Source organism: Martes martes (genome assembly GCF_963455335.1).
Source record: "Martes martes genome assembly, chromosome: 4".
NCBI lineage: Eukaryota > Metazoa > Chordata > Mammalia > Carnivora > Mustelidae > Martes > Martes martes.
This window is the reverse complement of record NC_137891.1, coordinates 85,830,814-85,971,911: the sequence shown is the minus strand read 5'-3', so window position 1 is coordinate 85,971,911 and position 141,098 is coordinate 85,830,814. Positions and strand designations below refer to the sequence as shown.

Below are 141,098 nucleotides of genomic sequence, written 5' to 3'. Positions count from 1 at the left end.
AGGACTCCGGGATCATGAACTGAGCCAAAGGCAGTGGCTTAACCCACTGAGCCACCCAGGCGCCCCTAAAGTATTTTTTTTTTAAAGATTTTTATTTATTTATTTGCTAGAGATCACAAGTACGCAGAGAGGCAGGCAGAGAGAGAAGGGGAAGCAGGCTCCCAGCCAAGCAGAGAGGCCACCTGTATCCCAGGACCCTGAGATCACGACCTGAGCCGAAGGCAGAGGCTTAACCCACTGAGCCACCCAGGCACCCGAAAACATCTTTTAAAAAATGATTTATTTTTGCTTAAGCTATCTAAAAGTGTAGGTTCTTGTGTCAGACCTCAGAGCAAAACTAGAATGACAGATCTATGTGTTCTGTGGACTTGAAACACAAGTAATTAGTTTACTTCTCTTTGGAAAAGTACAGAGTGTCTGCAGAGAGTCAGCTGCTTGTATGGATATTCTCCCAGCTGTGTTCAAGCAGCTGATTACTTTTAGAGAACTATTCCAGGAGATTAACCAGGAAGTTGTCTTTTTCCCCCCAAATACTGCAGTACTTTTATATTTATATGTCTGGCATGTTTTAGTTAGGTTTATTTAGTATGTTTTAAAAAATTGGTATATTGGTTAAATTAATTTTTGGCAGTCTTGGAAAATGTGAAAGTTTTGGAAACTTCTTCCACTTCTTTTGCTGATCAGTTTAATCATCTATAAAGTTTATAACTTGTAAAGTGTGTCGTTTGTCTACTGAATGCACCATGTGTTACTTGATTTTTTTTTTTACCCAATGTTATTGTCATTTTGATTTTGGTAAGGTTAAAAACTACTTTCTGGATCTGTTTTCTCAAGATATGTAACTTGCATCTCTCTTTACTTGGAAACAGCAATGAGTTTTGTTCTCTGGCCGGTATTTTGAATCCAAGGAAATGTGACACTTATTTATGAGTTATGTGCTGGTAGATTATTTTAGATTTCCCTGCCCTACCCAGTTATCCTTTATATTGCTGATTCAGAAAAGGTCTTATTGTACCTTTCTTCTTCTTTTTTTAAAAGATTTATTTATTTGACACAGAAAGCAAGAGCAGGAACACAAACAGGGGAGTGGCAGGCAGAGGGAGGGGGAGAAGCAGGTTCCCTGCTGAGCAAGGAGCCTGGTGAAGGGCTGATGGGACCCGGTGATCATGACCTGAGCTGAAGGCAGATGCTTAACTAACTGATCCACCCAGGGGCCCCTCTACACTTCTTTCTGTACACTCATGTATAGTACCTCTTGAGAGTAATTGAATGTTTAGGAAATAGCTAGTAGGATTCAGGGTGTAGGCTGTTGTCCTAGAACAAACTTACCAGATCACAGGAGTCATGTTTTTAATCACATTATGTAGTAATGCAGAAATAGTAGTGAAATAGAACTTTAAAAAATTAAGATTCCTTCTTTGGTAATTTGTGTCACTTACAAACTAAGATTGTTGATAAAGCTGGTTGATTTTATCTTTTAATTAACTTTCACTGTGATCAGTGTACCAAATTAAAAACATTTGGGGATTCCATTTAAATTGGCCATGAAGGCAAGGGTCCAAAACACAGCAGATCTCAGACTCTTTGAGTTGGTGTTGGGAAATGATTTAAAACTGATTACGTTTGTTTACTGTTCAGTAACTGGGGGGGGGGGGGTTGGTTCTCAGCAATAGTAGTGTACATGGGAAGCTATTTTAGGCTAGGGAAACCATAATGGCTACTAGCAACTTTCTTAACCCCTACCTAACATTCATCATCCCATAATGTAAAGAAGTAACCCAATTTTCACATCCAGCCTTACTTTTAAATAGTTTAAATAGAACCATGCAGTACTACATGCTGACCAAATGTTTAAAGACAAAAATTGAAAAACTAACAATCCTATCAAAACAAAGTAAGTTATGTTGTATATAGTTTTAGTATCAGAACTTTAGCCTCTGTCATGTGAGGGAACCCACTGTGCTTAAATTTTTTTTATACTAAGTGTGGTGCATTTTGTTTTCATGGATGAAACAGTATAATTATAATAGATTATGCCCAGAATTTACATGAAATAAAGACTTGCTTTTTAAATGTTGACATGTTTATTTCTTACTACTCCTTACCTCATTTTGCTATCCTTGGAGTCAGTGTTTATTTTTAAAATTAATAACAGTTAGTTACTTTTATTTTCAACACATTTGAGTAAAAGAAAACATAGCCTCCCTTTGAAATTGCTTATGTAATTGAATGCCATATTTTACTCTTAAGCATTATTTCTGTTACCTCCCATAATAGAAAGCAAAATTATCACTAATATTAAAGTTTGAAAAATGTAGAGCTTGCATAATGTTTTTAGTACTTCCCCCTAAACAGTGAAACCAGTATAAAAGTTAAAAATAAGGAGTGGAATTATGGAAGTGCATGAAGGAAAACCATTATTGAGTGTTTTTTGTGCTAGTCTTAATAATTTTTCATTCATTGGCAGAGAGAGAGAGAGAGAGAAAGAGTACAAGCAGGGGAAGCAGCAGAGGGAGAGGGAGCAGGGAGCCCAATGCGGGGCTCTGTCCCAGGATCCTAGAATCATGACCTGAGCTGAAAGGAGTTGCTTAACCGACTGAGCCATCCAGGTGCCCCTCAGGGAAAAATTTTAGTGAGTGCTTACTACCTGAACATGGGATTAGACACTGGGATAGAAAGCTGAGTAACGTGTAGTCCTTGCCCTTAGGAAATTAGCTGCATGTAGCAAAGTTTATCCATTTCCCTACTGAAGGACATTTAGTTGTTTTCAAGTTTTTGTAATTATGAATAAAGCTTCTATGAACATCTGCAGGTTTTTGTGTGGACAAGTTTTCAACTCCCTTGGGTGATACCAAGGAGGACACTTGCTAGTTCAGGTGGTAAGAGTATGTTAGTTTTGTGAGAAGTTTCCAGTCTTCCAAAGTGGCTGTACTATTTGGCACCCCACCAGCAGTGAAGGAGCATTTCTGTTAATCCATATCCTTGCCAACATTTGGTATTGTCAGTGGTCTGGATTTTGGTTATTTTATTAGGTATGTAGTGGCATAAAATTCACTCTTTTAATTATTAAGTATTGTAATATGTTAGAGAAAATTTGGAGACTAAGGAAAAGAAAAATAATCCTCCATATGTAGGCATCTTATATGAAGTTGAAATCATACTGTTATATACAATTTGTAATCTAATTTTTAAAATTAATACTTTATTTACCAGAACAGTTTGATTTACAAAAAAAAATCAGAGAGTTCCCATATATCCTTCTCCCAACTCAGCCATATAATTTTTCCTTTTATGAACATCTTACATGGGTATTGTCCTTTTGTTTAAATTAATGAACCAATATTGATGTATTATTACTAACTTAAGCCCATAGTTTGTTCACATTTCTTTAGTGTCTAGTCCTAATGTCTTTCTGTTCCAGGATCCCATCCAGGATACCACATTACATTTAGTTGTCATGTCTTTTTAAGCTCATTTTGGCTGTAACAATTTCTCAAGTCTTTCTGTGTTTTTGATGACCTTGACAGTTTTGAGTATTAGTCAGGTATATTATAGGATGCCTGACTATTGGAATATGTCTGATTTTTTTTTTCATGATTAGACTAGGGTTTTGTTTTGGGGGAGAAATATTATAGAGGTAAAGTACCATTTTCATTAGTTCATGTGAGGAGTACATACTCTTATGATTTGTGATGTTGATCATCTGGCTGAAGTCGTGCTCCGCCCCTCTCCCCTACTGTACCCTTTGGATAGGAGTCACACCCCGCGTAGCTTACACCTAAGGAGTAGGGAGTTATACTTCTCCCTTCTAGAGTGTAGTATCTGTTTAATTTATTTAGAATTGGTCTGCATAGAAGGATGCCTCTTCTCCTCCATGTATAAATTTGTTCAGTCATTTATGTCATTATGGGCTCAATGGATACTTATTTTATAATATGGGTTTTATAATCCAATTCTGCTTTATTTTATTGCTCCAGTTGTTCTAGCTTTGACCATTGGTTGGTCTTTCAGTTGGCCCCTGTGCCTTTTGCCATACCCCCTCCCCCCATTAATGTTTGGGTTGTTTTGTTTTGTTTTTGAGCACTTCTTTACTTTCTGGCACTACAAAAGGCTCCGGGCTCATCTTGTGTATTTCATGCCCAGTCCTAGAATCAGCCATTTCTCCAGTGGGTCCTAATTATTTTTAGTGGGGAATGGTATTAGAAAGCAAGATCTGGGCACTAGATGTGGTGGTAGCTACCAGGGTATAACTTCTTTCAGGTCCTTTCAGCTGACAACAAAAGAATATATGTGTGTGTATTAACCCCTGTATATATGCATGTCTGTAAATATTTCTATATGTAACCATCCTTATCGGTATTAAGTTAAACATGAGTTCTTACTGATACTGTAGCTTTACTCCATTACCATATGATTTTTTGGTTACTCTCCCTTGCAGATCTGTGCATTTCCACTTCAAAGGTGAGAAATTTGGTTCCCCAAGTTCATCATTCATTTACTTAATTGTTTAATTCCAGTATACATGTATAGCAGTTGTTAACTTGTACCTTGGGGAAGCAGTTTTATCGACTAGAGTATAGTATTTATGTGCAGTCCCCTTTTGCCTTTATCTTATAGAATTCATTACAGTTACTTAGGTCTGTACCTTTTCCCCCATCCCCTTCAGTGAGGTTGTTTAAAATACATTTGAAATACGATTAGATTCTCTTGTCACAGTCTGGGATTCTCCCAACCTGCTAGCTGATTTTTTTTTTTTTTTAAATTGCTTACCTTCAGGTTTACTCTTAATGTTATAAATATCCATAAGTTTTGCAAATGCATTTTGTCATGATTGTGCTGTTACAGTGTCATACAAAATGGTTTTTATTGCCCTAAAAATCCCCTGTGCTTCACTTATTCATCCTTCCCCTCTCTCCACACCCCGGCAACACACTGATCTTTGCGTTTTCCAGAATGTTGTATAATTGGGATCATACAGTATATAGCTTTTTCATATTATCTTCTTTCCCTTAGCAATATGCATTTAAGGTCTCTCCCCTGTACCATGTCTTTCTGTGACTTGATAGCTCATTTCTTTTTATAGCTGAATATATTCCATTGACTGGATGGATAAACAGTTTTGTTTAGCCATTCACTTAAAAAGGATATCTTGGTTGCTTTCAGGTTGGCAATTACGAATAAAGCCAGTATAAATGCTTGTATGTGGGTTTTTGTGTAAATTCAAGCTTTCAAGTCAATTGAGTGAATACCTAGTAGTGTGATTGCTAAATCTTATGGTTGAGACTATGTTTAGCTTTTTAAGGAACTATCAGTCTGTATTCCAAAGTGGCCATACTGTTTTGCATTCCCGCCAGCAATGAGTGAGGTGCTCTTGTTCCACATCCTCATCGCCATTTGGTGTCATTAGTTTTTTTGGATTTTAGCTATTCAAGTAGGTGTGTGGTATCTTGTTTTGACTTGCAGTTCTCTAATGATGAATGATGCTGAGTAAATTTTCATACTCTCTTTTCCCCTAGGTTTTATTTATTTATTAGAGAGAGAGAGAGAGAGAGAGAAAGCACAAGCAGGGGGAACAGCAGAGGGGGAGGGAAAAGGAGGCTCTCCACTGAGCAGGGAGCTCCATCCCAGGACCCCCATTCTAGGAGCCTGGGATCATGACCTGAGCTGAAAGCAGACATTCAACCCCCTGAGCCACCCAGATGTCCCACTTTTCATATTCTTATTTGCCGTCTGTAAATCATCTTTGGTGAGGTGTCATATCTTTTGTCCAGTTTGTAATTGAGTTGTTTGTGTTTTTATTGTTGTTTTAAGAGTTCTTTCTCTATTTTGGATACAAGTCCCTTATCAGATACGCATTTTCCATATTCCACCCCCCCCCAAGGGTGTGGCTTGTTTTTCATTCTCTTAACAGTATCTTTCACAGAGCAAAAGTTTTTAATTTTAATAAAGTTCAGCCTAGCAGTTTTTTTTCTTAGATCATATTTTTGTTGTTGTACCTAAAATCTCTTTGCCATACCCTAGCTTGTCTCCTATGTTACCTTTTAGAAGTTACATTTTATAATCCACTTTTTTAAAAAATAAGATTTTATTTATTTATTTGACAGAGCACTAGAGAGCACAAGCAAGGGGAGCGGTAGAGCAAGTGGGAGAAGCAGGCTTCTTGATGAGCAGGGATCCTGATGCGGGGCTCCATCCAAGTACCCTGGGTTCATGACCTGAGCCTCAGGCAGACACTTAACCGTCTGAGTCACCCAGGCACCCCTACAATCTACTTTTTAACATAATGGCTCAAACATAGTCTAGATATTTTCTTCATCTATGTAATTTTAAATGATTGTTTTATAGTTAATTTGTGCTATAATTTTAACTATTCATCCCTCTTTTTTTATTATTTTTTTATTTTTAAAGATTTTTATTTATTTATTTGGCAGAGATCACAAGTAGGCAGAGAGGCAGGCAGCAAGAGAGGAGGAAGCAGGGTCCCTGCCAAGCAGAGAGCCCGATGCGGGGCTTGATCCTAGGACCCCGGGATCATGACCTGAGCCGAAGGCAGAGGTTTTAACCCACTGAGCCACCCAGGCGCCGCTCTTATTTTTTTTTTAATGAGAACAGAAATTTGGAAACAATCTTTTTCTTTGTTTAGGAATATTTCATTTTTTCTTTCAACATACTTGAGAGTGGTCCACATACAAAGGTTAGTAAGTTCTTACTCTCTTGGAGCTTCTCTTTTGATGTTTTCCTTTGGATAAATTTTTCAGTAATGCCATTTTAATTGAAAAGATAGGAACATTTTTATAACTTTAGATGCATATTACCTGTAAAATTGCTTTTCAGAAGGATTTTACCTATTTCATCGTCATCATCTCATTTTCCTGTAAGTTAACATTAAAAGCATTGAGGTGGGGCACCTGGGTCGCTCAGTCCATTAAACCTCTGCCTTTGGCTCAAGTTGTAATCTCAGGATCCTGGGATGGAGGCCTGCATCTCAGGATCCCTGCTCAGCTGGGAGCCTCCTTCTCCCTCTCCCTCTGCCCTGCCCCCTGCCTTCGTGCTCGCTCTCTCAAATAAATAAAATCTTAAAATAAAAAAGTATTGAGATAATAATTTTGTGCTTTTTAAATTGTTGACAAGTTTTGCTATTTATTGGAAAAAGCTCAAACATTTTAGAAATCTTTGGCCATTTACATTCTCTAGTTATACTTCTCTTTTCCTGTCAATAAGGTGTTTTAAAATATAAGATGCAAAATGTTATTATTTCTGAAACAAATTACAAAAAATTTCTTTATTTAGTGGTCCAGAATAGTAATTTTGTGTAGATGCATCCAAGCTTCACTTCTTTTGGCTATGTTCAGCTTACATGTGATTGAATCTCTTATCTCAGGTGTTTAAGGGCAAAGTACAGCCTGATTGCTAAGACAATTAGTCAATAAACATATTCCCTGACTTGTTTGCCTAAGTAAGATAGCAAGGAGGCAGAGTTAGATGAAAAGGAGCCAATCTAAGCCAGTCAGATGCCTTAACTACAAATTAGAAAGGACATATCTTCACATTTCAGTAGAGTAGTTCCTTGTTTTTATAGTCTAGTGTACCCACCAACTGGGCAATGAGCAATGAAAAGTCAAAAAAAGTGTCTCTCTTCTGATGTCAAGGGTCTGTTTTTCTCCAACTTGTGAATCTTCATCCAATTTATATAAAGATATGTTGTGGACAGAGTAGGAAAGTTTAAAAAAAGCTTTGTGTAATTGAAGAAATAACAGGTATGTAAAATTTAAAAAAAACTACTCATAGTTCTAGTCACTCTGACTAAACTATTTTCATATTTTACACATTGTGCCTTTTCTTGGGCAAAAATATTTTATGTGCTCATAATCACAATACCCAGTATTTTGCATTTAACATAATATAAGAACTTTTCCATGTTATGTTGCATGTAGTCTTTATAGTTATTTTTTAAAAAATAATTGGTCCAGGGGTGCCTGGGTAGCTCAGTCAGTTAAGCGTCTGACTCTTGGTTTTGGCTTAGGTTGTGATCTCAGGATCATGAGATTGAGTTCTCCATTGGTCTTGCTTTCAGTGGAGAGTCGGCTAGAGATGCTCTCTTCCTCTCCCTCCCACTGTGCTCCATCCCGTGCTCTCTCTCTCTGTCTCTCAAATAAATAAAATCCTAAAAATAAACAACCAGAAAAAGAATTGTATGATCCATTTGCTTGATGTACTTCAATGTCTTTATTCAGAGTAATCTAAAAGTAGAATAAGGATTGTGTTTCACTCTGATGATGGACTCCTATTTCACATTTATAAATGAGGATATTGTATAATAATTTTTATTTAGTTTTAATTTTTTAAAGATTTTATTTGCTTATTTGAGATAGAACAAGAGTGAGAGAGCACAAGCATGGGGAGTAGCAGGCAGAGAGAGAAGCAGAGTCCCTGCTGAGCAGGGAGCATGATGTAGGGCTCCATCCCAGGACTCTGCTGGGATCATGACCTGAGCCGAAGGCAGATGCTTAACTGACTGAGCCACTCAGGTGCCCCTAATTTTTATTTTTTAAGATTTAACTTTTTAAGTACTCTACACCCAGTGTGGGGCTTGAACTCATGATCCTAAGATCAAGAATCACTTGCTTAAAGATTTATTTTTATTTTTGTTTTTTAAAGATTTTATTTTTAAGTATCTATATCCAACGTGAGGTTTGAACTCACAACCCTGAGATCAAGAGTCACATGCCCCACCTATTGAGTCAGTCAGATGCCCCAATAATTTTTATTTTTAAGTAAGTGTTATTGAGGTTTAATTTATATACGATCAGATGCACACAGCTTAAGTGCAGAGTTTCAGTTTTGACAGAGGTATAGACCCATTTAACCACCACCCCAGTCAAGATACAGAATACTTCCATCATTTCTGAAAGCTTCCTTGTGTTCCTTCGCATTCAGTAGTTACCCGTGCCCCACAGGTAGCCACTGATATGATTTCTACCACTGTAGAATAGTTTTCCCTATTCTGGTAGTTAAATAGATGGAATCAAATCAATCATAGACCCTTTTCTGTTACACTTCTTTTTCTCATTGTGTTTTTGAGATTCATCCATGTTGTTGTGGATATCAGTAGTTTGGTCTTTTTTATTGCCAATTAAGAGTCCATTGCATGAGTGTGCCACAATTTTTTTTTAATCTGTTTACCTTTTGATAGATACTGGGCTGTTTTTAGCTTTGGACTGTTACGAATAAAGCCTCAGTGAACATTCAACAGCAGTTGTTTGTAAGAAATTGCCAGATTGTTTTTGCTTTGTGCTCCCATCAGCAGTGTATGAGAAGTCCATTTCTTCTATATCTTTGGCAAAAGTTGGTTTTATCCTCTTTTTTATTTTAACCATTCTTGTGGGCATGTAGCCACTGTGTTTTAATCAATATAATTGAAATCTATGTCATATTGCTTGCAGTTATAGGAATTTATTGTCTGTTTTTTTACAGGCTGTCTCCAAGGGACTAATTGCCCTTTAATTACTTTTCGTGAATGTCACAGGGGGGTCAAGATAGTATTCTGTTTACCACACAGAATGGCTCCTTGCTGTGGTACATTTAGTGATTGGCTCTGTCATATTTCCATCCATATTTAGTTTCAGTATGTACAGCTTCCTTCAGTATGTACACCTTCCTATACAAATCCTGACTGTTTAGAGCTTTTTCCCCTTGCTTTTCATAGTGTTTATATTAGCTCTACAGTTTCCCCTGTTGGCTTACTTTAGTTGAACCGAAGTCTTAGGCGACTTCCCTGGGGCACCTGGGTGGCTCAGTTGGTTAAGCATCTGCCTTCGGCTCAGGTTAGGATCCCAGAGTCCTGGGATCAAGCCTAGCGTGGGGCTCCCTGCTCAGTGGGAAAATTGCTTCTCCTTCTCCCTCTCACTGCTGCTCTGCCTTTTGTGCACTCTTTTTCTCTCTGTCAAATAAATAAAATCTTTTTTAAAAAGTAAATAAATAAAGCCACTCCCCTTAGCTAGCTAAAGTCCTCTGATTGGGCCAGAGTTTAGTCTTATGTAAAAAATGAGAATTTTATTAAAATTATTAGGTATATTTTTTATAATGCTGAAAACACAAAGTACGTTTTAGGTAAATCTGGTTACCCAGAGAAACAAAATTTTGGGCTTCTTTGTGGATTGTTGGAGATTTTTACTAGCCTTTCTTCCTCTTATGCTTTATTATGAAAAATTTCAAGCATACAGAAAAGTTGAAGGAAATGCACACTGAATACCTGAATACCCACCACCTAAATTTTATAATTAACATTTTGCTGAATTTGTTTAATCACATACCTGCTGAAAATGTTTTGATAGTGTGGTTGAGCTGTTCCCTTTCTTTGTGAAAGAACGTAGATGAGTAGGACCCATTGGGCAGTAGTTACTTTTGTGTGGTATAGGACTAGGTGGTTCTCTGATTCAGTGATATTATGAAGGTGATTCCCTTCTTGTGATGAGTCAGCGTAGGTTGAGAGCTCAATCATTTATTTTCAAATGAATTCTAGCTACATTTTATTACAAAGACAGAAGACAGGCAAGGGAGATTGGTGATAGGAAGGATTTGTGTCATCAGGAGGCCAAAATACTACTAACCTGCTTGTCCAACTGATACAAATACTATCACATGAATAGCTGTCATTTACTGAGTAGTTACCGTCTTCCAGAGCTTTATCTCATTTTAGTTCTCATTCTGTTAGCTAGGTATTATTGGCACCATTTTATGGGTTAGGAAACTGAGGTTCAGTGAGATTGAATAATTTAGCAGTGTCTCATCTGTTAAATGGCACAAGTGGTACTCAAATCCAAGTCTCTCTGACTCTAAAACCCATGCTTTGAACCAGAAGTCAACTGCTGGAAGTTTCCTTTATTGCAGAATTTATAGTTTACATTTATGTCTTTAGAATTGTCCAAATTGGGCCACACTTTGAGCTTGGTATGGTGGCATTCTTGTGGAAAAGAGGGTATCATAAACATTTTTATAATTGCAGAAGCTCTTAATTCTTGAGGAGAGAGGATCCTTTCTGAAATTAAACATCCTGGGGTTTTTACTGACCTCATTTCATTCTCTGAAGAATGAAGGAATTTCCAGCCTTGTATTAAATTGTGGAATGTATAACATTCCATTTTTAGTCGAACCAAATAAACATTAGCAAGTGTGTTTAGAATGTGACAGTGGTAGTTCGTTCCTGTCTTTATTTATTTATTTATTTAAAAAGAGGTTTTTGGGATGAGAGCCAATTTGAAGCTTGGTCTTTCTGGTAAAGAATTGAAACTTAAGCAAGCTTTCTTGCTCTCTGGCTCTTGGAATAAGCCCTATTGAAGTTTCCCAGATGACTTTCGGGGCTTGTTTTTTGAGTGACCCAGGAACAGTGTATTCTAATGTGAAAACTGAATGGATGGAGGAAGTGTGCATTGAAAGCAGTAGTTCTTCACCTTTTTGGTTAAGAACTTTTAAAGGTTAAGAACTTTCAAAGCCAGTGGAAGCAATGGACCCCATACTCATGGCGAAAAATACGTATATGCACAAATACAGTTTTACAGACAAATGATATAGGTGTTCACCAACCCCCAGCCTATTGACAGAATACCCCAGATTAAAGATACTTTAAAGGAGAAAAAAATTGGGGAGCTGAAAAATGAGATTTTAGTATAGTTAAACTTTTTTCATAAATGTGTGTTTCATAAAATTGCTTATACTAACATAAAAATCTTGTTTTAGTATCCAAGGTGTTCAGTCTCTAAAGTAAGTTTTCCCTACTTTGTTAAAAAAAATTTTTTTTAAGGGTATTCATGAGTAAGCTAAGGTTCCAAAGGGTAGATGAAGTTCTCTATGCTGATTTCTAAATTTTTGCTCTTTTTCAATTTTATTTCTTCTACCAGCAAAACATGTTCGCAGAACTACTGATAAGGCTAAAGATTAGATGAAATCCTTTGACAATTCCCAACTTTAGGTTTCCATTTCTTCTTCAGCCAACATTTCTTCAACAGCTACACAATACTTCATTTATTTTTTTTTTAAAGATTTTATTCATTTATTTGACAGAGAGGGAGATCACAAGTAGGCAGAGAGTCAGGCAGAGAGAGGGGGAAGCAGGCTTCCCGCTGAGCAGAGAGCCAGATGCGAGACTCCATCCCAGGACCCTGAGATCATGACCTGAGCCAAAGGCAGCTGCTTAATCCACTGAGCCACCCCCGCACCCCACAATACTTCATTCTAATGCAAGTATTCAGGTGGTGTTCCTCTGAGTTACTTGTTTCATTACAGTAATCCTCACAACAATCCTTTTAGGGGCTTATTATTGTCCCCATTTTACAGATGCAGAAAACAATGCTCAGAAAGGTTAAATGACTTAGTTAAGACCAGTGCCTGCAGTAAAGGTAGGGCCAAAAATTTGAACCCATAGCTTCAAAGCCCATTTTCTCTCTGTTTTACCATCTGGCTTTGTGATGAGAGTTGATCATTTTTTCTGATTACTAGTTTGACCTGATCCAAATCTTAAAAGCCCAAATTTCCGTCAGTGGAAGGGGTGCTTTTATTTTTTTCTATAGCTAGCCAATTGTAAAATTACTGAATTTTTTTGTGTGTGTATAAGTTAGACTTTAGGTTGTGAAAGGTCTAGAGTGCTGAATTTACTGATTAGATTGTTAAACCCAAAAGGAAGGAGGTTTAGCAGGGTGATCTCCTGCCTGTTCTGTTTATATAAATGGATGTTTCAGATACCAGAGTTTGACAGAGACAGTTCCAGTGACTGAAAAGTTTGTGGAAGGCTTGTTACTAAACTTAGCATCATTTTCAGGAAGGAAAAATCCTAATGGTTTGGAACTGAAAAAGAGCTTAACTCTAAAGGGTAGTAGATAAGCTTTTATGACACTGAGTAAAGGCCAGGTGTCTGTTTCTTAACTCTTGGGAGATAGCCATGGAGGGAACCTCCAGGTCAGCTAGCTGCCGAGTGGTTTTTGCTGAGACAGCAGGCAGGGTCAGCATTGCAGAAAGGTAGTTCAGTTTGCTGAGTGAGTTTTGTGACACTCAGCATCTTCTTGACAAAATTATTGTTCTTCCAAACCTTGTACTTTTCCTAGTTGCAGCCTTCTTACCCAGTGAAGCAGGGAGGAGAATGAGTAGGTTGATTTACTGTATAACTTTGGATGTAGGTTATTTTAGTTTGAACTGATGACACAGGGCTTTAAGTGAGATAGCACAGAGCAGAAAGAAGAGTAGATAGAATGCTAAGAGAGAATAATTGATGTAATTGGGAGGACAAAAGAAGTTGGTTCAGATAATGAAATTTCAAAATTGCCTTTTTAAAAACCAAGTGATTAAAAAAATTATTTATATGAAAATATATACCACTTAACTCCCAAGGCGATGAAACTTGGTATAAAGGAAAATTAAATTGACTGATTTGGAGTTATGGGATAGAATCAGATATAAATATAAAAATTATTTTAAGTCATACTTTTGAGTCTCTACAAATTAAAGGAATGCATTTTGTAAAAAAAATTTCTTCTTACAGGAATTTTAGGAGGTTTAAAAAGAACTAAGTGGAGTTCAAATGGCAGTATTATTAAAAGGCGTTTTGAATGTATTGTATACATGCTTGGTAAGGATGAGGAAATTAGCTTTGAAAGCTTTGTTTCCTCTGCAGCTTCACCATGTGCTTTTCCTGAAGCTCTGTGTGGGATTCTAGCATAGAGGAAGGGCAGGTCCTCTCACCTGGTTTCCATTTTTTCTCCCTGCCATAAGTTCACAAATACTTTTTCATGTTATGATCTATAAAAATATAAACAGCTTTTCTGGAACCAAATTAATCTTGATTTTATGGTTCATACTGCGTGACAGTGGAGTGGGGGCAGGAGGGTGGAGATACAAGGTGTTTGGACCCTTCTGGTTTATGGTATTTCTTTTTCCCTTTTTCCCCTTAGGAACGGCGTGAATGTTGAGGGGGCGACACACAAGCAGGTGGTGGACCTGATCCGAGCAGGCGAGAAGGAATTGATCTTGACAGTGTTATCTGTACCTCCACATGAGGCAGATAACCTAGATCCCAGTGACGACTCGTTGGGACAATCATTTTATGATTACACAGAAAAGCAAGCAGTACCCATATCGGTCCCCACATACAAACATGTGGAGCAGAATGGTGAGAAGTTTGTGGTGAGTGTCAGCCCAACTCAATCCTCAAAACATTTAGCTTTTATTTCCCCCCGATCTTGTCATTTATGATATATATTAGAGCATTAGAAGTAATCACCACAACTTTGATCAGTTTGTCTACCAGCAAGATGGGTTCATACATAAATAAAAGATACTGATTATGATTTTTGCAGGGAGTAAAGTACGGTAATAGAGGGGATTTCTATTTCTGTTTAAGTATAATTCCATTTTCTTTCCAGACAGTTTTAAGTTTGCATTCTGGTCTTTTGTACATGTGTAAGTTGGTTTTGTTGACTTGTTTGTTCTTTTATTGGTTGCCATATATCTTTGCTAATAGCAGTCTCTCACTCACTATTGACTCTGTAGAGCTATAGAGCAAGGTTAATTTCAAAAGATGGTATCTTCTAAAACATTTGGGTAATACAGAATTTGTCCACATCAGAACCTACAAGTGCCCTGCACTCCTCTCTACATCTTGTTCTTTTTCGTTTTCTTTGGAGATACTGATTGAATGATTAACTTGGGTTTTCCGCACGGTCCTAAGTGTACTCTGACTACAGTTCTCATGCACTGTTCTATATATTGTCAACCTGTTACTGTTGTAGATGTGCAGGAAAGCCCACCTTGAGTTCTGGGTGATATGTGCCAGCCCCTTTTTTGAGTACCTTGCTTGTTCCTCAAAACCTGATAGGGGCTGGTAGCCCAATCTACTTATTTTTTCTCTTGATTGAGGTATGCTTTATTTGCCTTTGATTATTTGGGGAGTGTTAAAATAATGAGAAATTCATTATTCTTTGTAGAAAGTGTAGTGAGTTCTGTTAGATAATGGCAAACAGACCATATGTGTTTCAAGGTGAACTGCTGACTAAAGTTGTAGTCTCTGAAACTGGGATTTATTCCCTGTGTAGGAATGAGCCACAGGACATTTATGGTAAATTCTTTTTAGTGGAGAGATAAGAAAAGCAAGCAGAGAAGCCAGAAAAGTTCAGAAGGATCAAATAATGTTCAACTGCATCTTTAATTAGGTGGTGATGGTAATCCATATAGCACAGCACAGTTTATGTCAGCCTGGTCTATGGATTCTCAAAGTCTTATTCACAAAGTTTAAAGTTTTGTGTTTTGGAGGTGCTATACTTTGAATCACAAGGCATGTAAAAAGTAGAAATCAAGGTCAGCTCCTAAAAGTAGAGCAGATTTGATGTTGAGACCTTGTGGGAATTACCTGAGACCTTTGGAACCTCTGTAGACTTTAGAAAAGGAATGAAACTACTAATTATCCCTTTTAAGAAAATCGATATTATTTCCACAATAGCCAAACTGTGGAAAGAGCCTAGATGTCCATCAACAGATGAATGGATAAAGAAGGGGTGGTATATATACACAATGGAATACTATGCAGCCATCAAAAGACATGAAATCTTGCCATTTGCGATGACGTTCATGGAACTAGAGGGTATCATGCTTAGCGAAATAAGTCAATTGGAGAAAGACAACTATCATATGATCTCTTTGATATGAGGAAGTGGAGATGCAATGTGGGGGGGGGTTTGGGGGGAGGTAGGAAAAGATGGGATTGGGAGGGAGACAAACCATAAAAGACTCAATCTGAGAAAACAGACTGAGGGTTGCTGGGGGGAGGGAGGACGGGAGAGGGTGGTGGGGAAATGGACATTGGGGAGGGTATGTGCTATGATGAGTGCTGTGAAATATGTAAACCTGGCGATTCACAGACCTGTACCCCTGGGGATAAAAATACATTATATGTTTATTAAAATTTTAAAAAAATTAAAAAAAAAAGAAAACCGATATTATTGAGCATAATTTACCAACATTAACATTCACCCACGTTAAATGTCCAGTTTCATGAGTTTGGATGAATGTACATAGTTTTATAATCACCATCATCACAATCAAGATACAGAACATTTTCACCACCCCAGAAAGTTCCCTGGTGACCCTTTGCAGTCAGTCCTCTCCTTATAACACCACCCCTGTCGACCACTGATCAGCTTCCTGTTAGTATATTTTACCTTTTCTCAATGTCAAATAAACGGAATCATGTAATAATATTATATATATACATATATATATAATCATATAATAAGTAGTTTTTGGTATCTGGCTTTGTTCATTTTCATTTTTTTTTAAAGATTGATACATGTTGCATATATCAGTAATTTGTTCCTTTTAATTGCAGTTAATTTTTAATTGGATAAACTTACTACAATTTGTTTATCCAGTGGCTTTTTTTTTTTTTAAAGATTTTATTTATTTATTTGACAGACAGAGATCACAAGTAGGCAGAGAGGAAGGCAGAGAGAGAGGAGGAAGCAGGCTCCCTGTGGAGCAGAGAGCCCGACTGGGGCTGGATCCCAGGACCCTGGGACCTGAACCGAAGGCAGAGGCTTTAACCCACTGAGCCACTCAGGCACCCCTCCAGTGGCTTTTTGATGCATGTTTGGGTTGTTTCCAGTTTGGGGCTATTATGACTAAACCATGAAATAACATTAATATATGGGGCTTTATGTAGATGTATATTTTCATTTCTCTTGAGTAGCTAGAAGTGGAATTGCAAGGTCATATTGTAAATGAAAGTTTAACCTTTTTTTTTTCTTTGAAGTTTTTATTTATCTCTTTGAGGGAGAGAGTGCGAGCACAATTTGAGGGGAGGGGAAGAGAGAGAGGGACAGGGAGAAGGACTAGCAGACTCCCCACTGAGCAGGGAGACCCATGCAAGGCTCAATCCCAGGACCCCAGGATCACAACCTGAGCTGAAGTCAGATGCTTAACTGACTGGGCCACCCAGGTGTCCCTAACCTTTTTTTTTTTTTTTTTTAAGATTTTATTTATTTTTTTTTGAGAGGAGCAAGAGAGGGAACATGAGTGCGGGGAGGGAGAGGGAGAAGCAGACTCCCCTGATGATCAGGGAGCCCGGTGTGGGGCTTGATCCCAGGACCCCGGGATCACGACCTGAGCCGAAGGCAGATGCTTAACCCCCTGAACCACCCAGGTACCCCAGAGCTTATTTTCATGTCCTTAGTAGCCATTCTTACCTTTTCGTTGTTGAAGTGTTCAACTTTTTCCCCCATCTTTAAAAAAAAGATTTTATTTATTAGAGAGAAAGAGTGAGCATGAGAGAACGAGTGGAGGCAAGGGTAGAGGAAGAGGGAGAAGTGGACTTCTTGCTGAGCATGGAGCTGATCACAGTGCTCCATCCCAGGACCCTGAGATCATGACCTCAGCTGCTCAGGCGCTCCTCCCATTTTAAAACTTAAGTTTTTTATCTTCTTACTTTGTTGCTAAGAGCTCTTTATGTATTTGGAGTCCTTTATCAGAGAGGTGTTTTGTAAAGTATTTTTCCCAGGCTGTGGCTTGCCTTTTTAAAAATTTTATCTATTTTAAAGATTTTATTTATTTGAGAGAGAGCATGAGAGAGGGTAGGGTCAGAGGGAGAAACACACTCCCTGCTAAGCAGGGAGGCTTATACGGGCTTGATCCTGGGACTTCAGGGTCATGACCTGGGCGGAAGGCAGTCGCTTAACCAACTAAGCTACCCAGGCACCCCTTATTTTTATTTTTAAATTTTGTTGTCATATGTTCAGTTAACCAGTACATCATTAGTTTTTGATGTAGTGTTCAACAATTGATTAGTTGTGTATAACACCCAGTGTTCATCACCCCCACGTGTCTCCTTAATACTCATCACCCAACCCCTCTCCCTTCTGTAACCCTCAAGTTCCCAGAGTCCAGAGTCTCTCATGGTTTGCCTTGTCTCTGATTTCTTCCCATGCTGTTTTCCTCTCTTCCCCTGTGGTCCTCTGTGCTATTCCTTCTGTTCTGCATAGGAGTGAAACCATATGATAATTGTCTTTCTCTGCTTGACTTATTTCACTTAGTATAATCCCCTCCAGTTCCATCCATGTTGATGCAAATGGTAGGTATTCATCCTTTCTGATGCCTGAGTCATACTCCATTGTATATACGGACCACATCTTCTTTATCCATTCATCCTTTGAAGGACATTCTTTTTATTTTATTTTTAACAGTATCTTTCAAAGAACAGAAGTTTTAAATTTTGATGAAGTCGAGTTTGTCTGTTTTGTTCATTTATGGATAATTCATATTCTAAGACAGTTGCCTAACCGAAGGACACAAATCTTTTTTTTTTTTTTTTTTTTTTTAGATTTTATTTATTTATTTGTCAGAGAAAGAGAGAGAGAGTGAGCACAGGCAGACAGAGTGGCAGAGGGAGAAATAGGCTCCCTGCGGAGCAAAGAGCCCGATGTGGGACTCGATCCCAGGACGCTGGGATCATGACCTGAGCCGAAGGCAGCTGCTTAACCAGCTGAGCCACCCAGGCGTCCCGGACACAAATCTTTTGTTTTCTTGTAAAAGTTTTATAGTTTTAACTCTCTGTTTTTGTAATAACTTTATTGAGGTGTGATTTACATACCAGCAATTGTACACCTTAAGTGTATATAATTCAGTGATTCTTAGTTCACAGAGTAGTGCAGCCATTACCACAGTTAGTTTTAGAACATTTTCATCCCTGCAGAAAGGCAACATCCTCCATACCTCTCATCTCCCTATAGATCTTTCTGTCTCTATAGGTTTGCCTATTCTGGACTTTCCACATAAATGAAAATCATATGTGTTCTAGGGTTTATCCATGTTGTAGCATGTATCGGTCAAGTAACATTCCATTGTTTGGATATGCCACATTTAATTTATCTCTTCTTCAGTTGATGGACATTTGGGTTATTTCTACTTTTTGGCTGTTGTGAATAATGCTGTTTGAGTATGTGTGTTGTTCCAGGTTTATAGTATATATCTTTATAAGTATTACCTTTAAATAATTCATATTACTTCTTGTATAATAAAAGACGTTTACAACAGTATATATCATTTCCTTCTGTCATCCTTTGTGCTGTTGTTGTCATACATTTTACTTCTATATGTGTTATAAATTCCATGTTACTTGGTTATGTTTGCTTTAAACAATTCAAGAAATGAAAAATAAGGAAAGAGGTTTGGTTTTTTTTAAGGTTTATTTATTTATTTGACAGAGAGACAGCAAGAGAGGGAACACAAGTTGAGGGAGTGGGAGGGAAAAGCAGACTTCCTGGCTTCCTGCTGAGCAGGGACCCTCATGCGGGGCTCAATCCCAAGATATTTTTACCTGGTATAAGATTCTGAGTTGATGGGTTTTTTTCTTTCAGTACTTTAAAAACGTGACCCCTGGGGCAACTGAGTGGCTCAGCGGGTTAAAGCCTCTGCCTTTGGCTCGGATCATGATCCCGGGATCCTGGGATCAAGTCCCACATCAGGCTCTCTGCTCAGCAGGGACCCTGCTTCCCCCCCTCTCTCTCTGCCTGCCTCTCTGCCTACTTGTGATCTATCTGTCAAATAAATTAAAAAAAAAAAATCTTAAAAATGTGACTCCTGTATACTGGCCTGCATAGTGTCTGATGACAAGTGAGAGGCCTGATTACTTCAGCTTTTGTTCTTCTCTATGTAATGTTTTAACCCCTTACAGTTACCGTCAGTTTTTTAACTTCAAAGTTAAGTCTTTCTTGGTATTTATCCTGCTTGGGTTTTCTAAATTTTATAGATTTGTGGTTTGATATCTTATTTTTCAAAAATTGTCAGCCAGTATGTCATTAAATATTTCTTTAGCTGTGTTCTTTTTGTCTTGTCCTTCTGAGATCCAATTACATGTATGTTAGACTGTTTGATACTGCCCTACAGCTTTTGGATGTTCTCTTGTTTTCTTTTTCTTTCTTCCTTTCTTTTTTTGCTTTAGATTGTTTTTGTTACCCTGTTTTCAAGTTCACTGATTATTTCCTCAGCTGTGTCCAGCCGACTGTTGAGCTTGTCAGAGAAATTATTCTCTGATACCACGTTTTTTATTTCTATCATTTCCCCTGAAATTCTCCATCTATTTACACATGTTGTCTGCCTTTTCCATGACATCTTTTAATGTATGAATCATAGTTATTTAAGGTGCCTGATAGTTTTGACATTTAGCTATCTCTGAGATTGCCTTATCTCTTGCCGTAAGTGTTTTTTCTTTCTTACTTTTTTGTCCTGCAATACATGATTGAGTACCAGGTATCATGTGTAGAAAAAGTAGAGACTGATGTAAATAATATTTGAACCTGAAAATAAGAAAATGTCTTCATCAGGGGATTGAGTCAGTCAGGCTCAGTTTGGGTGTTGTTTTGGCTTTTGGTACCTTTATTGTTCCATAGGCTTCAAATCTCTCTAATAATATAGGCTGCTTTGTGCTTAGAGTAGGGACTGGGGTCAGAGGCTCTGTTTTTCTGTGTTCTGCTCTCCCTGCCCTCTCAACTTTTAGCTTCCCCTGCGTTGCCTGTACCACAGACAAGTTCTCTCTACCTTTGCCTCTACCCCTCTAGCAGACTGCTCCTGCTTTTTATTTAGGCTAGATTTGTAGTGGGAATTCTGCGTTATCTGGTCCAACTTTCGTCTCAGACAGGGTCTACACAGACCCTATGCCTGTGTCTTGGGAGCAAGACATTTTTAGTTTTTCTGCCCTTCTTCCTTATCATAGCTAAACTCTGCCTTGTATCTGTTGTTAGTCTTGGAAGAGTTTCTTGTCCCTTCTCTAGCTGTAGGAGAGGTCTACTTAGTATCAGTATAGGAACTTGGGCCCAAGATGGTTTCCTGCCTCTCACCAGGAGTAAGGAGTAGAGGGTTTTTCATTTTAGTTTTTCCCCAGAAGCAGTGGATCTTTGCCAGTGCCCTCTGAATGAGAGGATTTGCTGGCTATCCCCCCAAGGGCTTAAGGCTTTTGCTTAATAATAGAAGATAAGGGTTTAGGGGATGTAGGTGGGGCATTATGTCTTTTTTGCCAAGCACCTCTGTCATGCCTAAGCTGCCACAGTAGCCCATTTCTAGTGTCCTGCTCTGTCTCTGGTCTTTCTTGTGAGCACAAGAGGCGCATGAGGAAGACTTGCAAGTGCATGGGAAATCTTTTATATCTAGAGCAGGATTACTGTTCTTAGAGCTTCCTAAATCCTAAACAGAAGCAGCCAATGATAGCTACTTAATGTATTTGTTTGCTACTACTTGTTTCTGTCATATCTGAGTCTGTTTCTACTGACTGAGTTTTCTTCTGGTTATAGATCAAATTTTCATGCTTCTTTATATGTCTAGTAATTTTTGATGGGGTTTTGCACCCTGTTAATTTAATGTTACAGTGTGTTAGATTTTGTTATATTCCTTTAAAGAATGATGGGTTCTTGGGGCGCCTGGGTGGCTCAGTGGGTTAAAGCCGCTGCCTTCGGCTCAGGTCATGATCCCGGCGTCCTGGGATCGAGCCCCGCATCGGGCTCTCTGCTCAGCGGGGAGCCTGCTTCCTCCCTTCTCTCTCTGCCTGCCTCTCTGCCTACTTGTGATCTGTCTGTCAAATAAATAAATAAAATCTTAAAAAAAAAAAAAGAATGATGGGTTCTTTTCTTTTCTTTTCTTTCTTTCTTTCTTTCTGCTGGCATGCAGTTAAGTTACTTATACATTACTTTGATCCTTTTTCAGATTTTTAAGCTCTTCTAGGGTGAGCATAGAGTAGCTTTTATACTCTAGAGCTAATTCCACTCCTAAAGCATGGCCCTTTTGAGTTCTTTTGAATGCCATGGAGATTCAAGGGAGGTCTCTCTGTTCTGGCTGGAGGGAAGTCAAATGATTCCAGATGCTCTTTGAACTCTAGTAATTATTTTTACAGCTCACCCTGGTAATATTTCTTTCCTCAAATTGCTATTTGGCCAGAATTCAAGGGGATCCTATACAAAATCAAGGGGATTTCTAGAGCTCTGTCTCTCTTTAGCTCCCCCCTCTTATGCACTCTGTCCTACAAATCCTAGCTGCTTTGGCCTCCCTGAACTCTAGTTTCTATCTCCACAACTCAGTGAAGTTGCCATACTATTTGGATGCCCCTGTCTGACCCCCATTTCAGGAGTTACCTCTAGACAGAAAGCCTAGGTTATGGTAGAGCTCCTCTTGTTTATTTCCCTTTTCTCAGGGGTCACAGTTCTTAGTTGCCAGTTGTCTAGTGTCTAAAAATAGTCATTTCCTATGTTTTGCCCAGTTTTCTAGGTGTTTATTGTAAGAGGTTAATTCCAGACCCATTTAGAAGTTCCCAGATTATCCTATAAAAACAGAATATTTTTATTTATAGGTAATTAAAACTTGATTTTTAATATTCTTGATTTTAAAATAAATACCAGTGGAACCCTGCTTCATACTATTTAGAAAATTTGATTCTAGTTCAATTAAGGATTTAAATGACAAAAAAATTAAAAGCTGTTAGTAGAAGGTATAGGTGAATAGGTATAGCAAAGAGTTTTTGGTCCTGGATATAGCAAAGAGTTTAACACAGAAAGCATTGATTATAAGAATACTGATAAATTGGACTTCATAAAACAGACATTTTGTAAAAATCAAGTTACATAATAAAGTGAAAAGACAAATGACACAGTAGGAGAAGATAGAATATACACACATGAAAAATATTATGTCAAGGACTTATAATGAACTCTACAAATCAGTGAGAAAAGCACAAAAACTCAGTATAACACTGGGCAAAATATATGAATGTGTATTTTACAGAAGAGAACACTCACATGGCCAATAAATGTGTGAAGAGATGATAAACATCATTAGATGAAACAATAGAGAAATGTAAATTAGGACCACAGTGAGAAATCTTTTCACACCCATTCCCCATTGGCAAGAAATAAGAGGATCTTTTTATGTTTTACTGAGAGGAGTGTAAGTTGATGTAACTAACTGCTTTAGCTTACCGTTTGGCATTATCTCTTTAGGTTGATTATTCACATACTTTATAACCTTGCAGTTCTACTCTTAGCATACCCAAGAGAATCTTTTATATATGTACAGCAGGGGGTATGTATACAAGTTCATAGCAGTATTTGTTCACGATAGCCAAAACCCAGAAACAACCCAAGTGCCCATCCGTGGGATAACAGATATTTAAAAAGCAAAACAAATTGTTATATACAACAGAATAAACCACAAAGGTATGTAACATTGTAGATGAGACTAGGGAAAAAATAAGCCATGAAAAGGTCTCACTCTGCATGATAACCTTTTTATAAAACTAAAATACCCCCCCCTTTTTTTTATTAGTTTCAGAGGTAGAATTTAGTGATGCATCAGTTGCATATAACACCCAGTGCTCATTATATCAAGTGTCCTCCTTAGTGCCTGTCACTCAATTATCCCTCCCCCCACCACCTCCCCTCCAGCAACCCTCTGTTTCCTAGAGTTCAGTGTCTCTTACAGTTTGCCTCCCTCTCAATTTTCATCTTATTTTTCCTTCCTTTCCCCTATGTTCATCTGTTTTGTTTCTTAAATTCTGCATATGAGTGAATTCATATGGTATTTGTCTTTCTCTGACTTACTTTGCTTAGCATAATAACCTGCCCTCTAGTTCCATCCATATCCTTGCAAATGGCAGTCTTTCTTTCTTTTTGTGATATTCCATTAAAACTAAAATATCCTTTAAAAATTAATATAAAAAATAAAAATTTAAGGATTACTAATAGATACAGGAAAATACTATAAAAAGAAAAGCAAAGGAATGATGAACGTGATTGAATATGTTAATTTTGAGGGTCAGGGAAGCAGGGAGAGGAGGGGATAAAGGTGGCAGAGACTATGGTTAGAAATTATTGTCAGGGTCTTCGGGACGCCTGGGTGGCTCAGTTGGTTAAGCGGCTGCCTTTGGCTCAGGTCATGATCCCAGTGTCCTGGGATCGAGTCCCACATCGGGCTCCTTGCTCAGCGGGGAGCCTGCTTCTCCCCCTGCCTCTGCCTACCACTCTGTCTGCCTGTGCTCGCTCACTCTCTCTCTAACAAATAAATAAATTAAAAAAAAATTAAAAAAAAATTATTGTCAGGGTCTTATTTATAGTTTACTTTTTACAAGGTTAAAGTAACTAATTAAATTTCCAAACAAAGAGCTTGCCATAATGAGACTGCATTATGAGCCAGGGATTATGATTAATCCAGTTCTATACACCTGAGGTCCAAATAAAGAAAAAAAAATAGACCATTTATGATCCATCTTGGGGGAGAACACACATTCACGTGCATGCACGCACACACAAGAAACCCAAGTTATTGAAGAGCATATTGTGGCCTTTGTGCTTTTTTATTTCCAGGAAGGAGCCTAAATACTTCAGCATTGGGGAAAAATCCCCAATGAGTTAAGTGAGTTAAGGATCTCACAGAAATCAACTAAGAGTGCTGTATCTCCTTTTACTTTACAAACAGGTTATTAATGGCAGTGTTGTTGTTGTTTTGAGACTTTTTAAAAAAAAAGATTTTATTTATTTATTTGACAGGAGAGAGAGATCACAAGTAGGCAGAGAGAGAGGGGGAAGCAGACTCCCTGCTGAGCAGAGAACCTGATTCGGGCCTCGATCCCAGGACCCTGAGACCATGACCTAAGCCCAAGGCAGAGGCTTTAACCCACTGAGCCACCCAGGTGCCCAGTGTTTTTTTTTTTTTTTTTTTTATTAAGATGAATTTTCAGCTAAAAATAAGATTAAATAGCAGGATGGTATTAGAAACAATTTGTTGGGGGGTGCCTGGGTGGCTCAGTGGGTTAATGCCTCTGCCTTCAGCTCAGGTCATGATCCCAGGGTCCTGGGATCGAGCCCCACATAGGGCTCCCTGCTCGGCGGGGGGCTTGCTTCCTCCTCTCTCTCTCTGCCTGCCTCTCTGCCTACTTGTGATCTCTGTCTGTCAAATAAATAAATAAAATCTTTAAAAAAAAAAAAAGAAACAATTTGTTGGTCATAATGTACATTGAAGATTCATCCAGATCAATAAAGGGAAGAGGACAGCATCTATTTGACTTTTGGAAGCTGAACTTGGATGATATTGCCAAAATGTCACCATCCTATTTTTATTTTCTAATAACTTTTGCATTATTAAGGACATTCTCCTCTGTGTGTTCAGTAACATAATTCCTGTCAGAAAATAAAAACTTTTTAATATTCACATCCTACGTAGGACAAGATACTACCATTTCAAAGCCTTAAGAAATCTATAGGTGGGGATCTAAGGAACCAACAAAATGGAGATCTCTGATGTCTGGGATTTTGGTTTTGTTACTGAATACAGAGCCCAGATGTTAATAGAATTGCTTTCCCTGCAGTGGGTTGTGCTTATTGTAAGATTTTATTAGTTACATGGCACCAGTAGAGCACAGGACTTAATCTCAGGGTTGTGAGTTCAAGCCCCACGTTGGCCATGGAGCCTGTTTAAGAAAAAGAGAGAGAAAAGAATTTATCAGTTACCATCTTCGGGCATTTATTACATAGGATTAAGTCATGAGGCTATAGAGAGAAATGACATGGCATGAATTTTCAGCATTTACATATTAGAAATTATTTTGAAGCTGAATTTTGAAACTTTGACCTGCAGAATCCAGAGAAACAAAATTAGATCACTGACAGAGAAGTTTTATACTTTCCTCACCCACATTTTTTCCTATCAGGTTCTTACTAAGCAAAGAGGATCTCAAGAGGACTGAAACTTGTTACCCTCAGTGATGCTAAGAGCGGTGCAGAGCCTCTAAGCCCACTGTGCCCTGCTTGCCCCAGCCCTGGAGCTTGAGGGCAGGTGCTGTCTGACTGCACGGGCTCTGCCCATGAATGGGTAACAACAGAAAGTGGTATCAGAACAATGAGATTCAGCAGTTTTGCACAGGAAGCTTTGGGGGATGTTGTTTAATGTAGTCTGCCTAAAGGTGGGACAAAATTGAACAAACAAGAAGAGTTTGGTCCTTTGGAAAGCATGGAAGCTGCTAGTGAACTCTATTCTCCACAATCAGGAGAAGTCACTGAAATTAATTGCAGAAAATCCAGGACTTGTCAACAAATCCTTTTATGAAGATAGTTGGCTGATCAGGATAACACTCAGTAATCCTTCAGAACTGGATGAATTAATGAGTGAAGAAACATATAAGAAATACATAAAATCTGTTGAGGAGTAAAAATGGAACCCCTAAATAAACTAGTATGAAAGGAAGGAAAGAAGGAATGGAGGGAGGGGGGAGAGAGAGAAAGACAGAGAGACAAACTTGTTGCCTCAGACAACTGGCTTTGCAATGTGAACTTTCCTAGTTGAAGAAAGTGACCAGTGATCGTTAAATTCAGTGTACTATTGCAAGCTAGACTAACTGCATCTAATTCTGTTTATGAGCCAGCCAGTCTTAGGGTTTAAATTAAGGTAGAAAGATCCCAAAAGCACTGCCTGCCCTTGTATATCTGTAGTTCCTATTTGATTATGTCCTCCTCAAGTCCAGAGGGGGGGGGGGAAATATATATATATATATATATTTTTTTTTTTAAAGATTTTATTTATTTATTTTACAGAGATCACAAGTAGGCAGAAAGGCAGGCAGAAGAGAGGAAGGGAAGCAGGCTCCGCACCGAGCAGAGTGCCGGATGCGGGGCTCGATCCCAGGCGCCCCCAGAGAATATATATATATATATTTTTTTTTAAATTGTGTTTTTTTTTAATTTAAAGATTTTCATTATTATTTATTTGACAGACAGAGATCACAAGCAGGCAGAGAGGCAGGCAGAGAGAGAGGCGGAGGCAGGCTCCCTGCTGAGCAGAGAGCCCGACACGGGGCTCGATCCCAGGACCCTGGGATCATGACTGAGCCGAAGGCAGAGGCTTTAACCACTGAGCCACCCAGGTGCCCTGAGAATATATATTTTGATAGACATTCTCCTTTGTAATGAAACTATGGGCATTTCTTTCTTTCTTTCTTTTTAAGATTTTATTTATTTATTTATTTGAGAGTGAGTACACAAGTAGGGGAACCAGCAGGCTCGGGAGAAGCAGGCTCCCCACTGAGCAAGGAGGCTGATGTGGGACTCCATCCCATGCCCCTGGGATCATGACCTGAGCTTAAGGCAGATGCTTAACTGACTGAACCACCCAGGCATCCTGAGACTATGGGCATTTCTCATGGCCCATAACATTCTTGAGTTTTGGGCAGAAGACCTCAGCATGCACTAAGTGAATAAGTCATTTTTTTTGGCAAGTGAGTGTGTTCAAACCAGAAAACTATGAAAACTGATAGATCTTGGTTAATTTTAAGGACCAATGAAGAACAAAAACAATCTGTTGGTGCTCTTTTTGTATGTTTCTCATTTGCTTAGCACAGTTAATTTATTTTATTTTATTTTTTAAAAGATTTTATTTATTTGATAGAGATCACAAGTAGGCAGAGAGGCAGGCAGAGAGAGGAGGAAGCAGGCTCCCCACTGAGCAGAGAGCCCGACAAGGGGCTCGATCCCAGGACCCTGAGATCATGACCTGAGCTGAAGGCAGAGGCTTTAACCCACTGAGCCACCCAGGCGCCCCTAGCACAGTTAATTTAAAAATGGTTTTTGGCTCTTGGGGAGGCCATTCCTGCTTGCCTTAAAGTATTACAGAACTGTCAGACATCCAGATTATTTATATTTCTGTTGCCTTGACGCCACATTTAAATTGGGAGTGGTGGGGAGGTAGGTGAGTGGCTATTTGATGTTACTCTTCTCATTGTATAAAGAAATTGAAAGTTGAGTCAATTTTTCAGGTTTCTTGTTGAAATTATCACAAAGGCCTCTCAGGCTGTAGCATTCTTTTTACCCTAGGAAATGTTTTACGGGACTTGAGATCACTCAGGTGATCACCTTTGAAGAAATACAGTCATAGTCTTCTTGTGCATTATCAAAGACCTATTCTATTCTTTCTTGGAAAAAGATTTTGGGGAGTATCTTTGAACTAGCAGTGTCTCTAAGTAGTTTTACCTCCCTTCCTTCCTAGTATGAGGAACTCAGCTGATATATATTACCCATACTGTTATGGGCTTGCTTTTTGTAAGCAAAAGAATGGTGATGTTATTGAGAAATTTGGATACTTTACTTTGAGTAAATAAGGCCAGACTGACTAAATAAGAATTCTTAAGACTGCCTGCCCTCGGGAAAACTGTGGTATTATCTAAGGGGAATGCTGTTCTCCTTTTTATGCATGTGTACTTCAGGAGGCAGTGATTGGAATACTTGATAATATATGTGATTCATTACAACTTTGAGTGATAATCACAGGAAGAACGCTCATTGATCCGGATCATACACATCCTTGGACACTGTTTGATAGTGATTAGAGGCTTTGTTTTTAATTGGGGGAATCATAGGTAAAAAGTTATGGGAGGGGCACCTGGGTGGCTCAGTGGGTTAGAGCCTCTGCCTTCCGCTCGGGTCGTGATCCCAGGGTTCTGGGATCGAGCCCCGCATTGGGCTCTCTGCTCAGCGGGGAGCCTGCTTTCTCCTCTCTCTCTGCCTGCCTCTCTGCCTGCTTTCGATCTCTATCTGTGAAATAAATAAATAAAATCTTTAAAAAAAAAAAGTTATGGGAGAGGAGTCTTGAATGAATTATTATTTTTTTTTTTGCATTTAATTCACTTCCTAAATCACAGAAGCATGGGAAAGACACATCTTGAGCTTTGATGGAAAGGCTTTGGCCTATACATTCTCAGTGATTAACTCCTGATTCCGAGTATATGATCTGTTTTGTGCACGTTTAAAATTTGTAATGATTTTTGCAAAACCAGTAAATGTGATTTAAGGCCAGTTTTTCCATCTCTGCCTCATTTGTTATGTTCTGAGAATACAAAGTAACTTAGATTATTAGGTGTTTTTGGATTGCATGTTCTATCACTTTCCTTTATGAGGGTACATAGTCAAGAATTTCACATATATCCATTTATTTTGTAATCACATATTTACTGAGTGCCTGCTATGTTCCACATTCTGTTCTAGAAGCTTGGCATGTATCTATGAACAATAGACAAAAGTCTCTAACCATTTCTTCATGAGGATTATTAACTCTTTGTAATTACAAGGTGGTCCTTAGAATATGTTTATTCTTCAACTTTTTGTTAGCCTTGTTTTAATGATGGAAGGAAGAACAAAACTAAAGCTATCTGACTTTGGGAAAGGAGTTTTTGCAACAAAAACATTTTACTAACAAAATGCTACTATTACATAATTTTTAGACTTCCTTTGAAGTTTGGGCCATACACAAATATCAGTCACATTGCTTTCCAGTCAACCGTCACTTTATAAATCTCCAAATTTACTTGCTTGTTCATTCACTAGATTTACCACATTGACTTTGAATGACTTAACTTTCTGAAAATAAAATCCACTCTTAAAAGCTGATAATTGCCTTTGAAGATATTTAAAACAATGTGTTGGAGGTAATTTTAATAGCAAAAATAAGATCATGGGCTGCTTGAAAGGAGTAGCACTCTGTTGTACCTATCATTTCTGGCATGTTTATTAAAAGGAAGCCTTATTTTACAGTGACTATGAACATATTCTCTGTTAAGTACGTAGCAGAATATACCTCACCAGCATCTGTCTCAGCTTGACTTTAGATGATTCTGTGATTTAATTTGTAGTAAGTAGGCTTTTTTTTTTTGTTTTTTTTGTTTTTTTTTTTTTTTGTTCTTTCCCCTCACCAGGTATACAATGTTTATATGGCAGGGAGGCAGCTGTGTTCTAAGCGGTACCGGGAGTTTGCCATCCTACACCAGAACCTGAAGAGAGAGTTTGCCAACTTTACATTTCCCCGACTTCCAGGGAAGTGGCCATTCTCTTTATCAGAACAGCAACTAGATGCCCGACGTCGGGGGTTGGAAGAATATCTAGAAAAAGGTAAGCTGGCCTACTAAACTCTACTATCTTAAGTAGACATGGAGTCTAGGTATGTGTTGCAGCTCTTAAACTCCATAGCTAAGTTTCCTGAAACTCAGTAGTGAAAGTAAATCACATTTCTCTGACCATTGATGTTGAGAGTTCTGAGCTTTGAAGCTGAGACTGAAATGTCTAGCACAAGGATTAATTGTCATTTCATTGACTTGGTGAGCACTTAACAACAGGAAAATACGTAATTCGTTTTTGATGCATTAGGGACCTGTATTTATAGGGTTACGTTATTTGCCAGCAAACACAGACAGACTCGTCAACATGCTGAGTTGACTTCAGAACTCAACGGGCCATACTTAAAACATTTTTATTAAAATGATTCTCAGTTCACTGGCAATTCATACTTGAAAACTCCTTTTCCTCTTACAGGTGCCACGTTGTAGGTAGTCTAAGGTCCTGTTGATCTAAGCAGGTTATAGGTTAAAGTATTGGAACCTACTTGTTATCTCAGGACTTGCAAGTAGTATATCAGAAGTCTGAGATGTGGATGCTGAAACATTTGCTTATCTGGAAAGGCAAGGAGAAATGACCCATATTTCCAGAATAAGATAGTTCATTCTGTGGCTCAGAGAAGAGATCCTTACATTGTGGAGTTATATAATTTCCCAGCTGTGCAACAGGCCTTTTTGAAAATACTAATTTAATAGAATAATGGTCTTACGTGATATTTATTAATTCTATGTCCTTGTGTCCTTGTATAAGAACTAATTGACCTAATTGAATTTTTTTAAACTTTAGTAGAGAGCCTTATCCCTGAAGAAAAAACTGTTTCCCCTGTAGAAGTTAGTGAGACTCCCTCATCTGTTTTTAGCTTTTTTCTAACATGGAATGGCCTCTAAACACAGCCCTCGGGAAATGAAAAAGGATATAAATTTTTTTTTAATAAAATGGAGTAAAATCATCAGTATAACTTAACATCCTCATGAGAGTGTCAGGAAATTAGACAATTAACTACTTACCTGCTTTCCTTCCTTCCTTTTTTTCTTTCCTTTTCCTTTTTTTTTTTTTTTTTTGGTTGTTTTGAAGCTAAAGTTAGTGAGGTAAGAAGATGTGCTGAGCTTACTACTTAATTACCTACCCATTTTTTCCGAAGTAGTTTTAAATGCTTATGGTTCTCTGACTGGCCTGGTTCCTAAGCCAAGTAGCCTTTTTTCCTTTTGTATTTGCTTTATTCCTAATTGACCTTATCCTTGCTCTATTATCTAGTGCTTAGTTCACACGTGATTGCAAAGTTAAATTTACTGAACTTTCTCTGGTTTTGGGTGACTTCCTTTGGCTATGTTTAATATTTTTAGCAAGCTACATCATTAAAAAAAAAAAAGATTTTATTTATTTATCTGACAGAGAAAGACCACAAGTAGGCAGAGCGGCACGCAGAGGGAGAGGGAGAAGCAGGCTCTCCGCTAAGCAGGGAGATCAATGCGGGTCTTGATCCCATGACTCTGGGATCATGACCCGAGCCGAAGGTAGCCACTTAACCATCTGAGCCCCCAGGTGCCCCATCAGCAAGCTACATCTTTGAGCATCCTATTATTCCTCTGTTGTAGTTCATATTTATAAGAATATTTGTTGTGCCTTAACATGTCATATGTCAGGAATGGCATACCTCCTCTGCATTGCTTGCTACTCATGATTTATGCTTAAACCTTGATATGTTCCTGACTTTAAAGTCTTGATTTTAGAATCTCATGCCAGATTCTATTTTTGTCTTCTACAGTGTGCTCAATACGAGTCATTGGTGAGAGTGACATCATGCAGGAATTCCTATCAGAATCAGATGAGGTAGGTGAAGAATCCCTTCAGTGACTGTTTACCCCTTGGCTCCTTGTGGGGGTAAACAAAGATATTGGTTATAGATTGAACTGCCATAAATTCTCCAAATGAGTGTTTTTTCAGCTTCCCTTTCTTCTGTACCCTGCTTATCTTTCAAGATCTACCCTTCTAGCAAAATTCAGATAAAAAGTATAGTATTGTTAAGTCTGGTCACCATGCTATTATACACTAGAACTCCAGAACAAGAGCTAAATCTTGGTCATCTTTCTATTCCCTATGCCTTACCATAATGTCAGGCATATTGTAGGTGCTTAATAAATATTAATGGAGTAGAAGAATGAATATGTAATGCTGCTATATTAAATAGTGTTTTATCTGCTAATTACTTTTCATGTATATGTCTTTTTTTCCCAACTAGATAAGAAGTTTCTTTCAGACAAGGGCTTACAATGAAGTAATACTTAGGATGGTTTTAGATGATGAATATTTTTTAAGTGGTAAATGAAAATCGACTTGCTCTTAATAGTTGTTTCTCTTTAATAAAACTTAGAAAGTCAGAAATCTGTTAAAGGAAGGGCATCTGGGTGGGTCAGTTGGCTAAACATCCAACTCTTGATATCAGCTCAAGTCTTGATGTCAGCGTCATGAGTTCAAGCCCGGAGTTGGGCTCCACACTGGGCATGGAGCCTACTTTAAAAAAAAAAATCTGTTAGAAGAATATATTAATCATCAAAAGCAATAAGAAAGAAGGATCTTTTGAATTAAGAGATAAGAGTTGTGTACTCTTCTCTAGAAGAAAATTGGGCATTATACTAACTCAGATTCCTGCATTTCATCCATTTTTCCTGTCGAAGGTGTTATGATTACTTCAGGGTTTAGAAAGGAACTTAAGATACGATTTGAACCAATCTAGCATGCTCAACCATTTAAATCCAGAGAATGTTTGTCAAAACTACTGCATTTAGTTGTTCTCTTTTCTCATTTGTGAGTTCTGAATTTTGGAAGTAAGCCAAAAATCTCATCTGTGTTTGACCTAGACTGCTTCACACAAGTGTTCTGTTTTGAAATGTGAACATATTAGCTTTAACATGTTTCTTTCCTCCCTGTTCATCTTAAAGGTTAACTTCTGCTGCAGCTTGAAGTCAGCTTTCTGACTTGTAAAATGTATTGACTTTAAGGTTTCTTTTTACCCCTTTTCATTGGAACTTGCTTTTTATCACATGTTTAGGTTTGTTGTTTAGCTAACATGTTGCAAGGAGAGTGAGGATATGCTGGGTCATAAATTCTATCTCTTTGTCTTTTCCCCCAGAACTATAATGGTGTCTCCGACGTAGAGCTGAGAGTAGCACTACCAGATGGAACAACAGTTACAGTCAGGGTTAAAAAGAACAGTACTACAGACCAAGTATATCAGGTAAATTAAACTTGAACATGTAGACTCAACATTGGATGGTATAAAGCTAAGGAAGATAGATTAAATGAGTTAATACATATAAAGTGCTTGAACTACCTGGCATATAATGAGTTTATTAAATGTTAGGTGCTCTTGTTGATGTTATTATTAATGTGAAAGTACTTTGCCCCCCTTGAAGGAAGGGTACAGTTACCTACTGTCACAGTTACCTACCTACAGTTACCTACAGTTACCTACCTAGTAGCTGTGATTAGCCCATCCCTTCTTTTTAATTGTAAAAACTTTAACATACATGAAAACAGAACAGTACAGTGATCCCCTGTTTTTCTATCACTCATATTTAATAATCATCAAGATTTTGCCACATTTGTATTATATATCCTTTTTTCCTTTTCCTTTGTTTAATTTTTTAAAAAAGATTTTATTTATTTGAGACAGAGAGAGAAGACACAAGCAGGGGGAGGAGGGGCAGAGGGAGAGGAAAGGCAAGAAGCAGACTCCCTACTGAGCAGGGAGCCTGATGCAGGGCTCAATCCCAGGACCCTGGGATCATGACCTGAGTCAAAGGCAGGTGCTTAACCGACTGAGCCACTCAGGTGCCCCTTTGTTTAAATATTTTAAAGCAAATTCCACTTTATTGGACCTGTGTATATTTCAGTCTAAATCTCTAAAAAAAATAAGGACATTCTTCTTATATAAATACAAAGCCATTATCAGATCTAAAAAATTAACAGTATTTCCTTGGCATTAACTAATAACAAATCCATAGTCAAATTTTCCCAACTCTATGGAAATAATTTTTTGCAATTGGTTTGTTAACATTTGCATCTAGGGTCGCCTGGATGGCTCAGAGGGTTAAGCCTCTGCCTTCGGCTCAGGTCATGATCTCAGGGTCATGGGATCGAGCCCCGCATCGGGCTCTCTGCTGAGCAGGGAGCCTGCTTCCCCCTCTCTCTCTGCCTGCCTCTCTGCCTACTTGTGATATCTCTCTGTGCAGAGGGAGAAGCAGGCTCTTTGCTGAGCAAGGAGCCTGATGTGGGATTCAATCCCAGGAGCCTGGGATCATGACCCGAGCTGAAGGCAGATGCCTAACTGACTGAGCCACCCAGGCATCCCCTAATACTTGTTTAATATGCCTCTGTTGTTCCAACATTCTACTGTTTTCATGTGGATATTCATGGTGATAATGCTTAGAAATTGGAGGTCCCCAGGCTGAGGCATGGATCCTCCAAAAAATAAAAAATAATAATTTTGAAGCATGAACAAAATTGTCAAACTATTTTAAGCTCAAGAACCAAAGATACAGATTTTGTAGGTTAAATGTGTGAGAGTGGATATTTAAGAATTTATTTTTTTCTTAAAACCTGTTCTTATCAAGCACATGACTTATAAGTGGTGTTAAAAAAGACCTTCATGGGATGAAGTCATATTTCAGAGAGAAAATATATTTAAGGAGAGATTATTATCAGCTTGAAGTGGAAGGGGAAAACTCATATTTAGAGATCATAGCTCTTTGGGTCAGATACAGGTTTTTTTCGCCTTTCATTTTGTACATATGTGGGTATGAGTGCATGTACACATACATACAAAGAAGAACAGCTATAGACTATGTATTTAGTTTATGTGAAACCAAGATGGAAAAACTCCTCCCTTCTCCCCCATTGCACATGCACACACCTGTCTTTTCCCATGGTATTGTCTGATTTAGTTACCCTAAAATGAATGTATCCTGTTTACACTATAGGCTATTGCATCAAAGGTTGGCATGGACAGTACAACAGTGAATTACTTTGCCTTATTTGAAGTGATCAATCATTCCTTTGGTAAGTGCCAGTTGGTTTATTTAAGTTTTGTTTGAGGGTATTTTATTCTAATTCTATCAGACTAAAGCTCCCAGACGCTGTCAGACTGAAACTGTTTGCCTAGAGAATAAGAGCTTGCAGAAGGGGAGCTCCCACTCATGAGGACTGTCTTGCAGAAGCAGACCAGACAGATCCTATAAAGTCCAAGTCAAAAGGGTGTCTGATCACTGATCCTTTTTCCTCTTTTGTAAATACAACTTACTTATACATAGCACTGATACTTCATGACATTTTTTAAAATCAGAGTTTCAAAATTAATATATTCCAGTGAAATAGCCAAAAAGAGGGATAGTCGATTTAGCCACAATTTGTTTTAGTGTACTTTTATGCTTTTTGTAGGTAATTAAGAATAGCTTTTTATTTTCAGGAGTTAGAAAGAGATACATTGCTTAAAAACTTTTGCTTTAATGCATGTATTTAATTTTCCGTGTAAATAGATATTCTTTTTCTAGGAAATTTTATTGCATGTTGACAGGAAGTTTCTCATATGTTATTTTTTATTTTTTATTTTTTATTTTTTTTTTAAAGATTTTATTTATTTATTTGACAGACAGAGATCACAAGTAGGCAGAGAGGCAGGCAGAGAGAGAGAGGAGGGAGCAGGCTCCCCGCGGAGCAGAGAGCCCGATGTGGGGCTCGATCCCAGGACCTTGGGATCATGACCTGAGCCGAAGGCAGAGGCTTTAACCCACTGAGCCACCCAGGTGCCCCATCTCATATGTTATTTTATAAAAGCTAGGGATGGGGGTGCCTGAGTGGCTCAGTGGGTGAAGCCTCTGCCTTCCGCTCAGGTCATGATCCCAGGGTCCTGGGATTGAGCCCTGCGTCGGTCTCTCCTTGGCAGGGGGCCTGCTTCCTCCCTCTCTCTCCGCCTGCCTCTCTGCCTACATGTGATCTCTGTCTGTCAAATAAATAAATAAAATCTTTAAAAAAAAAAAAAAAAAAGCTAGGGATGGTGGTCACATTGGTTGCATTGAGATCACAAAGGGGAGGAAGTCTGAGTGCTTCCCCACCTCCCAAAGAATTTATTTATTTATTTATTTATTTATTTATTTATTTGTGAGAGAGAGCATGAGAGGGAAGAAGGTCAGAGGGAGAAGCAGATGCCCTGTGGAGCCGGGAGCAGCCCAATTCAGGATTCGATCCTGGGACTCCAGGATCATGACCTGAGCCAAAGGCAGTCGCTTAACCACCTGAGCCACCCAGGTGCCCTAAGTGCTTGCTAATGATGACATAGATTTCCTCCAGTTTATGGGTCTTCCTACATCATATACATATGGGGCTAAGGCCAGAAATGACAGGTAATATTGATTGATCCCACCTTCCTCCTCCAGAAAGAGGGAGAGTTTGGTAGGTTTGGGTTGCCTTGCCATCCCTGGTCGAGGTATAACAAGGTCGATTCCCCCTGAAGCAGCTATCTCCTTATTATTCTTCATCTTCCCAACTCCCTGTGGTCTAACTAGGCGGATATAAATGTTGCAGAGGATTGCTAGGGAACCAGGGCACTTGGATTCTAATCTTACCATTTCTTCCTAAACTTTAGTTAACAAATAAAATGGGAAACATAAGATCTGTCTTTTTGCAGTGTTAGAAAGTCAGGTAAACATCAAGAGAAGAAAAGTCTGAGCCTTTCCAAAGAAAAGTAACATAGAAATTAAACACGATAGTGTTTTATCTGCTGTGCCTTGTTAGGAAGAGGAAGAAACATTACTGGGAAGACGCTTTTCACTTTGATGGATATCTTAGAGTAGGGAGAGGCTTTCAGCTCTTAACAATAGAAGCAGTTCATTGAGAATTGCCACATGGGAAACTCTGAATGTACCATAGCTGGGTGGGTGAGGCTTGCTTTAAAGATGTTCCATGGACATTGCTGTAACTTACCAGATAATGGATAAGATAGTTTGAGTTTGGAATAAATGCTGTCTGCTCAGTCAACATGTTAACTCAAGGGCATGCTGTACAAGTGATAGATTTCTGTCAGTTTGAGGCTCGATTGGCCATAGTCGTAGTTAGAAGGGATAGATTTGGCTAGAGAAATGGTTATTTTGTGGTCCCATAGCAGAGATCCTTGATGGTTGTAAACCAATATTCTGGTTAAGGATAGACTGCCACTCTTGATCTGTCTTACACAGTTGTCCTGAGGAAATTCCTTATGTATCTTTCACTTCAGCTTTCTTTCTTTCCTTTTTTTTTGGCTTTCTCTTTAGTACGTAAGCTGGCACCTAATGAATTTCCTCATAAACTCTACGTCCAGAATTACACATCAGCTGTGCCAGGCACCTGCCTAACCATTCGAAAGTGGCTTTTTACCACAGAAGAAGAAATCCTCTTAAATGACAATGACCTTGCTGTTACCTACTTTTTTCATCAGGTAGGTGAATTGATCTTCCCAGAAAGGCCTGATTTCTTTTTCTGTTTATATGTAGTATGTAATTGCCAATCCAGTGTGAATCCTTGATAAACTGCTTTGCCTCCTGGATCTTAATTTAAGTTATATTTTTAAAATGTTCTATTGTGGGGCAACTGGTTGACTCAGTCAGTAGAAGATGCTAACTCTTGATATTCAGGTTGTGAGTTCGAGCCCCATGTTGGATGTAGAGATTACTTAAGAAAATCTTTTTAAAAAGTTAAAAAATAAAATGTTCTATCCCATTTAACAGAAGATAATTAAGTTAAAGAAGTAAAGATGTCCTGGAGTTAAGATAAATTTATTATTTTTTTAAACAACAAGAGATGAGCATATATGGCTATGTACCTATTAAAAAACTTTTCATCAAAATTACACATACAGAGTTTAAAGCTCAAATAGTTCTACAAAGGTTATTATGAAAAATATCAGTTACTCCACTTATGTTTATCTCTGCTTCTCTTAGACAACCATTTTCACCCCTCCTTTATCTTTTGTTTGTTGTTTGTTTTGTTTTATATTTACTCCTATATCTCTGTTATGACTTAGTTATATTCCCATACTTGAATTTTCAGATTCAAGCAGTATCTCTTAATTTCCCACTATAGAAGATGAGACTCTAGCTCCATTTCCTCCTGCATTCCCACTGCGTACCCCTGCATACACATATCAAGCATACTTTGCTCGGTGACAGAGCTAGAAATTAAACTAGTTTCTTGACTTCAACTGTGGACTCATTGTGTTATGTAAATATTTTCCCTTAAATGGCTATGGGAAATGATTTTTACCTTAAAGATATCAGCAGTCTTCTGGTGAAGGTTCAAGTGGCCCCAGGCTGGTGCCTACAAAAGTCGTTCTTATAGCAAATCACTGAGGTTGGATTCTAATGCCCTGGACAAGTGATTGTTTGTTCTTCTCCCTCCTTTTTTTCCTCTCCCAAAGATGAATATTCCCTTCTCTTAGATTTTTAAAGTTTTTCTTGGGGTAGAATGAGGTTGGGAAGGGGATACATGTTTCAGATAGCTGAACCAGGAGTAGTTGAGAATAAGCACTTATATTTAAGTACCTTCATGCATGTATCAAGTCCTGTTGGGGATTTTTCTCCATGTATGGTCTCAGATTTATCACTTCCTGTCTTCCAGTTGCTACCACCCTAGTTTACAGTCTTGTTTCAGTTCATGCTTAAAGCACCATAACATCATCCGTCTCCCTTATTTCATCCTCTTTGTAGCTTGGTTCATTTGGCACTCATGTATAAATCAGTCTGTCTTTTAAAAATAACACAAATTTTTATTGCTTATTTTAGCTCCAGTAGTCCTTAGTGCTGTCCTTAAGTCTAAATTTCTGTGCCTGTTTTCTGGGGTCCTTCATAATCTGTTAACTTACCCATCCAGCATTATATTTTGTTGTCCCCTGACACGTACCCTTTATTTAAATCAGGCAGATCTGTCTCCTGAATATATTTAAGCTCAGATGCATTCCTGTTTCCTGACTTCCGTTTGTAGTTTTTTCTGTTCATCCTAACATTCGGGGTCCAACCAAGGCTTCCCTGATAACTATAATTAGGAAAAAACTCTGCTGTTCTTACTGTGTATCACTTACTATCTATACCATACATCTTTGCTACTTCATTGTTACCTTTAACAATTATATACTATTATATATATATTATATATGTAATATATATATATATATATATAATATTCTCTGATTGCTTCAACCTGTATAAATGAACTGCAGTTTAAATCTCTTAACAGGAGAGACAAGATCCCTCATGTGCCTAGAACAATTCTGAGCACATACTGGGCAGTCTTTAAATGCTACTTTATTCCAATAAATATATCCTTGTGGCAGAGTTCACTGGTGATGATGATGATGATGGTTCAAATGGATAAGAGTTGTTCTGAAAATGAATCTGTATCTCTTTACTTTTGTCAAGAATGTGCTTGGTAATGACTTTGATGTTCCTTTCTTCCCTGCCCTTGTTTTGGTGACAGGCTGTTGACGATGTGAAAAAAGGTTACATCAAAGCAGAGGAAAAGTCCTACCAATTACAGAAGCTGTATGAACAAAGGAAAATGGTCATGGTAGGTTTATGTTCCCATAATCTCTTTATAAAAATGCTCCTTCTTATCTCTTAAACCTGTTATTCCAGTCATTTTTGAAAGATGTTATAACTGGTCAGTGGTGTAATTAATTAAAAAAAAAGGAGGGGGATATAGACCTTCATGTAATTATGAGGGTCCTCCTTCATATTTGTTCCTTCGTTTAGCATGTAAGAGGGTATTTTGCTATATGTGGGTATTTAACATTATTATTGACAATAACCAAACAGTATTCTTTTTTGATAAAAACTTCTAAAACAAAAGATGTGCAAAACATTTAATATGTAAATATCAGTTCTCAAAGAGTTGATATTTAGATTTTTAACACTAGAAATTTTTAAATTTTGGCTCAGGTCGTGATCTCAGGGTCATGAGATCAAGCCCTTCATAGGGCTTTGCACTCAGCAGGGTGGCTGCTTGAGATCGTTTCTCTCCCTCTCCCTCTGACCCTCCTCGGTGCCACCGCATGCTCATGTGCGTGGGCTCCCTCTCTCAGATAAATGTTTTTTTGGGTGGTTGTTGTTTTTAAAGATTTTATTTATTTATTTGACAGAGAGATAGACAGCGTAACTAGGCAGATCGGCAGGCAGAGGGAGAAGGAGAAGCAGGCTCTCTCCACTGAGCAGGGAGCCCCACATGAGGCTCCATCCCAGGACCCTGGAATCATGACCTGAGCCAAAGGCAGCTGGTTAACCAACTGAGCCACCCAGGCACCCCTCAAATAAATGTTTTTAAAATGATTTTATTTGTGATTTAGCAGTTGGAAAATTATTTGTTTTTATAATTTCCTTCTCTGCAGTGGCTTAAAACATGTATGCTTAGTGGTGCCTTTTGTTAGTGTGATATCTTAGAGCTGTGCTGTTTGATTCAATAGCTGCTAGCCTCATGTAGCTATTTAAATTTAATTTTAAACTCATTTAAATTAAGTAAAATGTAAAATTCGATTCCTCAGGTGCACTGTTCTCGTTGCAAGTGTTGAGTGGCCACATATGGCTAGTACCTACCATGTTGGATAGCTCTGATACAAAACATTTTCATCATCACAGAAAGTTCTGTTAGAGAGGAGCTACCTACAGTATTCCTTACATGTTTTATTTTTATTTATTTACTTATTTATTTTAAAGATTTATTTATTTATTTGACAGAGAGACAATGAGAGCAGGAACACAAGCTGGGGAGTGGGAGAGGGAAAGCAGGCTTTCTGCAGAGCAGGGAGCCCGATGTGGGGTTCAATCCCAAGAACCTGGGATCATGACCTGAGTCAAAGCCAGATGCTTAATAACTGAGCCACCCAGGCACTCCTCCTTAAATGTTTTAAAATGATCTTTCAGTTTTCACCTGCCATAAATACAGGGATGGGAATTGTCAAAAGTAAGATTTGTAAAGAATGCTTATATAAAATTTCACTCATAGCATTTTAAAATTTCTTTTTCGCAAATTCAGATATAGTTGAAAGTTTTCCAATTGCAGTTTTTCATTATTTCACTCAAGACAGTTATCACTTTGGTGATGATGCTGATAGGTCACTGAATTTCTTTTGTACTCTCTGTGTGTGTACTTTTTTCCTGAGGGAATATTCTCTTTCTAAACTAATCAGGTTGGAATAAGTATACAAACAAGTCAGCCATTGAGCTTAGCCCATAATCTTATATCTAGCTGGGATAGTTATTTTATTGCTTATCTGACAAAAAAGTAATAAATCTGTTTGTCTTAGAAGACTGCCAGAGATCAGGGAACCATTTACCAATTCTCTGCATACCAACAGGCTAAAATAGACAACACAAAAATCTTTTAAACAGAACTAATTCTTGGCAGAATTTTGATGAAGGGAATTTTACTATGTGAGAAACAGGATATTCGATTTTGGGGCACCTGGGTCGCTCAGTTGGTTGAGTATCTGATTTCCACTTAGGCCTTAGTCTTGGGGTCCTGGGGTTGAGCCAGCCCTCCCCGCCATCCCACCGCCAGGTTGTCAGGCTCTGTGCTCAGTGAGGAGTCTGTTTCTCCCTCTCCCTCTGACAGCTCCCCCTGCTCTGTCTCTCAAATAAGTAAATAAAATCTTAAAAAAACAAAACAAAACCAGCCAGCTCGATTTCTACCTGTTCTTTAAGATCATGGCATTGTCTTCTCTTTACTAATTTATGATTCTGACCAAGACAACATTTCACCTTTTTGGTGAAAAGGACCAAGTACTAAAGGACCATCATCCTCTGAAATACTTCTTTGCCTTTGCCAAAGGCAACAAATCAAAGTAATTTCATAAAGGCTTCTGATAATTCTAGTATGGAATACATATTGTTTCTTTGCACATGTAGTACTCCAGACACAATGTCTTCCATTTATGCATTCAACAACAAATATTTGTTGATTATCATTTGTGTGCCAGGCACAGTAGAAGGTGCTAAAAATATATGAATAGGTTTGGATTGTCCTATGGCAAAATATAAAAGATCTGAATCTAACAAGCTTTTGTAATATATTACAAAATTACTTTTAGACTCAAATTTGTATCTTGTGATCACTCAGTTAAGAACTGGATTATAGGGGGGATTGGGTGGCTCAGTTGATTAAGCATCTAACTCTTGGGTTCAGCTCAAGTCATGATCTCAGGGTCACGAGATACAGCCCTGTGTGGATTCCTCTGCTTAGGACTCTAACTCCCTCCGGGTCTGCCCCTCCCTCCCAGCTTTCCTGTGTGCGTGCTCTCTCTCTCTCTCTCCCTCCCCTCCTCAAATAAAGAAATGAATCTTAAACAACAACAACAAACCTTGAGTACAGTTGATCCCCTTGGATCATTGGAATTGAGTATAAGATATGTTTAAACGTTTATGGAATTCTGTTGTCTTAAAAACCTAGCGCCACAAGCAAGTACTAGCCCTATAATATTGCAACTAGATTTTAAATAAAATCCCACCAAAGTTTGAAAAGTGTGAATTTTATTCAAATACAATTTCATGTATTCAAGCATTAGTGTTCAAAGAAATTAGCCTACCCAGTGGTCGTGTTCAGTACATTGAATCTTCCAACTGGGATGGGCCCTTCTGAGCCTCTGTGTCTTGATAGTAACTTAATATGGTTGATTGTCCCAAGATTAGGCCACATCACTACTATTAGTTGCCAAATCACTGTGAGACCTTCAACAAACTTCTAAGTTTTAGTTTCTTTTCTATAAAATGGGAATATTTGGATTGCCAGCTGTTAAGTACACTCTTGACTCCAAAATTCTTAAACATTTTGTAGGTTCCCTTGTTTTCCGAATACAGAGGACAGCTCATATCTTTATACTTTGTGCAAATCTAGGAGTATAGAGATTTAATTTTTTTTTAAAATTTATTTATTTGTTAGAGAGAGAGAGAGCGAGCAAGCACAGGCAGACAGAGTGGCAGGCAGAGGCAGAGGGAGAAGCAGGCTCCCCGCCGAGCAAGGAGCCCGATGTGGGACTCGATCCCAGGACGCTGGGATGATGACCTGAGCCGAAGGCAGCCGCTTAACCAACTGAGCCACCCAGGCGTCCCTAGGAGTATAGAGATTTAAAGTTGAGAAATACTACCTGACCTGAGAATCTCTAAAAACCTTATATTTCCCACATGACACTTAACCTCTGTCATCACACCAAGGCCACAGGTGCCCTTGGTTTCCATTCAGGCTATTTTCAGAACTTAATGCCATTAGAAAGTCCCCTAAAGGTCCTTTGCTTTCAAGGACTGCATTCTTGAATATGGAGGGATAAATGAGCATTTTGATTTGAAGGTGAGAGAAGGGGGCACATATAGTGTCCCGGTACTATCCTAGGCACAATATGTACATTCTCATTTCCTCCTTATAACCATGGAGGTGTATGGAGAAGTGGAGTCTGATTCTTACTAATATCACTTAGCTTGTCAGAAGTGGAACTAGAATTTGAACCTATTTCAGCCTGGCTTCAAAGCGTATGTTTTTCCCTATAGCAGGGCAAAGAAGCTGGCAGCAGTGTCTTTTATTTCCAGATGGCAGAGGCGAAGCCCCCAGGCAGAGTGACTTACACAAAGTCACAGAAAGAGAGTTTAGGGTATGCACAGCTCCAGGCTTCATCTGATGTCTTTTCCTAATCCCTCCCTTTGTCTGCATGTTTCTCTTTTTAATAAAATAAAGCTCCCTATTAGGAATATGGCAGAAATATTTTTAAAACAGTAGTGGTGTCTCTCAAAGAGAGGTCTCAGCAGCTGTGTTACATGTAAGGCTCTTTTGGTAAAGAACACGAGCAGAACCAGTCCCAATGCTGCATGACACCTTCCAGCATTTGCAGAGGTTCTAAGCACCTTTGAGCAGAATTTGCTGCTTACTGAGCTTGTGGACTTCCCCAAGACTGTGTTAGGAGGATGCGGTAGATTGAGCGCTTGCAGGCCTGCTTGCAGGGCACTCTTCTTTTTCCCTTTAATACTTTAGGAAATTTCAAATATGTAAAGAAGTTGGAAGAATCGTACATTTAGCCTCCATGTACTCGTTACCCAGTTCCAGCAACCTTCCACTTTTCTGCCGTTCATGTTTCATCTGTCTCACACATATGCTTTCTTCCCCTGGAGTTTTTTGTTTTTTTTTTTTAAAGATTTTATTTATTTATTTGACACACAGAGAAACCACAAGTAGGCAGAGAGGCAGGCAGAGAGAGAGGGGGAAGCAAGCCCTCCACTGAGCAGAGAGCCCGATGCGGGCCTCAATCCCAGAACCCTGAGATCATGACCTGAGCTGAAGGCAGAGGTTTAACCCACTGACCCACCCAGGCACCCTCCCCTGGAGTTTTTAAGAGTAATATATATGAATAATTAATAAATAAATAAAAATAAATACATAAAAAATAAAATTTAAAAAAAGAAAAAAAGAGTAATATCTACATCATTTCACAGGGCATTCCTGAGAGGGAAAATAGTTGAGCCAGCTGGCTAAGGATAATGGAGCCTTTAAAATTATTTTTTAAGCTGTCATTTATTGAACATCTAATTATGTACTGAGTACTATGCTAAATACTTTAATGGTCACAAATAACTGTGTGATATAGGTGCTATTACTATATCCCTTTTCACAGGAGAGGAAACTAAGGCTCCTGGGATTTAGTAATTTGCTGGAGTGCAAGTACCTTGCCCAAGGTGACATAGTCAGGAAGTGATGGAGCCAGTCTGGGCCCAGGCTCTTGACCTCTCTTTGTACTGCTTCCTGTCCCAACCTTTGTTTCTGCTTAAAATCTCAGAAGAGTTTTATTCCATGTCACTGCCCATCTTATATACCAAAGTTTAGTGGCCAGAGATATCTTTTTGCTCATAGTGCTAATGGCAAGGCCAGGCAGTATCTACTTTTATCCCTAGTACAGGAAGGATAATGAAATGGGGGATGGAGTAAGGTGATAAAAGGAAGGAGAAATGAGAAAAGAAAAATGCAAATCAGATATTGTGGCACTTCCTGTCGCTGTGTTCTTGCTGTCATTTTATAATTTTTCCTCTTTGAAGTTGCCATTATTTTACCTAAACAGAAATAAATACAAAGTATGGAAGGGAGCATGTGGTTTGATTTTATTTCTGTGGGCCTTTAAGTCTTCCCAGACAGTCTCTGGGGCAGTAGCGATGGTCTTGGGTGCCGTTCATTGGTACCAGAACTACGGGTTGCCCTGGGTCCTTTTTGTGCGTAGGTCCCTTTGTCTCTTCTCTCTTAGGCAGAAGGCGACTAGCTGATCTAGTGCAGATCAGCTAGTGTGCTGTGCCTTTGTCTTCCTTCTAGCACTCCCTGCATGTCCCCAGTGTGCTCTGTTCTGTGTGTGGGGACTCAAGGCTCTTTGCTTATTTTCTAGTCAGTCCCTGAGAGGAAACTGGGTCAGAGTCCATGCATCTTTTTTTTTTTAATCATCTTTTCCGAATTTCTCTTCTATTCTCCTCCCCACTCATCTTTTACTCTCCCCTCCAAACTCAAAATAGTGAGTTCAGTGAAAAAGAAGCCAGTCTTTATTGTAGAGGGGAAAGGACAAAGAGCTGAGATGGGAGTCCTTTCTGAGTCAGTCTTGTAGCACTGTACCTTGGAGGGTTGTATATGCCACTCAGTTTGGTCCACATGCTTTTCAAGGAGGCATAGGTACTGGAGACCAGGGGATGGTGGCGCTGATTTGGGGATTAGTTGGCAACAGAGAAAGGACCGGTGGCCAAGAAATTAAACTTGGCTTCTAGTCTTGACTGCGCCACCTGTGATCTTAAGGAAGTTCCCTGTGGGAGACTCTGGGTCTAGCTTTAACAGTCTCTTTCAGCTTCAGCATGTTATGAGTATGAGATTTGGGGTAGCTTACTCCTCCTCATGGAGGTCCTTATAACTCTTGATTTGGAAGGAGATATGAGCTCCCTTTCCTTAATCATGCAGATGGGTTTGATTCCAGTCCCAGAGGCAAGTGAAAGGAGAGGCAGACTTAATGGCATTGTGAGTTCTGGCTCCATTTGTGTACCAGTGAGGTAGAGAAAGGAGGTGGGATTGGCAGTACGGAGGTGGAACAAAGAATCAGGAGCTGGAAGTGGAACAAAGAATTAGTTTGGGAGTCTGGCTCTTCTTAGTGCTGGGTGTGAGACCAGAACATGGGCTTCAGGTTGCTGGGTGAGAGGATTCTCCTTATTCTTCCTCTGGTGTCATACCAGCAGTTCTTGATGGTGGGTCAGTACCACAGTAACACTGTTTTTGCCTTCCTTTTTTTTTTTTTAGTACCTCAACATGCTAAGGACTTGTGAGGGCTACAATGAAATCATCTTCCCCCACTGTGCCTGTGACTCCAGGAGGAAGGGACATGTCATCACAGCCATCAGCATCACGCACTTTAAACTGCATGCCTGCACTGAAGAAGGACAGCTGGAGGTGACAGTTCAGCATGGGGCTGCAGCTAGGAGCACTAGAGTTGACACTGTTGCTCACTTACTTGCTGGGGTTTAGTTCCTGTTGGGAGGGGAGATGAAATCAAAGCTATTTTGATGGGGTAGGTAAATCAGCACTGGATCCACACTAATCCTTACCTTCCTGGCTACTCACTCTGACTCTTCTGTCAAAGTCTTTTAAATGATCCAGACATCTCACTCCTTTCACTTCTGCTGTCTGGTTCAGAACCATCCTGCTAAACTCTCCAGCATTCTTGGACTTACACTCTTGTTCTTGGTTGTTTAGAACCAGGTAATAGCGTTTGAATGGGATGAGATGCAGCGATGGGATACAGATGAAGAAGGAATGGCCTTCTGCTTTGAATATGCCCGAGGAGAGAAGAAGCCTCGATGGGTTAAAATCTTCACACCATATGTGAGTGGTAGACAGGGAAACAGTCTTGGGGAAAGTAGATTGGGTTTGAAGTTCTCAAGCTGAATGCATAAATGGGGAGAGCTGTAGAGGTAGCAGTTGTCTTTTGAACCCTAGAGCCCCAGGTGTCTTCCCTGTCTTTCCTGGAGGACTAACTAGGATTGGCAGTTTCACATCCCATTTGACTCACAATTACCACTAGAAGGAGCCAGAGAATAGGAGATGAACCATGCCTGGGGTTTTTTTGTTTGTTTTTGTTTTGTTCATTTGGGTTGGGTTTTTTTTGTTTGTTTTGGTGGTGCTTGTAGGTTTTTCCTCTAGGCTGAGCAAGTTTGGGAGGTGCAGTAATGGAGGGCAGGAGTTCAAAGGCATGGCCCTATGGTGCCTAATCTTGAGAAGTCAGTGTTGCTATTTTGTTTTTGTTTTTCAGTTTAATTACATGCATGAATGCTTCGAGAGGGTGTTCTGTGAGCTCAAGTGGAGAAAAGAGGTAATTCTAAACAATCTTGAATTGACTTTTTCATCTGTTTGTTTAAAATGATAAGCCTATGGCCAAATACCTGGGACCTTCACCTCCATCTCAGTCTTTATAGGAATATTAGAGACTGTTTATTCTTCTAGAGAGGTTGTTCTTTCAGGCTTTGGATGCTGAATGGACTGTGCAAGAGAAGCCCTGCTTCCTCCCTTGTCTAGTGGGTAGCCATTGGCTGTCAGCTGTTCCATCTCCCATGACTTCCTGGACCCTCCTCTGCTGTGGTTTTGTTTTTGTTTTTTAATCAAATCACTGCGCTTGTTGTTCCTGACCCAGAAGGGCAGCTGTCCTCAGTTTTAGCCATTCTGACTAGACGAGTCATGACAGAACCTGTCTGGGCTAACCAAGAGTGCATGGTGTGGGAAGGTTCTGCTCCTGTTTGACTGCTGTCTGAATATGCCAGTGCTAGAGCAGAATTTGGAAGATTCTGAATAATTAGCTACTGATTCTCAAAGACAATGTTTCTGAAGTTCAGAAGATAAAGTCAGGATTATAAAAATTTGTATTCTTGGTATAGTAGAAAGAACACTGGGCTCTGAGAATCAGTTCAGTATTTTCTCCCAGCTTTTTTCCTCCCTGCAATGTTGGGCAAATGAGCCTCCCTAGATCTCAGCTTTCCTATCTTTTGTCATCTATAAAATGGGAAAGCTGAACCAGATAATTAATCTCTAAGCTCCTTTCTGGGTACACCTGTGTTTCTAGATGGGAAGTTATAGAAGAGGAGGAGGCCAATCAGATTGAGTCATGTAGCCATACATTTTTCTCCTCCTTTCTGAGGGTGGCTTCCAGGTGGGAGGAGATGCAGACACCTCAGGCTTCCCAGTAACTGTTCTCTGTTTTCCTTTCAGAACATTTTCCAGATGGCGAGGTCACAGCAGAGGGATGTGGCCACCTAGCCTTTCCTCACCTCCTCCTCTTCACCCTCATCCTCTCACCCCTTTCGTCTCCTGTGTCAGACAGAGTAACCATTAACACAAAAGAAGAGAAAAAGGAAAAAAGTCATTATGTTTAAAAGCCCTAAACTAAATACTATTAATAATCCCTCTGAATTTCATGTCTCTGGAATTGAGCTGGTAGAGAACAACAGATTGGTCAGCACCAGGAGTCAGCTGAGTTAAGACAGGAAAATAAGCCCAACAATGCGCCAAAGGTATCTTTGTCTTTTCACCTGGGCCTCATACCAACAGACTCTCCTTGTACTATATTTTTAAAACTGGAACTATGAACTCCATCCATTTGCACTGTTCAGACATATATATGTATGTATGTAAAAATTATATATACACAAATTAGCTGCACGTATATACATATATATATTTCTTTTTAAATTTCATATTGATGGCAGTACCTTTTTTAGCTTGCGTTTTTACACACCTTTCACTAGAATTCATGACTTCTCTCTTGCTCTCTTTATTTTGAAACAAACTTTAAAAAGGAAAAAAAATATTTTACCAGGAAAATACCTCTCCTCATGAAGGACTCGAAAAGTTTACAACCTGCTTGGGTTTTTCCCCCTTTTTTTGTACTGAGTGAAGATTCTGGCTTATGGATTGCTGTAGAGTCTGAGGAGCAAGGAGCATAGTTTCTTTATCTTCCACGAGGCTGCTGGGGAGGAGAGAAAGATGTGTATCTCAAGGGCAGCAAGGCTTGCAGATCTGCAGGGAGAGTCTAAAGACTTGGTGTGGTCCTTGATTCCAAGACACCTTTCCTGGTCCATCTCGCTCTCCCACTCTGGCTTTCTAGCCACATTCTGCATCTCCTTCTCACTTCCCGAGGGCCCCTTGAGTGCTCTCCCTCTACTGGCCTAGAATGGAGGGGAGGGTCCGCTCAGGAGGTTGATGCCACAGGAACCTGAAACACTTCATGGTTGTAATTTCCCATTTCCCTGCCATTTCTGAAGCAGGCAGAGTATTAGGGACCAGAGTTAAAGCCAATACCTTTAGGCACAAAGATCGGACTTAGGGGAAAAGAAGGAAGAAATGCCCTAAGTACCTAAGCTTTTCCCTATCCATTCCTGACCAATAATCACCCATAACCGATTACGTTCTCCATGACTTCCTTAAAGAGCCGTGTTGGGAAGAGGGCTCTGACAATATCCCTGAGGCCTTGGGGAAACTTGGAATGAGTCCGTGGTCTGTGCCGACCAAACCACTGCTCATCCAAGCCAGCTAAGGACCCAGGAAAAACCAGTAGGAATATGACTGATTTGAGTTGGATCTCAATTTTTAATGAAAAGGATCCTGAAAGAAAACCTTTTTGTCCCTCAAAGAGCTCCTCATCTCACCTTGCAGTTTGAGACATGAGAGCTGCATCCCAGGACCAGGTGGGGCAACACTCTCAGCCCCCGGCTCTAGAGATACTGCGTTGGGGGTGTGAAGTTGGGCTCCCATGCAACCGAAGCACGTCTGTGAGCCTTCTTTTCTTTTTCCCTTCTCTACCTTCTAAACAGAAACCTCCATTGGGTGGCGTATATTGCTTTGTCTAACTGGGAGGCAACCATACTTGGTTTAGTCAGTCTACTGAGCAGTGGTGGGGTGGTTTGAAGTTTCTTTTTGGTAACTTGTTTTTGCGGATCGTCGTGAGGCCACTTTTCTTTCCCTCTCACTCTGTTATCCTGGCAGCTGCTTGCCCTAGGACAGTGTGGGATCATATAGGACACCTGTCTTCCCTTCCCTTCTCCAAACGTAGGTGGAATCACAGAATACAGACGTAGGGATGCTAAATGTTTTAAAGTTACAGAGAGTGATCCCTGGTTTGAAAGTTTTGATACAGGATTAACTTCTTTTGGCTTAAATGAATTTAATAATGAGCCAAAGGACCCTAGAAAGAAGATAATGCTGATTCCCCACTCCAAGATGCTAAAGAGGCTTTCGGCTCCAGCTTTGTTCAAATTGTAAACATAGCAGCCGTTTGCCCATATTCCCTCAAGAGTGTGAGAGGAATGAACAAATCTAGGGTCCATGCAGTATCCCAAATACTGACCTCCCATTGTGAGATGTGAGCTGGTCGGGGATGGGATGCCCATAGGATGGAGGCCCTTTTCGTGGGGGTTGGATGCTGCTCTGGTCCCTTTGTGGCAGAGCATTCATTCACTTGGTGCTTTGGAGATGGGGTGAGGGCCCCATGGGTATTGGCCTGTGGGCAGAATCAAACAGCCCCTACTTGCGGCTATACCACTAACAAAGCACCCAGTTGCATCAAGGAGCGGGGAAGGAGGGAGCTTCTGGAGGACAGCATCTTCCCCTCTTCCACCCACAGCAGGCCTCCTGGACAAGGGCAGAGGTCACTGTGGCTTCATAGGATCAAGCTCTTTTTTGCATGAAGCAGTGTTAGTGTGACACTCCTTTCCCCTGTTGCTCTGTACTTCCTCTCCCTAATCTCTGCTATCTTTCTTAGTCCTGGGTTGTGCCCAGGGAGCCTTCTGCCCAGTCTTCTTTTGTCTCTGGGAAATGGAGGGGCTTCCCCTCCCCTCTGCTTTGTCCCTGCGGAACCAGCAGGATCTTCCTGATCTGTTGTCCTCCCCTCTGCACTCAGTTTCTATTCTCTTTGGTGAAAGGTCAGAGTTTTGTATAGATCAGGAGAAAATGCAGGCCCTGAGAAACCTGTCCCTGCAGAAAGGTTTCCTTGGGCCATGCTTTGGGCTCTCTGCTCTTTATATTTTTATTCTCCTCTTCCATTTTTCTGCCCTACCCTCGCCCTCAGCCTAAGCTCAACCAGGTGTGTGCTCAGGGCAGCTCCTAGGCCTGGCCGGTGGCTTTGGTTATCTCCTCTTGTAGCTCCAAACCTAGTGCTTGGAGCAGCAGTACAGGGCACTGACAGGAGGGGACATCTCAGAATCTGCCAGCTTATGTCCTGGCTCCTCGAAGGCAATTTTCCTCATGGAAACTGCATTCTGGTTGACCTGAAGTTTCCAGACCTGGAGGGACTACTGTGCCCCCTTCTCTCCATTGTGCTCTCTGGCTAGGTCAGTTCAACATAGAGACCGTTTGGGCTGTTGGAGCCCAGGATACTGCTAGGTTCGCTCACCAGATTGATTGTGTCCCATTAGCTTCCTTTTGAAAGGAGGACAATGCTGTTGATACTCAGAAGAGAGGCAGTGGGTTTGCTTCTTCAACTCCTGTCTTCCAGTTCCACCTCCTGCCTTCCTTTCCCTCTAACCCTGAGCACGTCATGCCAGGCCTCACTCATACCAGGACAGCAGCTTACTCCTCAGCAATAATCTCGAGTGTGGGGAATGTTTAGGGTTCTGGGGAAGGGCAGGAGCAAAGAGGGGAGTGTTGTGGGCTGGAGGCACTTGGCCAACTGCTAAATTGGACACCAGTTTTATATCATGCCCCCTTTTTAAGCCAGTGAGCTGGGCTTCAGTTTTCCCCAAGCCATGCATACTTTTAATTTATTTGAGAAACTCTAATTGTATTTTCACTGCAGTATCTTGTATTTTTTATTTGTGATTTGAGAAATGTGAAGAGAAAATACACAGACACATAATGGTTAACAGTGTTTCTTTCATTCCTTGTTCTAGAGCTAACCACTCTAAAATTGTTTGGTAATGTCACTTAGTGTAATTAATTGTAACATATTCTTTTAAATAAATTGATTTATTGATGAAACTAGTCTGTGCCTTCCTAGGCTACACATCCTTTGGGTTGCGTGGGAAGACGTGAAGAGGGATGAGATGGGAGTTAGAAAGGTCAGTCTGAAAAAAAGTAGCTAGAGGGGCACTCTTTTGAGGGCAGGAGGTAGAGAAGAGCAGGAGAATGTGGCTCCTTTGAAAATGCCTCCTACTCCCTCAGATGTCAGAGTTGATTGTGCCAGCCACCACCGCCCCGCCCCCCCACCAAATCCATGTAAGGCTCACAGGACCCCTCTCCCTCAGCCTTACTCACAGCCTTGCAAAGCCTTTGGGACACATCTTAGCACTGTCCCTCTACCCCAGCAACATGATATTTCATTTTATAAATGCCTCAGGAGACTGGTCTGAATCTGAACCTAATAACAATAATAATAGTAATGCATAATAGTAGGCACTCTGGGTCGTTGTATTCCTTCTGCCCACACCCCTGAGAATAAAGGTGGATGTACTTTGTTTTTACAGAGGAGTCTCAGGTGCTGTGACCTAATGACCTACTCCAAAGAGTACCTGCTCCTCTCTGTACATTAGCTCCTGGGCTGAATCTGCTCTGAAAAGCTCAGCATTTGTGTTAGGTCAGATATTTTTGTTATTTTTGTAAACCTGTTTTATCTTTATAACCCCTGACCATATGCTTTTGCTCCTTGATTGAAAGCTATAAAAGCAAGAACTAGTGTGACATTTCTTTTGGCAGTTTGGGGAGAGACATTTATTCTGGGTCTCATTCACTCAGCTATCAGCATTAAATAATTGGAATCTGATAAATCTGATAATGGGTAAATAATTTATTTTTCTTTAACAAGGAAAGAATCCGTAGAGAAATAGTGGAATCCCAGAGCTGAATTACAGAAGTTTAAGTCGACAAACATTGATTGGCTATCTGCCTGCGCAGGGCACCCTGTTCCACACGACAGCAGATAGAAAGGAAAAGAGGCATTTTTCCCACTTTTAGCCCAGCAGAGAACGGAGAGATTCACGAATGACATGGTACATGGCAGTGGAAGGTTGAAGTGCCATAAGAACTAGGAAGAAAAGGGGGAAAAAAAGACTTCTGGATGAAATCAACTAAGGAGGGGCACCTGGGTGGCTCAGTGGGTTAAAGTCTCTGCCTTCGGCTCGGGTCATGATCCCAGGGTCCTGGGATCGAGACCCCGCATCGGGCTCTCTGCTCCGCAGGAAGCCTGCTTCCTCCTCTCTCTCTCTGCCTGCCTCTCTGCCTACTTGTGATCTCTGTCAAGTAAATTAAAAAAAAAAAAGAAAGAAAGAAAGAAAGAAATCAACTAAGGAAATCTTTGTGAAGAAAGTGGTGTTTAAGGTGAACCATGTAGGACAAGCAGGATTTCAACAAGAAGGTTTTCCATAGACGTTATTGAGCTATTATGTGCCTGACACTTATAATTGGGAATGGAAAGCCATGGGGGGAGGGGAAGGATCAAACCCATCCAGATGAACAATGAGTAGTCCTATTTGATTAGAACTTAGGGATGTGTAGGAATAAGACGAAAGATGAGGTTTGGAGAGCCTTGGATGCCAGGGTGAGGTGTTCTACATTTTTTTAAAAAAATTGTTTTTTGGATCAGCTGCAGTTTAGAAACTGGTACTTCCAAATACATACAGAAGGCTCAATTAGGACACTGTTATGGTTAGTTGGTAAGCAGAGGCAGTGGTCATTGGATGGAGGGACATGGATGTGAGGGAAAAAAATGTGGAAGTAAAATCTTGTGATTAAATAACATTGAATGCATGTGTCAGGAGTAAAAGACTCCTGAGGTTTCATGAATAGGTGGCTAGAAAATAGAAATATTTAAGAGTTGAAACAGGGAGAAAATGTTTTAGCTTTGGACCTATTAGATTTAGGCATGGGTGAGAAATCTAGATACATAGGCATCTAGCAGTTACTTCGTAATTATTTGTTGAACACCTAATGTTCTGGGCGCTTTTGAGGGTAATGGGGATACAGTGGTAAACAAGGTGAAGGACAGACTTAGCATCTGTCTGTGGATGGATCTGTAGAAGGCTTCTATGGAGAAAGGTTGGAGGAGGGCAGGAAGGGAAACACAGAGACAGAGGAGAACTCACCAGAGGGCTCTGGTGGTACGAGGGTGACTTTGGACTTTGTGGCCATGGAGAGACAGATATGTGTAGGTCAACAATATATTTGAGAGAGAAGACAAGTAGGGCTTTGCAGTTGGATTGGATAGGAGGCGTGAGATGGCAATAGTGGTGCTAGACACTCGTAAGGAAGACTGAGGGAGGAAGGCGTGACCCAGAGTGAGTTCAGGACAAAAGTTCAGTTAGAAACAGCTGGGAGTCATTCTCATCGAGTGGATGAGAGGATACAGTATATTAGAGGGAGACCCAGTTTGTGGGGGCAAGAGGAGCCTGCCTGATTACTCGGGAAAGTAGATCCAGAGAAGGCCCAGAGAATGGGAATCTTCGAAGGACTAGACTCTTGGCTCAGGGTAACTCAAAGTTGTCAGACTTAGTGAAAAGAGTGAGTCTTGGCCATAAGCGGAAATGCCTGCAGTCACAAATACTAGAAGCCAAGACTGGCTTTGGCATTTTAGCAGGAAGAGTGAAAAGACAAAGGAAACCATGTAAGTCAGACAGGCTGTTGCAGCGTCTCCACTGAGGAAATGGAAACACCTTGCATGACGTTTGTGCATTTCTAAGCTCTCAAAATATGGCCAGGGCATGGGGGTACATTGGAGGAATTATCCAGGGCTTTTCCTGGCCACACTGTCGTCCCTAGAGCCCCCTAACTGAGGATATTTTTCTAAATGTCTGTTTTTGTTTCTATAAATGGAAGGCTTCTCCCAATCCCTGCTATTAATCTGTCAGCTCCACTCTTCTGCCTTAAGTTCTTTTCCCATTCCCTTCTCTTTATGCTGCCATTAACATTGGAACAGTAACTTGATCATTTTAGAAGCAGCAGCTGAGTTTCACTCTGCTTGGTCTGACTTAGGGGATCCTATTTTTCTCATTTCTTACTTCCTCTGCTTTCTCATTTTGTTACTGCTCAGACCTCTCCTGCTCAGAAGAGGTGGTAATGAACTTTGGGAGCTAACAAAACTACCCTCCTTTATACCCTTCTTACTGTATTTGAAGCTAATATGATGCCTAAGATATCTGTTTATACAAGGTACAAGTTCAGGACTTCCTTTTCTGACCCTAAGTGTCCTACGTTTTTCCCATCAAAGTGCCTGGAGATGATGAGCACTGGGTGATGTATGGAATTACTGATTCACTATATTGTATACCAGAAACTAATATAACACTGTTAACTCTACTAGAATTAAAATAATTTTTAAAAAGGATCTGGAGAGGGGTGCCTGGGTGGCTCAGTGGTTAAAGCCCCTGCCTTCGGCTCAGGTCATGATCCCAGGGTCCTGGGATTGAGCCCCGCATCGGGCTCTCTGCTCAGCGGGGAGCCTGCTTCCTCCTCTCTCTACCTGCCTCTCGGCCTACTTGTGATCTCTGTCTGTCAAATGAATAAATAAAATCTTTAAAAAAAAAAAAAAAGGACCTGGAGTATCCCTGCCCCAAAATGTTTCCTGTCCCCCAAAAGACCGCCCTTGTGTTTCCCTCTTCATCCTTCAACTTTACTTATATCTACTGCTTCTCTGGAGAAAATGTGGTGGCAGTCTTGCAGGGAGGGGCACAGCAGTGAGCAGTGACAATAAGTAGTCTTCAGTGTTTGTCGAGGGGCTACCTGTGATCAGGGAGGATACCAGGAGGAGGAGATTTTGGAGTCTTTTGCCTCCCCACTCCTCCATCCCAGGAGAACCCACCAGTATAACACTTTGGGAGATGCTCTTTGGTCTAAAATTCATCTTCCATCTTTCTGTCCTGACCCAGAAACTCTGGTGAGGACACAAGCGAGACACTTCAAGGGAGAATTCCTGGTGTTGATACCAACTCCTGCTGTCCTTACACACACTTCTGCCTGTCTGTGAACACACACACACCCTTATATATTCGAGATCCTGCCTGATTCTCTTCTGAGTAAGTCCCCATCCCTGATCTCTGCCAAGCTAAGAGACTCTTTTCCCTGAAACAATATCCACAGATATGTTTCTATTGTACTTCACACGTTGCTTCTCTTTTTACTACTCAGTTTGGAGCAGTTTAAGAGAAGGCCAAAGTACGGGGCCGATGTGTGGGCGGGTGGTGAGGAGCCATATCCATGTGCTCAGCTGGGATGGCACTGGCCTAAGGCTGGCTGGGCTGGAAGGTAAGCAAGTTTAAAGTAGGGGGCATAATGAGGGTGGGATAGCAGGTTGCTGCTAAAATCAAGTGGCCGAGATGCTGTGAAGTCACACACTACTCCCGTGTGAGCCCATGTGAGCCCCCTGAACCCAACCCTAAGGTAGTTCATGGAGAAGAATCAAAAGAAGACCCAAAGCAGAGGGACCTCAGGGCTTACGCAGTCCACCTTCTGCGTGATGGAACTCACTGCCACAGCCTGCTTGGTACTTGTTGGGATCTCTGCTTTGGGTCAAAGAACGGGTAATTGGGCCTGCCTGATGAGAGAATCATGGGTTTTGGAGTCTGAAATATTGGGCCTCCTTCCTGCAGCCATCCCTTAGTAACTTTGTGATTCTGGGTAAGTTAGTTACCTTCCCAAGCCCTTTTTATTTAACCTGTCTATAAAATTATACCCTGCCTCACAGAATTGTTGGGAGGTTAAGGGAGGAAATGTACATAAAGGGCCTGTAACAGAATCGCAGAGCAAAAGCTTAGCTCCCTGTATCCCACTGGTGGGTGCAGGGACAGCTCACCCCCACAAACAAGGGAGAAATGGAGACCAGGAATGTGAGACTCAAGTCCCCAGCCTTCAGGGGGACAGGGCTGGATACAAGAAAGGCCTGCTGACCTGCTTTCTTCCCTCTGTGCCTAGTGCTGCAGAGCATTCCAGGTTTAAGCCCCAAGGAAGGGCGGAAGAATGGGATCATGAAGCTATGGTCAAGACCTGGACCAGCTCAAAGGTCTTGGACCCTCCTGACAGGTCTCTCTCCCAAACCTCCCCACCGACCCTCCTTCCTCCCCTCCCCAGTGCACAAAATCCCCTACCCTCAACTTTCCAAGACTCTTATTTGATGCTTTTAAACTTTTTTCTTTATTTAGACAGAAAAGACCAACTCTTTAAAAGTAAAATGCAATAAATAAATAAGTTAAGCATAGAGAAGTGTCTGAAACGGACTCCCCAGTCTCCCCTTACCACTCCCACCCCCCCCACCCGTTTCTTTCCCCTAAAACCTCTTCCTAAAGAAAATGATCAGGTAATAAACCCCTGTAACCCCTCCCTACACCCCTCCTCCCATATACCCAATTACCCCCAAAGCAAAGGGAGAAATCAAGAGAGAGAAAAAATTCAAGGGAAACATTGTCTAAACTCCCAGAAAGAGAGATGGCAGCGTCCGGGCCAGGCCGGGCTGGATAACGCACGGGTGGTAGTGGTATTTACACGGAGGGGACCAGCAGAGACTGTAAACATTTTTAGGGGTTTCGGGGGAGGTCTTTTCCTCATGAAAGGAGGAAGGTCTCTGTGGCTGACTGGTGGAGGGGCAGCCCTCAGGGCTCCCCCACACCCTCCTTAGAGGGGGCCCATGGGGGAGGCAGTGAGTTTTAGGGCTGGGAGCCCAGGGTTCAGGGATTTCCTACCTCTAGCTGAGGGTAGCAGGGAGTGTGAGAACCAGCTTCTGAGAAACCCCTAACGTGGGGAAGAGGCTGGGGTGAAGGTGAGGTGGGGAGCTTATGGGAGGCCCCTCTGCCCTCCTGGGGGCCACAGGCCCGCTGGTGGGGGAGGCAAGTGCGAAAGCTGGGCACAGAAGGTCACCACAGGAACCCCAGCAGAAGGCAGATAGCCCAGAGCCTTTGAGCCTGTCCCTTGCTCCCTCACAAAGGCCAAAAGGGCACCTGGGAGGAAACAGGCCCTTCAGGAGGGGCAGGGTGGTGGGAGTGGGCCGGTGTCCTGTCCCCCCAGGGCTGTGAAGCAGCTTTTGCCCCAGAGCCCCATCGAGGCCCCGGGCAGGTGTGCAGAGAGGGCTGGGACCAGACGTGGGGAGAGGGGTGTGGTTCCCCTTCCTCTGGTGTCTCCAGACCTGTGAAGTAAGGAGACATGAGTGAAGCTGTAGGGAAGGCACAGCCAACGCAGGTCACAGGCCCTGCCAAGGAAGAGGTAGCTGGGCTGGCTAACGCAGGATAGGATGGGGCCGCTTGGGGAAAGCAGGTCATCGGAAAGGCCTCAGTCCAGACAGAGCCCCCCAGCTGTTGGATGAGGGGCAGTGATGGAGGAGATGGGAGGGAGAGGGCCCATGATACAGGAAACCAAAGGATATTCAGAAGGAGATATTTACACAGCCCATGAGAGAAAGAAAGGCTGGAAAACAGAGAGACAGGGACTGGAGGGGACAAAGCAAAGGAGTGAGACAACAGGCAGGCAGGCAGAGATAGCTAAGAGAAAGGAGGAGAAGGGGCAGCGGACCGACAGACACCTGGAGGAAGAGCAAGGCGGCCAGGCTAGGACCTGGGATGGGGCTTAGGGCTGCAGACTTGGGGGCTGAGACCCCCAGACCCTAGAAAGTGCTCTCATTCCTTTTCAGAAAGGAACAAAGAAAGCAAGAGAGAAATGCACAGAACACAGACCACAGTCACCAACCACTGTTGACCAAGCACGTCCCGCGAGCTGCCCCCGGCCCTGACCCTGGGCTGAGGGGTGCTTCCCTCCGCGGCCCCCTCCCCAAAGAACAAACAATCGGCTCCAAAGACAACACGCTCGTTCCATGCAACTTACAGGGGCCCGGAGCAGGGGTCCGGGGATGGGGGCTTCGGCCGACAATGGACACGGGCCCTGGGCTGGGGGGGCCCCCAGGGTGGGGGGAGTTAAGCAGCCAGGATTGGGGGGGGAAAGGGGGAGAAACAGAAAATGTGGGTATTGTTCTTGGGTTGTGTTTTTTCAGGGGTTTGGTCCAAAGGAGATTAAACAAACCCAAAAGTCACCAAAGCTCACAGCTCTGTGGCCATGAGGCTAAGGTGGTGAGAGCAGTCGGGTGGAGGGGACCCATTTTGTGAAATTCAGGCAGTCCAGCATTTTAGCCTTCTCTACCTAAACCAAAGCTGCTCCTGGGAGGTCTGAAACTTGGACTTCCTCCAGTCTGTTCTGTGCACTCTGCACTGTCCCATGGGTCTATACTGCACAAGAGCCCAGGGTCTATACTACGTGGAGTCCAGGGTGCTGAGGGTCTAAAGTCCCCACCTCTCAGGAGGATAGATATTCCAGGAGCCATGATTCTAGAACCCTCTAGTATCCTACACCAGCCCCCTTACTTCCCCACCTCTACTCCCCTAATTCCACTCTGACCCAAAGGAAAACCAAAAAGAGAGACACACACAAACACATAGACACTGACCAGACAAATGACAACAGATTCTGAGGAAGACCTAGGAAGTGGACACAGATCTAGACAGACTTGGCTCTCTCTGGGGTCACAGTGTGTGTGTGTGTGTGTGTGTGAGAGAGAGAGAGAGAGAGAGAGAGAGAGAGAGAAACAGAATGGTTCAGGTGACTGAAAGGTGACAGCAGAAAGTGACTGAAAGGGTGACAGCAGAAGGAACTATACCAGACCCCAGCTCCAAGTGTGCAGAGTCGGGCGGGGGTGGGGTGGGCATCCCTGAGGCTAGGGGAGCATGGGGTGGGGGCAGTCCAAGTGAGGGCCCTGGCTTCAGTGTGAGGGAGCTGAAGAGGTCACAGGATGGGAGCAAGACCCACCTGGGGGCCCTCAGTAGGGCCGGTTGGCATCCTTAGGCCGCTTTAGCTGGACTTTGAGGCGCTTCATGCCAATCTGGAAACCGTTCATGGCCTGGATGGCAGCCTGGGCACTGGCCGGATTGTCGAAACTCACAAAGCCTGAGGTGAGAGAGGCATAAGGCCCAGCCCAACCCCACCTCACTTGCCTGTGCTTAGGGCCAGAACCTGCTCCTTAGTTCCCTGCTGCCCCACCTCACTTCCTCCCGGGATCCTGAGGGCCTGGCACACAAGAGGCATTCGATGGGGAGCTGCTGATTGACAGGCTGAGGAAACGCAGTGCAGCCACTCAACATGCTCTCGGACATTCTTTCCAGCACTCTCTGAAGGGCAGCCCCTACCTCAGCCTGGATAACTCTGAACCTGCCTTCTGAAAACACAGACCACTTCTGGCCCTTTGTGACTTCTCAGGCAGGGAGGACAAGGCTCCTTCTCCCCTGAAGCAACTTTTCAAAGACATGAATGCAAAAGACTCCACTCCCTAAACTTTCCTTTTGAAAGCCAAACATCCCTTTCCTGAGACTCTTCCAGACCTTGGGGAGCATGAATTTGACCAGTGCTCAAGGATAAAAGGTGAAGTTGCAGGTTTTGGAGGAAGAGCTGGACAGCAGCTGGTATGGCATGCTGAGGGTGTAAGAAAGGTTCCTTCTGACCTTGGACAATCTGGATTTCAAAATTTGGGCCCACTGTGACCATAAATGCCTTTAAATGTCTCAGACCTTATCCATATTTGGAGTTTGGAAAAAATGTGCCGTATTTTATCTTTTGGATCACCACAGTCTTACCAAAACACTTGCTCTGATTGGTGGCCCGGTCAACAAAGACTTTGGCTGAGATGACGTGGCCGAAGGGGACGAACATCTGGAGGATCTCTGAGTCCGTGAACTCCTGGGGCAGGTGGTAGATGAAGATGTTGCAGCCGTCAGGGCCTGGATGGCAGCAGAGACAGAGGAAGAGCTCAGGAATTGGGAAACACAGGGCAGGGGCCCCTCGGAAAGCAGGCTCGGGGGTGGGGGACCCTCCCATCCCAGCCCCCACATGCAGGCCAGGGTGCCAGACACCTCATCCCCACTCGCTTTCTTCCCACACATAGGGCCAGAGTCAGGCTTGGAGCAGGTGACAGGGAGTCCCCAGCCCAGGACCAGGGCGCTCCTCTCCCTGAAGACTCTGGGCCGGGAGAAGGGCGCCCAGGCCGCACCTTCCCGTTGCTGCTGCTGCTGCTGTTGCTGCTGCTGCTGCTGCTGCTGCTGCTGCTGCTGCTGGGGAGGAGGTGGGGGCTGCTGGGCGACCAGGGTTGGGGGAGGCTGCGGGAACGCAGGTGCGACCAGGCTGTAGGCTGCTGGGTAGGCTGCTGGGGGGGCGGTGGGAGAACAGAGAGCTAGTGGGGGGTCTCGGGACTCCCCTAGCCCCCGGGGCCCTCTGGCCAGCCCTGTCTCCCTTCACCTAGCCCAGGCCAGTGGGGTGGATAGGTCCTTGAACTCTGGGTATACTGCCCCTAACATAGGACCCATCAGGAAGCCCCAGGGGGTGGCTGGCAGGGCAGGGTGCCTGGAAGACCAGCTTCTGTCCCTCGCTGTCCCTCCTGTCATGGGCCCTGGGGCTCCTCACCTGTGTAGTGCTGCATCCCCGCGTAGGCCTGCTGCAGGGGGTCCACGGGTGCCGCAGGGCTCTGGGCTGGGGAGAGCAGCACCAACTGTGAGGGAGGGGGAGGACGCAGAGCAAAGGCCAGGCAGGTGGGGAACACAGCCTCCCAGGGCACGGGGTGTGACAGGATAGCGCTCAAAGGCACAGGGCGGTGGGAAGAGCGCAGAGCGTGGAGTCTGACTGCCTGTGCAACCTGGGACTTCTCTAAGCCTCAGCTTCCCTGGCTGAGAACAGGCAGGAGCCTCTGAGCCCAAGGATGCCAGAGCAGAGAAAGAACCTTATGACCCTGAGGCCTGCAGAGGGAGGGTGTGCCAAAGCTGTCTGTGGGCAGTGGGAGCGGTGGCTTTGATAGCTGCTGGGGAGAGAGGGGGGCAGGCAGAGACCCCCACCTGGGTAGGGGTGAACCCCGTTGGGATACAGAGCATCAGGGGCAGGTTGCCCGGTGGGCTGGGTGGGCACCGGGCTGTAGCCATTGACGCCCAGGGCAGCAGGGATTGCCGAGACGGGCGTGGCAGCGATGGCAGGAGGGGTGCTGGTTCCTGGGGAGGAGAAAGCGACAGAGACAGAGCAGGGGAGTGGACACACACACACACACACACACACACACAAACGCAGAGAACCAGTCAGCAAGGCTGCAGGCATTAGGGAGGAAGCAGGCCACTCTATTGCCCCTGAGTCCCTCCCAGCCCCTCTGGCTTCCCTGAGCAGTGCCCTATGTCCCCTCCCCACCACACACACACCGACCTGTCCCACTTGTGCCCAGCCCAGCCCGGCCTGCCTACCCTGGGCCTTACCTGAGGATGGGGTGATGGGGGTGGCAATGAGGCCATTGGCATTGATGGCGGCCATGTGCTGCATCTGCACGGCGGCCATGGTGGCCATGGGGCTGAGGTAGGCACTGTGAGCCGCCACCAGGGCTGCCTGCTGCTGCATCAGCTGGAGGGAGGGGAGGAGAGGGCAGTGAGGCCAGGTCCTCCCACCCCCACCTCCACGCCCAGCCTGGCTCCCCTCCCAGCCACGGACCGTGGTACTGGAAGGGTGGGGGCAGGTCCTGGAGGCCAGGAGGCAGTGGGGAGGGGCCCAGCCCAGGTCCCCGGGGTCAGTGCTCACGGCCTGGGTGTAGGCGCTGTAGGCTCCAAACTGCAGGGCGATGGGGCTGAACATGCCCAGCTGGGTAGCCACCTGCTGCATGCGGCGGAGACCTCGCTCCTTCTCCGTGTCGGCAAACTTCACCACCAGGCTGGATGAGGCACCCTGGGCAGGGGCCATGCGGCGGTTAGAGGGACAGAGGAGTTGGGACCTCTCCGGCTCAGAGCCCTCAAGGCCCGGCCTCGGTTCCAGCCCTCCAGGCTTGGCCTCTTGGGGAGGACAGCCATCAGGGCGCCTCTGTCCAATGGGAAGATTTTCATCCCAGCCTCCCCCTGTGCCAGGATGGGCGAGAGGCTACAAAAAATTGAGGAACTCGAAAGCACGTGTTTGGAAAGGGAACGGCCTACTGAAATCAAAAGGGCGCCTCTGGCTTCTCCGTAAGGATTCCGAGCTGGAAATCATCCCCAGCCAATATTTAATCTCGGGCTGGTCATCCCATCTAGCTGCCCCAGCCTCCACACCACGATGCCCACCCCCACACCCAGACCCTCATGGTGTGCTCAGAGCATGAAGCCTCAAGTTTTAACACCACCTCACGCTAAATAAAAACCAAACCCAAGGAACATGTGCGGAGATTGTTGTAGAATTCTGGACTCTAGAATGCAATTCTCTATTCAGTGGTGCATCCTCTCGGCCAAGGCCCTGCTAATTGCTTGCCCAGCCTCTGCTGAGGGAGCTTCAGAGTCAGCTAGGTCCATCTGAGAAACACACTCTGCTGGAGAGCCCCCCACAAGCACGGTCAGTTGGCCCACGGCTAACGTGCAGAGGGCATGTAGGACCTCTAAGCAAGTGTTCCGATGCCCAGCCAGGGAAGGTGAGGGGTACAGGAAGGTGGGCAAAGAGACAGGAGATGGAGAGGCTGAGGAGTGGAGGAGGCTGGAGAGGAGGGCAAGGCCTGTGGACTGGAGGTGAGGGTAGGGATCGGGGTCAGAGGTGGGGGGATGTCATCTGAAATGTGAATGTGGGGGTGCTCACCGGCAGGGTCCGGCTGCTGTGAAGGGTGTTGATGGCCGCCTGGGCCTCGGCGTGGGTCTGGAACTTGACAAAGGCGCAGCCTACAGCATCCAAGAGCAAGGAGGAAAGGGTGAGGGCTCACCCTCAAGGGCCCCCAACGTTCCGGTCACCAGGGAGCCAGGGGGAGAGGAGCAGAAAGTCCAGAGGGCCCGGCTGGGGAAGGGGGAGCCACTGGGTACCTTTGCTGGTGCCATCTGGCCCCCGGAGCACAGTGCACTCGTCTATGGTCCCAAAAGGCTCGAACATCTTCCTGACGTCCTCATCTGTCTGCTGCTTCCCTAGCATCCCCACAAAGAGCTTCCGGTCTTCTAGGGGGTAAGGCACAGGATGAGGGGCATGTTCAGGGCTCCCTGGCTACTTTCCCCACTCTATTCCCACTGGGACAGGCACAAGTCCTGCCCTTCACCTTTGGCAACTCCCTGGAGCTCCAGGCACTCCCCTTATCCTGAGACTAAGGCTACTAGCAGTGATGCTGGTGATTTTGGGGGAAATGGGATACAGTTACATAGGATGCTCAGCCCAGTTCTGAAGGGCTTGCACGTTCCTCTGGGCTTCAGTTTGGCCATCTCTACAATGGGCTGGATGACATCTCCTCTGACAACAACCCCCACCTTGACCAGGAACCCTTTGGAATTCTCAGATTTCCTTCCTCAAGAGAGGCTGCCCCTCAGTTACTCTAAGCCCTGGGCCTGAGTCCCAAGTCCAAGGGTACAGAACCTACCTCCTCGGCTCTCGCTGTCGGCCGGCTTGACCTGGATCGGCCTGTTCATCTAAAAGGAGAGAAGAGAAGGCAACTGCTGGGGACCTCCTCTGAACCCCACAAGAGCCACCCCCCCAGGCTGGGACCTGCAGAGAGGCTAGAGGAAGCAAGCCCCAGGCCCTAAACTGCTGATGGGAAGGAAGGGATGGGCCTAATCTTGTTTAGGATTAGGACCCGGGGAGGGGGGGGATTAGAGGCAGTGGGAGGTCAGGATGTCCAGGAGGATGCTCCTGGGCCCACTCTAGGCCCCGGTGAAGCCCTAGGTGACTTGGCCAGGGACAAGTGATGCTCTCTTTAGGGGGAGAATGGAACTTCCCATAGGACCTGTGTCCCCAGATGGAGCCCAACCAAGGGGCTATTCAGCAAGAGCTGCCTCAATTTTACAAAGTAGGGGCAAGAGAGGCCTCTCCAGTGAGCAGCCCCAAGGAAGACTATCGACCCAGGGACACCCCACAGATGCCCCAACTTCCTTCTGACCCCAGAGGTGTGTCTGCTCCTCTATCTGCCCCCCTACACCCCTTGACCCCAGGGGGAAGGCACTCGGGCAGCACAAAGGGAGCAGATGCCCAGTCTCCGTGGCAACGGGAGAATGCGCGCCATGGCAACCGCCCACTCAGCCTGATTTATCCCTCCCGTCGCCCTGGCGACCGTGGTGACGTCATCACTTCTGCTGCTCCACACACCCGGAGAAGGAGTGGGGGGGGGGGCTGTGAGAACAGGCTATGCTGGGGGTGGAGGATTTGGTGGGGGCTGGGAGATGGGGGAGGGGCCCAGGACAAGCTTCCTGATTCGTGCTGAGCAGGCTCTGCAGGGGCCACACTGTCCCTTCTTCCTCTGCCTTCCTCCTCCAGATCAAATCCTTGGTGTCTCACAGCTGAGAGGGCTCCAAAGGAAGAACTGCTGTCCCATGCTCTTTTGACATTCTCCCTGTACCCCGAAGTCCTCCAGAGCTCTCCCTTCTCTTCACTCCTGCAGCATCTCCCTTTGTTCGGTCTTCAGTGGAAATGCAGACACCCCCCAGTTCCCCTCTCCACTATCTTGCCTGGTGAGGGGACTTAGCAATGACTTCTGCAGGTTGATTTCCTTCACTGGGGGCGGGGGGCATCTTCAGAACTGGAGGGAGGGGAAGGACTCAGTATTTCGTGTCTGAAAATATTTTGCTACTGAGGGGCCATCCTAGCTCCAGTGACCAAAAGTATTAAACAAAAGAAACCATTTGTTGACATTCTGAGGGGAGCTACGGGTATCCTCAGGAAAGGCACTGGACTGGGGGTCAGGAGATCCAGGTTCAGGGACTAGCCCTGCCACTCACTAGCTGGGTGACCTTGGACAAGTCACTTCTCTCCTCAGGGCCTCAGTGTTCTCCTCTGTAAAACAGTGGGGCAGATCAGGTGGTGGTGAGTCAGGTTCCCCTCAGCTCTAGTGTTCCAGCCTTTGGGGATCTCGTGTGTCGTCACTTCACACAGAGAAGTATAGGACTGGTAATGGGCCCCTTGCCCTTTCTCACACCAGACCTTCCACCCTGGTATCCAGCCATTCCAGTCAGTGTGACAGGACTCTGCTGGTGAGGGAGCCCAGGCCTGGATCAAACCTAAGCCGCACTTCAGCGGACACTCCTGTCCTGCCCCACCCCCATTTATGGATCCAAGAGCAGCTGGCTGGGGGGAGGTGGGTAACAGTCACCCAAATCCTCCAGCCAATCTGCCCCCAGCTTTATCCTCCTCCAATCTGGGATTATCCCATCGAGTTTCAATCTCCTCGGGAGCTTGCACCCGCATGTGTCTGTGTGTGCGTGTGTGTGAGTGTGTGTAAGAGAGAGAGAGATGTGTGTGTGGGGGGAGTGGGGGTTAGACGCCCAGGGCGCTCAGTCTTGCACGCTGTAAAGCAATCGGGAAGGGCTGCACGGGCACCTCAGCCCCAACCACACCTCCTACAGAAGACGTAGACTCCACACCAGGGTCTTTCCACAGCATCAGGGAATTCTTGAGTTGACACTATCCCTTTCCCAAAATGCCCCTAGGGATCTGAGGTTCTAGGCAAGGGCGGGGAACCTGAGACCCAGAAAGAATGGATGCCATTCCCTTACTTCACGGGCTCCTAGGCACAGAAATAGCACCTCAATAAATATCCACAGCTGATAGGGATTCACACAAAGACACACAGAAGTGCACAGGCTGCGGCGCAGGTCACGTTGACAGAAGGTCCCCGACACAGCCTCCCTCAGAGGGCCTCCCCTCCCCCCCCCCCCCCCGGGCAACCCATACCCAGGCTCTCCTTCTTGGCCTGGCACTTCCTGTGGGAAGCTCGGTCTTTGTTAGCTCAGCTCGGGCACACCTGCCCCCTCCCCTGAGTCCAGCTGGGCCCTGTTTACCTGGCAACCCAGGCTCGGGTGCCTCTCTTCCCTAACCACCACCAGCCAGGTGATAAGCCCTCCTGAGGGCCTCCCAAAGAAGAGGAGGCTATTTATACTCACTCAGACCGCTCCACCACTGATTTGGTCACTCATAAGGCCCTTATCCTTCTCACCAATAGCAAAGACCTCACTTCCAGCAAGAGCTCCTATTTCCAGAAAATCTAATTCTTCTGAGGACACAGGCCTGCTGCTCTGCCACCCCTGGCTCCTGACTCCTTCCACCCGGTGTCCCAGACCACACATGGATCCTTTCCTTGGGGCCCAAATTCACTGGCCCAACAGCGAGCCAACAGGCAGGGCCCATGGCCCCAGAGTGGGCCTTAGAGTGGGACTTCCGCCCAAGGAGAGGGCGTAGGGCAGGCTAGGCAGAATTAGTCCCTCCCACCACCACCTCCAGGAGGCCACACCCTCCCGCAGGAAGAATCCACGGGCCTTTGGCAGAACATGTCCTGGGAACACTCAGGGGAAAGAAAAGGAAATGGGGCTTGACAGCCACAGGTCCAGCCTCCATTCTTCCTCTGCAGCTGAAGTATTACCCTAATATAGCGGGACTGTGCAGATTTCGGGATGACAGAGATGGGGAGGAAGGAGTGAGAGCTAAATGCTCCCATTAAAAAAGAGCCTATATTGGGGCACCTGGCTGCCTCAGTCGGTGGAGCATGTGACTCTTGATCTTGGGGTTGTGAGTTTGAGGCCCACATTGGGAGTAGAGATTACTTAAACATAAAATCTTAAAAAAAAAAAAAAAAGCCTGTATTAGGAGGGTGTGGAGGGAGGTTAGACAGCAGGAAGAATTTCCCATAGAGGGGATGCACTAAACAGGCATCCATGCGCGAGTGTACACACACACACACACTGAACGACTATTTGAGGAAACAATGCTGCCAAGAATGCAGGTGGCAGAGAAAAGACCTGGGGGGATACAAAGGGTCAGGCAGAGCCTGGACATAGACATCTGCTCCCCTAGACGTCCCAAGCCCCCAGCACAAGGGTCCCCTTGGAGGATAGGACCTCCCCCCCCCCCCCCCCCCCCCCCCCCCCCCCCGCCCAGCCCCATTTCCTACTAGAGGCTCTGTCAGGCCAATCCGGATCCTGTCCCCTGAGGCAAAGGCCAAAGTGGAGGCCTCAGTGTCACCTGGGAGCTCACTCAGGGGCGGGGCTAGACAATCATTAACCAGGTGCCCTCTTCCCTCACCTGCCACCCTGGGCCTATATTTTTTCCAGGAAGGGGGGGCAGAGCCCTTCTGCACCACGACAGTCAGAGCCTTGCCCGAGCGCACAGACAGCTGGAGGGGGCAGACCCAGGCCAGGTGCCTGCCTAGCAAGACGGCAGGAAAAGAAGAGATGTTGTGACTAAGATGAAAACTACTGAATTGTCAGGAGTCTCCACAGAGAAAAGGAAAGAAAGGAAAGTTGGAATGTGACGTGATGGAAACCAGGCTTCCCAGGGAAGCATGTGCCCACACCCACGCAGCCAGGCTGGCGGGCGCACGCGCACACATGTGCACATGCACGCGCACACGCAGGCTCCCTGGATCCCAAGCCTGCTCTCTCTCTCTCTCACATGCACACGCACACACACGAACACGCACAGATCCTTAATGCCATAGGCCAGGGCTGTTCCGGTGCCTTGCCACCAACTAGGACGAGATGGAGGGGAGAAAGCCAGTCTGACTGCGGGATTTGCTCTCTTAGCTGCATTCAAGGGTTGAGGGCCACAGAAGGGATGGGTCACGGACCTACTGAAGGTTCGAAGTTGGGAGTGACTGAAGCAGTTCTGATTTTCCTGGATGCCCCCAGCCTCTTTGCCCGTCTGTTTTGTCTACTTCCCTCCCAGGAAGGAATGGAGAATCAGCCTTTTTCTCCATGCCCCACATAGGGGAAGGGGTAGAGGCTGTGACACGTGTGTCTCCAGCACCCAGGCCGGGCTCAGCAAATGTTTGCCTAAGGGATGGACGGGGTTAGCTCTCAGTATTACTTCCTGGGGCTCAAGGGGTGGGAGACAACAGAAGCACACAGACATAGGAATAGAATGGCACAACATTTCCCCCCAGGCTGCATGGCAGGAGGCAGCCTGAGATTCTCTATCCTTGCCAGCCCAGGCCTGGGACAATCTGCACAGCTATCTCAGAAGAAGAGAAAAAGAGCTCTGACTTTTCAGGACAGAGGCCATGCCAGAGGGCACCCCTGCCGACCTGGGCACACTTTGGGGGTCAGACTTGATCCTCCACAATGATGTCTGCCCCTGCCCTTGCTTGCCCCCAGCCCAGGCCCCCCCAGGCTCTGCTCCACCCTGATGCCCAAAGCTCTTCCTAGGAGACACGAGGTGAGTCTTTGAGAGCTCAGAAGCCCGCACAGAGATGCTAGTCCAGCAGGTACCCACTGTCCCGGTCACAGTCAGACATTCCACCCCCAGAGGCACAAAAGAGTTCCTGGGTGTCTCCTGCTTTCTTTGCCACACACTTGGTATCCAGAGTCTCTCCCCATCCCTCACAACCAGCTAAGCTCTCTAAGTGTTGCCCCATGAGCAGGCTGGGAAGTGGGGAAGGGGCTGCACCTGCTCTTTACAAAGGTCACATTTGCTCTGCTAACCGCTGTCTTCCTTCTCTCCAGGTAGAAGAAATGAATGCATCTCCAGCAAGAAAGAGGGCTGTTAGAAGGAGAGGGGGGCCTCCTGGTGATGAGAGGAGGTACGAAATGAGTTCTGTGTCTCAGAAAGATGGTGAGCCCCCTGCCCCTTCTAGCGCCCTTCTCAGCCCTCTGGCCCTACGAATATGGGACTCACCCCTGGAAGCGTCTTCTGTTCGTGCAGGGCGCTCTGGGCCTTCAGGGCTGAATCGCGGGCACAGTATGTCAGGAAGGCACATCCTGAGGAGGGGCAGGGGCAGAGAGACCGGGTGGGGGTGAGTCCCTGATATCCCCTCCCTAAAAGGCTCCCCCCAGTCATGACACTGAGGACTGGGAGGCTTGTCTCTTCTTGCCCCTCTCTGGCCGCTGGAGTGGGAAGGTGTCTGAGAGGGGCCAGACATTTTGCCCCGGGGAGTCTCTGGGCTGAGTCATTGGGAGAGGGGCTTTGTGTGGGGGGGAGAAGGGGCATGTGGTTGCCAGACAAGTGTGTGCAGTGTGGTTTCTCTCTTCCTCTGCTGGCCTCTTTTCCCCTTCTCCTTTGCCTCTACCTCCCTCCATCTTGGTCCCCATCACCCCTCTCCTCTCCCATTTTCCCTATTTCCTCATCTCTCTCCAACTCCACGGGAGGCAGGTAGAGGGTGAAGAGTGGGATAGAGGAGAAGGAAAAGGGAGAGCAGTTCACTGCAAGTCCCTAGGCCAGTTGAGGGGAGGCAGTGGGCCCCCCACCCCCACCTGCAGTGCCTGGAGCTCTCCAAGTCCTGACTGGGACCTGACCCCGCTTAGCAAGAGTGCACAGCCCTTGGACAGGCCCAAGGAATGCCTCTTGGCCAGCCTCTCTCAAGTTCCTGCCCCCACACTTCTCAGATCTATACCAGTCTCTGTCCTCTACACCCTGCTTCTCAGGTCCCTCTCTTGGGTCCTGGAGCTGCCCTGCCCAGTCCATGTCCACTCTTGCCAGAGTGACCCCCACCTCAATAGTGTCTGAGACTACTAAGATTCCCAGGCGAGTGTGCGCGCATGCACACACACACACACACACACACACACCCCTGCCTGGCTCCTTATCTCCCAAACCAGATCTCTTGGTCCTCCATCCTCCTTTGAGTTCATCCACGACATCACCCTCTCATCTCTGGGATCCACATCTCTGCATCCCCTCGACAACTCTTCCCCTAAAGAGGCTGTCCTAAGGCCTGCATCAGAGTCCCCTGCTCACCCTGGCTGTTCTCTTCCAGCTCCTCCATCTACTCCTTAGCCCCTGAACTCTTTCCTTTCACATTGGCCCTTTCCAGCCGCTCCAGCCCTTCAGGCTGGCTTCCCCTCCTCCCAGCCTCCCCTCCCACCCCTGACATCTCTCCAGCCTGGCCTGACCCCTCACCCTTGTGCAGCCCGGTGTACTTGTCCTTGATGACAGTCAGCTCGAAGATCCGACCAAACTGTTCGAAGATGGGCTTCAGGTCCTTTTCCTCCAGATGCCTCGGGATCTGCCCCACAAACAGCTTGATGGCATCCGGCTCCTTCATTGGGGCGGCCCAGGAGGAGGGGCCGAGGGGAGCAGGGAGAGGCCCAAAGGGCAGGGGGAGCTGCCCAGCAAGGAGGCAAGTGGTGGGGGCCGGGGCCCAGCCGGGGCTGGCTTTCCCTTTGGCCCCCAACCACAGTGCTGAGCAGAGGGGCAGCTCTTCACACAAAGAAGGCCCAGGGAGTTGAGGGCTAGGGGTCAGGGGTCTAGGCAGACACTGTCATGCCACCAGGGGGCATAGCCCAAACAAATGATCTCCCTCCCAAAGATCTGGCAAATATCCCAGAATGGGGGTCAGTGTGCTCAAGATCTGGAGGATTAGGGTGGTATCTGGGGTGCTGGGAACTGGGGGTTAAGAGCTGGAGTCAGGGAAAGGGCCTGAGGAGGGTGATGGAGAAGGAGGCTTAGGGGTTAGGGGCCTGGTAGGTTGCCAGCAGCGTCGGGGTGGGGGGGCACTCCTGATGTGGGGCAGGTGGAGCTCTCGTTGGCTTTCCCGGGAGGACACCTCCCCTGTGGCTGATCCTTCTGCTGGGTCCGAAGATCCCTGATGCCAGATGCTTGATCTCTGATGGCGGCAGGGCTCCGGGGGTCCCTTTTGCCCTGCCGCCCCCCTTCAGGTCCTCCCCTCAGCCCCCCTCCCACCCCCACCCTGGTCCCTGGGCCTGGGTTGCTGCTGGCTGCTCCCGCTGCTGGGGCTGCCTGCTTTCCCGGTCACCTGGGTCCCGGAGCTCTGCTCTCCGGCCGCGCTCTCCTCAACAAAAACCTCCCCCCTCCACACCCCCCTCCCCACTCCCACCTCCTTTCCCCTGACATCAGTGATGTCAGTCTCAGGGGTGGAATACAAATTCTCTACCCTGGAGAGGGACGCACAATACAGACAAGAGCCACGCCCTCTTTCTATCTCCTTCCTCCCTGACTCCCTTCCCACCCCAGAAGAGCAGCTGGTCCTGTTGATAATAACCCTTCCCCCATCTTACTCCCCAATCACGAGCTGGGCAAGACACTAAGATGGAGAATTTATAGAGGAGCCCTAAAGTGGGGTCCATTGTTCCGGGGGCTGGAGCTGTCCCCGGTGCTGGAAGCGAAGACCCAGGAGAGGGGAGCAGGGGGGAGGAGGAGAGGGGAGCCGGCATCTGGGGACACTGAGTATGGGGAGCAAAGGAAAGAATCTGGGGAAAAGAAAATGACATAGAAAGAGTTGGGAAGGTTGGGAGTGGAGGGAGGAGGGAGACGTAGATGGGGCGGGAAGCAGGTCTCAGAGCCTGGGGGAAAGGGCAGAAGGGGACCCAGAGAGGAAAGATGGAAAGGGGGGTGGGGAAGGAGAGAGTGGGGTGAAATGAGCACAGAGAGAGAACTGTGTATTTTCCAGAAAAGGATCCAAGAAAAACTATGTCTTGCTGGCATTTGCCAACGCCCCCTTCTCTCCCTCTGGGTGGTTTGTGTGTGTAAGTGCGTGGGCACGGAGGCAGCGGTGGTGAGGTGGTGACGACTGCGAGAGCTATCATTTGTAAGCTCCTTGAAGACCAGGGCACCGTTTAATTCAGCATTTTACTGTTTGGGGTCTAGCACAGTGTCTTGCTCATACATAGTTGCTTAATAATTATTTTTTGAATAAACAGTTGATGCAAAGAACCTCTGATAAGACCAAATACCCGATTCCTTTAGGGGGAAGAACCACAGCTGGCAAGCTCTGGTTTAGGGCAGAAAAAAAAAAAAAAAAAACCAAGTTCTCCTCCCTTTGCTCCCTTCTCCTAGTTAGGGTCCTTGAGTAGGACTCTCAATGTGAACCAGGTAGCAAAAAGGGATGGGGGGAGCACATTTGGGGGCCATTACTCTCCTAAACCACTCTTCTTCTACAGATGATCTGTTTCCCCCATAATCTCAAGGGAGCTTAACTCTTCAATGCACTGGGCCCACTCACAGCACCCTTCAGTGCAGGGAGTACCTGCTGACATCAAGTCTCCTGGACTGGGCAATCCTTGTGGAATGCCCCATCTACTGTCAATCCCTTCTTCACCCCAGAGGGGGGTTGATGTCTCCACGGTGGCACTGGTGTCTCCGAAATCCGTCCAACTGAATCCCTGCCACCTCCATTCCTCAGCTATCACAGCAGGCAAGCTTCTCTTCAGGAAGGGAAGTAATAGTAATGGTGCTTAGATGACATGGTGTCCCAGAAATTCTTCCAAGTGCTTTACATTTACTAATGTGTTTAACCCTCAGCACCACCCTATGATGTAGGTTCTACCGTTGCTTCCAAATAAAGATGAGGGAACCAAGGCACCAACAGATAAGATGGCTTGCCTTATATCACAGAGCTAGAAAATGGCCTTAGTGAGGGTGGAGCCCAGGAAGTCTGGCTCCTGAGTCCTGAGTTTAACCCCCACATCATATGCTCCCCTTGGGAATGGTAAGAGTTGTTAAGCCTGGCTTTCTTCCTCTTGTGCCTTCATTTGAGCGCTGTGTAATAGATGGCCTTCTTTCCACTGCTTTTGATTCTCTGTTGACCACCTTCCATCCTTCCTCAGCCTGGGTTTGAGTGTGTGTGCATGTGTGTGTGTGTGTGTAAATATGATCACATTTCATCATATGGATGCCCAGGTCCTCCCAGGTGGGCCCCTACTATGGGCAAGGGGGGTGGGTGGGAGGAAGATGGTAGAGGACCCAGCACTGGGTGGTCAGAACACACCATGGCAGTGCCAGGGAACCAAGAGTGCAAACACACATGGAAAGCAACTTTCCACTCCCTACTCCACCCTCATTGTTCCTTTTCTTTTCTTTTTTTTTTTTTTAAAGATTTATTTATTTATTCATTTGTCAGAGAGAGTGAGCACAGGCAGAGGCAGAGGGAGAAGCAGGCTCCCCGCTGAGCAAGGAGCCCGATTCGGGACTCGATCCCAAGACCCTGGGATCATGACCTGAGCCGAAGGCAGCTGCTTAACCAACTGAGCCACCCAGGCGTCCCTCATTGTTCCTTTTCTTGCCTCCTAATCTGATCTACCGGGACTCGATCCCAAGACCCTGGGATCATGACCTGAGCCGAAGGCAGCTGCTTAACCAACTGAGCCACCCAGGAGTCCCTCATTGTTCCTTTTCTTGCCTCCTAATCTGATCTATGTATTTATGGAGATGCTAAACAGATCACACCCTCTGAGGATGGAGCCTAGGAAGACCCCATGGCCCTGTTTATCTCGTTACTCTGTGTCTAGTCAGCAGATCTGCCGCCCTGCTGCTCATTCAGGCTTGGGGCTAATCACATTAATTGAAATATTAAACATTCAAAAATGAATTATAATGAACTCCCCTCCCTCCTCCTCCCAGTCAGCAACTGGGGAGACAGCTGCAGGCAGCAAAATGACTCCAACCTTTTGCTTAGTTTGTGGTCCCCAGATGGAAGGTTTCTATCTGAAAGGAGAGGCAGGGTTAAGGGGAGAAGAGGAGGGAGCTTGCTTCAGGGCATCCTTGCTGGGTGACTGTGGGCACATCTCTGCCCAGTGACATAACTCTGGGGGGTTAACCCTAGGACTCAGAGGCCCATTCTGGGAGGTTGCTCTCCAGGAGGAAATGAGGCTTCCAAACCTTACTTTTTCCAAGGTCCTTCCTCTTTCCACCATCCCTAAGCTCCCCCTCCTTCTTATTCTTCTGCACTCAGTGCTAAGCTGCCCTACATAAAAAGATTATTGACTTTATAAAGGGAGAGCTTGACTCCTGATTTTAGATTCTTAGAAAATGGATAATTGGGATATATTTCAGAAAGGGAAAAAGGTAGTGGCAGTATATGTGGGCAGAGTGGCTAGTCCCCAGATACTTGTTGGCCTCACCAAATGAAAGCAGAGTGAAGCCACGTGCTGCAGAAACCATGACACTGTACAAAGAATCTGTTGTTTGATCTTCCTTCCTAAAGTGGCTGCTGTATCAGATGGAGAGGTAAGACAGTGAGGACTGAGGTGCTGTGAGAAAACAAAAGTAAGTAGAAGTAGCCTCTCTTATTTACACATAGTGGTACTTGGACCAAGGGAAGTGCTCAGTCAAGAAAGGCTTGATTGATTCCCAAAGAAGACCACAGACTAGCAAAAGAAGGACATTACTTATTTTATACACAGGGTTGGAAGATGGAGAAAGTTTTACATATTTACGTATGCGTGTGTGTGTGCACGTGTGTGTGTGTGCATGTGTAGATTTCAGTCCAGCCCAGCATTGTTTAATAAAAGGCATGCCATATACATAACTTAAATTACTAGTAGCCACATTAAAAAAGCTAAAGAAATAAGTGAAATTACTTCTAATAATAGATTTTATTTAACTATAGATTCTCAATATTATTCAATGTTTATATGATATGTCCAAAATATTCAACCTGTCATCAGTATAAAGATTATTCATAAGATACTTTGCTTTTTTTAAACTACATGCTCAAAATCCAATGTGTATTTTACACTTAATAACACATCTGACACTTCCAGCAACAACTGAGTGCTCAGTAGCCACAGGTGGCTCGCACTGACCTTACTGGATAGTGTAGCTTAAGAGGTTCCCCCACTAGCTTCTGTGGGGGTGGAGGGGTGGGAAGAAACAGGTCTTGGCCAACAGGAACCATCACCTCTGATTAACCTCTGCTCCTGCCTGAAAAAATCACTGTGACAGATGGCAGCTTATCTACCTCTCTACTAACCCTTTCTCCTAAAAACCAGACAAACAACCGCATTGATTACTAACCTGGATGAGATTCTTGGGAAGAGGCCTGTAGCTCACCACCTCATCTATCTTCCAGGGTTTTTTGTTTTTGTTTTTTTTTCCTGGCTTAGGAACTGTCCACATTTTCACTTCTTCCCTTCACCCTTTGCTGAGAAGGATAGAGGTGGACCACTGAGAGACCTCCTCCAAGGCCAGGGTCGAAATGCTGGCCTAGTTTCTCCTTGGGTGGTTGTCCACAAATCTGAAAGATCAGCCTCCCTTCTGAGGTCTTTTCCCTGTCTCCCAGGAGACCTCTGCTGGGCATGATGTCTGGGGGTGTAGAAACTCAGCACCACGTGTATACACAGACAGGCTCCTGCCCTTTCCAGGCCTATTTGCAGCTCTCTGGCTTTATGTTTCACTTTCCTTTCTTAATTAGATACTAAAAGAACACACCTTGAAGACCAACTGCCTTTCCCCTCCTCGGTTCACTTGGGAGTGGGAGAGATGATTTAGAATTTATGAGGAGCAACCTAATCTACACAAGAAAGTCCGTCCAAGAGGGAAACCTCTGGCAAGATATCCCCCAGGTCCTTTCCGGTATCTTTAGTGTGAGAATGTCCCTTCCATTGCAGCACTCTGTTCACTCCATTCTATGGGATGCTTTCATGTTAAGTGTCTACAGGTCTGAAGGAGGGGTTTGGCTTTGGGGCCGGCTGAAAGGGAACAAGCTTGAATTCTCTCTACTACTAGGTTTCAACAGCTGCCAAAAAAGGGACAGGGTCAGGAACCAGATTCTGGGAGACTCTGCCTTAGGAATCCCTTTTTCAGTTTTGCTCCAGAGCCAAGGAAAAAAAAATTATTTGAGATTGGGTGGGATCAAGAAGAAGGGCTCGTTCCATGTACAGACAAGAGGGGCAATTAGCTCCTCAATCTGGGGAAGGAGATCCCTTGGAGACCCTCCCGAGTTTATTCCTCGGTTTCAGAGTGGCCCCCATATTCCTTCCCCCAGCCCCTCCCCGCGGGCTGGTGAGGGCCGGACTTGTGGGGGGCGGGGCCTCCCCGCCCGCGTGGTCCGTCGCCTTGACGACCTGGCCAAGATGGCGACGCTACAGGGCGGGCTTCTGGGGCCGGACCCCGGGGCGCTGAGCCCCGCGCAACAGGAGCAGCTGCGCAACTTCAAGGTGGGTGCGCCCCGGACTCCCGCCTTCGTCGAAGTGCAGCTCCGCTAGAACAAGGGCTGCAGACCGGGAGGAGGTCAGGGAGGAGGGCGCGGGAGCCTGTTCTCAAATTAACTGGCGGAAGGCTGGGAGAGACCCCCGGCGGAACCCTGGGCTTCTGGGGCTCCGGACGGAGCCTGACCGGCGCCTGAAAGTGCAGAAAGAACAACCACAGGGATCTGGCCAATGAAATGGACCGAAATTACTGCCGGAGACAGTAACTTAGTACAGACAAGAACTTCCGGACGGTGGAGACCCGACCTTAGCTATGGCCCCCGAGCCTGACCGAGCGGGAGGTGTTGGTCTATAATAAAACAGGCGGCTTAAAATTTCAAACATCCCGGGAAAAGACCCAAGTCAGATGCCCACCTAGTTTCCCCAAGGCCTTCCCCAAGGACCGGGACTTGAACCCTGAAATCTGTCTCCTCATGGAGCGTGACCTTTTGCTCTTCTCCCCCTAGATTCAGACTCGGATTGCTAATGAAAAATACCTGAGGACCCACAAAGAAGTAGAGTTGCTCATAAGTGGTTTCTTCAGGTAGGTGGTTTTCCTACCAGCCTTGACAACTAGTGGGAAGTAGTACCAAATCTTGGTTGGGAGAGATGAGTGACTGCTGCCTTTAGGGTCAGAAAGGTAGGAAAAAAATAAAATAAAATAATACATATACATACATATATGTTAAACTAAATAAATCAAAATTATATATATATATATATATATATATAAAATTGAGTTTTTTCTAACTCTGAGATATGTGGCACCTGGTGTGTTCTTGAGTTATCTCTAGGGGTTTTCTAAAGTTATCTCTAAATTCTCAAAAATATTAATAGTCATTTTAGCTGGAAGGATAAATATATATCTTCTGACACTTGGAAGAGGTAATTTGGCATTGAGAAACTCAGCGGGCAGCCACTGGGTGTAGAACACTATTTCTCCATCAGAGGAGCTTAACAAGATCACTAGAACTAAAAAAAAAATTCAGATGTCTGGCCCTTTTCTCCCTGAGAGCCTTGTTGTGGAAAGACCCGTGGTTGGAAGCTATTCCCCTGTACGTCTTGGGGAAGAGACTATTTTCCACCATATTCTGGAGCATGTTTTTCTTTCCCCTACATTGCCCTTCAGCATGGCATTTGTTTGGGTGGAAAATTCTTCTAATGGGATGAAGGGCAAAGAACTGTCAAAAAAAAAAAAAAAGTCTTGGTGCAACAACAGATGAAAACAATAGAGCTGTCTCAAATACTGTTTGGCTACAGACAAATAGGCAAGGTTTAAATAATAATAATGGCTTCCATTTCCAGGCACTGTGTTGGTTTCCTACGTTAGCCTTTATCACACTGAATTGGAATCTCATTGTCTGTCTTCTGTTTCTGTCCCTGGACCAAAACCCCAAGTTGGGGCAGCCATGTTTGCGTCTCCCGTACCTGCACACTGGATGCCATCTTGGTACTTGTGCTGACCCTCCCAGCGACTGCAAAACATAGGTTATCATTACTTCCATTCTGCAGCTGGAGAGGTGAAGTACCTTCCCCAAGATGCAGAACCAGGATCCAAACTGCTGTGTTGGGTTGAAAGCTCACAGGAGCTGGGGAGCCAGAGGTGCGGCTCTTCTTTGTCTTCTTAAAAGTCGACCTGGAGCGGTGTCTTTTTTTCCAGGCTCTTTCGTCTTTCCTGAATCTCACTGTTCTTCATATCCTAATCATTTTTCCAGTGGCAGCAGAGTTTCACAGACCAGATAGGGGATGGAGAAAGGGAAAAGGAGAAACTTCTCTGTGAAGCTTGGTTTTATTTGACCCAGAGGTAAGACTTAAGGCAAAGATAGTTTAGGGGTCTTTAGTCAGTGTCAGTCATGGGAATCAGGCCATCATTTCCTGCACTTTTTCTTCTAAAGGGAAATGAAGGTTGGCCTCATTCCTATCCTGGGGACCTTGCAGTCCCAAGTTAGGAATGATTCCAGCAGGGAGGTTGGAGATACAGATGTTAAAAGCCTGAGTTAGGGGCACCTGGGTGGCTCAGTGGTTTAAGCCTTTGCCTTCGGCTTAGGTCATGATCTCAGGGTCCTGGGATCGAGCCCCGCATCGGGCTCTCTGCTCAGCAGGAGCCTGCTTCCCCCTCTCTCTGTCTGCCTCTCTGCCTAGCTCTGATTTCTCTCTGTCAAATAAATAAAATTTAAAAAAAAAAAAAAGCCTGAGTTAAATCGCCATTTGCGTTGTTAACAAACACAAGGAATGGTGGTGGTGGTGGGAGATGGTGGTGAATGAAGAGGGTGATGTTTTTTAGTTATAAGTCAGGGATGGACCAGCTTCTCCGTCCAGGAAGTTTCCAGGAGGAACTGGGTATCTGTGCCCAGCTCATGCCAGAACAGCCCCTTCCCTTCCTCACCATCCCCACCTCCCAAACCGGGTAGGCCACCTGGCTCTTCCCTTTGCTGTCCCTGAAGCTACCTACAGGAAATGCTCCTGGCTCCTTTTAGGCCTTTCTCTTTCTGAGGTGGAGGTGGGAGGGAGAGAAGAAGTGTTTAAAGTTTGGAGGTTTGCTTTTGTTGTTTGTGGTCTTACTATTACTACCTTTGGAGGATACTGGCATGAACCAGAATCAGCCCCTCATCTGTACTGGATACTTCAGATGGTCTTCCCCTTGAGAAAAGAGGAAGGGAGAAAAGGGAACAGAATCCTGGGTGGCGTACCTGCTCTCCCGTCTTCTGCAGGTCTCTGCTCTAGACTCACTCCAACCCACGAGAAGCTCCAAAGTGTTTTTGTTGGGAAGCGAGCTCCCCACTTGGGTTTTCCAGATCATGATGACTTATAGTGATGCAGTCACCGCTTTCCAGGGCGTACTTGTACATACAGTGTATGGAACTCTTAATACCTTGAGTTTTGGACCTGAAGAACAGACAGAAGACGGATCTAACTTATTTTAGGCACCCGGAGATCTAGGATTTTAGGCTGGAGATAGGATAGCAAAGTGTGAAACTGTAGAAAGGCTTTATTAGATATTTTTGTAAGTAGCCAGGCAGATGAATCTCCCCCAAATTTAGCACTGGTTATGTCATTCCTTGGCTGGAAAAATCTGCAGTGGCTCCACAACATTGCCCCCTACCCCCAACTTTTTTTTAACATTCTATTGAAGTATAACGAAAAGTGGCATATTCCTAAACTGGGTGAGCTTTCACAGGATGAGAATACACATGGTAGTGGGATCCAGACCAAGAAATAGAACCTGACTGGCATCTCAGACCTGCTGAGACCCTTCCAAGCACTTCCCCCAAAAACGTAGCCAGTATCCTGACTTCTTTTTATTTGACAGAGAGAGAGAGAGAGAGAGAGATCACAAGTAGGTAGAGAGGCAGGCAGAGAGAGAGAGAGAGAGAGAGAGAGAGGGAAGCAGACTTCCCTGCTGAGCAGAGAGCCCGATGATGTTGATGATGCGGGGCTCCATCCTAGGACCCTGAGATCATGACCTGAGCCGAAGGCAGAGGCTCAACCCACTGAGCCACCCAGGCACCCCAGTACCTTGACTTCTCGTAGCACAGATTTGTTGTGCCTTTTTGTACTTTATGTAAGTGGAATTCTACAGTACGTGCTCTGTTGTGTCTGACTTGTGTGTTGCTCAACTGTCTCATAGATCCCCCATTCTCACTGCTGCGTATGTTCTGCTGTGTGACTAGTCTGAGCTGTACGCACCCATTCCCCTTGTCTTTTCAACTGAGTATAACTGTCTCCCCCTGGCCTTCCAGGCTCTCCATAATAGGGCCCCTTTGCTCCCAACTACTCTCTGTGCCTGCCCGCCGTCCCCGCCAGATGGAACCTCTGATCATTCCACTGACCTCCCCACTGATGCCGTGGGGAGCACTGACACTTCTGGATCCTGGGGATACAAAGGTGGGGACTTCTGTTCCTACTCTTTTTTTTTTCTTTTCTTTTCTTTTCTTTTTTTTTTTTTTAAAGATTTTATTTATTTATTTGACAGAGAGAAATAGCCAGAGATGGAACACAAGCAAGGGGAGTGGAAGAGGGAGAAGCAAGCTTCCTGCCAAGCAGGGAGCCCAGTATGGGGCTCGATCCTAGGACCCGGGGATCATGACCTGAGCCAAAGGCAGACGCCTAACGATTGAGCCACCCAGGCACCCCTCCAGTTCCTTCTCTTGAGGAGTTCACCATCTAGAGGATATGGACTTTTTCCTTTCATTTCTGGGACTTTACTCTTGCTGCTTCTCTGGGTCTGGGATGCCCTTGTCCTGTCATCTGAAATCCCGAGTGCACCACAAGGGGTGCCAGGTGCTCTGTGAAGCTTCCTAGGGCCCTGTTCTCTGTAACCTTTCTCGCTGTCCACAGCACACTATTAACACCCTCTTATAGCCCTTCCTGCAGGGTGCTTGGCCTTTCGGACATTTGGGAACTTACCCGTTCTCTTTTACTTGACTCATTTCTTTGAGGTGGTGCTGTATTTTCTCTTTTTTAAAAAAAGCAATCCCTCATATCTAGTATAGTTACTTACACAAAATTTGTGCTCAGTAATTATCAGATGGAATTCAAGGAGAAGGGAAGCCAAGTCCTTACAGCTTGGGAGGCAGGGGCTTTGTGGGCAGGCAAGGCCTTCTTCCAGGGGGCAGGGTGGCCATGGCCAGGAGGATGTGTTGTAGAGAGCACGCCTTGGAACCACCAGACCCCAGCTCTCTGCCCTTTGTTTCCTTGCTCTGTGAACTTGGCCAAATGATTAACCCTTTGAAAGACTGATTTCTTCATATGTAAAATGCAGCATGGCCATTGCTGTTTCGCAGGGCTGTTGTAAAGTGAGATAAGATTTGTGAACATTCTTTATGAGCCATAAAGCTCTATGTGAGATAAGGCATGTTCCCGCCCAGCGGCCCCAGTGCTGAGGCCTTGTTATTGTTGCTTGGAGACCCGCTGTCCATCCTCTCCACTTTGATTGCATCGCTGCCCGCCCCATAACTCCTGTGGGTACTCACTGTTAAATGTAGTCACCAGGCTGTGGGGTTGCATATATGCCCCACCACACACAAGCCCCTCAAGGACTAGGCAGCATGTCCTTCACCTCCACCACCTGTGCCTGGCTTGGGATCTGGTTCTGTGAAAATGTTTGATGAATGAATGACAAGCTTCACCTGGCTGGGGCACAGCTGTCTTGTGAGCTGAGCTTAGTGCCATTTAGAATTTCTGCTTCTTGCCTCAGAACCTGATTGGAAGGAAAATCACAAATGGAAGGGTCTTTGTCAGGAGTCCTCTGGCTTATTGACTCCCAGACGGGTGTGTCACGGGTCACTCTGCTCCCTGAAATGTGGGACCTGCCGCCAGGCTGAGCGCAGTCTGCCTTCAAGCCTGCTTTATTCCTACCCTTATCTCTTCATGTCTTCCAGAGAAATGTTTTTGAAAAGACCAGACAACATACAAGAATTTTCTGCAGGTGAGTAAGGCAATGTCTGTTTTAGTTGTTTGAGAAACCAGCCCGAGGAGTATTATTGCAAATTTAGACTTGGACAAGCCCATGATTCTCCCTACAGAGTTTGGGGGTACTTCTTCACTTGATGTGGCCCTGGGGAGCTCTTTTCAGAAGGCTCTTTCCACCATTGTCATTTCCTCCAAATGAGGACAGATAAGAAATGAGGCAGAGCTTCCTTATGGTGAGGATTAAGGATTTTGAGATTCCCAAAGGAGCAGAGGGGCAGCTCTTCTCCCTGGGACTCCTGAAGTGGGGTTCCCCACTCTGGCCGCACATTAGAATCACCTGGGGAGCTTTTAAGAAATGCTGAAGCCTGGGCCCACCCCCAGAGGTTGGTATTTAATTAGCCCAGGGTGAGGGGGGGCAGCCCCACGGTTGTAGAGGTCCCCAGGTGATCTTAATGGGTTCCACTGTCCCAACTGGCTTAAGGTCACCGGTATTTAGAGGGAAGGGCTGGGTGGGAGGCTTTCTTGGGGCCTGTTAGCCCAGGGAGCTGGTGATGGGCGCACACCGTTTCTAACTGAATCTGGTGCGTCTTTGCAGCTCCAGCAGATGCTGCCTCTGATTCACATTATGCCGGGTGTATAAAAACCATCCTCTGTCGTCATCATGTGAGAGCCTGGCTCTCCTCTGAGAGGATATTCTCAGAGAGGAGAGGGCGTGAGAGCTCAGAGATGAGCTGGCAAGCTGAGCTGAGACGAGAATAACGCTTGGCATTTATTTGGGCCCCAGGATGGGCCGGGAGCAGCAAACCCAGAGATCCCTCAGCCCTCTGATGGCTCCCTGTGCGTCAGCAAGCTGATGAGCTGCCTGGTGGTGTGGCCGGGCCCAGAGCCATCCTGTGTCAGCCCCTCCTGGGAAGCCGGGAGCTGGCAGGCTCAGCACTACTCAGGGCGGGGATGGCGACCACGGGATCTGCTGTGACTTCTGTTACTTGTTGGAAAGCAGGGCCGCCAGGAACAGGCCTGCTGAGGCTGAGCCAGCCTTGCTTTTGAGCCGAGTGAGCGGTCTCCCTCCCTGCCTTCTCCCCTTGGGTTTAGATAATTTCTTCTTTTCGATTCTCATCCCAGACTATTTCACGGATCCAAGACTTCCCAACAAGATTCACATGCAGCTAATTAAGGAGAAGAAAGCGGCTTAATTAGCCGAATCAGGATGCTCAGCTGTTGAGAGAGACCAGGAGGAATCCAGCCTCAGGGTGGGTGTTAACCTCGCTTACAGACAGAGGCTGCTTTGCTCTTGTCAAAATAAAGTCCAGGCTTCTTGGCCCGGGGTGTGAAGGAAACCAGAGGGAGAAGCGGCAGAGAAGTTTCATGCAAAAGTGTTTCGTTTTCTTGACACTATTTTGGGGAATTAGAGGCTGTGAAGAGCGGCCCGGGGTTTGTCTGGCATGTCCATGGCAGGAAGAGACATCTGTCTTCTGAGCCTGGTGGAATGGAGTCGGAGAGTGGAAGCGGAACCGTGTGGGAGTGAGGAGTGAGGAGTGGCAGGGAGATGGGGGTGGGACCCACTGGTATCCAGACCCCACTGTCAGACTGTGGAATATTGGAATAGCGAGCACTCTCGCAGATGGCCTTTTCCTTCTGTCGCTGGTGCGCTGAGCAGAGGGGGTTCCCGTTGCTTCTGGAAGGGGTGGGAACAGTTTCCTTCGCAGCACCTTGGACGAGGGACTTTCCTGTTCCATGTCCTTTTCAAACCAGGCTCTGCCCAGGAGGGTCGTCTCCCATTTTTCAGGCAGGATGATTTCTGAAAGAATTTTGCAGGTTGGGATTTTTTCTTACGAGGTGGGAAGAAGCCACGTTCCTGGTGTCACCGCACCGTTTGTATTTTGCAGGGTCACCCGGAAACAAGGGAGCCCTGTTGCCATCAGAGTGGAGTCCCAAGCTGCCTTGGGCCATATCTGCTGTTGCAAAGGCTTTTAAAGATATTCATTAAAAACAGACCTTTCTAGTCTCTCTGCTGTGTTTCACTCAGAGGAGGAAGCCATCCAGTAGGGAGGGCTGCTGCGCCCCTCCTTGGACCTGCTGGGCAGCAGGGCTGTCTCTCCATCTGCCGCAGCCTGTGGGCCTCCACTAGGGCAGCAGGCTGCTCCCACGTGTGCCTCACACTGTGTTCTCCCTGCCCCTCCAGGCCACTTGCTCCCAGAGCCGAGGCTGGAGGAGAGAACAGGGGTGGGGACTCCGTGAGGCCCACAGCTGATTGGGGTGGCCCTGAAGCCGAGTCCACGCTTTAGCACGGTGTCCCTCCCACCCCCGTCTTCCCTTCCATTTACCGTATGGCGTGTACAAGCAGTGGTTTAACTTTTCTACCAGCGATAATAGCAATGGGGCTGGAGGGACCACAAGAAAATGAGACTGAACAAAGAAAACCCATTTGGGGTCCTGCATCTTGTGAATTATAAATCTAACGGGTGACTCAGAGGTGGTGGACTTTGTTCTTGAGGATTTTTACCAACAAGCTGCCCATCCATTGTTTGCAGCTAACAGGCAGGGGAGGGGGCCAGTTGGCCTTTGACATCCTTTCCATGCCTGGAAGTCACGGATGTCTTCCGTGCTTGTGCCCTACCTTTCTGTGTGAAGGACCTCTCACCTGGGTGTCTCCGGTCCACGTCACCAAGACAACGGAGGCACAGCCCAAAGCAGGGGCTGTGCTTTCTCTCTCTGCCGCTTGTCTCTGTCCATCTTGTCTCCAGCTACCAGCCCCTCCGTGGCGGAAGGGCCACAGAGCCGGGCATCGAGAGGACTAGTAAAGCGATGCCTAATAAGCTATGCAGCAGGAACCTGAAGAGTTATTTCAAGTGCTTTCAGAGTCACACTTCAGCAGCTATGGCTCTGGCAGTGAGCTACCCCTGCTTAGAAAATCAGGACGAAGCCGTCAGTGGAAAACCCATGTGTAGTAAGGACCTCTGATGTGAAGTGTTAAATTAGACTCTCTTGAAAACTTTCCCAGGAAGGGAGGCCTGCGTCAAGGTGGGGAGAGGGCAGTGTTTTCCAGATGCTCGTGTGCATGATGTGATACCGCAGGAGGACAGTGGTTCATTCTTGGAAGGTTTCCTGGCAGAAATAAGAAATGCATTTCGATTAGAATATATTTCAAAGCCAAGGAAAGCTTGCATTTAGCACGTGGTCCTAGAGCATCTTCTTTGTTCGACATCACGCACTGGGGCCAGAGGGTCAGATGCGGAGGTCATCCTGCCACGAGCTGCTTGATGGTCTGGGAGGAGATGTGCACCTTTCTCCCCAAGTGTGAACTGTCCGGATAGCTCACCTTGTAGATGGAAAGCACCATCAGAACAGGGACCAAATCTAAAAACCGGGCTTGTGTCTGGCATGTAGTAAGTGCTCAGTAAGCATCTGTGGAGGGAATGAATGCTTGTGTAATGGAGCGAGTGATCATGTTGCATCAGCCGCTACAAAGACTATAAAGTCACAGAGCTGTGATGGGTGTAGGTACATCTAGAGGAGGAGGAAGAAAGGATACTGGCTCTACCTGCAGGAGTGAGGGCGGCCCCCGAGAAACTGGCATGGGATGGGTGGGAAAGGGTTTGCCAAGTGGATGTGGAGGGTGGCATGGGGGGCCAGGGTACTGCAGGTTCTCCACTTTGCTGAGCAGGGGGGCTGGTAGCAGACCCTGCATGTCACCTGCTCATCCTTCTTACCCCTTTCTTCCCTGCTGACCATACACCAGCTTTGCTGAGGGCAGCAGTGGGCTCAGCCCCAAGTGGTAGATGGTATTTATCCTAAGCCAAGCATGGCAACCACATTCCCTGATTTCCCAGCCTGCCTTGCAGCAAGGGGCAACGCGGGTCAAACTACACTGCGGGTTTCTAGGAAAGCTTGGAACCTTCAGTGGAACCTTCCCTTTTCCCACCTTTCTTCCTGTTTTGAGCCTGAAAGTGAGGTCTAGAGCTGAGTGGCAGTAGTAAGGCCATGAAGGGACAAGTAGGGTGGCTGAGCCAGTCCTCCAGAGTGGCAGGGAGCAAAGATCAAAAGACTGAGGGCCTGGTGGCATCTTTGAGCACTTGAACAACCCAGCAAACGCCTGCCTTCAGACTTCCTGACAAGTGAGAAAAATACATCTCTCATTTGTTTTGAAAGCACATCAGAGTTTAATCGTGACCCACCACTTACCAGTTGTGCAGCCTTGGCAAAGCTGCTTAACTTTCTTGAGGTCAGGTTTCTCAGTCTAGAAACCAAGACATGTAATTAGCAGCTCTTGGGGCTGCTGGGTTAGGAATAAAGAAGGGACAGTGCCTGGCATGTGGGCAGTGTTCATAGGAGGGTCTAACTGGAGGTGAGAACGATGCAGGGATGAGAGACCCGACAGGAGGAAGATGGACCTGTCACAAGGAGCATCACACATGAGACCCAAGAGGCTAATCTTCACCATCTGGGCAACAGAGAACCAGCAAAAACTTTTAAGCCAAGAAGAGTTCATGAAGAGATTTAGAAAGTGCCAGAGTGTGGAAGACAAACTAGAGGAAGCTCGGACTAGATGTGGAATGACCTGTGGCCCCAACCCACACCATCTCTCCCGGCCCCTCTGCAAGGCCCCTCCACAATCCCGTCTTAGCAGGCCTGAGCCCAGGCCTGCCCACTGTCAGTGGAGAGTCCACTGCACCTGGGAACAGAAAACCCAGTTTATGGTGGCTGACGCAAATAGAGGGTTGTTTTTCCCACCCAATAGAGTGTCTGGCTATAGGCAAGATTCAGGGGTTCAGTGGTGAACACAAGGACCCAGACCAGGCTTCCATCCCTTCCACTCAGCCGGCTGTAGCCTGTGGCCCCACTATTGCAAGGGGCTGCTTCTGTTCTCCAGTGGGGAGAAGGCGGCAGAGCTGCACCAGCCGAGTCTGTCCCTTTTTGTCAGGAAAGCCAAGTCTCCCCGAATGTTCTCTCCACCTGCATCTCACAGGACAGACTTGGGGTCCACCCAAGTGCTCCGGGGATGGGGAAAAGGAACATTTAACTCTAGCTTCTAGAGAAGGTGGTGTCCAGAGAAGAGTGGGAATTGCTGTTGGGTTAGCCCCAAAGCAGTGTCCGTGCTCACCAGTTCCTTCTGCCTGCCCCTGCCTGTCCCTGCCTGTCCCTGCCATTCCCCCCAAAGAATGACCTTTTAAGAAACCTAAACCAGAGGGGTGCTTGGGTGGCTTGGTCGGTTGTGTCCAACTCTGGGTTTTGGCTCAGTTCGTGATCTTACGGGTCCTGGGATGGGCTGTATCTGTGTTGGGCTCCACCCTTGGCCGGGAGTCTGCTAGAAGATTCTCTCCTTCCCCCCCCCCCCCCCGCAATTGGTGTGCCCCCTCTTGCTCTCTCCAGTAAATAAATCTTAAAAAAAAAGAAAAAGAGAAAGGAAGGAAGGAACCTAAATCAGAGTATGTCACTCTCCTGCCAAAAACCCTTCCATGGTCTTCCAGGCACTTAAATCCAGATGGCTTTCTAGGGGCCTCGGAGCTTTGCAAGACCCCCTCCATCTCTCAGACGTTTTCTGCCCCCTGCCTCCCACCTGCCTGTGTTCCAGACACACAGGTCTTTTCTTCCTTCCTCAGACATGCCAGCGGAGTTCGGAGGTCCGGAGTTAGGGTCTTTGAACTCTGCCTGCATTGTTCTTCCCCAGGTCTTGACAGGGCTAGGGGGCCCAGCTGGTATGCTCTGGTCTGAAAGGAAACCTCTTGCTAAGGGAGCAGGACTTTCTTTTCTCAAATGGCAAGTCTGTAGTGTCAGTTTAGGGCCTGCCTCTGCGGTTTCTTCCTTTTCCCTCGTGGTCGAAGGCTGAGCAGGAAGGGACTGTACCAGCGATACTTGTCTTTCTTTTCTGGAAAGCAGGTCTTCCCCCAGTAAACCCCTCTACCTCTGCCAACTCCCACTAACACCTCATTGGCCAGACCTGTGTGCATGGCCGCCTTTAAGGGAGGCTGGGAAGATAAGTATTTAGCCAGCCAACAGTGCCGTAGAGAGCTTCTTGTCACTTTCTCGGAGTCCTCTTCTCGAGTTCCAGACATTTTTAATATATTTTTTAATAATTTTATTTTATTTATTTGACAGACCAAGATCACAAGTAGGCAGAGAGTCAGGCAGAGAGAGAGAGAGGGAGGAGGAAGCTGGCTCCCTGCCGAGCAGAGAGCCCGATGCGGGGCTCGATCCCAGGACCCTGGGATCATGACCTGAGCCAAAGGCAGAGGCTTAACCCACTGAGCCACCTAGGCGCCCCATTTTTAATATTTAACTTAAACACCCACGCCCCGCCTCTGCCATCTTCTCTTATATCATTCTGCCTTTCACAATACCTGTCGCTGTCTGATGTGATCTTGTTTGCTTGTTTTCCTGTGACTGTCTGCATCTGGACTCTGAGCTGTGGCGAGAGCTGGCTTGGTCAGCCATGTTGGTCACTGGTGGCCTGGCACCCACAGATGCCCAGAGTGCCCTTGCTGAGTGAAGGCTGAGCCATGGTGCCTGGGCCCAGTCTGTGCAGGGGCATGGGGACAGGAGATGGAGTCTCATATTTAGGAGGAGAGCAGGCAGGATTGTGGTTTGAATGGGGGAGAGTTATAATGACTTTGAGGTTTCTTGCAGGGGCAAAGGGAGACATACATGATGGGATCATTCACTAACACAGAAGTGATAGATTTAGACCCAAAGGTGTCTGCTGGGTTTGTAAGTGGGGTGTGGGTGAAATTAGCATGAATCACTGCAGTGGGGTCGATGGGAGTTGGACTGAGTGGACTTCTTAGTCGTCGTGAGATGGGGATGCAGTATGGATACACACGTCTTTCTAGGAGCATGGTCGTGTAAGGAGATGGAGGAAGGGCAGTAGTTAGAAGGGGGAGTTGGGTCACTCATGGGCTTTTGGAAGGGGAGCTGCTTGAGCAGGCAGGGATCTGGCATTTTTCATCTCTTGAGATCTGTTTTACTTTCAGGCTAAAAATGGTAGAAGCTTCTTTAAAATGTTGCAGAGATAGGACCTGATATTGGAGGTAATGGGGACTAACAGGCTGGCCTAACTATGCCTCCGTGTGACCTAGAGTGACCTGTGTCAGCTGCTCCTTCTCCTCACAGTTGGGGCAGTGGCTCTCGGGGGCCCGCAGTAAGGATCGCCCCAGTCTTGTAGCACAGGGTGGCGAGGAAGAAGGGCAGCATTTAGAAAGTGAGGTGCTCTCCTAGCCAGACAGGCCTCTACTGCCCTCTCCTGGGCATGGCTGCAGAGCTGAAGCCGCCCCAGGAGACTGCCTGTTCAGGCCAGAGTGAAACCATCAGCAGGGGAAGAGAAACAGGGCTTAGGAATGGGGAAGGAGTCACAGATTCACAGATTCTTGTAGAAGGAAGTTGCTTCAGAAGTTACAACATCCAGTGCCTTGTCTCTGGCAGTCCTGCTCCATGAGCTCACTAGATGTTTCCTTCTTTAAAGTGAGGGAAAAAGGAAACCTTGCAAGGTTGATTCATTCATTCACTTACTTGCCCATTCATGTATTCAACAGATATTATTAGACATTATGTACCCACAATGCAAAGTTTTGGGAATAAGATTCTCTTTCCTCAAGAAACTCACTGCCTAGTGACTGAAGACAGGTACATAGATAATTACAATACAGTTTCAAAGGTGAAGTAAGAGAAACATACAAGGTATGATGGGCATGCAAAGGAGATGGCCAGGCAATGTCTCCCAACGTGGGAGCAGAATGCTGACGAATGGATTGGGAGTGTGGGCCCCTGTCTGATACCATGTCTCCCCATTGTCAGCTCTGAGGGGCGATTATCATTTCCTCCAAGGAAAGTTCTTCCTGAACTCTTCCCTCAGTTTTATCTCTGTGTTTGATACAGTCTGTTAGGGCCTTGTTTTCACAGCTATAAAAAGAGGAGTATGTTACTGGATGTTACATTTGAGCATCATTGACATGACCGAACTCTATGAATGCTGACATTTGATGAGTTAAAACATCTCCCCGGGAGCAGGTTGGCAGGTGCATATGGCCATCCTTCGGAAAATTCAGCTTTAGTCCAGAGGAACCAAATGTACCTTGTGTACAGTTGCCTCACCCTAAATGCTTGCTGAAAAACAAATTCTCAGCATTCTTAAACCATCCGTGTTGGTCCCTTGGGTGGCTGAGTTTCTTCATCTCTACAGGGCGATAACACGTCCCCTGTGGATTTTGTTGTGAGGCTTGGCATTGCACAGCCCGACATCCGTACCCATGTCTGGCCCGTGGTAGGCCGCTGTAGATAGCAGCTACTATTTCGGTGAAGTAGTAGAACTCAGTGCATCATTTCCCCAGAGCCAGGAGCAGTTCCTGAGGAGAGGTCACAGGTGTGGGCACCCTGGTGAGAAGAGGGAGTAAGCGAAAATGAAATGCAAGTTGACATGTTGGAGTGTAGAACTGAAGACTTAGAACTTTCTCAAGAAAGCTTTTTCAGGGTGCAACCCAGTGCTTCACTAGTCACACTTCTTCTTCTTCTTCTTCTTCTTCTTCTTCTTCTTCTTTTTTTAAGATTTTATTTATTTGACAGAGCAAGGACAAAAAAGGGGAGAAGCAAAGGGAAAGGGAGGAACAGACTCCCCGCTGAGCAAGGAGCCCGATGTAGGACTCAATTCTGGAATCAATTCTGGGATCATGACCTGAGCTGAAGGTAGATGCTTAACTGACTGAGCCACCCAGGTGCCCCACAGTCATACTTTTGACCCCGTCTCTCACAGGCCCCATGTGGACTGGAATCTGAGGTCCTTCAGAAGCAGGACTTTACAAAGTACCCTATTCTTTGGTCATCAGGGCGGAGAAGTGGCAGCACAGATTCCTTAGAGAATTTCAGTGATGAGAGACTCTGGTGGCTGGGAGAACAAAGTGGCAGGAGTTGCCTGATAGTTGTAGGTTTGATTCATTGTCCAATTAACAAGTACCTGGAAACAAAACTGGATGGGAAGAGGCTCAGTTGATTACTATATTTCATTTCCACACTTTATGATTAGAGAAAAGAAAACCAGATGCTAAAGAGGATTGAACCGTAGAATTTCTCCAAGTGGAAATTGCCTTAGATCTTAGTGATAGATGAAGAAACTTGCCCACAGATGACAGAGTGGTCGAGGGGCTGGCACTCTCCTGATTTCCAATCTAATGTGATTCTAGTATTTCATGCTAGAAAAAAAATACCTAGAATTACTAAGTTTGGAGAGCAAAATGTGGCTAGGTGACAGTTCAGGAACATGGAAGTATTATACCTCTGGGTAGTTAACCTAGCCTTCTAAATGTAGCTGAGGATGAGTCATGATCCTAGAGTCCTGGGATCGAGTCCCACATCGGGCTCCCTGCTCTGCAGGGAGCCTGCTTCTTCCTCTCCCTCTGCCTCTGCCCCTGCTTGTGCTCTCTCTTTCTGTCAAATAAATACAATCTTTAAAAAAAAAATCTAAATGTAGCTGAGGACGAAATTGAGTCATTCATTTAGCTAACATGTGAATGCCTGCTATATCTCACTCAGGGTCATTTCCAGCTCCATGAGTTTCATGAATTCACTGTTCTGTACTTCGTCTTGAACAAGATGCTATGGGAACATCTACTGAGTGTAAGGAAAGGTAGTCCTCCCTTTGGGGCAGGCAAGCTGCCCAGTGCGTTCTTGCTCACATGTATTCAATAGGTCATAGCAGTGTTTGGAATATGCCACTTTCTCATTTTTTCCCCTCAGCCGATGACCCTTCCAGTAGTAAAACAACAGACTGTGAGACCTGCCTACACCGAACCACAAAGGAGAGGAGTTGTCTATAGCTGTCCTAGGCATTGCATTCCTCATACTTAAAGGAAAGGTGCTGTAGTGGGTGCCATGGTGTGCCATCCAAACACCCCTCTCTAAGACTAAAGCACCCCTGTGCTCTCTCTCCTGCCTGCACTGCTGGGAATGTTGGTGGCTAACAGGTCTCAGCTGAGACCCCTCTAGGGTCCTCCACTGAAAAATCATCAAAGTTCATGCCCGTTCCTGAGGATCAGTGTGGGAATACAGAGGTCTGATTCCATTGCCTCTGTGGGGGACAACCCTGAAGGGTCCTCTGTCCATGTTGTGGCTTCTTGCTCTCAAGATGTGTTGGTCCTGACATACACCTTCCTAAACCTTTACCCAGATTTCCATCTCAATGAATGTTTCCCAGGGAACTCCACCTGGCAAGAATTGGTGCCAAGACTACTGAGGAAAGCAGGTTCTAAATTGAGATTTTATTTTATTTATATATTTATTTGAGGTGGTTGACATCTTTATTGCTTTGGAGTTGGAGGGCGGGGAGCAGGTGCTCAGGAGCTCTTGGTGGGGCAGTCACATCCTCTTCATCACCACAGGCTTCTGGCAGCCATGTGCGGATCTGGGTGGCACTTGTTCTCGTGATCCTGTGTCTGATGGGGCTGAGGGGGGCCCTGGGGCGATCTTGATGGTGGCCCCTATGTAGGAGGTGGTGGCTTCTCTGGCCAGATCTGGGATCTTGGCTTCCTGACCACTGCTCTACCTTTGCTGTAGGCTGTGGGTGCCATGCCCACAGTCTGGTGGTGGATCAGCCTGTTGTAGTGGGAGAAGTTTCGAGACTTCAGGTTACTGGGCTCCGTGGTGTTTCTCTTTTCTGTCTTCTGCACCACCATCCACTGCAGACTCACTGCCGCAGCCGCTGGAGGCAGCAAGACTGAACTGGAATTTTAAAGCTGAATCACCTGTTGGTCAGCTGGCGGTGAGGGACCCCATCACTGGGGGTAGGTGGAGCTCATATGGCCCTGGCACGCTGACTCAGTGCAATTGTTTAAACCCTCACTGGCTGTGAAGTAGAATGGGATCCTGGGGGAAGGGAATCCCTTGGTGGGGGAAATACATCAGGTTTGAGAAGTCACAAAGACAATGGAATTGGAGGCTCTCTGCCTGGGAGAAAGACAATGAAAGGTGAGGGTAATTAATCACCAACTAAGGGCCATTGGTAAAGCCTGAGGCCCTCCTTGGCAGCTTAAGGAGAGACTTGTCTCTTGCATCTATAGGACCCAAAAACCTCAGAAGGACCCGGATTTACTTGTAAGGGTGGGAGAACTCCGGTGAGGTTTGAGTTCTTAAATCTGGCAGGTCTGTTGGGAAGGAGTGAGGCCCTGGGTTGATGCTTTAAAAAATGTTGAATCCTGCATTCTCTTGCATCCCTTGGGACTGCAGGAGTACCCACTGCTTCCTGTTAAAGGCCGTGCCTCACCAGCCGGGTGCCCCCTTAGGAAGACGGCCTGGAGGCCCCAGTGGGACTGGCCAGCATATACTGGCTGGAGATGGTTGGAGATGTGTCAGGCTGCATTCTGAGGGTGTTGCACCAAGGAGGGTGGAACGTAAGGGTGAGCAGATGGATACGGAAGCCCCTTCCCATGATACAGGACTTAATATTCTGACAAGTGCCCCGAGAGATACTGTTAATAATCTGATGGGATGGCTCTTAATCACTTGGAGGAAGCCACGGCCCACATTAAGTGAAGCAGAAATAACTGTTTCTTCATAAATCTTGAAATTTTTCCATTTAAAAAAAGTTTTATAGTTTTAGTTTATTTTTAGGTCCATGGCCATTCTGAGTTAATTTTGGTATGAGGTGTTAGATGTAGGTTAAGTTTCATTTTGTGCTTACGGCTGTCCAATTGCTCTAGCATTTGTTGAAAAGGCTATCTTTCCTCCATCGAATTGCTTTGGGAACTGTCCAAAAAAAAAAAAAAATTGGGGCATATTTATGAGTCTGTTCCTGAGCTCTGTATCCTGTTCTACTAATCTATGTGTCTATCCCTCCACCTATAGGTATACACAGCATTGATTATTTTAACTGTATAATCTAAAAATTGGGTAGACTGATTTCTCACACTTTTTTCAAAATTCTTTAAGCCTGTCCCTTTGCCTTCCACATAAATTTTATGACAGTCTTGTAAATGTTTACAAAAAGCTTGGGATTTTGATAGTAATTACATTAAACCTGCATGTCTACTTGGGAAGAAAGTAACATCTTTACTATGTTGAGTCTTTTGATCCATGAATACCGTATGTCGCTCCATTTATTTAGATCTTTGATTTTTTTCATCAATGTGTAATTTTCAGCATGTAAATCTTGTGTTTTATTAGTTATACCTATGTATTTTTGAGCAACTTTAAAGAGTATTGTATTTTTGGGACGCCTGGGTGGCTCAGTTGGTTAAGCAGCTGCCTTCGGCTCAGGTCATGATCCCAGCGTCCTGGGATCGAGTCCCACGTCGGGCTCCTTGCTCCGCAGGGAGCCTGCTTCTCCCTCTGCCTCTGCCTACCACTCTGTCTGCCTGTGCTCGCTCGCTCTCTCTCTAACAAATAAATAAATTAAAAAAAATTAAAGAGTATTGTATTTTTAATTTTGGTGTCCACGTGGTGTGTGTGTTTGTGTGTGTGCATGTGGGTGTGAATTTATTTTTAGTTTTTTTTGTAGATTCCTTGAGATTTTCTACATAGACAATCAAGTCATCAGTAAATGGGGACAGTTTTATTTTTTCTTTTTCGTCTGTATGCTTTTTACTTCCCTTTCTTGCCTTTTGCACTGTCTAGAACAGCTAGCATTATGTTGAAGAAGAAGGGTATGAAAGAAGATATACTTGCCTTGTCCTGATCTTAGGAGAAAAGCACTCAGACTTTCACCATTAAGTATAATATTAACTGTAGACATTTTGTAGTTTTTCTTGTCAAGTTGAAGAAGTTTCCCTATATTCCTATTTTTCTGAGAATTTTTTTTTTAAAAAGCCAGGAATGGTAACAAAACAGAACAAAAAATCATGAATGGGTATAGACTTTTGTCCAATGATTCTTCTCCATCAATTGATCATGTTTTTCTTCTTTACAGTGTTAATATGGTAGATTACATGGATTGATTTTTTAATATTGAACTAGATCAGCATGCCTGGAATAAATCCCACTTGAGCATGGTATATAAATCCTACCATAATTTGATAAAATTTATTTGCTGATACTTTGTTAAATTCATGAGAGATATTGGACTGTACTTTTTTTTTTTTTGGTAATGTTGGGGGTTTGTCTGTTTGTTTTCATGGTGATACTAGACTCATAAAATGAATTGGGAAGTATTCCATCCTATTTCGTGGAAGGAATTATATAGAATTATTAGTGTTACTTCCTCTTTAAACATTTGGTAGAATTCTCCAGAGAAACCATTTGGGCCTGAGAGTTCTTTTGGGGGAGAAAAGGAGAGCCTCAAATAATGAATTAATTCTCCTTAATTATTATAGGACTATTCAAACGATCTATTTCATACTGGGTCAGTTATGGTAGTTTGTGTTTTTCAAGGATTTTGTCTAAGTTGTCAAATTTATGCATATGGAGTTTGTAGTGTTCCCTTATCATCTTTTTGGGATCTGTAAAGTCTCTATGCCGTGTTTCATTCCTGATCCTTTTAGTTTGCTTTCTTAGTCAGTCTTGCTAGTGGTTTGTCAATTTTATTGATGTTTTTCAGAATACTACCTCTTTGTTCCACTGATTTTTCGTTATTTCTCTCACATTGCTTTCTGGTTCCTTTTATTTTTATTTCCTTACTCATGCTTGCTTAGGGTTTACTTTGCTCTTCCTTTTCTAGGTCCTTAAGGTGGCGCTTAAAATGATTGATTTTAGGCTTTTCCTCTTTCCTAATGTATGCATTTAGTGCTTGAATGTTCCCTCAGCACCGCCTTAGCTGTGTGCCACAAATTTTGATGTTTTCATTTTTTATTCAGTTCAATGTATTTAAATTGCCTTTCCTTTGGAATTTCTCACTGACCCATGGATTATGTAGAAGTGTGTTTAGTTTTGAAATATTTTAATATTTTCCTAGCTTTCTATTGTTGATTTCTATTTTGAGTGTATGGTAATCAGAGAACACATTCTGTATTATTCCATTTTTAAATTGGTCAAGATTTGTCTTTTTGTCCAGGTTATGGTCTGTCTTGGTGTTCTGTGGGAGCATAAATGAAGGTCTACTCTGCTGTTGTAGGGTGGAGTGTTCCATAAATGTTGATGAGATCCTGTTGGAGTTGTGTTGTCATTTCAGTTATCAGCATCTACTATCTTTTTTCATTCAGTTTGAGATCTTCCTGGTTCTTGGTATGATGAGACACTTTTGTTTTCTAACATGTAACAATTTTTTTAAAAAGTAATCTTTATGCCCAATGTGGGGTTTGAACTCACCACCCCAAGAACAAGAGTCACACGCTCTCCCGACTGAGCCAGCCAGGCACTGCATGGTGAGACTTTTTATTGGAACCTGGACATTTTTGTATTATGAGATTGAATCAAAATTTAAACTTCTGTTTTTTTTAAATAATTTTTTAAAAGATTTTATTTTTTTATTTGACAGACAGAGATCACAAGTAGGCAGAGAGACAGGTAGAGAGAGAGAGGGAAGCAGGCTCCCTGCTGAGCAGAGAGCCTGATGTGGAGCTCGATCCCAGGACCCTGAGACCATGACCTGAGCTGAAGGCAGAGGCTTAACCCACTGAGCCACCCAGGTGCCCCTAAAATAATTTTTTAATAAACATATATTATTAGCCCCAGAGATACAGGTCTGTGAATCACCAGGTTTACACACTTCACAGCACTCCCCAATGTCCCCTCCCCAATGTCCATAACCCCATCACCCTCTCCCTACCCACCTCCCCTCTGTCCATCCTCAGTTTGTTTTGTGACATTAAGAGTCTCTTATGGTTTGTTTCCCTCCCAATCCCATCTTGTTTCATTTATTCTTTTCCTACCCCCCAACCCCCCCACGTTGCATCTCCACTTCCTCATATCAGGGAGATCATATGATTGTTATCTTTTTCCAATTGACTTATTTTGCTAAGCATAATACCCTCTAGTTCCATCCACATCATCACAAATGGCAAGATTTCATTTCTTTTGATGGCTGCATAGTATTCCATTGTATATATATACCACCTCTTCTTTATCCATTCATCTGTTGATGGACATCTAGGTCCTTTCCATAGTTTGGCTATTGTGGACATTGCTGCTATAAACATTCCGGTGCACGTGCCCCTTCGGATCACTACGTTTGTATCTTTAGGGTAAATACCCAGTAGTGTGATTGCTGGGTCATAGGGTAGCTCTATTTTCAACTTTTTGAGGAACCTCCATGCGGTTTTCCAGAGTGGTTGCACCAGCTTGCATTCCCACCAACAGTGTAGGAGGGTTCCCCTTTCTCTGCATCCTAGCCAGCATCTGTCATTTCCTGACTTGTTAATTTTAGCCATTCTGACTGGTGTGAGGTGGTATCTCATTGTGGTTTTGATTTGTATTTCCCTGATGCCGAGTGATGTGGAGCACTTTTTCATGTGTCTGTTGGCCATCTGGATGTCTTCTTTGCAGAAATGTCTGTTCATGTCCTCTGCCTATTTCTTGATTGGATTATTTGTTCTTTGGGTGTTGAGTTTGCTAAGCTCTTTATAGATTTTGGATACTAGCCCTTACCTGATATGTCATTTGCAAATATCTTCTCCCATTTTGTCTTTTGTCTTTTGGTTTTGTTAACTGTTTTCTTTGCTGTGCAAAAGCTTTTGGTCTTGATGAAGTCCCAATAGTTCATGATTGCCCTTGCCTTTGGCGATGTTCCTAGGAAGAAATTGTTGTGGCTGAGGTCAAAGAGGTTGCTGCCTGTGTTCTCCTTGAGGATTTTGATGGATTCCTTTCTCACACTGAGGTCCTTCATCCATTTTGAATCTATTTTCGTGTGTGGTGTAAGGAAATGGTCCAATTTCATTTTTCTGCATGTGGCTGTCCAATTTTCCCAACACCATTTGTTGAAGAGGCTGTCTTTTTTCCATTGGACATTCTTTCCTGCTTTGTCGAAGATTAGTTGACCATAGAGTTGAGGTTCTATTTCTGGGCTCTCTATTCTGTTCCATTGATCTATGCGTCTGTTTTTGTGCCAGTACCATACTGTCTTGATGATGACGGCTTTGTAACAGAGCTTGAAGTCTGGAATTGTGATACCACCAACTTTGGCTTTTTCAATATTCCTTTGGCTATTCAAGGTCTTTTCTGGTTCCATATAAATTTTAGGATTATTTGTTCCATTTCTTTGAAAAAAAAATGGGTGGGATTTTGATAGGGATTGCATTAAATGTGTAGATTGCTTTAGGTAGCATAGACATTTTCACAGTATTTGTTAAACTTCTGTTTTAACTAACTTTCTGTGAACTGCTTTGGCATGGGAGGGAGAGGTGGGGACTTCATGACCCTCCACCAGCTCTAATCTCTGGCTTTATTTAGGATCTCCCCTGTGTATTGCTCCCTCACTGCAGTGCAGGAAACTACCGCTTTGCAATAAACTGAGGCAATTGGACTGCTCAGCTCACCTCATTTATTTTCCTCTTCTCATTTAATGGAGTTCTGCACTACCTGCTTTTCAACATCCACAAACATGTATAATTTTGTCTGTATTTTTGGTTATTTATATTGGGAAGGTGATTTCTCTAGCTGTGATCATTTCATGAGTAGAAGTGGAAGTCTTCCTGAGCCAGATCTTCAGCTGGAACAACTGATGTAAGAGGCTAAGGCCCTAGGAGATAGGACCTTGAAACAGCATGACAAGTGTGTAAGATAGTAATTCCCCCAGTCTTCTCCCATAAGGACTCATGACCATTTGTTTGCACAGTACATACTGGAAAAAGAGAAATATTTGACCATTTGAAGAAGTAGCTGCTACAGAATCCTATCTGATATTGATGTCCACAGATCTAAAGCATCATATGGCCCTGTTAGAGTGGCAGTGTATGGACACAGGGTGTCAAATATTCCAGACCCAGGTCTGGCTCTCAGTGGTTCTGCTGGGTTCATAGATCCACCTAGCAGTCATTTCACTGGTCGTTGATGGGTAACTGAGATGGACATATTTGATAGTTGGCAGAACTATATTAACCATGACAGGGTAAGAGCTCTCATAGTGAGGAAGACCAGCATGAAGCTCTTGAAGCTGCCTCTACCATCTCAGGCCGATAATAAATCAAAACTATCACATCAGTGGCCTTCTTGAAGACCTAAAGGATGCAGAGATGGTGCTCCCATTATAAGGCTATTTGATTCACTAGCCTGGTCCCTGGTAAAACCAGACTGTTCCTGGAGGCTGACAGTGGATTATGGCCATCTCAACCAAGTAATTTTCAACAAGTAATCTGCTGTGCTAAATGTGGTGTCTTTGCTAGAGCAGATTAACACAGCCTCGGGTATGTAACAGGCAGCCATTATTCTGAGCAATATATTCCTTTCTATCTCTATAGGAAAGCAGGATCATAAAAAGTTTGCTTTCACTAGTGGGACGAGCAGTAATATAGATTTAGTCTTGCACCTGGACCATGTAAACCCTCCCATCCCATCATCCTATGGCCTGGACCATCTGGGCATTCCACAAAGTATCACCTTATCACACTGATGTCATCATGGTCATTGTACAGGATGAACAAGGAATGCAAGTACATTAGAGACTGGAGGTATGTAAACCTGTGAATATTCAATGATGTTTTTAGAGGTCCAGTGGTCTGGACCATGCCAGGACATTCCCTCCGAAGTAAAGGAGAAATTTTACATCTCCCATCTCACTACTAGGAAGGGAACACACTGCCTGGTAAACCTCTTTGGGGTCTACAGACAGCATATTTCACAGTGTTCTGGGAATAGTGTTCTGATACTGGTATCAATTTTGGTCATACACGGACAGGTTCAGTCATGGCCTGCAAAGGGCACGATGACCAGGTACTTTATCAGGTAAACTCTTTGGACTAGAAGTACAAGTTGAGGGGGTGTAGCTAGGAACCTAAATGGGGAGTAGAGTGGGGAGAGGATAAATACCCCTGCAGATAGGACAAGCTGTAGCAGCAGGGGCTGTGAGCTGTCCCAGACCTTCCTCTGTGTTTTCCCAGGAAAAGGGGCCTATCAGAATCCCAAAGAGATCATTTCAGAACTTACGAAGTAAATGGATCTGAAAAGCACAAAAGGTGGATTGTAGTGGAGACTTACAGTGGGCCCCAATTTCCCGCTCCAGGACTGAAGCTGCTGAGAATGCTGAAAGCTCTTATCTGAGTTCCCCCTGGGAACTACCTTTGCCTGTAGTCAGTCATCTCACCTGAGCACATGGCATGGCCCTTTCCGGGTCCATGTGGGGGTACATATGTCTGGCCACTTGCCTCAATAGGTTACACATTTCTGCACAGAGATCCTAGCTTGAGTGTGAGAGACTGACCAAGGTCTTTGTTGAGACCACTCAGCTCCACCTCCCCCTCTACCTAGTCCTGCTTCCTTGACTCCCCCACCATACACTTCCTGCAAACAAATTTCCAATTCAGTCTGTTTCACCAGGAACTCACATTATAGCAAATTAAAACAGAAACACTTCGGGATTAGCTGTGTGGAATGTTGTGCCTGTTGCTCAGGCAATTTCAGAGAGCTTCACGTTGCTGATGGTGGTGGTATGGAAAGATGTTAAATAAGCTTTTCTTTTTTTTTTTTTTTTTTTTTTTAAAGATTTTATTTATTTATTTGACAGACAGAGATCACAAGTAGGCAGAGAGGCAGGCAGAGAGAGAGGGGGAAGCAGGCTCCCCGCTGAGCAGAGAGCCCGATGTGGGGCTCGATCCCAGGACCCTAGGATCATGACCTGAGCCGAAGGCAGAGGCTTAACCCACTGAGCCACCCAGGCGCCCCTTAAATAAGCTTTTCATCTTAACCATAGGGATGGAGATCACTGAAATGGCAAATTTCCAACAACACCAGTGGCACACTTGAGTTATGGAGTCTGGCCAGTGTGAGGCTGGCTACAGTTATCAGTGCAACTGATGACAGATCTCTATTAGTTGGGATGGCCTCATGTGAATGAAAGTTACTTACCTGACTCAGAGTGGTAGATGAGCTCCAACACTAGGATGGACACAAGTCTCTCTGATCTTCTAGTTAGGATAGCAGAGTCAGTGGTCTCTTCTTTACCCTTCCTAAATTGTGTGACCTTGCAGTATATTTGAGTGACTAGCATAATCCATTTGTCAACTGTTGGGTCTTTTTTCCACTCATGGACCTTGAATTTATGCAGAACTATCTACTTCCCTTATCTCCCATCAAGATCCCTAATCCATGACTAGCCCTATATCGTAACCCAATGACTAGCCCTCTATCGTAACCCTGGTCTAGAAACCAAGATACCATCTTTTTCACAATTTCAGGGGGTGGTTATAGAAACAAAAGTTCTCCTTAAATTTCTTTCATCTCAGCTTCATTTTCTCCCAGCAATTATCCTTAGGCTTTATTTGGATCCATTTTTTTGTTTGTTTGTATTTAAAAGATTTTATTTATTTATTTTGACAGACAGAGATCACAAGTATGGGAGAGGCAGGCAGAAACAGAGAGGAGGAAGCAGGCTCCCTGCTGAGCAGAGAACCCGATGCGGGGCTCGATCCCAGGACCCTGAGACAATGACCTGAGCTGAAGGCAGAGGCCTAACCCACTAAGCCACCCAGGCGCCCCTGGATCCCTTTAGAAAAGCAGAATCCAGGGCACCTGTGTGGCTCAAGTGGGTTAAGCCTCTGCCTTCAGCTTGGGTCATGATCTCAGGGTCCTGGGATCAAGCCCCACGTCAGGCACTCTGCTTGGTGGGGAGCCTGCTTCCCCCTCTCTGCCTACTTGTGATCTGTCAAATAAATAAATAAAATCTTTAAAAAGAAAAAAAAAAGTAGAATCCATTGTGCTTATTCATATTCTTGACTTTATCAATATACCTAACAAAAATAACTTAAAACCGAAGCCCATTTGCTTAAGTCCTTTGCCCACAGCACCCATGGGATGTAGCCTGCAAATGCATCCTCTTCTTCCTTCCTTTTTAGCACTAAACCCCAGTAGCTCCAGAGGACAACCTACTTGGTGGTCCTATCCCCAGTCTACTCAAGCCTGGTAAACAACATCTAAAAAGAACACAAGCTTATAGTCAGTGGTATTGTAATAGCATTGCATGGTGACAAATGGCAACCAGACTTGGGTAGGCACAGGAGAGCATACAGAATTATCCAATCATTATGCCATACACCTAAGACGAACATAACATGGTGTGTCAAGTATGCTACAATCAAAAAAACTGGAAAATTAGAAAGTTAAAATTTATCAAAACATGCACACAAACACTTAAAGACCATACACAGCCCCATATGTAGCGGAGAGAAATGTAAACATAAAGGTGCGGTGTTCAATCCTAACTGCATAAAAGTAACTGTTGTGCATATTGTATCACTGTTGTAAAAACACCAAAAAACAAAAAGAGCAAAACCTCTTTATTTCCTCTTGAGATACAAATGCTCAGTTTGTATGTGGGACCAGTCCTGGAGACCGTGGCTAGCTCTTCCACTTGTTCCAACAAATTCCAGGCCAAACAGGATCTAGACTGTTTCCATCTGTTAATATTTGGCTCATCAAATCTACAGCCTGGTAGCCCGCGAGCAGGACTGCCCTGTAAGGCCGGATGTAGTATCAAGCAAGCACGGAGGTAGGAGATATGGTGGATTCAATGTGTACGTGCAGTTTAGGCCCATGTCCCACATGCTCTCTAAATTCCATTATTTGGTCAGAGCTGGGAGTGGTATCAGAGTGCTGGCCCATTGTTGCTCCCTGCTTCTGATTCTGCTCTTCTTCTTCTGAGGGACAGAAGGGTTAGATCATCTGGGAGCTGGTGGGGGCCATTTCCTTGGCAGCCTGCCGGGCTAACCAGTACTTGTATCTTTTGGTCTTAGGCCTCTCAAAGTTCACCACAGACATAGGTACCCTCACAGTGTCAAGTCCGTTTACCTGTACACAAAGCGACAGGAATCCTCAGAGGTCAGTTGGGCAGATAAGAGCTACTACCATCCAATCCCACCTTTTCACCAGCCAGAAAGAGGAGACCATATGTGACACACTCACCGTCACTTCACACCAGTACTCCCCCCACCGCGTAATGGGCTCTTCTGGTAACTTTAATGCATGTGGGGCGACCACAACACCAAGCTGCAAAAAGTCACAACCAAAAAGAGATCTGTTTACATTGTTGCAACTGTAGGCAACCTCAAAGGAGGTTCTGGAGTTTCCTGTAAAGGAAATGAATAAAACTGAGTTTACCCTGGCTGATTCCTTGGGAGGGCACAGACCTCCAGAGATAAGAGCAGAGAAACTCAGTCCCAATTTCTCAGAAAGGGAGGAGAATTCACCAAGGAAAAACAGGTCTTGAGATTGAAAATCACTTCACAAAAGTACAAAATCTCCAGTGAGTCACATTTCCTAGGTTTTCCCTATCTAGAGAGGAAATAAATGATACCACCATCTTTTCCTATCTGCCTTCAAATTCTGGCCACACTTAGTCCTTAGCCATTTCCCTCCCACAACCCCTGCAACCAACCAACAACACTTTCCCTAACTCCAGCTGTACGATCGCACCCTTTCCTAACAGATCAAACATTGGCCTCGTTCCTGGGGAAGCTTCTACCCTCAGAGGTACAGCGGTATTTGGGAACACTCACATTTTTGAAGAAATGGCGGGCAACTATTTCAGGGTTTAGTTCCCATTTGACATTATTCTTCATCCCCACCTCCAGATGACAGCTTCTCAGAAATTTCACTGTCTGATAGGAATTATAAACAAGAGATAGGTTAGAGTTGCAATCAAAGGAGAAGAAACATGTTAGCAAGAAGCACAAGGTCTGAGTTCAGGAAAAGGGCACAATTTCTGCCTCACAGGCATACAGGGAAGGTGACTGGGAGGGAGAATATTCTTCTTCTTTTTAAAAATCTATTTATTTGACAGCACAAGCAGGGGGAATGGCAGGCAGAGGGAGAGGGAGAAGCAGGCTCCCTGCCCAGCAGGGAACCCAACGTGGGGCTCAATCCCAGGACCCCAAGACCATGACCAGAGCTGAAGGCAGACGCCCAACCGACTGAGCCATTGTCTCAAGGCTGATTTTGTAGCAAGATGTTTTAGTGAAACTTTGGAGGAGAAGGCCACCTATACCTGGTTGTTCCTAAGCAAGGAGAAACAGGCCATGTCAAAGTTAGACCTATCAATGGGGACCAGTGGTGTATCTCAGGAGAGACTGACTTTTTCTTTTCTTTTTGAGAGAGAGAGAGAGAGAGAGAGCATGCATGAGTGAGGAGAGGTATAAGGAGAGAGAGAATATTAAGCAGGTTCCACGTAGAGCAAAAAGCCCGACATGGGGTTTGATTTAACAACCCTGAAATCATGACTTAAGAGGAAATCAAGTTGGACGCTTAACCAACCGAACCAACCAGGCGCCCCAGGATAGAATGACTTTCATAGACCATATTAACCCAATACTTCTGGCCCTTCAGTCCTACCACTACCCCATTAACAATTTCTCCCTGCTTACAGAATGAAGTATAAATTCATTAACTGAGGATTCAAAATGTTTTACAAATCTCACCCCAACCTCCTTTCCAGCCATATGTTTTGTAGTATTACCCTATGTAAGTCCTCTGGTTTTGCTAGACTGGTTCTACTGTTCATGTTAAAAAAATGCCTGAACCACCTATACTTTTTTTCCCTTAATACCTTTCCCACTGTCCTGTTCTATCCAAAGCCTACTAATCCCACAAGGCCCAATTCAATCCTATCTGAAGAAAAGCCCTCTCCAATCACCCTAACCCTTTTTGATCCATGTCATTCTTATAATCTTCTGCCTTGAGGTTACTGATCATATTCTCATGTGCCTATGTTCTCTGCGACTTGTCTGTAAATATCCTTGGAGGCAGAATCCTCATCTCCCATTTTTCCATGGGTCCTCTGGTAATTGGGTTGGGGCCCTCCTCAATAAGGGCACATCACCCAACAAGTGAGGATCTCCCAGGAGGTCTCAATACCAGTTATGGCAGCCAAACATTTTCCCTTTCTCCTACGCTTGTCTCTGCAATCAGGAGATTTCAAGGAAACCAAGGAGCCTCTCAGGAAGAAACTGGTGACTCCTTAGGTGACAAGTAACAACTTTCTATGTTTTTACTCACCATCTCACCTGCCCTGGTCTGGATCTTCTCTAATTTTCCTTCTTGTCTCAGCTAGAAAAGAAAGTTAAAGATGAGAAAAAAGAAAAGAAATATGAGTCCATGATAAATACTGAACTTACTATGCTGGATACAGGCTGAGTTTCTGGATTCCTGTACTTCTAATCTCTATTTCATTTTTTTTTATTTTATTTATTCTTTTTTTAGGTGTTTTTTTTTTTAAAAGATTTTATTTATTTGTTTGACAGAGATCACAAGTAGGCAGACAGGCAGGCAGAGAGAGGGAGAAGCAGGCTCCCTACTGAGCAGAGAGCCCGATGTGGGGCTTGATCCCAGGACCCTGAGATCATGACCTGAGCCAAAGGCAGAGGCTTAACCCTCTGAGCCACCCAGGTGCCCCTCTATTTCATTTTTAAGTTAGATAGCAAAGGAAAGAAAGTTGCAAGAAGAAATATTATGATTTTTATTCCTCCAAGCCCCTCTGCCTTCCTTGCACTCACCAATTTCTCCTCCTCAAACAGTTTCTTGTTTTCAGGGGAGGCATATACAGCCAGACCTTGAGGCAGTAGTTGATTCCGGCCCAAAGATTTCTTCACTGAGACCAGGTCACCCCGGACTCCAAGTCCTACCAATGAGAACAGATACTGGATCAGACTACCTAGGAGTACCTCAACAGGAGCAGAGAATCAAAGAAAGCAGCAGCTACCATTCCCTCATAGCGCTTATTCTAGAAAAAAATGTTAATATTCACTAAAAACACTTAGAAACTTCTAATTAGTTTCTCCGGGCCTGATTTAGAAATTTAATATTCCCTGTACAAAGTGAGAGCTGTCCCATCACAGGATCTCAGTAACTGTAGCACATGCTGTTAGGCCTCCTTTTCCCTCCTTGCTGTGTTTCATGTTCCTTTCTCTATGCAGCAAGGCAAGGGCACAATCATAGTACTTGTTATGGCTTCTTCTCAAATATACAGCAGCTCATTTCTACAAAGTAGAGTAAGGACGAAAACAGCTAAGGGGGGACGGCAGGGAAAAGCTGATGCCAAACAGAGCCAGCCTAAGATAGGAAGTATCTTTGCCGGGCCTCACCTTCCACGGACTGCGTGAGGATGAGTTCCAGGCTGCCTTTGGGCCCGTGTTTCGTGTCCTCTACCAGCCTGTAGACCCGATGTCGCCGGTGTAGGCGCGGCTTCCGGCCCTCTCCGGCCAGCGGCACCTTCCACCAGCGCTCCACGATGACCGTGCCCTGGCAACCGGGGACGGAGGGTGAGCGAGTCCCCCGGAGAACCCCCTGCCGCCCTCAGCCGCCGGAACAGCCCCTGCCAAGCCGCGGCCCCCCAGAACGGTATTTGGGCGTAAAGAGCCCCACCAGAGGGGGCTCAGAGCTGGCCCTCACCCGATTGTGAGAGAGGCTGAAGTCGCGCTCCGGGCCGGGGGTGCCCCCTGCGAGTCGCGGGAGCAGCAGCCCCCGCACTGTTCCTCGCAGCAATGCGCTCCCCGCGGCCGCCGCCATGTTTCCAGCGCCGAGGGAGAGTGGAAGAGGCCCCCAGCGCCGGCGCAGGAAAGGCCCCAGCGGTTGCCCGCGGCGCGCCTGAGCTGCCGCCTCTCCGGCTGGCGAAGCCGAGGGGCAGACTCGGCCCCGGTCCGAGGGTGGCCTATCTGCCTCCTGGCCGTCGGGACCTGGGGGAGCTAAGGCAATGATCGGTGATTCGGCGTTTTCTTCACTCCCTCCTCCCTGTTTCTTCTCCGAGCAGGGACGCCCTGACAGATCATGGCATGAACCGGAGAAAGACACCGTCTCCCTCTTGGCTTCACTTTACCTTTAAAATGGGGGTTTGGTTTATTTCTTGTGGCTCTGAGGTCACTTGCGGCTGTGGCATTCTGTGATAACTGGATGCCAAGGGAAGAGGGTTGCTGCGCTCACTTTTCCTTACTTGAGATCTTCCTAAAATGGGGGAGGGATGGGATCCTCTGGAAAACTATGGCCAGCCAGGAGGAGACCTACCCTTAATCTTTAGAACTGTGGTACTCCAGCTACTATTTAAAGAATTCTAAATTGCAAGGGAGATAAGCCACAGAAAAAGGAAAGTATGGCAGTGGTGAGGGAGCAGAAGGCACAAAGGACAAAGCACAAGCTGATAACCCACAACCCACAACCCCCACCCCAGCTCGTGCTTTGTCCCCAGCTTGCCTTCTGCTCCCTTAGCAGCAGGGTCCAGACTGTTCTGTGGAGGATCTTCCTACCCAAGAGAAGACTACATGCACGGAGTGAATAGGGTCTGTTTGGCATCGGAGATTGTGTAAAGGTGTTCTATGAATCCTGTTATTTGACCCTTAAACGTCCTCATTTCTCCTAATTACATTTAGCTTCCGGGACACCAGTTTTGTTTCTGTTGTCTTCCAACTTCACCAATTTTCTTCACAGTTTGCTTTGCTGATTTCTCCTTTTCTCCGAACTTTACTTGGAGTGCCCCTAGGACAGTCTTTGGATCTTGACTCTTTTCAATATACACCCCTGCTTTGATCTCATTCAATCTTAGTGATTTCCAAAGTTCTTTCTCTCTCCTAGCCTTCTCCTAAACTCAGACTTGAATAGCTCGCTGCTTATTTGTCTTCTCCTTATATATCTAATGGACAATTCAAAGTTAACGTGCTTCAAATCAAACCCATCTCTACCCTGCCTCAAACTGCCTCACCTGCAGCCTTCCCCATCTCAGTTGATGGAAACTGTTCTTTCAGTTCTTGGACTCAACTTATTTTTCTCAGACTCCTGGAAATTCTGGGGGTTCTATCTTTAAACTGTTTCCAGAATCCAACCACTTCCCACCACCTCTAATGCTTCAGCCTGGAGTAAGACACAATCTTTCTTCTGGATCACTGCAGTAGTTTGTTGGCAAATCTGCCTTAGTGCTCTGCAATTTATTTACAACACAATAGTCAGGATCTTTTAAAAAAAACATACATCAGATCATGTCATCCCCCTACTCAAAACTTTGCAGTGACTTCCCCTTTACTCAGAATAAAAGGAAAGGGCCATACAGTCGTCTACAGGGCCTCCCTAATCTGCCCCGTTAGCTATTTGACTTCATCTCCTCCTTTCCTCACAGCTTACACCATGGCCTCCCAGTTTCTTGAAAACACCCAGGCACTTTCTCCTCAGGGCGTTTGCACTAGCTGTAGCTTAGGCATGGAATGCTCTCACCCCCAGATGTTGGCTTGGCTAACTCCCCCACCTTTAAGTCTTCGATTAAATGTTACCTTTTCATTGAGGCCCATGTGGATCACCCTACTTTTTTCTCTAGGCTGCCCACCCCTTCACACTCATAATCTTCCTTTATCCTCTTTTCTCCATAGCACTTATCATCTAACATACTAAATTTTATGTTTATAGTTTGTCTTCTCACTGTTTCAGATTTATTAGAGATAGAGAGTGCAACAGGGAGAAAGGGAGAGGGAGACAGACTTCCTGCTGATTGGGGGAGCCCCACGAAATCAAGAGTCAGAGCACTTAACTGAGCCACCCAGGCGCCCTTGTCTTCTCACTGTTAGAAGCTAAGTTCCATTAAGCAGGGATCTTTATTTTGTTTACTGGTGTATCCCAAGCACCTAGAATATTGCCTGGCTTTCAGTAGGCCCTCAATCAATATTTGTTGAATGGGTGAGTGAATGAATATGCAGAGGTTTCAAACTGGTGGCCCCAGAATCAAATTTTGCTCACAGTGTTGCCTTTTTTTTCATGAACAGTTATTCTTTTTTGAGTTATATCCCCTAGTTAAAATTTGGAGGAATTTAACACAAAAATATATCTTTCCATTTTATGTTGAAAAATCATACGGGGGTACTTGGGTGGCTCAGTTGTTAAGGGTCTGCTTTCAGTTCTGGTCATGGTCCCGGGGTCCTGGGATCCAGCCCCGCATTGAGCCCTGCACTGGGCTCCCTGCTCGGCAGGGGACCCGCTTCTCCCTCTCCCATTCCTTCGTTTGTATTCCCTCTCTCACTGTCTCTCTCTGTCAAATATAATCTTTTACACACACACAGAGTTAAAAAAAAAAAAAAAGAAAAATCATACGATCTTGAGTCTGCATTTCTACAACTGGACAGAGCTGAGTTGAGCTTTCCATTTTGCTACAGCCCCACCCAGCAGCTAATTCCATTAGCTGTCCTGGCTCCTGGAGGCTGTTTGCAATTTCTACCCTACAAGGCAATGAGATAATTCAACCATGTGTAGTACCCCTGGATTATTAAAGGTAGGGATGTAATAAAAACATTGAATTAATAGGAACCGGGAACCAATGTATTAGGTCAGACATTGCATTAGGGCCTCTGACGCCCTCAGTGTTAAAGACACCAACCAGTTAGTGGCTTAAGTGTGATGTGTGTATGTGTGTGTTACAGGAGAGTATGCACACGCATGCGTGCATATGCCAGAATAAGGAGCCAGGTTGGGCGCACTGGACAGGTGCTCAGGTGAGCCTGTTTACCAATCAGTACAGAAGCTTAAGTATTCTAATCACTGGAACTGCTATGAAGTACTTACTAGATGAATAGGAGCCATAGTTAAGGGGGTTGGTGGGGTGGGGTAGGGGAGCAGCAGAGTGGAGTCCTGAAGTGACATAAAGGTTGACCCCTTGCCCATGTCATAGTACCCACCGGGTCACAATGACACCAGGTTGTGTGAACCTCTGCCACCCTCTCTGAACCTCACATTGCCGCAGGGAGGCACTGAACTGAGAAACTGCCTTGTTACAGGTTGCGACCCTCTGCCTTCTCCCTTTCTTATATCAAGAGGGGAAAAACACGGAACTACCTCTACCCGATCTGGTCACCATACGCCTTTTACCTTTACTGTTACAAATACCGGATCACCCTCCGGGAGAAGATGCTGCCTTGTTGTTATAAAAGGTACTTGTTTTCATCTCTACTTGTAGCTGTTCATATAAACTGTCAGGAAAAATAAAAGAATTTGAAGGAAATTCCTAAGTGGTAAGTGATAATAGCAAAAGAGGGTGGAATGCTGGCATGGAACTTTAAAATTTTTCCATCTGGCTGGCCTGGGAGAATGGAAACAGGCTGGGCAACAGAAGATACAGAAGGTAGTGCCAGAGCCCAGTCCTATGTACCTGGAAGTTAGGAGCCTCTCCCCTTCTCAGACACAGAGGGAACTAATTTGGGCCCCTTTTCCCAACCAGCATCACTTATAAGGAACGGGAGGACTTGACACTCCGGCCCCGTTCCTGCCTTCAGTGCTCCTGAGTCCCTAGCAGGCCTCCAGGTGGTCAGAAGCACCAAAGAGGGTGATCACGACCAGCTTAAACAATTATACTCGGTAAGTGGCCTCTGTGCTGGCGCCGTGCCAGGGAAGTCCCTAGCTTGCTGTGATACTTTGTGAAGAAGGGGCATTAGCTAGTTGGAAAAGAGTCTGTAGATCTTGGAGCTCATGTACAACAGCTAGTTGCTTTAGAAACAAGGATTCTGGCCCAGAGATATTAAGTCAAGATCATAGAGCTGGTGATGAAAAGCAGAATGGGAAAAGAGGAGGTGGGAACAAAGAGCAGAACGTAGTAAGACTTCAGGGAAATAAAGTTGTTTAGATGCTAAGCAGGGTCTAGAAACCAGAACACCTCAACTTGCCCCTGTACCCTACTGCAGTAACATGCCTGTGGGTGACCTCTGTATTTTAAATGAGAAATAGAATTCAGAGAAAACACCTATCATGGAAAAAAGTGGTAAAGCATTACCAGTGAGACAGTAAACAAATGACAGAGTGTCGTTTGAGGAATAAGACCTCTGATGTAAGTTTCCAAAGGGCTGGTGTGCCTCTCAGGTGAGGTCAGCAGGCAGTAAGCCTGCAACTGCATCAACTCCTTTCTAGATTGTTTGATATCAAGGAAAACTCCATGGTAGAGAATTAGGTCCTAGGACTAAGGGATAGAGTAAGACTTCGGCTCCAATTCTCCCAGGCTCCCAGTCAGCACACAATTAGCTCTCTCAGACACAGCCAAATCGGCCTGCGATCTGATCTGAGGTCGAGATGAGAACAGAAAACTATTACTCTTTTATTCCTCTTCCAGGCTGGGAACCTGACAGTGCTGGCTACTGACCCCCTGCTCCATCAGGACCCAGTGCAGTTAGACTTCCATTTCCGCCTCACCCCCCAGACCTCTGCCCATTGGCACGGCCTTCTTTGTGACCATCGACTCTTTCTGGATATCCCGTATCGGGCCTTGGATCAAGGCAACCGGGAAAGGTGACTGACCCCAGATGGGAAAGCAGGGAAGAGGAGTGAGAGGGGAAGGGGCAGAGGGTTTCCTTCTTTTATGTCATAATCAGGGGGTGGGGATGCTAACTGGTGAGGGTTGATTTCAGAAGCTAGATACTCTTGCACCACTGAACTGGCAGGCAAACAAGCCTGTGAGCTGAGCCAGAATCTGGGCTTCAAGGAATCACAGCCCATGGGAGGCTGCTGGGCTCAGATTCAGAAACACAGAAGTGAGGATCCATAAATAGTTGAGTGATAGGACATGCCTTCCAGCTGTTTTGTGTTTATAGAGCAGTTCCTTCTCCCCAGGCCCCTTTGGGTGTCAGTCCTATTGTGTGCAATCTCTGGCCTTCAGAGAAAAATCTATCAATGCAAGTTCATCAACTTTTATTTCCTGGCTTAGGTCAGGAAAAAGGGAGCTGTAAGGTTTCTTCGACTCCAAGTAGGGGTCTGGATTTTTAGTTCACTAAACATTAACTGTAATTCTTCTCTCTGGCCCCTAGTTTGACTGCAACACTGGAGTATGTAGAGGAGAAGACCAATGTGGACTCCGTGTTTGTAAACTTCCAAAACAACCGGAATGACAAAGGTGGAGATTGGCTGTCCTTCCTGACCCATGGTGCTGAAGCAGCTGACAGCAACTTTCCCTTTGTAGGAGACCCTCTTCCCTTACTCTTTAGAAGAGAATGTGCCATAGGCATTTCAAGGATTTAACCCCCCCCCCCCCCCCCCCCCCGCCCAACACACACACGGAAATGAAGGCACTGAGCACTCTGTACCTTCAAATTACACTGGGACTATGAAGAAGGCCCTGCAGGTAGATGTCAGAAGCCAGACTGAAGAAGCACTAATGAAATTAACACTGAACCATTCAAGGCATGTAGCTGGTGGGACGGAAAGGACCTCAAACATATTAAGCACCTACAGTGCGAAGGGGTTGAGCATAGGGCCAGAATAGGAATATTTTTAACCAGATGCTTGGAGCACATGTTGCAGAAACCACTTCTTCCCTCATACTGTTGGAAGATGGTCAAGAGCTTATTATACTATCATTGTGTTGGGCTTCATAAACCTCAGCTCATTTAAATTGTGAGGAAGTTTCTATGATCCCCATCTTACAAATGAGAAAACTGAAGTTCAGAAAGGTTAATTTGTATGTTACAAAGCTAAGTAAATGTTAGAGCCACGTTTGGAGTCTAAATCAACTAGTCCACAACACGTCACCCTAATGCCAACATTACACGGCTTTCTCCCAGCCACTCCCCGGTGAAAGAAGCCAAATCTGGGGGAATAGCTGTATGGAGCCTTGAAGTGTTTTCTAATTTTTTTTCTCTTTTCACAGGTGCCCTGCTACGGGCCTTCAGCTACATGGGGTTTGAGTTGGTCAGGCCAGATCACCCTGCCCTCCCTCCCTGGGACAATGTCATCTTTATGGTGTATCCCCTTGAAAGGGACCTTGGCCACCTCTCCAGTGAGCCTCCCTGAACATACTTATTCCTGCGGATAATGGGAACCTGATAAATGGGAACCAGGATGTGATTCAGGACACCTTCCATCTTAGGAATAAAGGGTAGTGCAATCCTCAAGTGTTAACTTTTCTGGGGCGGGGGTGGGCTGCAGGGGGAAGGGAGGGTTGATTACGCAATCCTCAAGTGTTCACTATTTCTTGGGGGAAAAGTGGGTTGGCTGAAGTGGAACAGGAGCCCTAAAGAGCTGAATTTACTACGGGATAAACATTTAATGATGGAAAATTAAAGAGGGACCTGCACCAGAGAGGGAATGGAGAAACGAAGAATCTTAGTTTCCTTTGTCTTTTACTTTTACTTATCCTAACCATTTACTGAGCACTTGCTGAGAGAAAAAACTGGGCACTATGGAATTCAGAAAGACTTAAGCCTTGACGGGAGATTTTTATCCATGTGTGTCAGTTCAAATAAGAGAAATACTAATTCCTTCTCTTTGGTTGTGGAGGAAATCCAAGATTTGGATCCCACAGCTGTGACTCAAGGGGAGGATTTCAACAAATTCAAGAAGTAAGCATAGGAGAGGACATTCCACACAGCAAGAAAAGTACAGGGTTGTGTTGAAAGAATAAGGAACCCACCTGATTGGCAAGACTTAAAAGGGACAGACTTGCATTCACAGTAACAGACTGCAACCAGGAATGACGCACCATTCATTTTTCTGAGCACCGAGTCCTACAAATGATTTAGATTAGGGACCGCTCTACTTAAGGGTGATTGCCAAGGGACCAAGGAGCCTGGCGACTAGCTGGCCTCATGACCTGGTTGTGGAGCAGCACCAACCCCAGGGCCAACGCTGCTTCAGGGGTGGGTTCACTGCAGCCAAGATCTGAAACTTTGCCAGATCAATGGCTGTCCTTACTGATTCTTCTAAGACCCCACAAGCTACTCATCACAGTTGCTCCTTCACTGGAGCCTTTCTGCTAGATGGTACTGAGATTTTTCTGAGAAAATATATTTTGAGAACTGTGGCTATGGGAAAACATGGTTGCCATGCTGTGTATGAGTAGGCCTAATTCCTAGATTTAAAACCCTGCATAAGGCATCCTTATGTACTAAAGTTCTGCAGTTCACCTTACTGATCCTTAAAAAGCCCTACCTGGGGACACCTGGGTGGCTCAGTGGGTTAAAGCCTCTGCCTTCAGCTCAGGTCATGATTCCAGGGTCCTCAGATCGAGCCCCACGTCGGGCTCTCTGCTCAGCAGGGAGCCTACTTCCTCCTCTCTCTGCCTGCCTCTCTGCCTACTTGTGATCTCTGTCTGTCAAATAAATAAATAAAATCTTTAAAAAATAAAAAAAATTTTAAAAAAGCCCTCCCTGTTCATTGGCCATTAATCCACCACCCACACTGCTGCTTACAATGTCTGCTTCTAAGCCCTTCATGGCTCCCACTTGCCATACACTACCGCCTACAATGGAGGGAGACACAAGGACATGGCTCCCAAAGGTCTTACAGTAAGTTCACATGGTGGAGATCCACCAGAACCTAGGCCTCTTCTTCCAAATATCTAGTTTGGGTAGGGTCTTTTTTTTTTTTTTTTTTTAAGATTTTACTTGAGAGAGTACACATACATGTGAGTGGGGCAGGGGGAGCAGTGTAGTGTGGTAGGGGGAGGGGCAGAGGGAGAGAATCTCAAGCAGAATCCAAGCTGAGGAAGAAGGTTAAGGCGGGGCTTGATCTCAAGACCCTGGGATCATGACCTGAGCTGAAATCAAGAGTCAGATGCTTTACCGACTGCACCAACCAGACACCCTTGTGGTTCTTATTTATATAATCTGAGCCTAAATTGCTCTGGTTCTTAGTGAATGGTTAATTCTGAACTAACTTTAGGGAAAGGACAGGATCTGTGCATGGGAAGGGCACTTGTTTCAAAGATGGGCCATCCCTGTGAGGCATGTGACAAATTCTACCAGGTTTAGGTTCAGAAGGTACCCACAGGCCTGCTTCCACCTGATTCAACCAACATTTAGTTTTAGATAATTTTGTGAGAACTTTATTCAGCAAAGAATCCCCCAAATGATTCAAACAGCTATGTAAGTTCTCTTTCACTCTATGAATGTGTGTATACACACAGATACTACACTAGCACTTCAGAACATTTCTTGGGCTGCTCTCTTCTTGTCTACCAAAGTTTACAGGGAAATAGCTGGAGCAACTGTTTCAAAAAACCTATCTCCAATAACATATCAGCAGTTAAGGCTGGGAGGCAGTGTTCTCTTCCCCTTTCCTGAGGCTTTTTAAATAATTCTGCTGATTTCTGAAACTGCCTCCTGACTCAACTGCAGTCTTTGAGTTCACCACTCAAAAACCTTTAACAGTCACCTGATGAGGTGAGTCAGAAGTCTGCAGAATCATCACTTCCAGTGACCAAACCCTGGCTGCTTCCCAGCCCCCAAAAAGGACACAGCCTTGCAGAAGCATAGATCAATGCCTGGCAGAAAACAGTGAGCCAGATGTTGAGCAGCCTGGAAGCAAACTCCGGAAGAATACAGGGTCAGGTAGGTGAAGTGGGGACGTGTACTTGTCTCCCTCTACCCCGCACTCTTTCTGGTCGTCTGACAGAAGGAGAGAAGGCATTCAGTCCGCAGCAAGCCAGATCGTGTATGTAACAGAGGAAGGACTGCACAGATCTCTTTATCATAGGCTCCTCTTTCCAGGTACCAAATCCTGTGCCAAATCCTGCCAAAGACAAGACACACAGAGACACAAAAAGCTTAAAAGGGCTCAACCTGAGAGTGAAGCTGCAGGAACTCAGCTGCAGAGCAGTGTTCAGACAGGCTAGGGAAGAGAGCAGAAGGCAAGGCCCCTGCTGTCACCCTTGTTACTCTCTGGTGGCTTCAGACAGAGGAGAGCTGTACTCACGCGGCAAAGCAGGCAGCTGAGGTGGCTGAAGCCAACTTCACAGTAAGTAGTCATCGTCCAGGTTATCGTCACCAGACATGGAGGCAGCTTCTGCATAGCAGGAATGGAGAGAAGTTAGGCACGGCCACTGAGACTCAGGGGAAAATGGGCTACTTGGTGCTCAGGATGCTTTTGGTTAAGAGCCCAGCTTTCACATCACCCCCGGTTTGGAGAGACCCACTGAAAAACAGTAACTTCGAAAGATGCTCTAGGGAGGAAATGCAGCCTGTACCTGATAAGCTGAGGCAGGACAGGGTATTTGCAATCTCTCCAGGGCTCTTCTTGGTCTCAGTGAGCATGCTGCCGAGAGACACATCTGTTTCTGTGGTCTGTAGGGATGAAGAAGAGAGAAAGGAAGAATGTAGTGTTGGCTGGTGGGAAAGGAGAGGCCACCCCAGCTTTATGCCCACAGGATCTGGTTAAGGCAGTTGGGTTTGGCTGCCAAGAGGGACACAGTGCTTCCTTTGAGCAACCTGTGGAGCTACTCCTTAGGAAAGACCTCCATGGAATGCACGCAAGACTAGAAGCCCTCCCATCTCTCTAGGCACCAGATCTGCCCTGAAGCAGCGTCCTACACGTAGCCACAATGGCTCACTCACCACGTCGTGCAACATGTCTGGGACAGCTCTGCTTTCTTCCACATCTTCTGGAAGCTCAACTGCATATCCTTTACGAACTAATTCTAACCCAATATCGAGTTTCTGAGAAGAAAAATGAAAAGGGAATGATGTTCTCTCTCTAGGGATAGGAATATCTGAGGAACTAGGACAGAAAAGATAGGATTGATACTTCAAAGACATTCCTTTAGTGGGACAGTAAGCAGGATCTTATGAGGTAGGAGTAGTATCAGATAAGGGTTTCTAGGAAAGAAAAAGTGAACGAGACTATAAATATACTGAAGAGATAGTGAGCAATGAGTGGACCCCAGTCGTACCTTCCCATTGCTAGTATCATATAAGTAAATCTTGGGCCAAGTTGAGATCCCAGTCTGGACATAGCTGGAGATCTTGGCCACCAGGGGCTTCCAGTCAGCACAGTGAGTTAGTCTGTCAAACTCATCCAAAGCTTCCTCTTCCCACTGTTCACCTGGTAAAAGATTGCAGGGAGAACCTAAGAAGGGATCCCTGCTGATGGGGTGAGATTACACCCTGGAGGGAAATTGGAACCACCCCCCTTCTACTCCACAAGGCACCTATGTCTGCCTGCTTGCTGCATTCTACTGCTGGGGAGGAAAGACATCTGAGCCCCCAGAACTCATAAAGCTTGGGAATGTGAGAATTCCTTCCATGTGCTGTACAAAAGTTTTTCTATGTGGAGGCAAGGTCAATAGGCCATGTGACCAATTTACCTGAGGGGGCAATCCGTGCCAGACTACACTCTATTGCTTGAAATGGGAGGCTCAGGAAGTCACTCCTAAAGTGAAAGAAACTGAAATTAGAATCCCAGTGCCAGAAGGGTCTCTTACAGTCCTTGTTTCTAGAGATCACCAATTAACCCAGCTGGAGAAGATAATCATCTGCTCTCTGTAAACAAGTTCTCTTCCCAATCCCCCTACATGAGTGCCAAGAGCACACCACCAGCTATGGCCAAGGCAGAGTTAACAACTGGGACTCCACCATGGCCTCCATACTGACCTGAGTGCCCGGAGGTCCTTCAGTGGGCAATCTCCATTATCTCCAAAGTCAACAAAGTAAAGGTCCAGGTTCCCATTCTCCAAGGTGCCAAGGACTCGAGCTCGATACCAGGAACCATTTGTAGGTAAAGGTGCTGCTACAATGTCTCCCACATGCACAGTCAAGTCTTCAGACTGCACACGGGAGTTAGTATCAGGATGGGGAAGAGTTAGGATGGGCAGGCTAAAAAACAGATAAGCGGGAAGTACCAAAAGGAAGAACAAGTAGTTGCTTCCCAGGAAAAGAAGAGAACACACTACAATGAAAAAAGAGCCCCCCCCCCCTTTTTAAAATCAAACCCAGCCCTGTCCCTATGGCACTCACTAGACTATTCTCATAGTGCTGGGTCATCTCACTGACAAGCTTATCCAGCTGCAGGCTGCGGGAGCCGATGATTTGGATCCAGAAGTGGTTGGGATGTTCAGAGGCAGAGACATAGACTTCCAGGAACTCATCAGCATGGAAACTGAAGTCAGGACTGGGGACTAAACACAGGGATAAACAAGTTAAGCTATAGAATCCTCACCATCTAAACTGGTGACCAGAATCACCTCTGTTTGAAATGGGGAGACTGTCTCAGAGGTGAAGGTACAAACACCAAATGGCTATGACCATTTAAAAAATGGCTGGAGGGAAAACTGGATGAATCACACAAGAACATCCTGAAGACACATCCTAAGTTGATTTGTGTACCTTTCTATATAACTGAGTAATACATTGAGTTTACATTCCTAGTCATCTGCCATATATTCAAATCAGACACCAATTACAACAAAGGTAAATCCTCCATACGCTAGCTGCAGCATAGACCAGTGAAAGACGTGGGCTTGTTCCAGATCTCATTCTATCACTGACTCATTATGTGACCCTGGACAAGTCTGAGAACCTCTTAAGGGCCCTGGTCTTCCCTGCCCCCATCCCACAACCTATGCACAGAAGAGAACGCTGTCTTTTCATTCTTCTTAATGGTGATGATTTTTTTTAATGGTGATGATTTTTAAAAACAGTAATGAGGTAGGCCAAAAACAAAACAAAAACAAAAAAAACACCAGGCTGAGTATTTTACTTATTTAATAAATCTGTGAAAGAATATCATGTAAATTCAATTATTTGATACATTCAGTAGTACTAGTTTCCTGTGAACTAGCATATTTTAAGATTTTATTTTTAAGTAATCTTTATACCTAATATGGGGCTCAAACCTACAACCCTGAGATCAAGAGTCACATGCTCTACTGACTGAGCCAGTCAGGGGCCCTGTGAACTAGCATATTTCTGTATCATCCTCCATCACTAACTGGTCTGTGTTCAGAAAATTACTATTTATGTTTAGTACTAACCCCAAGTAAAATATTACCACATAAAGGGACATCTGTGAAAAGACTTCTAAATGCAATCCAGAAAACAAATTGTTTTTACTGCTTCCTATTTTGGGTTATCTAAGCCAGTATTTCTACCTTCCATATGGCAAATGGGTTCCCACTTTGTTACATACTTTCAAACATGGACATCTCTGGACTGGTCTGGGCTCCAGATTTCTGAAAGCTGTCACCATTAGGTTTCTCCCAAGCACTTTCTGGCCCTACAACAGCCGCGTCACCGCCTCCTTTTCGGGGAGGAGCTCCTGGTAGGGTTGCTGGCTCTGGCACTGTGCCAGTACCAGCGTTTTTCCACAAAGCTGGCTCACCAGCTCCACCAGACTCTGCCACTTCCTCTCTTCTCACACTGATTGGCTGCTTGCGTGGGACTCTGGTTTCTGCAGAATGAGCAATTCTCTTCCGAAGTTCTTCATCTTCTGAAACTTTCTCCAGTATCAAATGCTGTGGTAAGAGATGAGACCTCTGTGGCCAGATATTTTCACCCAGGACAGAATAAAGGGTTCTCATTCTTAGACACAATTCAAATCTATTAGCTACTTGCCTTAGCTGCTGCCACTTCCTTCTGCGTTCCTGAGATTTTTATAAGCCTTGATAGTAGCAATGTTCCCTCTGATTCTTTGTCACAGGTAATTTTGGCTCCAGAGGCCTTACAGATTGAACGAATAGTCTCCCCACCTCTCCCTGCATTGAAAAAATGTAAAAACCTGTCCTTTCCTCCTGGCCAAACTTAACTATTAGAGAAATCACTATTTTGTATATACTGGGAGAGAAGAGTCAGTTCTCATGTCCCAAGTGAACAGAATGTGAGATATTGAACAGAAAGCAGAAGCTACTGCAATCCTTACTGTGAGAAGGGGACTAGGCACAGTCTTCTCTTTCTGCTTAAACTCTTGATTAGTATAAGTTCATGTCATTTCCATTTTTTGAACATTCAGCATACTTTACACCTGCACTTCAGAAGCTATCCCACACTGTGAAACACTGGGCCAATGATGGACATTTCTCTACCTCTAATAGCAGCGTAAGGAATGCTCTTGGGGAAGGCATAACAGATGCTCTCTAGAAGAGCACTATCTTGAAAGATCTGGGATAACATGAGCAGGATTCGCTTTCCTTTAAATATCTATTATGAGGTAAACACATTTACCTGAACCCTTTTGGAACCTACTTGTAAGGTTCAGATCATAAAACTTCTTGAGGTAATGGGTTTGCTTTACCACTGGTTCTATAAAAAAAAAAGTAAAGCTCTGGTCTGAATATCCCTGTTTCCCCACCCCCTCAGCAAGGTGAAGGGAGATAGGCCAGGAAAAACCCTTGGGAAGGTGTGAAAGAAGGCAAAGGTGAAAAAAAAAAGGGAACAACAGAGGAAGCTGTCCAGTGGTACCTATGATCCTGCCCACGGATCTCTGGGGAACTGAGAGCTGCTCAGACACGGGGGTATTCTCTGTCAGGATCTGATGGATGGCGGCTTTGGCCTTGCACACCTGAACAGGAAACCCACTGATAAGCAGCACCCGTTCATCGCCTACATCCTCTGTGTCCACATCAATCCGAGCACCTGTCTGTTTCCGCAGCTGCAGAGAAAAGGATATATGGCAGTACGCTCTAAATAGCTCCCATTCAGGTCAGCGAGGTACACTCTCAACCTAACCATGGAGGTAGATAGAACTGGATAGTAATCAGCTAAATTAGGATGCTATAAACAGTCCTCAATTACCTGTAGTTATAAAAGGAGATTAGTGACAAAACTAACCTCAACTAGCAGTTGATTCAAAAGTTTCTCTTTGTGTTTAGAACCCTTTTTCCCCCTAATTTTTTTTGGATCAGACAATCAAATATTTTTTTTTTGACATTCCAAATGAACAACAGAAGAATTAAATAGCAACTCAACATTTACTAATAATTAATGAGAGCTCATTAATTCCATAGTAGAAAGGAATGGTTCAAGCTACACCAAGTTGAGAATCATGCAATCAAAAGTCCCCATTTCAAGCTGAGTCATTTATTCTCTAGGGAGAAGTATGCCTCTCTAGAAAGAAAAGAGCATAGTTAGATAAAAGTTCCTGTATTTTTTCCTTTTGAAGACATACATAGTATGGGATGGGGGCAGAGGAGGGAAGCAAGATTAAGCAGAATCAATCCCTGGGGAAGCCAACTGCCCGCTTGCCACTTACCTGTTTAATATTGGCTCCTTGCCGGCCAATGATGAGCTTCACTGCCTCCTGGGGAACTCGCATCTCTATCTCAATGTCGTCCTCCCCAACAAACGTCAACCGCTCTTCTGCACAGATCATGGTTCATCAGATCAGACTTAGATAGCATCCAAGGTACCCCAGCCCTCCCCTAAATCTAGCTGTCAAAGAGAACTATCCACGAGATAGACCCAGAATCTCAACCATAATGACAAGAAGTAGCATCTGAGTAGGCATGAGAGGGTCCAGAAGACCAGAACATTGTCTCTGGGATACTACTTCAGATTTGGATCTGCAAGGAAGGGGTGCTGGCTTTTGTTCAAACTGGATCTCCCAGGAGACGACTCCTGGAGAAGAATGAAGGTTGGGGCACTTGGGTAGCTCAGTCATTAAGCGTCTGCCTTCGGCTCAGGTCATGATCCCGGGATCCTGGGATTGAGCCCCACATCAGGCTCCCTGCTCAGCAAGAAGCCTGCTTCTCCTGCTCCCACTCACCCTGCTTGTGTTTCCCCTCTCACTCTGACTCTGTCAAATAAATAAATAAAATATTTAAAAAAAAAAAAGAATAAAGGTTTAAAAGTTGCCCAAGGAGTTCACTGGGCTCAGAACTTCCATTTGTACCTAAATCCTTTCTCTAGGTCCAGCCTATGGGTAAACTGGATCCCATGGTTAGCTTTCTAACAACTAAATACAAGCAGCATATAAAAAAGATAAAGAGTATAGATGCTTTAAAAAAAAAAGATGAAAAAGAACCCATTGAGGTGCTGCTATTGAACGGAACAAATCAAGAGAATTATAAAATGAGTTTATCATTTCATAGACTAGCTGCACATTAAGGACATAGAAAAGAAGAAACAAAATAGTTTCAAAGACCCCTCACAGAAAGCCAATTACATCCCAACAGACATACCCAGTCCAGCAAGGAGAATTTTCATTTCGATTTAACAAGGCCAGAGCACGTTCTGAACATTGCCATATGCACAGCTGTGGGGCTCACGTACCTCTGCTTTCCCTGTATCTGCGGTATAGGATATAGGCAACCGTTGCACTGGCTGGGATCCCGAGGCCCAGTGCTATTTTCTGAATAGTGGACAAACTTGTCCAAGATGTTCGTTCAGTGGACATTTTCTGCTGTATTCAGACTTACATCCTGAAATAAGTAAATGAGGGAAAAGAAGAAGCTTTCATCATCCTGTATCTTTATGACTGGCAGAGAGGCACAGAAACATATTACAGTATTATTAAAAAGAATATGACTATCAACCTTTCCGTATTAAGAGCCTAAGCAGTCTCAAAATCTCCCCCCACCCCCCGACCAAATCTATTTCATGTAAAAGGTCTCAGGTATTTTTTCTAAGTTGCTAAGGGACATACATAAAGAGGCAAACTTCATTTCCCATACCCTCCCAAGGAAAACCCTACACTGGTCACAATTTTATAAGATGGAAGAACAAAAAAATTGTTAAATGAATAAAACAGTACAAAAATATACCTTTAGATTTCACATCAGACTACTTAAAATTGCTTATCTGTGCCCTTCCATGCCTCTAGGCCTTTCCAGAAGCTGTTGTCTCTGCAAGAATGGCTTTCCGGGCCTAGTTTTATTTATTTATTTTTAAATATTTTATTTATTTATTTGACAGAGAGAAAGAGAGAGTGAATGCATGAGCAGGGGGAAGGGCAGAGGGAGAAACAGATTCCCTGCTGAGTGGGGAGCCTTACAAGGGGCTCGACTCTGGGACTCCGGGATCATGACCTGAGCCAAAGCTTAACCAACAGAGCCACCTAGGTGCCCCTTCAGCCCTAGTTTTAGGCTCTGCTCCTTCTACTTCCTTACCTCTACTCCTGATTTCTATTTATTCCTTGGCTAACACTGAAAGGAGGTCTGCCCTGCTCCTTCACCAAAACTACAACTTCCCAGACAGTCAAACTAGCTGGCATGTATAAGCCCTATCTAATCTTACCTCTGCACCTTCTGTATCTGGGTTTCTCCTCCTTTTTCCCTGGAAGTGCCTTTGTAGTTTTGGGCCTATTTCTCTGTGGCCTCTATCCACTGCTACTATTACTCTGCTGTCTTGGGGAGATTTCATCCACACCTTTACCTTCAACTACTACCTATATGCTAAAGACTCTAACAACACTGCCCCTGACTGATTCAGAAGCTCATCAAATCTCATTCAGACCACTGGCCTTGCTGTTCTTTGTCACTGTATCTTCATTTTGCTGCCAAGCTAATTTTTTTTTTTAAGATTTTATTTATTTGTCAGAGAGAGAAAGAGCAAGTGAGCACAAGCAGGGAGAGCAACAGGCAGAGGGAGAAGTAGGCTCCCCGCTGAGTCGGGAGCCTGATCCCAGGACCCCAGGATCATGACCTGAGCCATAGGCAGACACCCAACCAACTGAGCCATCCAGGTGTCCCTGCCAAGCTAATTTTTAAGATTTTCTTTATTTGAGAGCAAGAGAGGGAGCGAGCACAAGCAGGCAGAGGGGCAGAGGGAGAGGGTTAAAACAAACTTCCCTCTGAGCAGGGAGCCAGATGCCTGGCCTTGGGATCCTGAGCTGAGCTAAAGGCAGACACCTTTTTTTTTTAAATTAACATATAATGTATTATTTGTTTCACAGGTACAGGTCTGTGAATCATCAGTGTTACACAGTTCACAGCACTCACCATAGCACATACCCTCCCCAGTGTCCATCCCCCAAGCCACCCTATCCCTTCTACCGCCCTCCCCTCCAGCAATCCTCAGTTTGTTTCTGGAGATTAAGAATCTCTTGTGGTTTGTCTCCCTCTCTGGTTTCATCTTGTTTCATTTTTTCCTCTTCCCCTATGACCCTCTGTCTTGTTTCTCAAATTCCTCACATCAGTGAGATCATACAATAAATTTCTTTGATCCAAAGGCAGACACTTAAACAACTGAGCTACCCAGGTGCCCCTCTGCCAAGCTAACCCTAACATCATCACTGTATTTCCTTATTCCATAACCTCTCACACCCTCCCAGACAACTCACACTGTCTCTTCTCAAGCCTCTAGCACCTCCTCCATCTTCACTCTCAACTGATGTCTTACCTCCCAGGCGACCGAGAAAGCACAGCATTCAGAGAAGATATTAACTGAGCTCTACCACACTTAACACCTACCACTATCTATGCCCAAATACCTACCTCCTGTGGCCATGGATGAACTGTCTCTTCTCCTGGCACTGAAGGCTCTCATAAAAGTATTGCTCTCCTTCCTTCTCATGCATTCTTAATGTTTTCCTCTCTCCTGGATCTTCCTCTTTCCATCAGCAAACACGCCACAGTTTCTTGTTTCTTAAAGAAAACCTTTCTTGATTCCACTTACTCCTCCAGATACTTCTCATTTCTTTCCTCCCTTTTATAGGAAAATTCACAAGTGCCAATACTTCAGTGCTCAATTTCTCTTCTTGAATCTACTCCCACTGTTCTTTCCAAGGTCACCAGTGACTTCACATGGCTAAGTCCAATGGTCAATTCTCTGTCTTCACTCTACCTGCCCTCATCCCCATATCTGGCACAACTGGGGACTCCCCCTGCTCTGAGACCCTTTCTTCACTTGGCTTCCATAGCAGCACTCTTCTGGTTTTCCTTCCCCCTTTCTGACTGACCCAACAGTCAGTTTCCTTCTCCTGCATGGTAACCCCTTAACACCACACTGGCCCCAGGCCTCTGTCCTTTGCCCTCTTGTGGGTTCTACCTCACTTCCTTAGTGATCTCACAGTTTGATTCATAGCTTGGCTTTAAATCCCATCTGTATGCTAATAGCTCCCAAATTCATCCATTCATTTAGGGTCATTCTCCTGAACATCAGGTTTGTATACCCAACTGCCTAGGAGACCACTCTGTTGGAGATCTAATAGGCCCCTCAAACTTAACAGGTACCACACTGAGCTCCTGATCTCACCCCCTGCCTGTAGTCTTAGCTGACTCAGTAAATGGCAAGTCCATTTTTTTAGTTCCTCAGGTAAAAATCTTACTCATCCTCTCCCTCAAATAGCACCTTTAGTCTGTCAGCAAATCCTATTCATTCTACCTTCAAATTATCCAGAATTTGACGACTTTTTATCTTTCCATTCCTAAGATGACCATCTGCCCTAAACCATCATTATCTCTTGTCTAGATTATTGCAATCAATTATATCCCAGCATTTGCCATTGTCCATTCAGTTTATTCTCAACAGCTGAAGTCAAATAACATTACTCAGCCACTCCAAACCTCCCAGTGGTTTTCAATCTCACTGTGATTATAAGCCCAAATCATTATATTAACCCATGAGGTCTTCATTTTGGTTTTATCCCCAATGGAATATAAACTCCACAGGGCAGGAATTTTTGTTTTGTTCCTCAGTGCACACAGTAGCCAGTCAATAAACATTTGTTGAATGAATAAACTTCTTGAGCAACTCTGTTGCCTATATGAAAAATCATTAATGGCATGAAAGGGTCTTTATAATCTGCTTGCCTACTGCTTTCACAGCCTTATACCTGAATCCCACTGCTATCAGGGGAACAGGACGTGCTCTCCTGTGTCCCTTCTGTCTTCCTGGTCATGCTCTTTAGCCCAGCTGGTCTCCCTGGCAAAATCCTACTCCTTCCTCACATCTCAGCTCTACTGCTACACTTCTGCTGAGGCCAGTGTGATTTCCCCTGGCTGACATAGGGTGAGTTTCTCCTTAGCTCCTGCTGCCCTATGAATGAGACTTCCATGAAAGCACCTGCTCACACTGTATGCAACCGTGTATCTGTTATGCCTGTGTCCTGGAGAGTGGCTTCAAGCAGGCTAGGTCAACCACATCTATTCAGCACTTCTAGGTGCTAGGTGTTATTGTGACATTAAGGATAAAAAGATAAATGTACTGAGTAGCTACTCTGCTACCAGGCACTTTACCTCCATTATTTTAGTTGATCTTCATGTAATCCTGTAAGGTAGGAAATGTTAACCCCAATTTTATAGAGGAATATACCTTCTTAGAGAGGTTACCTCTTACCCAGAGTCTGGGTTATTATCTGGATATTAAAAACCTTACAAAGTGACTTTAGGAGACCCTCCCTCCTTTCTTTTACATAAACTGAGCAGAACAGTACTTGGTGTCTTTATTTAGGAAATTCAAAATTAATTAACACTAGTGGAAAACACTGTAGCTGGTAAAAAAAAATAAAGACAGTGTCTACTTTCAGATAGTACAATCTAGTAGAATAAAACAGTGTGACTTTTAATGAAATTTGCTTTAAAATGAATGAGGAAATATAATTTATGCTATGATTTGCCTCCAGGTACAAAAATTTACCCAGATGATTTGATATCCAAGAAAAACATTTTTTTAACCTTAAAAAAAAAAAAACTGGTTCTAGGAAGGCTAAAAACATACTCATTAATATAGGACCTACTCAGGAATAAAACTTTGATTCTAAATGCTTTTCCTGAGGAGGAAAGAAAAAAAAGAGTGCTTTCCCTAAAAGCCTTTCAGGAAGAGTGATGAAGGAAAAGAGGAGACCTAGCACAGATAACTCATTCCAGGGACACTTGGGAGGCTCAGCTGGCTAAGTGTCTGCCTTCAGCTCAGGTCATGATCTCAGAGAGGTACTGGGATTGAGCCCTGAGTCTCCCTCTCCTTCTGCTCCTTCCCGGCCCCCGCCCCCCACGCTCCCTAATAAATAAAATCTTAGTAAAAAAAAAATCTCATTCCAAGAAGCAGATAAAAATCATGTTAAGACTGCAGGTGGATTTCTTAACTATATTCAGACAGAGGACTAAATTTTGCATCTGGCCTCTAGAGCTTTACTGACCAGCAGAAATGAATAAAGTTCTTTAGAGAACCACCAGAAGTTTGCCTATATTTTTAAAACTTATGTTTTTAGATGATAGTTTTAAACAAATTTCATTCACTGTCTTGCCCACTCAGGCCCAAAAGAGAAAAACCTTTTATTACCTGGGTGAGGGACTCTTTTCAAGTTTCTTGTTATTTCAGACAATTCGTTATTTAGTAAGAAGATCCAATATGTATATCACTTTTGGAGATTTAATATAGACATGGAGAAATGTGGCTGCTTTTTTTTTCTTTTTTAGTAGGTAGGAAGAAAAGGCTTGAGTTTAATGTGCGTTTGAGTTATGAGGTTCCTTTCCTAACTGGATTAAAAAAAAAGTTTCTCTTTTTTCTAGGCTGTAAATAAAACCTCTCACTGATCTCTGTGAAAGTTTGGGTGGTATCATGTTTGCATATACCAAAGGAAAGGAAATAAGCTCTGTCCCATAAAGACTTTTGCTTAAAGTCTTGAATTTTTGAACCTCAAACCACTTTTTTCTTATTTTTTATTCTGGGTATTCAGAAGAGAGTTCACTTCTTTTATCTAGTGGTTACTTCATATATTATTTTATATGGTCTCTAAAGTCCAAAGCTCATCTTCACTATTATTGTGCTCTTTGTTATGGGCTGAATATGCTGGGGACAAAAGGAGGAATAAGAATTCTCACCCTGAAATACAATCTAGGAGGAAAGATAAAACACCAAAACAACTAGCTACAGACAATGCAAAGACATTATAAATTCTTGGTTAAAGTAACAGCTGGGGACACCTGGGTGGCTCAGTTGGTTAGGTGTCTGCCTTCCACTCAGGTCTTGATCCCAGGGTCCTGGGGTTTAGCCCCACATTGGGGCTCCCTGCTCAGCGGAGGCAGGGGGCTGCTTTTCCCTCTCTGCTGTTCCCTCTGCTTGTGCACTTGCTTTATTTGTCAAATAAATAAAATCTAAAAAAAAAAAAAAAAAAAAAAACAACGAAAAAAGCAACAGCTGGGGGGAGCTAGAACTTAAAAGATTTTTTAGATGGCAAAGTTGAAAACTCGTTAAAATAAAAATAAATTTTCTGCACCCAAACCAATAAATATTTAGTATCCATTATGTGATTGGCCCTAGAGGATACAGCAGACCAGACAGACTTGGTAGCTGCCCTCATGGGGCTTCCTAACTGGCAAGGAAGGTCTTATCTTGACAGGCAAGAAAGAGTCTGTAGGTGTTAAAGGTTTTGGGAAACAAATCTAGGTCTGTGAACAAGAGTGGTAACTGAATCCATGCTCTAATGCTGTCTGCCTTTTAACACCACATTTCTGGCCACAATTCATGCCTAAGAAACCATAGAATTTTAGAATTGGGAGGACCAAAGAAATGATCTGATTCCACTAATAATGTTCCAACTGGGGAAACTGAAGCACAGGGAAATATAGGGATTTCCCTAAGGTTACACAGCTAATTAATCATTTCCATACAATGCGGTATGCAGTGTGGTTTGAAGACCAGTCACAAAGGCATCTCTTTAAGGAGAAAAAAAAAAACTAAAAGAATTTTCAACCCAATTCAGAAACTGTAAGGATCAAGGCAAAAAAATATCTGCTATTCCTCCTGCTCTGTGGCCAATGCCCCCTACCCCAATCCCAACTTCTCATGCTCGGTTGGGTTTCATCACTATGGGCTTCCATAGTACTCCAAACATCCCTTCATAACACATAGCATTGCTTGTAATTCTTTACTAACGGCTGGGTCTGTACTGAGAAGAATGGAAGGTAGCAAGTGTGGGGTAGGAAGACAAATTCAGAGGATAGTTCAGGTGCCAATGATGGAGATGGAGAGGAGAGTTTTAGTAGGTAGAATACACACAAGATCTAACAATTGATTCATGGAAAGGTTCAAGGGCGAGCCAAAGAGCCGGCTATCAGGTTTCTCATTTGAACATGCAGTAGATGGCGTCTGAGACACAATATTAATGATTTGGTGGTGGAAGAAATGTGGGAAGGTGAATGTCCATGACGAGGATAAATTTATTAACTATTCAAATATTCTATTTGAATTGAAAACTAAATTTCACTTAACTCCTTTTCACATATTACAAATGAAGTTTGTTGAGCTACCTTAGGTCTCAAAGAATGCATATCTACTTGATTAATCAAGTATGATTTTACTATAATATGCATATGGTTTCTCTTTTAAAATAAGTGGGAAATATTATAGCAACAGGGATATAACTGTATAGTACTGAATGCCAACTTGTATTTAATTTTATTACTCCAAATTGAATGTGAAAAGGAGGTTGGTATTTAAGACCATCATTCTAGGGGAAACTGAGTAAAGAGGAGACACGTGGATCATTTCAAGGTGAGAGAAGCAGATAATGGTTTTCAGTAAAAACCAATTTTGAAATTTCTTGATATTTATATGAAACAGTTGCTATTTGATATGCATAAATAAGGCTTACTTTTATGTTATTTCAAAAACATTGTTAGGAGTCAAATCATTGTAAGCTCCATGGGGCAAGAATCTCTCACTCCCTTATCTCCAAATAACCAGAACCTACAAAGTAGCTAAAACATAGTGACAGGCCTGTTGAACTGAAGCAGTTTGTTAAATTTTCTCATCCTTGCTACATTTATTTTTAACCAATCAGTGAAGAAAGTCAACCCGTTCAGACTGAGAATAGAGTAAAAACGTAGCTTTGACGGGGAATCTTTAGACAAAACCTCAAGGAGGGAAACTGGGAAAACAAAAACTCCAATTTACTATTCAGACGACTGACTGTAGTCATCCTATTAGAATAATTAAAGAAAAAGCTGGAGAAAATAAAAGGAAAACTGATGGCGGCTCTCAGTCTCAAAAAAGATCTCTCGAGGAGTCCAAAGAAGCTTGGGGCAAACACTCCGGACCCGGGTCCGTTGTGGGACCACAGCATGTCCTCCGGGTTCGGCTGCCCCATACCCTCCGGACGCCTCCCTCCTCTCAGCCCCATAGTCCCGCCTGCTTGTCACTCCCGGCCCGGCCTCTTGCACCCCCTAAATTTCCGCGTCCGGTCCCAGCCTTTACCGCTCCTCCAGTCAGCCGTCGCGCGCTCCGCCTCGCACCTCGCCCCAGCGGCCGTCACCTCCTCCCTCTCGCACCGCAAGTCGAGCCCCGCCTGCCTTGCTTCAGCCGCCTCTTCCCCGCCCCCGCAGCCCGCCTGCACCAATCAACGCCCGGCAGGCAGTCCGACCAATCGCCTGCCTCGCCACAACCAATACTTCCGCGGGCTGCCCCTGAGCGACGGGGCTGCTGCGTGCTGATACCCAATTACCCGGATGGGATTCAAAGCCGGCCACCACGTCACCCAATAGGAGCCAGGGAAATCAGGCGTTGTTAATTGAGACTGCACCTGCTGAGAATTAAACAGCCAATTAGAGGCTTCGCGGAGTCCTCCCCGCCCACCTCTAGTCCAATTACCGAGGAAGCTTCAGCGTCTTCCAATCTGGGGGAAAATAAACGCTCCAGAGTCTGGGACCAAGGTGCGAGGGCGTGGAATCACTCATGCTTGTCACCGTTCGCAAAAAATTAGTGCCTTTGTACAAAGCTAGTGCCACCGACACCGCAGTTACCGTGGGGAGAGCAGCCTCCTGACAGGCGATGGCGATGCTCCGCCACTTTTCCTCTGTGATCTTTTGCCTTGATTGGTCCTAATACTGTGGCAGAGACTCAGGAGGCATGGAAAACAATTTTTTTTTTTTTTTTTTTGAAAACATAAAACAGGCTCGGCAGAGATGGAGAGGTTGAGGGGAAGGAGGTGTTCGGAGTGAACAGACGATGAAGACGCCCACGGCAGCTGGGGAGATGGAGAGGGACACGAGTTGGAGCGCCCCGTGGTAAGGGAGCTACGGGTAGTGCGGGCGTCAGGGGCTCGCCCTTACCTAGGGATCGAGGGGAGCGGGTTGGCGACCGGAGCAAAGGCACAGCTGGGGGCCCCGTTCTGTGTAGCGCGGCAAAGGGGGTGGGCTTTCCCAGGCAGCGGTTTCCCTGGGGAGAGGGCATTCCAGCCGCCGTCCCGGACCGTGGACCGTTAAGGACGGTTGGGCCCTGCTACCGCCGTCGGGCGGGCTGGGAGCCTCGCGAGCCGGACCCCGCACTCCCCCGGGCTCACCCGGGGACGCGGGGCTGGGCGCTCCTCGTAAAGTGGAGGTCTTTGGCACTATCTTCTGTCGCTCTGGCTCACAATGAACACTCTGTGCGTGTTGAAGGAACGCCAGATGGTATCTTCGGTCAACTAGAGCGATGCCTTTGGGCCTCAGGTTATCGCTTTGTATTAATTTTTAAAATGTACATTTTGAATAAGTAATACATACACATTCTACAAAATTCATAGACTTTAAAGGTTATTACGGTGAATAAGGTCTCTCTTCCCTCAGGAGGCAACCAGTTTTACTACATTCTCGTAATTTTTTTCACAAGATATTCTTTTTTTTTTTTTTTAAGATTTTATTTATTTATTTGACAGATCACAAGTAGGCAGAGAGGCAGGCAGAGAGAGAGAGTGGGAAGCAGGCTCCCAAGCAGGGAGCCCAATGCGGGGCTCGACCCCAGGACCCTGTGAGTGGAAGGCAGAGGCTTTAACCCACTGAGCCACCCAGGCACCCCCACAATATATTCTATAGTAAACATGCACATATCATTCATATATGTATATATATATATATATATATATAAATTTTTTTTCTCAGTCGATAATTTATTATCCATACTGTTCTTGCCATTATAAAGCCTAGATAGCTTACCAGCACAGCATATGTACCCGCTTCATAGTAAGTTTCCAGTAAGACTGAGGGATGTATTAAGATATATTTAACCAGTCCTTTCACATTCTATTGATACCCAAGTATATTTCATCTGGCTGATGTTTATCTGTATAATAAATCCTTAGGACAGCAGACTACTAGGTCAAAGAAGTGTGTGCATTGTTTTTCATTTGGATAGATATAATTTTGCAAATTCCCAAAGACCTTTCTCATTTTCATTCCATCAGCAATGAAATTTGAAAAAAATTTGGTAAAGAAAGTATGTATTGCCAAATTGCCTTCCACTGAAGCTTTAAATTCTCTCTCCCATCAACAGTGTATGAAAAGGACCCGTTTGGTAACATACTTATGCTTTCTGATTTTCGACAATCTCATAGTGTAAATGGTATCTTATTGTAATCTTAATTTCCATTTCTTGTTTTCTTTGAAGATTTATTTTAGAGAGAGTGTGAGAGATAGCAAAGGGGGAAGGGACGGAGGGGGAGAGAGAAGATCTCAAGCAGACACCTCCCTGAGTGTAGAGCCCCAGTGGGGCTCCATCTTGGGACCCTGAGATCATGACCTAAGCTGAAATCAAAAGTAGGACACTCAACTGACTGAGCTACCCAGGCGCCCCTAATTTTCATTTCTTTTAAGTCAGGTTGAGCATCTTTTAGTACACTTAAGTGGCAGTTGTATTTTTTTTGGTAAATTGTTCATACACTTTTTTCATATTTATATTGGTTATTAGGTCTTATTTGCTCTTTGTTCATATATAAGTTAAAAATAGTTTTCCCTTTTCTCAGTTTGTCCTATGTCTTTTTCCTTTGCTTATGGTGGTATTTTTGCTAGGCAAATATTTTTATTTTTATGTATTTGAATTTATCACTATTTTTAAATAACTTCTGGGTTTCCTATAATATTTAGAAAAGCCTTCTACCAAGATTATTAAGAAATTCTCCAGTGTTTTTAAAAAATACTTTAATCATGTCTTTTTTTGTATGTAAATATTCTTCTGGAATTTATTTTGGTGTGAAAGTGTGAGATAGATATCCAACTTAGTTTTGTTTTATTCATCTCTACTTATTGAATGAACCCGTATTTCTTCCCTTTTTTTTTTTTTTTTTAAATTCTACCTTTATAAGACCCAAACTGCCATATGTATTCAAGTCTGTTTCTGGATTTTTTGTGTTCCACTGATCTCTTTTCAATTCTAGTACCATACTGGTTTTTTAAAATTAATGTACATTATGTATTTTCTCATCAAAATTTTAAAAATTGATGTATAATATACATATAGAAAAGTGCACAGATGAAAAGAATACATTTTTTAAAAGATTTTATTTATGGCAGAGAGAGATAGCGAGAGGGAACACCAGCATGGGGGAGCTGGAGAAGGAGGAGCCCAATATGGGGCTTGATCCCAGGACGCTGGGATCATGACCTGAGCCGAAGGCAGGCTCTTGACAGCTGAGCCACCCAGGCACCCTGAAAAGAATACATCTTGATGAATTTTCAAAAATGTAACACATTTGTGTAACCAACACCAGATCAAGAAACAGAACATTACCACTCAAAGCCACCCTTGTGTTCCTTCTCAGTCACTACTCCCCTCAAGGGTAAAAGGCTCTTTTGATTTCTAATAGCATAAACTAGTTTTGCCTCTTTTTGTTTTTTGTATAAAGAGAATCAAACAGTATGTACTTATTTGTGTCTAGATTTTTTTGTTCGGCATTATTTTTGTGAGATTCAGCTATATTGTTGTGTATAGTTTTAGTCCATTCATTCTCATTACTGTGTAATATATTGTGAGAATATACCCCAAGGTACTTTGTGATTGTACTGTTAATTTTATTTTGATTGGAACAACATACTGTTAGTTTACCCAAGGGAGAATTGTATTTGTCATACAGAATCTTCCTACATACCCGTCTAAGCCATTGGTGTTCCGTCAGCAGCATTTTAAAGTATTTGTCATATAGACTTTACATATTTCTTGTTAAGATTATTCCTCAGTATTTGACTGCCTTAATTGCAGTAGCCACGTTTACTTTTAAAAAGGTAAACTAGTAGTTCAGACCTAAGCAAGAATAACCATTGTTGCTATAAAAAGTACAGGCCTGCTTTATGGACCCATTATCTTCTAGTGCCAATAGGAGGTGGTAGGCAAAAAGGATATGAAGTGGAAGTCCAAAAACGAGGATTACAAATTAACCACAGGAGGAATTTCTTAATCAGAACAGCAGAAAACCAGGTATAATCCCTTTTCGCAGAAATTTTTTGAAGGAGTGTTGGCTTCTAATTAACTTTTAATTGGCTGAACAGAGAGGCTGGCAGTAGAAGGGACAGTTTTAGGTGAAAGGATTCCAAACTCTCAAATCCTATTTGGGATTTGTCATCTCATGCACCCCTCCAAGAGCGTGAGTCAGGATTGAAAGATTGGGTTATGAGGCTGGGATTGAATGAATTGCAATTTCTGTGTCCTTATCTTCAGTTTTTTTTTTTTTTTGAAGATTTTATTTATTTTTTCAACAGGAGAGATCACAGGTAGGCAGAGAGGCAGACAGAGAGAGAGGAGGAAGCAGGCTCCCTGCCAAGGAGAGAGCCCAATGTGGGGCTTGATCCTAGGACCTTGGGATCATGACCTGAGCCGAAGGCAGAGGCTTTAACCCTCTGAGCCACCCAGGGGCCCCCTTATCTTCAGTTTTGAAGAGTCTGTCCTCTTCCCTTGAAGGGTATTCCCTTGAACGGTTCAGGAGTAGGTGATACCAGTTAACGTAAGGTCTGGGTTTTCCAGACCATTCAGTGAGCAGGTGTTTCCATTCAATAAGCTAAGCAGGAAAGTGGACTTTAGCTAGAAGGCTGGGCAGTGAGAGGTTCTCAAAGGCAGTAGCCTGGTTCCAGAGCCTTTCCTGCTTACAGAGTTCCCTTCTTGGACAACAGGCAAACAATCCAGGTATACAATATTCAGCCGTCTGGGTTTTTAGAAAACAGCATTCATTTCTCCCTTTGTCTGTTGTAGGAGTTACCCCATCCTCCCCCATGACTCAAGGCTCTGCATCCGAAACCAGCAACCCAGAGGGTGGGCCTAAGTATCCCCAATTATGCTGTGCTGCTCTTAATCTTTAGAGCAGATGGATGGATTGTGGCAGGTGTCCTCTACTTCTCTGGTCTCCACCACTCAGCTCTATGTCTTCCTACTTAATTCTCCTTACAGAGCAATTTGGAGGAAGAGAACTCAGGAGTCCCTGATATCAAATGCTCTCCATCCTGAATCACCACCACACTCTCTTCTTTGGGGGAAATTCCCTCTCCACCCGAACTCTCCTGTCTCCCACTGAGAGATGGAAGCTGGTGGGAGGAGGGGAACAAAGGAGGGGAGAAGCTGCCCTGACTTGTGCTAACATCCACTCTGTGCCATAGTCCTTCCCAGCCTTTTCTCCTTGCCTATGATGGACCCCAGAGAGTACAGGCAGGCTGTCCTCAGCCTTCCCCGCCCCTGCTTCTGATGGCAGAGCTTCTTCACCTGCCTTCCATGGAGGCTGTGATGGTTTCAGGGTGACTGAAGACAATCTATAAGCATTTTTGTTCATCGCTCACTCCAGGCATTCTCAGAGGGACCTGTGACTCCAAAAAAGCTGTGGATCATTGCCTTGCAGGGCTTTCATCCTTGAATCAGGGATCCAGCATAGCATAGGAAATGGAGAAATTGGAATCTGTCAGGGACCAAAATGGGGAGTGCCCAAATGCTGCCCGAGTATTTTGGGGCCCAAGTTTCTCTCAGCTTAGGTGAGACCATGTCTGAAATGGAAGAGAGGAGAGTGGGAGGATGGGGTAATCTCAGGAAGGTTCTGTCAAGCAGGGGTGGGGGGGCCTTCTGGTTGTTCTACCATACTAGAAATTACCGAGCAGCCTCTCTATAACCTAAGAGGTTTTTGACATTAGAACCCAGAAAAGGAGGAAATCTGAAGACTCCAAATTGGGAGAGGCTCTGTTGCTGGCATCCAGGATTTCAGTTCAGACCATTTGATCCATGGAATTTCTGCCCCTTTCTGCCAGTTCCTGGAGCAGAGGCAGCGAGGACATTTGGAGAGGGAACTGAGAAGAAGAGGTAACAATCAACCAAACAACCCCCGGCTTCTTGAGTCAGGCGCCTTAGTTCCTGAAGGCAGGGGAGGACCAACAGCTGGCTGTGTCCCCCTAATGGACCTGTTCTGAGTGGTGGGGTAGAAGAGGAGCCAGGTCAGACCCTTCCATGGAGAGGCCCTGGGGAGGGGTCAAAGGAGCAGGCAATGACTAAAGCAGCATACTTGGTGGGAAGCATTTGGGTTTTGAGTCCTGACAACCCTGAGTTCAAAAACAGCTGCCTCACTAACTAGTGTGTGTCCTTGAGCAAGTTCCTCAATCTGTTTGACCCTGCGGAGAGCCTCTATTGGGTTGCCCCCACTATGTGGTCCTTAGTAACATTCCCGCACATATACGCACAGCACTAGCACGTGTCCCTGGTTGCATTTACATGCTACTTCACTCACACACACACACACACACACACACACACACACACACACAGCCTGTACAGTCACACCTGGGCTGAGGGCAGCCTCCCCAGGTAGGTAAGATAAGGAACTGGCTTGCTGGTGATTGGACAAGCTGTGGAAGTGCTTATCACAGTGACCTTGCCACATCAAAGGGCTTTAGGAAAAACTGTGTAGGGAAAACAAGGGGTGTTAGTGGGCGGTAGTTCCACGGGCATTTTCCCCAGGCTGAATGTGCTTCTTGAGGGCTACATTTAAATATAAAAACTGATACTTGATTTAGTGATTGGAAAACTTTTAATATATTTGGAACAACGTGGATGTGTGAACCCCCTTTTTCAACAATGACTTTTATGAAACCTGTGAACAGCTCGCATCTTTCTGGGAAAATTTAGTGATTGAATTGAGATGTGTTATAAGTCTAAAATAGACACTGAATTTCAAACATGTAATATGAAAACAATAATGTAAACTATTTCATTACTAATTTTCATATTGATAACATGCTGAAATGATAATAGTTTGGGTGCCTTGGGTTCAATAAAATATAGTGTCAAAGTGTTATGGTATCTCTGGGTTCTTTGCTTTTTCAACGTAATACGAGACCATCTGAAATTACATGGGTGACTCACATTCTCTTGCTTTGGGGCAAGAGTCTGCTGGAGAGACTGTGGGACCTGGGGAGCTGCATTGTCTGCTCTAGGGCATGTCATCTGTTCCCCACTGCCTCTGGGGGCTTTCCAGAGGTTTGTCTGCACAGCAATGCTGCTTCCGCCCTCTTCTGCATTGCAGAGTGGGCAACTAGAGTGAGAACCTCTAGTACTAGACCCCCAAGTCCCAACCTAGTAACCTGTGCATGGAAGATTTCGGAGGGGAAAGGGCTGTGCCAGGGAAACCTTTCCGGTGCCTTACAAACTGGAGAAGGGCAGTTGCCAGGATGTAAGAGAATTGGGTTGGGGTTTGGGGGGATGAGGTTGGAAGCTCAGGGATACCGTTTTCTCAAGATTGTTGGGTTTTCCAGCCTCACTCCCCAGCCTGCTGGGTTCTTACCTCTGGTCCACTCTCATATCCTCATTGGGCCCCACTGAAGAGCTTGCGTGCTGGTCAAGTCAGGCTGCCTCCTGGAGGGCACCTGCTCCCATCTCTGGTCAGGGACAGTTTGAGCTGGGAATCTTCTAATTAGTGGAGTCTCCTCGAAGCAAGGACGCGAGCAGCAGGAATTGCTAGGAGGCTCATGATGCTTGCATATTGTGGGGTGGTTGGGGGCTCTTGAGGGCAGAGGGGAGCTAAGGACACTGAGCAGATGCTGCTGCAGAGAGAGGCTCCCTAGGGCCACATGACTCCCCACTTCTCAGTCCCTCCTCCCTGCCCCTCCTCTCCCTTCACTCCTCCCCTTCTGATGATGCTGGTGCTGCTGCCTCTCCAATCTCTTCTTTTCTCCGGTTCTGCCTTGCTTTCTCTTTGAAGCACACTCAGAGGCAGTCATCATCTCCTCCCACCCCTCCTCTGTACCTGGGGTCTCTGTTCAGCAGTGACCTCTATCCAGAGACAGCTTCCCACTGGGGCTGCACTAAACAGGAAAACAAGGGGCACCTGCAGAAAGGTAGTGGAAATTAACTAGGCAGCCAGAACCTAATGCTGCCTCTTTCCTCTGCTTTTCACTACAGTGTGTGGTGCCCCTTCCTGCCTGTTTTCTCCAAGCCTGGTCCTGCTGGGTTCTGGGACTCTCTCCTAGCACAACTGCAGATCCTTGCTTTCGTTAGGCATTTTCTAGGAGTTCCCTTTATACTTTTCCTCCAGGGCACTAAGGATCTGTGATTGGGAGATCATGATTAGGAGATCCAAATAAGAATGAGAAAGAAGTGAAGGAGCTGGGTGTCCTAGGCTGGTATTTCTGCAGCAGATCTCTTGGAAGGTGGAGGACCTCTCCTTCTCCAGCTGCACAGATGCAGAGGACAGGGAAAGGGCTGAAACTGAAATAGATGGGGAGTCTCTCTAAAACATCTCTGGGCCTCCTTCTGTGTCAAGCCTGTATATCAGGCAAGCCCATTGGGATACATGCTCAGTGGGCAGGAAGAAAGGGTAGGAAGGGAGATATTTGCTAACAATGAAGGGGAAAAAAGAGTGAAATAAAACTCCCGATATCACACTTCATTTAGGCTGCAACTGTCATGGCCATTTGGCAGCAAGTTTAATGATGTGACAGATGGGACAGGTATTGGAGGCTCATGCAGACATAGCGCCAATGTGTAGTGTGACCTCCCCCCACACACACTGCCATCGCACATTCACATCTTCCTACCCTGAGGTCCTTGGCCCTAGTTCCTTGTGCCTGGGGAGGGGACAGAGCAGAAAAAAAGAGGGAGACTGCCTGGTTGAGGAGCAGAAACACTGAGAAGCAAGCGGCACTTCCCAGCCCCACCTCTGCAATAATCTTATAGCTGTGGTTGGCAGCTGGTAGTGATTGTTAAAGGGCATAAGTGCGAGCAGGTAGACTGGAGCCTTGGGGATGTTTCCTGCTTTGTTGGGGGAAGGGTGGTTGGGGAGGGCCAGGCTGACTATGGATCTGTATCTTCTGCTCCCTGGGACCCTCAAACTGCAAAAGCAGGGGGAGGCAGACCATCCTTAGCTGCTGGCACGAGGCAGGCGAGTGTGGGACTAGCTTCTGGTCCAAGGAGCCTTGGTTTTCTTCCCTTCTGGTATCTTGGCTGGAATTCCACCATGGAAGGAAAGGTCAGAAGAGCTTGGCAGTGACCCGGTTACCCCCAGAGTTCTTATCCCCAGAGGGCCGAGGGGCCACAAAGTCAAAGGTCATGTGATGTTTGACCCGGCCTTTGCCCTTGCTCCAGAGGGCAATGAGGCCAAAGCAGAGGGTCACAGAGGTGAGGAAAGGAAGGAAGCCCACTGCCAGCACCATAGCGACCCCCCTGCTGTCTAGGAAGAAGGGCCCTGGGATAGCTGGCATAGTGATATTGGGGTCAGAGAGGGTGCCGTTTGGCGGTTCCACTTGGATTACTTCTAGCCAGGTCCTCAGGGAGTCATTCCCAGCAACGTTGCTGACCACGCAGATGTAGGCTCCCCTGTCCTGTAGCTGCACTGAGCGGATCTCCAGCGTCCCATCCTCTAGGACTCTCACTCTCCCAGCCCTTCCCAGCCAAGCCCCCTGCGGCCTCATCCAGGAGACAGTCGGGGCTGGGTCTCCGTCTCCGGAGCACGAGAAAACAGCATGCCCCCCCTCCTCTGCGATGACCCATCGTGGCCCAGACTTTCGGATCAGGGCTGGTTGGCAGGTGAAGTGCCCTGGAGGTAGGATGTCTGAAAACTCCCTCAGGCTCTTCCCTTGCACGTGCCGGGGGCCCGCACAGGCTGGGGGCGACGCGCCAAAGTCCAGGCGGCGGCGGAGCCGTAGTAGCCAGAGGAGGCGACAGTCACAGGTCAGGGGGTTGCCGGACAGCCTCAGGGTGACCAGTTTGTCTGGAGCAGGGAAGGCTGTCTCCTCTAGGGTCTGAAGAGCGTTATCTGCCACATCCAGGAGGTGGAAGGCGGTCAGGCCATGGAAGGCATGGGCGGCGATGGAGGTGAGGCATGCGCCGGACATGCGGAGCTCCTGGAGCCGCACCAGAGGACTGAGCCTTCGGGCTGGGATGGCTGAGATGGGGTTCTGAGATAGATCCAGGACCCTGAGGAAGCTCAGGTGATGGATTGCTTGGAAGGGCACGGAGCTCAGATTGCAGCGGGTGATAGCCAGGCTGCTAAGATTGAGCCCTGCCAGGCTCCCAGGCTCCAAGGCCTCTAGAGATGGCCAGTGGTGGATCTCCAGCTCCTTGAGCTGCCCCAGGCCCCGGAGTGCCCCGGCTGGCAGCCTCCCGATGTCCAGTTCTCGAAGCCTGAGGGCCACCAGTGTCGGGAGGCGGGCCAGGGCGGGGCCGGGCACCGTGCTGAGGTTACAGCGCTCCAGTGTGAGGGTGCTCAGCTTGGCCAGCCCTGCAAAGGCGCCGGGAGCCACAAACACCAGGTGGTTGTCCCCCACCTCCAGCTGTTGGAGGCTGCCCAGCTCCCCAAAGGCTCCGTCAAGGAATAGGACGATCTGGTTGAGGCGGAGGTCCAGCAGCCTGAGGGCCGGTAGGCCTGAGAAGCTCCCAGGCCCCATGATTCGTAGCCGATTGCCCTGCAGCCTCAGGGTGAGTAGGCTTTGGAGGCCATGGAAGGCTCCGGGTTCCAGGCTGGACAGCTGGTTGTAGCTGAGGTCCAGCTCCCGGAGCAGGCCCAGGCGGGAGAGCATGCCACGCTGAAGCCCCCACAGGCGATTCCCACTCAGGTCCAGGAGCTCAGTGTCCAGTGGGAGTCCTCCAGGCACAGCTTCCAGTCGCCGATGGGCACAAAACACTGCCCGGGGCTGTGAAGCGCAGTCACAGACAGCAGGGCACCCGCCACAGCTCCCTCCGGGCAGAAGGAGCAGGAACAGGAGAGGGGGCCAAGGGGGCCAGGCTCGCTTTGGAGCTGTGGCCATGGCCATACCCTCTTCAGTCCTGGAATAGATGATGACATGGTCCTTTATGGAAAGTGACTTCAGGTGATGGTGACCCCGGCCTTCCCTGGGCCTCCTTAGAGGAGAGAGAGATGGAGCTATCTGTCTCGGCATTGCCAGCGAGTAGGGTGGAGACCCGGGAAGCACCACTGGTGGACCACTTCCTTGGGCGCCTCCTGGGCCTCCTCTTCAGAGAATCTCTATTTTCCTCCTGCCCCCAGCCCTGGACACCAGGCCAAGTGCTTATTGGCT

General features: G+C 45.0%; 7 protein-coding genes across 9 annotated transcripts in view; 3 read left to right on the top strand and 4 right to left on the bottom strand.

Annotated features, from left to right (window-relative positions):
• SNX27 (sorting nexin 27) overlaps positions 1–48,802 on the top strand; it is a 58,202-nt gene extending 9,400 nt beyond the window's left edge. The window contains exons 2-12 of one of the 2 annotated variants that reach the window (XM_080800946.1): positions 13,941–14,172; positions 29,750–29,942; positions 31,711–31,775; positions 33,076–33,180; positions 34,925–35,003; positions 37,250–37,413; positions 39,447–39,536; positions 46,263–46,412; positions 46,716–46,844; positions 47,272–47,331; positions 48,222–48,802. In XM_080800946.1, coding sequence (XP_080657072.1) covers positions 13,941–14,172; positions 29,750–29,942; positions 31,711–31,775; positions 33,076–33,180; positions 34,925–35,003; positions 37,250–37,413; positions 39,447–39,536; positions 46,263–46,412; positions 46,716–46,844; positions 47,272–47,331; positions 48,222–48,269 — 1,315 coding nt within the window. In that variant the 3' untranslated portion in view covers positions 48,270–48,802. The remainder of the gene's footprint in view (positions 1–13,940; positions 14,173–29,749; positions 29,943–31,710; positions 31,776–33,075; positions 33,181–34,924; positions 35,004–37,249; positions 37,414–39,446; positions 39,537–46,262; positions 46,413–46,715; positions 46,845–47,271; positions 47,332–48,221) is intronic. The other variant, XM_080800947.1, reaches the window with a different exon arrangement.
• A 9,227-nt stretch (positions 48,803–58,029) lies between these two features.
• Positions 58,030–70,941, bottom strand: CELF3 (CUGBP Elav-like family member 3; the record flags this gene model as incomplete). The annotated part of the gene is made up of 13 exons (XM_080802465.1): positions 58,030–58,107; positions 59,775–59,912; positions 60,596–60,739; positions 61,009–61,161; positions 61,419–61,484; positions 61,844–61,993; positions 62,249–62,390; positions 62,565–62,708; positions 63,579–63,658; positions 63,797–63,925; positions 64,339–64,387; positions 69,576–69,658; positions 70,797–70,941. 12 exons carry the CDS (start codon positions 70,939–70,941, stop codon positions 59,785–59,787), a joined length of 1,413 nt encoding a protein of 470 aa, XP_080658591.1. The 3' UTR covers positions 58,030–58,107; positions 59,775–59,784.
• A 5,758-nt stretch (positions 70,942–76,699) lies between these two features.
• On the top strand, positions 76,700–84,241 carry RIIAD1 (regulatory subunit of type II PKA R-subunit domain containing 1). The gene is made up of 5 exons (XM_080802181.1): positions 76,700–76,792; positions 77,290–77,366; positions 82,204–82,250; positions 83,357–83,484; positions 84,121–84,241. The coding sequence occupies exons 1-4, from the start codon at positions 76,709–76,711 to the stop codon at positions 83,425–83,427; spliced, it is 279 nt and encodes a 92-aa protein (XP_080658307.1). The 5' UTR covers positions 76,700–76,708; the 3' UTR covers positions 83,428–83,484; positions 84,121–84,241.
• An 18,309-nt stretch (positions 84,242–102,550) lies between these two features.
• MRPL9 (mitochondrial ribosomal protein L9) lies at positions 102,551–107,228 on the bottom strand. The gene is made up of 7 exons (XM_080802549.1): positions 106,673–107,228; positions 106,366–106,522; positions 105,778–105,902; positions 105,281–105,331; positions 103,786–103,887; positions 103,193–103,276; positions 102,551–103,078 (listed from the first exon to the last, which is right to left on the bottom strand). The coding sequence occupies exons 1-7, from the start codon at positions 106,787–106,789 to the stop codon at positions 102,944–102,946; spliced, it is 771 nt and encodes a 256-aa protein (XP_080658675.1). The 5' UTR covers positions 106,790–107,228; the 3' UTR covers positions 102,551–102,943.
• Positions 107,229–109,640: 2,412 nt separating this feature from the next.
• Positions 109,641–113,116, top strand: OAZ3 (ornithine decarboxylase antizyme 3). Its single transcript, XM_080802815.1, is given in 7 exon segments — positions 109,641–109,743; positions 110,026–110,178; positions 110,466–110,526; positions 110,528–110,602; positions 111,348–111,523; positions 112,039–112,124; positions 112,878–113,116. Coding segments are annotated over 7 exon segments (789 nt in total). The 5' UTR covers positions 109,641–109,648; the 3' UTR covers positions 113,021–113,116.
• Positions 113,117–115,032: 1,916 nt separating this feature from the next.
• TDRKH (tudor and KH domain containing) lies at positions 115,033–130,186 on the bottom strand. 2 transcript variants are annotated; one of them, XM_080802708.1, is made up of 14 exons: positions 130,069–130,186; positions 122,206–122,354; positions 121,187–121,293; positions 120,397–120,586; positions 119,554–119,693; positions 119,129–119,453; positions 117,958–118,118; positions 117,595–117,767; positions 117,309–117,373; positions 116,895–117,046; positions 116,560–116,661; positions 116,193–116,289; positions 115,922–116,011; positions 115,033–115,738 (listed from the first exon to the last, which is right to left on the bottom strand). In XM_080802708.1, exons 2-13 carry the CDS (start codon positions 122,327–122,329, stop codon positions 115,959–115,961), a joined length of 1,689 nt encoding a protein of 562 aa, XP_080658834.1. In that variant the 5' UTR covers positions 122,330–122,354; positions 130,069–130,186; the 3' UTR covers positions 115,033–115,738; positions 115,922–115,958. The 2 variants fall into 2 exon arrangements, with proteins under 2 accessions (XP_080658834.1, XP_080658835.1); XM_080802709.1 differs by having other exon boundaries at positions 115,034–115,738; positions 119,321–119,453; positions 130,069–130,161.
• Positions 130,187–138,481: 8,295 nt separating this feature from the next.
• LINGO4 (leucine rich repeat and Ig domain containing 4) lies at positions 138,482–140,849 on the bottom strand. The gene has a single exon (XM_080802135.1). The coding sequence runs from the start codon at positions 140,832–140,834 to the stop codon at positions 139,053–139,055; it is 1,782 nt and encodes a 593-aa protein (XP_080658261.1). The 5' UTR covers positions 140,835–140,849; the 3' UTR covers positions 138,482–139,052.
• Between the last annotated feature and the right edge of the window lie 249 nt (positions 140,850–141,098).

Excerpts from the sequence above, each read along its gene's own strand:
- RIIAD1 (XM_080802181.1), top strand. The coding sequence starts at position 76,709 with ATGGCGACGCTACAGGGCGGGCTTCTGGGGCCGGACCCCGGGGCGCTG. Across the intron at positions 77,367-82,203 it reads CTCATAAGTGGTTTCTTCAG|AGAAATGTTTTTGAAAAGAC; the intron begins GTAGGTGGTTTT and ends CATGTCTTCCAG. Across the intron at positions 82,251-83,356 it reads CATACAAGAATTTTCTGCAG|ACTATTTCACGGATCCAAGA; the intron begins GTGAGTAAGGCA and ends TTCTCATCCCAG.
- LINGO4 (XM_080802135.1), bottom strand. The coding sequence starts at position 140,834 with ATGGCCATGGCCACAGCTCCAAAGCGAGCCTGGCCCCCTTGGCCCCCT.
- MRPL9 (XM_080802549.1), bottom strand. The coding sequence starts at position 106,789 with ATGGCGGCGGCCGCGGGGAGCGCATTGCTGCGAGGAACAGTGCGGGGG. Across the intron at positions 106,523-106,672 it reads TCAGCCTCTCTCACAATCGG|GGCACGGTCATCGTGGAGCG; the intron begins GTGAGGGCCAGC and ends CCCGGTTGCCAG. Across the intron at positions 105,903-106,365 it reads CCTCACGCAGTCCGTGGAAG|GACTTGGAGTCCGGGGTGAC; the intron begins GTGAGGCCCGGC and ends TCTCATTGGTAG.
- TDRKH (XM_080802708.1), bottom strand. The coding sequence starts at position 122,329 with ATGTCCACTGAACGAACATCTTGGACAAGTTTGTCCACTATTCAGAAA. Across the intron at positions 120,587-121,186 it reads AAGGAGCCAATATTAAACAG|CTGCGGAAACAGACAGGTGC; the intron begins GTAAGTGGCAAG and ends TTTTCTCTGCAG. Across the intron at positions 117,768-117,957 it reads AGCACTATGAGAATAGTCTA|TCTGAAGACTTGACTGTGCA; the intron begins GTGAGTGCCATA and ends TCCCGTGTGCAG.